The sequence below is a fragment of the Melitaea cinxia genome, chromosome 28 (genome assembly GCF_905220565.1).
Source record: "Melitaea cinxia chromosome 28, ilMelCinx1.1, whole genome shotgun sequence".
Classification (NCBI taxonomy): Eukaryota; Metazoa; Arthropoda; class Insecta; order Lepidoptera; family Nymphalidae; genus Melitaea; species Melitaea cinxia.
Window position 1 is genome coordinate 2931984 of NC_059421.1, and position 144179 is coordinate 3076162.

The following is a 144179-nucleotide window of genomic DNA, read 5'->3' on the forward strand; positions in this document are numbered from 1 at the left end:
AATTGCTGTCTGTTAAATTTTTATATTGTATTTTTCTCTCGTTTTATACTTTTCGTTTTGTGTAAATTATTAAATAAATATCCTATCTATACTAATATTATAAAGAGGAAAGATTCAATTGTTTGTTTGTTTGCATTGAATAGTCTACGAAACTACTGAACCGATTTGAAAAATTCTATTACTGTTGGGAAGCTACACTATCCGCGGTTGGCATAGACCATATTATACTCGTATTTTAAAAAAAAATTAAGGAAATTGGCTTCGAAATTTTTTTATGCTTAAAACATTTTAATTGTTTACACTAAGACACGTAATTAGAAAATTTCGCATTGACGTTAAATTGAAAATGACACGTGAACTTTATTTTGCTGAAGAGAAGATAAATCGTGTATATTCTGCTTTTATAGGTACCTAACTACATTTTTTCAATTCACGTTTTTAGTTTCAAACAAAGATATTTTAAAGTCTAGGGGATTGTTACATATTTCAAACTGACCGAATCGTCGTGACCGAAATTAAGTAGGTAATAAAAAATAGTGTTTAAAAAAATTAATAATCTGTACGGTCACAAACCCGCCTGCCCAGCGTGGTGACTATGGGCCAAACACATGAGTTCTCGCCATTTTTGGTGCGAACTTGTAGAGGCCTATGTCCAGCAGTGGACTGCGATAGGCTGAAGTGATGATATCTAATACAGATTACTAATTTAAGATTTTTTTTTATAACACAATGGTTTTTCATAGTTACAATTTTACTTTAAAATTAAATACTAGAGGTTTTTGCAATGAAATTTTATACAGATACCTAAGGTTAACAATGTTAAATTTTCTCTCTAAACTCTCCAGAATCCTCTCCTCTCGGTCTTTGACGACAGTGTAGCTACTGATCATAGCTAATAACGAATAAAAAACTTTAACAAAAATCAAAGAAACTCGACCCCTTACATTTCCTACATTCTTCCGCTATCGCAGGCACGGCTCGGGTGACGCCGCCGTCAGGCTTCTGTCGATGAACGACACACCTATTGGGTTACGAAAACAATCGTTAATACTGAACTTTTTACTAGACACTGTTTTACTAGATACCTATAGATATAGGATATACACTAAATAAAACCAGACTGTAGCCAAAATATAAAAAATACCGAAATATTACAAATTTTCACAATAGGTGTATGTACATGAAATTATAGTTATCAAGGTAATTTTTTTTAATCTATAAAATAAATTTAATAAATTTATTTTTGTACACAAATAATGTGTTGCCAAAAAAAATGAAAAAATAATTTTGAGATAGGCAAAAATCTTTTTGTATTCTCATTGCTAGCGACATCTAGTAGAAATAACTAACAACTTTAGTAATTTTAACTGTATCTACTAACGCCATCTAATAGGGTATTAAGAAACTGCGTTTTCGATCTCACTTTTAATATTGACGATGTTAGCTATGTGTTAGCTATTCAGTATTCTCAAATACTTATTTTTACTAAAACTAAATTAATTTTGAAACATTTTCCTATTTTTTCTTAATTTTAGTTTTGTGTTTATTATTTATATTTTTTTTTATACTTGCAAGTTACAAAGTTCTGTCTGTTGTAATATGTTTTTCTAAAAAGCAACACTATTACAACATTAGACATGGCGCGCCTCAACAGGATCCCGCAAGTGTTCAACATTTTATTTTATTTATGTGTATTTTTATGTTGTTTTACAAGATTAGCAAGTGCAAATATCGAATTAGATGAAGATAATTGGACACAAATCCTCGATGGAGAATGGATGGTAGAATTGTGAGTTTTGTTTGATACCGGTACACGTCAGTTTCTTGCATAAAAATATTTATTTTTTTTAAATATTTTTATTTTAATTATTAGCTTCACATTTAAAAATAGCGACGTTTATTTTTTATTTTAGATCAATTTATTTTATAATAATTTTAATAGTGGACATTGTCTCGTCTGGTCTATTCAGATAGAGTTCAATAAACTATGACAAGGCCATTAGGGTCTATGCACCGTTTTGGTTACCATTTCGCATTCCTACCTATTGTCTCCCTACAGCTAACGTTACCACATTTTTTTACGAAAATATCACATTTCACTTAGCACGGCGTAAAACAATCTAATTAGAATTTTCATTGCGGCACCGTGACTCAGACAGATCGAATTTGGTAAATCGATATTGTTTTTCGTTGCATAATTTATTGGTCTGCATGATGTAATTTAAGATTTACTGTATTTCGATACAACAATAACCTCCCATACCTTTAAAATTAGATTTTATTTCATATATATCCTGTTTTGTAATATAAATACCTTTTTACCTTTTTAATATATTTTTATTAGTCACATAATCAAACTGACGCTTAATATTAAATAATTAAACAGCCACATTGTCTAATAACATATCTATTGCTTTGCTTGCCTATTTTTATTTCCATGATGATACTGGTGTCATGATGTTTTTTGTCGAGTAGTACTGGAGATTTGCAGTCTCATGTTAATTTAATATATAAATTAAACTAAAAAACTAAATAATGTCTATAATGGTGTAACTAATGCTGTAATGATATATATATAAAAACTTCTACAATATAACATATAAAAAATTATTATGACTGGCAACTTAAGTCACTTGTGTCGAAAACCTATAACTGATTGATAATATCTATGGAGACATCATTAATGCAGTAATGGGACATAAAAACTCACTCCAATATCCCTGTCTAACCTCAAATTACAGCTTAATTTGTCCAAAAGCTGTGAGTAGAATGTAATATACTCTCACACATAAAATTAATAACTTGCCGTCAGTCAGAATCAGATATTACTGTTTAATTTCTATATGCAAGTATACTACTCACTAAATGTAATCATGTACTTAAACAGCTTATATGTTATTTTCAAAAGAGTAACTGCCAAGTTCCTTGCAGATACTTCTCTGCGGAATCTACATTCCGAATCGATGATAGCTTCACTTTTAAAAATAATAATCACTTCAAACCTTCAGTTTGTAAAATGAAGAATCGAATGCTTTTAAAGCCTATTTGAATAAAGTTATTTTTCATTTTGATTTTTGATTACTCACTTCTACATGTGAATCAGAAGTGAGTGTATGTGTGATTAATAATATAGTACTAAACCGAAAATAAGCAACTTGTATATCCCTAATAGGTTTTAAAACCTACTCAATTTGGAAAAGGGGTTTAGCTTGATCCAACGTGCAATGTAGGTTGTCAGGTACTAAAAGTAATGAACATTATCAGTTGTATGTGATAACAACTGACACTAAGGGATCTTTAGGTACTCTGTAAAACAGGGCGGGTAGGCCTACAGGAACAAATACTGCGTTAATTACAAATATCTATTCTAAGCAGGAATTAAATGGAGAAGCAATTGAAATGTATACTGATTTGAACAATGACACATTCACATGTAATCATATATTCATAGTTCGAACAACAACAGATTCAAGAGAATCCTACATTAATCTTGTCATAGCACATTGTTTATATTCAACAAGAATTCGAATGTAAGCAAGCTTCAAATTGAAACAAATAAATCTCAGCAAATAATAACAAAATAACCTTATCTCAAGCATTCTTTTATAATTGAACTATCGAAACTTATAAACATGGTTGTAAATTGTTAGTTATATTTATTATTAAACCTTTATTGCTGATAGAGTTAACAATGTTTCATACAATTCATTTTGATCGAAAATATTACAAAAGATACATGCTAACATTTATCCATGTGTCTTTGGGACACAAAGGTCTTTTTTTTTGTGTGGGGAAAATCCTCCAGCGCGGGGGCACCAGAGGGTTATGTCAGACTCCTACTGACTAAAAACCACCACATGTTAGCAGTCATCCGCCTGGGTGGGGCGAGATGGGGTCGCGCTAGGATTCGCCACCTCGCCTCAGCGGTAGGCTCGGACAAAGCCTCTGGGCCCCTGGACACAAAGGTCTCCTCCAACTCCTTCCACTTCTCCCCCGAGATAATGCAGCCCCTGCTATAAGGGGCCTGCAGCCCTTTTAATCTCGTCTGACCATCGTCTTCTTTGTCTTCCTCTCTTTCTTTTAGTATGAAATCTGTGGACACAAGGACACATCCCTCGTCCATTTACTTCCAGTATCTCTGAGTATGTGGCCTACCCACCACTTTAGGGTTTTTGTTTTTGATATGACACCTTCCACTTTTGTTATTTTTCTTATATCTTCAGGAAGACCTCTGATACAGACGAGGAAAGTTTTGGTGAGAGTGGGTCTCCCTGTCTCGCGCCTCTGCGTATAGGAAACATCTCCCCCTCTGTTTCTAGTTTTATTCTTCCTATACTGTTGTTGTTGTTGTTCACGTACTCTTTTCCGCAACTCGACGTCTTGGTGCGCCTTTTTTGCGTGATCGGCTGGTGGGCACTATTCGTGCCAGCCTAGCTCCTTGAGGAAGCCTAGCAGACCCTTCACGTTGCCGACGACTTCCTGGAGCAACCTCGGTGTCCCAAGGTGTAGTGCCCTGTAGTTCGCCACACCACCGCATTCCAGCAGGATATGTGAGGCCGTTTCTTCTGCCTCCAAGCACGCTCTGCACAGGGGGCTGTCTGTAACACCTAGATTGTGTAAGTGCTTGTTAAGCAAGGCATGTCCGGTAAGAGCCCCGACCGGTAGTCGGAGCTGGGCTCTTTCATAACCGCGAAGTTTGCGGGACAATCCTGGGTTGATCGTCGGAAGAGCTTCCTTGGTCTGCCTGCAGGTAGTTAGGTTTGTCCAATATTCTTGGTGTTGTGTCGCAGCTGGCTGCGCAGCCATCCGATAGGCAGAGGCAGAATGGGTTCGGGTCCGTGGACCCTCATCTCCGATCCATTCCTCGCCAGTCGGTCGGCCGTGTCGTTACCTCGCGATCCACTGTGTCCCTTTATCCATTGAAAGGTAATGGCGTTTGTTTCACTTACCTTCGTCAGAGCTCGATGGCACTCGTATATTAGCCCTGATGTCATACTGTCGCTCTGTAGGGCTTGCAAGACCGATCTGCTATCGGAAAGTATACGGATTGGAAAACCCTGTACCTCTCTAGATTTGATCGCTGTTGCTGCCATTATGATTCCCACGCATTCCGCCTGGAAGACGGTGTTGTGGATTCCCAATGGCGATGAGATGTGGATATTCAGGTCTTCTGAGTAGACCCCAGAACCTGTACCTGTTGATTCTTCCTATACTGTTTTTTTTTTTAATAAGCCTTATATATTTATTATCAATTCCTTGAGTTTTTAGGGCTTCATATATGCGATGGTGTTCCACATCCACAAATGCCATATACAGTATAAAATTGTTAGTTATAATAATGTGCTATAACTAAATTTACAAATGGTTATTGTATGTACAATACTAAATAAACATAGTTTATATTTTGTTATGACTATGAGGAAATAAATGCGGATGTACATTTTTTGTAAACGAGTTTATATACACCATTCTAGTCGGAATTACTTTGGTTCTTTAATCCACCTCTAACGTATATTTTGAAAGTTATTGTGGTGTAGATACACCATTAAAGCTAATATAAACAGCTGATCATGTGAACTTTGTATCATCATATTTTGTTTGTGAATATGTCAGTTTTTTAACCGACTTCAAAAAAAGGAGGAGATTACTCGCTTTTTTATTTTATTTTTAGTTGTACTAACTCAGAAACCTTTGTGGGCTCATGCACAACACTATGCTGAAGTCATAATCTTCATCATGATCAAATGCATAGTTTACGATTCTATAAAGAACATACAGACAAACTTTCATTTGTATGTATAATATATCTATATATCGTTCGGTCCAATTTGATTAGCGTCATATTGGACAACACGTATAAATACGTACAGTGAGTTCTCATTAAATAAAATAATAAATGTTAACAATCAAAAACACATTTAAGTACATACTACATACATAGATAAATAAGTACATAGGTAATAAGACCCATTACTAGAACACCCATCTCTTCCAGGCAACATTTAGGACAACCATGTTTTTACACATAACATAGAAAATGTGAGGAAGGAAGGAAGTAATTATACAAATTATCGATAAAAAGTTGTGTAACTCATTAAATGTGTAATTTTGGTCAAATTAAGGAAAAAATGGTAATTTATCACACCCAGCCAGCACACCTACCTTAAAACAAAAATAGCACAGTCAAGGGCGATGTGATATAATTATTACAGGCTCCTGACTTCATCGATAATTATTTGCGTACAATGTGTAATAAATCGTGAAAACTGCAAGGAACTAACGAGGAATGTAGAACAAAAGGAAAATCTTAATATACTTAAATTCTCTCATAAAAATTTAATAGTTTTTGGTGTTTTTAAGTTGTAATTTGTTCAGTCTTTTTTCTTTCATCTTTCTTTAAATTATAAGTTTGAGCATTAAACAAAAGAGTATATATGCGTGTGTGTGTGTCGAATACATGGTAGTGTGTGTATTTTTTTTTTTTTATTGATTGAATGTATTTTTTTTTTGTGTATGGTACATCAGAACTTTTGACCGGGTGGACCGATTTCGACATTTTTTTTTTAATCGAAAGGTGGTGTGTGTCAATTGGTCCCATTTAAATTTATTTGAGATCTAACAACTACTTTTCGAGTTATATCTAATAATGCGTTTTTACTTGATGCTTTTTTCGTCGACCTACGTTGTATTATACCGCATAACTTTCTACTGGATGTACCGATTTTGATAATTCTTTTTTTGTTGGAAAGGGGATATCCCTAGTTTGCTACCATGATAAGGAAACCAGGATCTGATGATGGGACCCCAGAGAAATCGAGGTAAACTCTTGAAAATCCGCAATAACTTTTTACTGGGTGTACCGATTTTGATAATTTTTAATTTAATCGAAAGCTTGTGTTTGTCATGTGATCACATATAAATTTTATTGAGATCTGATCACTAGTTTTTGAGAAATCTTTGATAACGCGTAGTTACTTGACTATTTTTTCGTCGATCTACGTTGTATTACTCGTCGATGTAATTGAAGTCGGTTTTTTTTCGTTTGCGAGCAAACACAATTATTGATCCATAATTTAAAAAAATTAGCATTCTACACTACTATAGAGATATATAAACTATAAGCGTGTGCTTTATACTCCTCCGTCCACGCAATTTTCGTAAAAACGGGTACAAAGTTTTTGCTTTCCCACAGCTACGCGCCCTGGTGTCCAGCCTGTAACGCCCTCGCACCAGCATGGAAAGAACTATCGAACCGAGCCAAGAACAAGAACTTAGGGGTGAAGGCAGCAGCCGTGGACGTTACCAAGTCTCCGGGGCTCAGCGGAAGATTCGTGGTCACCGCCCTGCCTACTATATTCCAGTAAGTGTACCTTTATTTACTAGTTTTTCGCCTCGTTAATTTGATGAAAAAATGTACTGAAATATTATTATAGCCTTATATATAGCACTATATGTTTCTCGGAAAATATACTATCCAACACAAAAACAATTTGTTGCGAACCAGTAGTTTTAAGATTGGCACGTCTGAATAAATAAGCAAATCGAGTTCCGGAACCTTGTCTGCCGCTACACCCTGTGGGTTTGAAATCTGTCTAACGCACTTGGTGGGCTCAAAACTTGTCTAATTAGACACGAAATACAAACTGTTGTCTGTTTCTAAGGTAGCTTAATGTTTGTGTATATTTGGGTAGTTGGCGAATAGTATACGCCTTACACTTATTAAAGTAAATAGAGGTAAAAACTTGCTGTCGTACCGATGGGGCAGTCAGCGTATCTACAGTCGTATATTTACATGTAAGGGACAATAATGCATTCAGCCTGTAACATCTCACTGCTGAGCATATTCCTCTTTCTCCACGTAGAAAAAGGAAGGGAGAATAAATAAAACTACATTTATTACATATGATGTTTACTATATCATCATCATATAAAAACAGTAAAATTGAAACAGTATTTTGAGCATAAAAGAAGGTGACATTTTAACTTAAATTACTTTAAATTAACTTACTTATTATTTTTTGTGTATATTATATGTAACTTTAGAATGATATAATGTAGGCGTATGTGAATAATAGAATGATATAATATAGTATTTCATGAAATGACTCTTGTATCCATAATATAATGTAGTACCTATTTCATGTAATGACTCTTGTATCCACATGTAAATAAGTTCAAAATTTCTGAAGTACTACGTACTTGTATTATGTAATATTCTATTTATCATTTACTCAAACTATTTCACAATGAGATCGTGATGACGTATTACACTACACAATTTTTTGTATTTATATTTCAAATTAGAATAATCCTAAAAATAATTTACTGTACGAATCATACTCGTATATGTATAGTTCCGTACATTAAGGAACTTTAAAAATACTTCATGAAGTTGAAATGATAAAACATTACTATAAAGGGAATAATTTTAATTTTTCCCCTTTATTATTATATTACGCTTTGATAATCGAGATGAAACCAACAGCACATTTTAAGTTGGAACTCGAGGATTGCAACTGTGATAACTTCACCTTATAATGAATATCATCATATCTTGAATTTGTATTGCTTTGGCTTTATTTGCTCTCATAAAGATGTCTGTGATTAATTTGATGCCAAACTTTCGTGAACTTATTATGAAATGTTCTGCTCCATTTTCTTAATTTTAAAAATCTGTCAAATAATAATTGGTATCAATTTATTTTTATTTATTAAACAGCGTTAAAAATTGTAGTACATATATTTCCCAAAACCTACTGACGAGTATTTATTAGAAACCTTACGGTACGGTAAAATCATTATTTCCCCGAATACACCAAGGTTTTTATGCAAAATATTTTAACACTTATGCCAAGTTAACTAATTTTATATCTTAACTTTTTAATTAATTTTAACTTCAAAATTTTTATTTTTAAATAATATTTAATTACATTGAAGTTATTTTAATATTTTAATTTTTGATTTAAAATTTTAATTCGGATCAAGATTATGTTAATTATAGAGATGTGTGAATTTAGTGGCGCTGTATTGAATACAAGATTTTACTAATTTTATATTTTTAACTGAGGTAAGGCACAGCTAAATAATATTGCTTTCAAGCAGTGTTGTGTTCCTGTGGTTAGGTAGAAGATACCAGAGCTCTTGAGGGTAAAGTCGGCAACGCGCTTGCGATGCTTCTGGTTTTGCAGAAGAAGCCTATAAGCTACGGTAATCGCTTACCATCAAGTGAGCCTTACGCTTATTTGCCGACCTAATTGTATATTTAAAAAAAAAGTCTTATGAGAGTAACTGCGGACTTTCTTGCCGATTTTTCTATGTCGAATCTACATTCCGTATCGGCGGTAGCTTCAATTTCAACTATAATCAAAACAAATATAAATTAAATTTAAATTTATGTTAATATAGTAAATGTATATTTGTTTTAATTATGAATGAAAGATTTTAACGCTGGAAAAATTATACTAACGACCTTAGCGTTCGAATCGGATTCGTATGTCATTCGACCTCTACGTCATTCAAAAAAAAATTTTTAATCTTATAACAATGCTATTATTATTTAATATAACAAAAATTTATTTTTTTAACAAAAAGTAATTTTGTTTAATAGCTATAGAATATTCAAAAATTAAGTTTCGTTTTAAAACTGCGGTTTGTGTACAATTTTAGGTTCCACTCGTTCGTTTTTAATGCAAACGTAAAAAATAAATAATTGTGTTTGCTCGCAAACGAAAAAAAAACCGACTTCAATTACATCGACAAGTAATACAACGTAGATCGACAAAAAAAAATAGTCAAGTAACTACGCGTTATCAAAGATTACTCAAAAAGTATTTATCAGATCTCGATAAAATTTATATGTGACCATATGATAAGCATCAGCTTTCGAAAAATTATCAAAATCGGTACACCCAGTAAAAACTTATTACGGATTTTCGAGAGTTTCCCTCGATTTCTCTGGGATCCCATCATCAGATCCTGGTTTCCTTATCACGGTATCAAACTAGGGATATCCCCTTTCCAACAAAAAAAGAATTATCAAAATCGGTACATGCAGTAGAAAGTTATGCGGTATAATACAACGTAGGTCGACGAAAAAAGCGTCAAGTAAAAACGCATTATTAGATATAACTCGAAAAGTAGTTGTTAGATCTCAAATAAATTTAAATGGGACCAATTGGCACACACCACCTTTCGATTAAAACAAAATTTGTCGAAATCGGTCTACCCGGTCAAAAGTTCTGAAGTAACATACATAAAAAAAAAAAAAAAAAAAAAAAAAAATACAGTCGAATTGAGAACCTCCTCCTTTTTTAGAAGTCGGTTAAAAAAGCAATTTAAATCAGATTAACTTTCGAGATTAGCCTTCAAATAAACAATGGTTTTATTGTGATAACCAAACAAACCGCGCTTATGTTAACCGCTACTGTACTCACATAAATCATGTGATGTTTTATGGCTGAAAGCATAGGTTTCCAACGGTGACAGTACCGCTACTTAGTGTATTAATCTTTATATATGTATAAAAACTAGCTGACCCCGCACACGTTTTTTGCCATGTATATCTTATAACCCCCCCCCCCCCCCTATAACTTAGGGGTATGAAAGATAGATGTTGGCCGATTCTCAGACCTACCCAATATGCACACAAAATTTAATCTCTATCATCGACAGATGTGTGTTCGGTATTATCAGGACAAGTTTTGCATAAAATAAAAATCAATATGTACACAAAAAACAACGAGTGTGCTTTAGACTCCACGACCGAAGTAAAACTTTCTATATTCACTAACTACCATATATCCCACTCTAAATTTCCGTTCGCCTTGCCCGATCACGCTTTTCGTAACGCTCTCGTCACGCATTCACCAGCTTATTCCCCAAGTCAAGCGTGCGTAAAAAAGTTTTACTTGAAGAATGTCGACATAAATTTTGCCGGGTCAGTTAATGAACGATCATTCTCATCTATACATTTATTTCATTGGAATCTGTTTAACATACAAAATTTAGCTCGATAAGATTAATAATAATTTTATAATAATAATAATAATATTCTTTATTGCACACCATTAAAAGATACAAACAAAAGTAGTATAATTAGAGGAAGATTACAAAGGCGGTCTTATCGCTAAAAGAGCGATTTCTTCCAGACAACCTTTGGGTATAGGACAGCGCATAAAAAGCGGTTAGGAAGTGTACAAATAATTGTTTTGTACAAATAATAATTTATATTTTAATCAATCGATGTACACAGTACATGATAAATATAATAACTTAAAAAATTGATAACACAAATTCTAACAAGTTATGTTATATATTATCTTGTTACATTTATTATCGACTAGCTGTGCCCGTGGCTTTGTCTGCGTGGAATTAAAAAAAAATATTGTTCAGTTCGCAGAGTAACTAAATAAATAAATTTCTTAAATAAAAGCGTAACTTAGTAAGTAGCCTGAGTTACTCCTTATTACATCGGCTATGTGCCACTGAAAGTCCCGTCAAAATCAGTCCAGCCGTTTCAGAGATTAGCCGGAACAAACAGACGACAGACAGACAAAAATTGTAAAAATGATATTTTGGTATATGTACCGTGTATACATCCATATACATGTAGTAAAAAGCGGTTTTAATATTACAAACAGACACTCCAATTATATTTATTTGTATAGATTGTACAAATATTTGTATTGGATTTCATTAATCATGCTTATATCATCTCCGATATGGAGATAAAAATTAACCCAGGTGTGAGATGTTACAAGCTTAATCAAAAATAATGTTTCTAATTGAAGGGCAAGAGAGAAAAAGATTTGTCACATTAACCGCTCTTCATGAGACCCATTTTAAGTTTATCATGTAAGAACCAAACAACAACAAAAAAACGAGTGTGCTTTAGAACACACGACTGAAGTAAAACTTATTTAGCAATAGGCCTACACTGTGTCTTAGATATACAAAACTTAACTGGCTATGAGAGAAAGAAAGAGAATGTGTGTTTGCACCTCTCTCTTGCTCCGTTCGCCTCGCCTGATCAAACTTTTCGTAACGCTCTCGTCACGCATTCACCAGATTACTTATCCAAGTCAAGTGTGTGTAAAGGTAAAAAACTTTCACTTCATAACATATAAATTCAAGCTCAATATACCTCACTCTTATTGTTTACCGATACACTAAGTGAAAATCAATCACACTTATTGTTTTCAAATCATCAAGAGCTATAACAACCAATGAAGACTTTCAAAATAATGTGACTTTAAACCCTTTTGTCCACCTGACCTTTTAATTTTATAAATATATTTTTATTAATAATAATATGCACAATTTCAGTGTGAAGGAGGGTGAGTTCCGTCAGTACAAAGGTCCAAGAGATGTAGTCTCTATGCTGGAGTATGTGGAACAGGGTCGTTGGAAGCAAATCGAGGCCATACCTTCCTGGAAGGCACCTAACTCGCTCCAAATGGGACTCGTAGCGCACTTCTTCAAACTAAGCCAGGCTTTGAGGGTGAGTTAATAATAATAATAATACTTTATTTCAGACTAGATTTTAAGTCCATATTGGGTTAGTACAACAAAATTACATTTAGAATAAAAAACAAAACAAAATTATATTAAAAAATCAATAAGTAAAAATAAAATTAAATAAAGTAAAGGTAAAATCAAAAATATTCAAAAATTCAAAATTCAAAAAATTTTAAAAATTAAAAAAAAATTACAAATGGTGTTAGTAGACAAAAAAAAAACAGAAAATTAAGAAAAATAAATAATTATTTTTGTTTGTTCGATTTTATCGTCTTGTCGTAATTTAATTTTAAACGGATGGTAGGTCGTAATTGGCCTTTATGATTATATTTCATTCTTGTTTTTTATAACTTTTTTAGTACTTTGTACTATCCCCAATAAATAAAGGCACTCGATGGACCCTAGTAGTATGAAAATTGTTCCAAAATACAAGCTAAAAATACAAATCGCAATAATATCTCTATATATGAACAGTTATTAGGCTTAGTATAGAACAATACTGAACCTTAGTAAGTGTTATATATCAACTATACTATATTGAAACTAAGTAGAATCCTATTCGAGTTATATTTAAGTCATTCAATCAAAGGTGTAATTTCTAAAAATAAGGGAGTTTTTCTTATATATTGTTAATCAGCAATTTAACATTGTCGTGTTCAATGATGTAGCGCTAGTGCATCAATACTATCTGTATCCCCTATGGCAACCCTAAATGTTTTGTTTTTCATGTCCTTAAACATCATTAGAATAAGTTAGGTTGCTTTTGATGAGGGTAAATAAAAGCAAGATGAATGCTCAGTTGATAGACGTACAGGAGCTTTACCTGTAAGAAAGTAGCTCTTAAATAAAATATATATTATATAAAAAATGTTTTTTTGAAAAGAAAAGCACAAATGGGGATTTTAAAGTAAGTAGTATTGTATATATTATGATTATCATTTATAGTAATTATTGCAGGGTGTCCATAACATGCTTATGGAAACATACGGTCTGCCCACGTGGGGCTCCTACCTCATATTTGCAGTCGGTACCATCTTCATCGGAGCTCTGCTGGGATTGGTAATATTTTATTTATTATCGTACTCAATAATTAAATCTCTTTGTATTAAATTATATAATATTAATCTTAGACTTTCTAATTAAAATTGAAATTAAATAGTAATAAATTTACCTCTCGGATGCTATCATACGTCAGAAAGCATTAACCGCAACTGGTGTAATAGGCCCCAATACTAATTTATATTCTATTTGTCAGTCTTAATTGGGTAAATAACTAAAATTATACAATAATTAAACAATATATATACATATATATGCACTGCTCACCTTAAGAAACTGTAACTAACGGACAGTTTCAATACTCTATCTCTGAATTTGCTTACTACAGATACAATTTGACGAAAGCAGCTCCATACATATTGTGTCAAAAGCCTATTGCTAGTAAGCAAATCCAAAGATTATTCAAAATGTCCGTTAGCTATATTATAGTTTAAGTATATTGTGTATAAATACTGGTGATCTGAATTAAATTTATATAATTTCAGATCTTAGTCTGTATAATAGACCTATTGTACCCTCCCCGGAGACCGGAGAAGGTTATGGTTAGTCAGGCGGAGGTGGACAAGAAGAAGGAACAAGACGGGAAGAAATCTGATGATGAACAGGTTTGTTTACTACATCTCTCTATACGTAATTAGGTTTTGATTCACCAAAACCCAATCAAAATTTCTCGACTTTTTCTCCATAAAGCAAGAAAAGGTCACTGTCTAGTATAGTAGTATAATATGAGATTTACTGCGCCCTGCTTAGCTGTGATTAGGTACAAAGCGGTAAACTTCAATTACTGTTTTTTTTTTATATTGGGGACTAGCTAACTCGGCAAACGTTGTCTTACCGCTAAATGCTATTTAAAAATAGGGGTTGGTGGTAGAAGGGTGATAGGGTTGTATGTATTTTTTAACGTCGAATCATAATAAAATAAATAATAAATAATTTATTAAAAAAAATTAGGGGTGGTCTACCCTTAACATTTAGGGGGATGAAAAATAGATGTTGTTCGATTCTCAGACCTACCCGATATGCACACAAAATTTCATGACAATCAAGCCGTTTCGGAGGAGTTTAACTACAAACACCGTGACATAAGAATTTTATATATTAGATTACAATTGTTAAATATATCATAAATGCTATTTTATTATACGTCTATTATTACAACAATACCATTTGTTTAGTTGAAGAAAAAAATACAAAATTTAGAACAAAATTTTGTCAAAATTAAATTTTTTAACTGTATACAGCGAGTCACTAGTTTGAGGTAAAAACAAAAACAAACTTATCTTTTCAAACAACTAAGCACTTTATTACCGTTTAAATGTTCAACACACCTGATAACATGTTGATTGTGTTATCTTTAGATAATTAGTAGTTTTTTTTTTAGCTTATGGAGGTTTTATTGTAAAACATTATTATCTTAACCTTAAATAAAATATAATATCCCAGTGTGGACCGGGACCGACGGCTTAACGTGCTCTCCGAGGCACTGTGGAGAATCCCACAAGGACTGCACAAACACCCAGACCACGGCAAACACCTGTATGGATATACAAATGTTTGTCATGTGCGGGGATCGAACCCGCAACCGCCAGCGCAACAGCCACTAACCAGTGTTGTGGCCGTTGCGCCAACCCGTCGTCGTTTTATTTATTATTGGAACAGAGTTTATCATACTATTTTTTGCAGGAACTAATCAATGATGACATTGTCGACGACGCGGAACACGACAGCGATGTTGAGAAGAATTCGCCGAGCGATGTGAGTGGTAACAAGGCTATATTATAGCAAGATGGAGAATTATTTATATTTTACTTGTTTTTAATTTTTAATTTAATATAGTGTAAAAAAAATTAAAGAATTTTCATTTTCATGTATGATATTGTATTATTTAGTTTTATAAAAAAATTGACACTTTCTGAATGCTATGCTAAGTCGATTTACAATTAGCCGTTACGTCTATAATTGCCATATTGATTGCTTGATTGATACATTCAGCCCGTAACATCGCACTGCTGACCATAGGTCTTTTTCTCCTACAGTATAATAATTTTAACACAGATTTGGCCACAGAAAATAATTGTTTTTGAAGTAAAACTTCTTTACATAAGCTTGACTTGGGGAGTCAGCTGGTGAATGCGTGACGAGAGCGCTACGTTACGGAAGTTGAGAGGAAGATAAGTTAGATAGAGCTGAAGAAGTTTTACTTCAGTCGCACACTCGTTTTTTTTTTTGTTTACTAAATAAAATATTTTTAACTTAAATTTTATCTTTATCAGATCCCTCCATGTTTTAATATGAAACAGAAATTTCTGGCTAATATAAAATTTACGATTTTAAAAACATATATTATAAACATAAATAACACTTAAAAATACTATATTTGTATATTTACAGACATCAGAAGATGATAAAGAAAAGACAGGCGCCGGTGACGAAGGGAAAAATAACGATAAACCTGAAGTGCGCAAGCGCAGGCCGCGTAAAGCTGACTAAATAGATCTAGAACTCTGAAGAAACTACACTTGACCTCTGAGGAAACTTAACTGGAAACTAGAACACTACAAGCCTTTATTGATAAGGATAGTCTTGTTTAAATTTGTTGATAAATGCGATTTTATACTTTGTGTAATGAACCAGTTTGTATTTAGCGCATAATGCACAAAAACATGGTTTTCTAAACAAATTAAATGTGTTTAGTGATTTATACGTGTGCACGGATTTTGAAAGTGCACTAATGTGTAAGTTATTTCGAAATCTTATCTACAGTTTGCTTTTTTCAATTTAGTATTATAGTGATCAAAAATTTAATTTGAGTGTTATCTAAGAATTATTAGAAATCCAGTTTTGAAAATTGATGCTACTTCAATGGTTTATATCCTGCAAGGATTTTCGTAATGAAAATAGAACAAAATGTTTTTAAACAGCTTAAAAATATAATAATGAATATAACGAAAATAATTAACTGCTGTTAATACATATAAGCTTATTTACCAAAATATTAATATCAATTATAAATTTTTAATTAATTGTACAAAAAAAAACTCAATTTCGTACTCAAATTATAGTCCTGACAAGTTCTATAATCAACAGGATACAAGCGAGAGCCTTACATGCTACGTCTAAGCTATGAATAAAAAAATAGTCAAAAGTGAGCGTTTAGACTCAAGACAGGTGACTCAACCGAACCCGAACCGTTGGACTGATTTATTTACTAGAAATATTTTGTTTAATTGAATACATCTCCATAGTATCGACTCTGTATAACGAATACCGAGTTTAAATGCATTTTTCTTTAAATAAAGTTTCTGGAAAAGAGATCAACTTATTCCAGTTTTAAATGTTTCAAAATTGATAAATTTTGAAGCTCAACAAACGATTGCATTTATTTGTAAAGGAACTGTCAACTAGACTAACTGTTATTAATCTTTAACTATAAATAAATATATATTTGTTAGGTTGTAATGCTAATGATTGATTTGTGAAACAATAAAAAAATGCACCAAATTTTTTAAATAAACGTTAGCCACTCGCACCATTGCTAGACAAGTATTATATTTAGTATTAATTTGTTTTTTTTTTTGTATTAATTTTACTTACAGAGAAATTTTGAATACATTCCGACGCCTTTTGATAAATTCTTTGAAACACTTCGCTAAAGCCTTATCACTTTTTTAGATTTAATGATTTTTAATTACTAATAAATGTGGCGAATGTGACGGCAGTAAATATTAAACGTTATTTTTTTATAAAGTATGTAATCTCAAATGTTATCGGTTAATATTTCCTGCCGAACGTCGTCGTTGACAAAATTGCCTTGTACAAAGACTAGAGTACCTATTTTAATGTTGCGACTGTAATTAACGACATGTGGCTCGCTAAATAAAACAATATTATTTATATTGCGTATTTTTATTTGTTGCCTTTATCTTTTACAAAAAGAAAGATACAATTTAAAACATTAAATACAAAACAAATAAGTATGCAAAGGCGGCCTTATCGCTTATAGCGATCTCTTCCAGGCAACCCTTACCATTTTAATTGTAAATTATCATTACATTTTCTGATCTCTTTCATTTTTGCACACAATTTCTGAATTTTTCTTTCCACAAGAACCTACGAAGTATTAAAAAACTGAAAAACTATTTAACTTAAATTCGAACTTAAAAAAAACTCACGGAATTTGTACGTCTACTAACTGGAGGTAGAATAGGCCAAGACCTGTTTCACCTCAATTAAGAAACTACTACTTTTAGATTTACATCTGGGAATAGATAGATACAATGAAATTCTATGGTAAAAATAACTAAAACATCTTTATCTGTTCATCAACAGTTAAATAGCGTTATCCACAACGGGTGCAACAAGTCCTTAGAATTTTTTGTCTACATAATAAAATTCGAAGGAATTTTGGGGTGCACATTTTTTTACAAGAACAAGAAACCAACCGAAAGCGGTATCTGGCCAATTCGATAGACGGTAGAAAGAAGAACTTTTATACTCTAGGTGGTAAATAAAGATATATGGTCCACGACCACAGAAGCGATTCCCGTAGCGTAGCCTGCTAAACCAGAAGCATCGCTACCGTTACCCTACCCTTGACCCTCCCCAAAGGCTCTAGTTTTATTCAATCCAGGAAGCAAGTATTGAATTCCTGCTTGTCTGAGTGAGGTAGTTTCCCAGTCAAGCTGCTTCAAATTTTGAGCAGAATATTTCCTGCTATGCTCTAATTAAAAAAAGCTTACAATATTCATTAAACCCACCACTTTTTTCTTCCGTTCGTAAAATGTAAGCAAACGTACGTTTTTTTTTTTTTTTTTTTTGAGTTTTATCTTGTACAAACTATAACGTGAGTTGTGCGTTGAGGTTGTCAAATTGGTTAAAATATTATGGGCTAATTCATTAGATCAACAAAGCCAGATCTGGACTATGCCTCGTGTGCGAGAATTTACTTTCCAAGTTACATTTTTAACTTAAGAGGCTCCCCCTTCTCAATGACCTTGAGCATTTAGACTTTGCTACACCCCACCCACCCGCACTTCACCTGATCAGTATTACGTAAAGGTTATTAAACTCGGCCATCTACCGGCTCTAGCTTGTACTACTTAGGATTTTTTAGGATTCTTTATATTTTCTTTATATTCTATTCGTGATATGATATTCAAAAATGTTTAGAATTCCTAATTGTGGGTAACACAAAAATAAAAATCGTACATATTAAAAATAGCATGGTGTCGTCTCCTGTCAAAGATTTTCATTGTAATATGAAACTTTGAATAGTTACGAGTCTCTGTAAAGAACTCACTATAGACGGCGCCACGGTTCGCTTAAACCGAAAGTAAAAATCATCATATCAAAAGTTTCGCTCTGGCGAGTATATCGTTCCATAGCTTAATTGGCTAGAGCGTCGACACGGTATGTCGAAGACGCGGGTTCGAATCCCGCTGGAGCGGTCAATTTTTGATATGATATTCAAAAATGCCTATCTTGGATTTAAAAAGTTAAATAGATTTGCGCGTAAGCAAGAGCAGCGTGCGATGACGAGCGACACAAGTTCCCCGTACAAAGGCCTCTGGCCGTCTGCCGCGGGCCGCCTGTCGCCCGGCAAATAACCAGAAATTATATTTTTACGATTTTCTAATAAAATACTGCACTTAATAAAAAACCCTTCTGTAGAAATATTAAGCACAGGATTCTTAATTAATAAAAAAAATATTCACTATTGTAAGTAGTAAAATTAGAAAGCCTATACGATTTTTGTACGCGAATGGAGGTCCAGGTAAACAATTATTTCTCTTTATTTAGAGAATTTTATACAATTATCTTACAGTAACATTAATAAACTGAATCCGAGTTACAACATATATTTATTTGATATTTTTAACGTAACTTTAACGTATACTTTATAGCACATGAAAACGGCCCAATTTGTCTGGGATCCCCTTAAAGAGAGCTCACGATGATTGACAACATTTTATAGTTTAGGTTTATAGTATAGGGCGACTAGCTCATATTAGTATTTTCTGTACTTATTAAGCGGTAAACTTTTATCTATTTTAACTTGGCAATATATGTTTGAATCAAAGGTATCGTTGGCTCACTTATATTCAGTATATAAGGTAATAAAAGATACTTTAAAATTAAATAATATTGCCTTAACTCATTATTATTTGATACAGCAATTGATTGTAATCAAAGAGCAACACGGAGGGGAGTAGCCATGTACAGGCGTTCCCCTCTGTCAAGGTATAAGGCCAAATGGCCATATGCATACAATAAAACTAGTTGCAGCCGCACTGATCACTAGACTAAATCTAGTTGCGCGCATGAATCAACGTCCTTCAAAAAATGCCAAATTGTTCTGTTTTTTGCTGCAAAAAAAGATCTGGCACGTCAAATTTACTAAAACATGCCGTTACCTTTCATACGTAAGTATTTTTTAATCACATTATTACTTGTATACTTCTTTTAAACCTTTTTTAAACTTAAAAATTACAAATATTATCGTTCGTGTTGACTCGATTTGTTTACCAACACAGGCCGCTCGCCCGCATACAATATGCGGATCGGTCGAGCGACTGATCGGAGTCTATTTCCGAGAAGTCACTATCGCCGAGCGATAGTGTTGTTACCGGTTTGTTTGTAGATGGTTATCGATAAAAACGGCAAAGGCAAAAGAGGAGACAGACATTTTTGAGATTTTGATTTATTTAAAATATTATATTGCTAGCTTTTTTTAATAAACATATTTATATAATAAAATTGCATTAAATTAACTATAATACACGTATTATGAGTATTAATACATTTTACTAGAATTACTTAATGTGAACTTCCACCATAATGTTTTATATAAAAATTTGGCAGGTTTTCTAAAAATCCAAATTTAAGGGATACATGGAAAAAAATGGTAATAACAGATTAACCTGGACGCCCACAAAAAATAGTGTAATTTGTTCAGATCATATCAATACCATTATGTAGTATGTTACATTTTTGTATATATATAAATTTTATTATCTTTTATTTTATTTTTTTTTTCTTTGGTGTTTTTTTGTATATATTTTTTTTTTCTTCTTAATGAATACTTCTTGCACTGTTTGCCTCGCTATATGAAACACTTACTCATGACCATGGGTTGACTGGAAGAAATCTCTTTCAGAGATAAGTCCACCTTTGCCATAAACCTTTCTATTATTTTATGTTTTATATCTATTTTTTGAGTGCATTAAAGTATATAATAAATAATAAATAAATATTTACACAATACACACACGGTCGTCTGTTCCTAAAGTAAGCAACTATTAATGCTTGTGTTATAGGTTACAGCCGACTGGTATATAGCTAGATATTTTTTTTCGATAAACATACTTATAAATAATACATATATAAATATATATTTATATTACACCCAGACTCGGGGTGGGAATCGAACCCACAACCCTCGGAGCAGAAAGCAGGGTCACTACAAACTGCGCCAACGGGCTAGTCATGATATGTCATATGTCAAATAAATAAGTACCACTAACTTTCAAGTGTTGGCGAACAATAGAAGGATTAGTCGAGGGCACCAAACCAACACTAACGCCACACTGTTTATTTGTCTCATGTACAAGGTAATCAAGATATGGTTCACCTTAGTCATAGTAGTGAAATGAAGCTTAGATTTATCAACTTTGTGGTCTTGGGCGTAAAATTAACAATGTCCATCCTTTCAGAGTCATCAACAAATCATTCAATCTAGCAGATGGCAAGCTATCATCTTATGATGCCATTAGTGTTGATTGATTGATTGATTGGTTTAATGGCTTTCAGTTGTGCCAAAGTAGCACGGTTGATTCCGCCAATGACCATTAGTGTTACGCTCCCTACTCCCGATTCGTTGACATCACCGTGTACATCATCAACTCCTCAAAATGTATGTTAACTTTAAATCGTTTATTGTAGATTGGCATTGTTTGGCACAACAACGTTGCACCAAACGTATTGTGACATAATTATAATAGTTAAACATAGGCTGTCGCGACACTTTTTAACTGACTTCCAAAAAGGGGAGGTTCTCAATCTGACTGTATTTTTTTATGTATGTTACTTCAGAACTTTTGACTGGGTGAACCGATTTTGATGATTTTTAATTTAACAGAAAGCTGATGTTTATCATGTGGTCGCGTTTAAATTTCATCGAGATCTGATAACAACATTTTGAGTAACCTTTGATAACGCGTATATATTATGTATATTGTATTACTTGTCGATGTAATTGAAGTCAGTTTTGTTTTCGTTTGCGAGCAAATACAATTATTGTAGATAATGATGTGTTGTACAAAGTCTTACTACATTATGTATTTCTATTATCATTAGTTTTTGCAGCGTACGCAATGTAAGGAATTTTTTAGGTAATTTTTTTATCCCTTGGGTTACATTATTGGAGTTTTAGTAAGGATCCCTAATATTTTTGAAAATATAGTATAACCTATGTCGCTCAAGGATAGTGTAGCTTCTCAACGGTGAAATAATTTTTTGAATCGGTCCAGTAGTTTCGGAGCCTATTCAATGCTAACAAACAAACAATCAAATCTTTACTCTTTATAATCGTTTATTTTACATGAAGATGTTTGATTTGTAGTATATAATAAATTAAGTCTATTTTTATAATAACATCTTACCTTTGTATCATTTTAAAAACCTTATTTCCCTAACCGAGTACTTGAATTTATCGATAATGGATATCGACAGTTGTTACAACCACGGCTGTAGGCAACTTGTCAGTGTAGTTGCGGCGTGTCATTATACTGTAATGACACAGAATGTATCTATGTGTGTGTGAAAAATGTAAGTGTGATTTTAATTTAGTATGTGTGAGTTTCGTAGTGACAGACGATTATTTTTGTGTGGGAATTAGATAAAGTGTGCATGTGTGTAATTTCCCCCCGCAAAAAATGACAGAAAGTTTTGTATCGGTAGCAGACGCAAAGGCTACTCCCCTCCGTGTTGCTCTATGATTGTAATCATTAAAATGGATTTGAAAATACCAAAAACATTTTTGATCTCAATCAGACAAATTTATTCACTGGAAAGTGGTTTGTAGTTCAGATTGCTTTGAAGCTATATATTTGTTTCAAATGTCACATTCGATAGTAAAAAAGTAAAGGCATCCAAAAATAAAACAAACATATAATTCAATTTTTTTTTTTTAATTCAGATATTTACATGAAATAATTAAGTATTGATATAATTTCACGTAGTCGCAATTTAATATTAGTCAATAATTTAGATTTACATACAAATTATAATAGCGGGGTACAAGTCTAGATACAAGGACGATTATTTTATTATTTTTATATAATATAATAGTTTTCGATTTCGGTAAATGTGATAATACATATATGTGCTAATATTTCATGCAAACGAATTTATTTTACAGATATTTAAGCATATAAACAACATAATTATTATATATTTGTGTAAAATTCGATACAGCATTATGTTACTAGTCGCAAGCTTGTCAGTTATAAGCAGTAACTGTGAATCGATAAGCGTTTTTTTTTTTTTTTTATATTAATACTATTGAAAGAAATGGACATTATTTGCTTAAGTAGTTTATTAAAATATTATTACAATAGCAAGTCAAAGTTTTGGTCAAATTTGAGACTGAAGATTTCGTTCAGGTCTTTTACAAACGATAATAGCTTTCTTAGAATTAATTACCACTGCATGTCAATGTGGGGTTTTATTGACCCCACTCATTTAGAACGACTTTGACTTTTAAATTTCTTGCCATTGTAAATATTTGTAACATTCAACTCTCAATTTGTGTAAAATGATTCTTTTTTTGTATTAACAGATCGTTACAATAATAATTTATAATTTTCACTCTAATTCATAAAAATAATAAAATATACATTTTTCTATACATTGAATACGCCCAATCAAAAATTTTAATATCAATGAAAATATTTTAAATACATTAAGTAGAATACAATAATTTTTTTAGTAACCTAAGATTCGATACAATCAAATTTCAAAATAACTTAATTGAGTCAAAAAACCGGTTATACTCAAATTTCATATTTATTTATATATAGCTTATAGAATTACATAAGTAAATAACGTCCACTTAGTAATGGAACGAGTGGTATCTGAACAAATCATTTATACCCAGTTTCCATTCAAAAATCAATTAGTTTTGCTTACTAATCGTTTAACTTCGAACGTGTGTTGTAAGTAAAACGAATCGTTATTGAATCTACCTACGAGTTATAGAGAAGTCAACGTTATACAAATTTTCGAAGTCCCACGATTACAAAACGCATGCCTCGATATCCTTAAAATTACAATTCAACGATAGTATACAATTTTCAAATTCTATTCCCGTTTATAAATATCTCAAATTTAGCAAAATCTACGTCTATGAGATTGCGAAAACGTTGGAAATACTTTATAACAATACGATTAGCTTTTTGTTTATCTTATACGTTATTATAGTCTAGTAACAATTTATTGTAAAAATTTTCCGCGTTTATTAGGTTCGGATTATGCCAATTCAATGTCACTTGTGTTAAAAACATTAACACAGACGCTTAAAAAAAATTAAAAAATTCATCAAATCGAAACTTCATTTTTCAATTTCAAATTACTTACATTTCTAGCGTCTGATTTTTATTTTAACTCACTAAGAGTTGAGTTTCTTCTAAAATCTCGAATAACTTTTATCACCGTACATTTATTATTCACAAGTAATTATTTTACGAATCAGTTCACGTTTTAAATTAAATACACATAATAAATCTTAATGCACTAATTAATACGTCGTTACATAAGACAGATCTTTGGATGCGTTTATCGACGCTTTTGAAACCCCGTTCCTATATCCAAAAAACGATTCATTAAACCGACCGTTACATAATTCGATTTCTATGATAAAACGAATAGTTTCCTGAATATAGGGACAGTCGCTAATCAATTATAAATTTTAAGCTTAATTTTAATGAAGCTAGATAAAGCGCGTGTTAAATCATACTGAATATAATACAATTTATATCTATATAAAAAAAAGTAAAAATATCTCATTCTCTAAGCGGATCTAAATTACACCTTAAAACGAAACTCGTTCGACATTGTATGACGTCACAAAACAAACGAACAAACAAAAAAGACTAGATCATTAAAAATTAATTACAATTCTACTTACATACTAAAATTCACAAACGCAATGAGAAAAAAAAATATTATATTAACGTTAAAAAAATGGTTACTAAGATTTATTAAATAAAAATTAAAATAATCGCTAAAATACTTTGTGTATCATGTATCGTTAAAAAATATCAAAGGTCAGGTCTGTTAACAAAATAAGTAAAATGTGTAAGTAATTAAGTTACATTATTAGTAAAATTGGTCATTATTATCGAGAAACATATATTGGCAGTGTTCGGGTATTTGAAAACGATACTAGCTTCCCTAGACATCATTGGAGTTGCCTTTTAAACATTTAGGCAAAATTTATCCTAATATTTGTAAAATAAATCTAGCGGTACCTAAATTATAAATGTGAAATATTAAAAAAAATTGGCAACCCAGACTACATATAATGCAAGAATTTTTTTTTAATCTATGAAAATCTTTTTTTAATGTATATTATAATATGGTCAGTAATCACACACACAATGATGCATTTAAGTAACGGAAAAATAGAGACAGACCTAATAATCTAGACATTTAAGAATAAATTGCCACTCATAACCTAAGATGAGGTGTCATTATGAAAATAAATTTAAACTAATCTATACATTAGTCGGCGGTGCGTTAACGGTACAAGTGCGACGACCTCAGTCAGACCCAGAGTACTATAGACTAAGGCCCCGTTGCTATATTGAAACGGCCATTTTTAATAAATATAATAAATGTATACATTCTTGAAAACACACACAGTCGTCTGTTTCTAAGGTAGGCAATTTAATGCCTGCATTTTAGGTAATAGCCAACTGATACAGCTATATATATATATAGTATATATATATATATATATATATATACATCCAGATACATTTTTGGCGTCAAGCACGAACTGCGTTATTACGACGTCCCTCAGTTATGCTTACATTTTATATGTTTTTTCTGCGAATGTTGCTTATTTTTTTCATTTTAAATTCCGTGGGTTATATCAATTTCTTTAAAGTTCTTTTTTGAGAATATTCTGCTTACAGTTGTGCCCAACCATTTATGAACCCCTTTCATGATACTTATGTTATTGCTTCCTCCATATATCCATATAACCTCACTTAATGCACCGATTATTTAGCGTCCTATATAAGTAATGATGAAATGAATGAGAAGTAAGCTGAAATGCGACGTTGCCAGTTTTCTAGTAGGTGTGATCATCTATCGTTAACTTAAGAAATAATTCTATAACCCTCGTTGAAATTTTAACATGTAACGGTCATAGGAACACCTCCAATTTTTCATCTTATAGTAGCTCTCTTAATAAGCTGTAACATATATTTTATTTAGGCTTTTAACATTTTAATTATTGACGACGTAGCACATCATCAGAATAATAATATAATAAATAATTATTTATCGTTGTGTCCATTTGTTATAAGTATTCTTTGACTCAAAGAATAATAATAAATAATGTTCCCTTATCTTGCCACGGATACTTTCTGTACATTGAAGATATTTAAAAAAAGTGATACGGTCTATGAATACAGGTTACTGAATCGAACATTTTTTTTATATGTTTGTATGTGTCGTTGTGTCTTCATCACGCCAAAACAGCTAAACGGATTTCAAGTAATTTTAGAACATGGGTAACTGGGTATCCAAGAATACGAGGATATTATTTTTTCTTCTTCGCTGACGAATCTTATAGGTTAATTAAGTTTTATAGCCACAAATAGTTGTGTCACCTGCTTTTACAAACAACATATTATTATCATTTTCAATATAAAAATGTCTCATGGCTAAAATATTTTTTATACAGACTAAATAGTCTAACTACTTAACTCTATTTCACTAGAATGATTTACCTAAGTCGTCGTCTGGCAAATTTAAACGTCGTCAAACAATATTTACTTATAAAATATAAAGTATATCTTTTAAGTAGGTTTCTAATTTTTTTTAAGTGGATAACAATAGTTTATTAAACATTATACATATTTACAATTCACAACTTAAGAACTAAATATTTACAGATAGTTTTGGTATAAATCATGTCCGCGTGGAATCGTGGCAAGAATGCTGACAGCATTTTCTCGTTGAATCGATATGCCGATTCTCTGGGCAAAAAAATGCACCAGCCCTCTTGTCACCAGTGGAGGCAATAAGGCGAGGAGTTATCTCATTTAAAAAAAAATTTAGCACTGCTACTTCAAGGTCCAAGTGTTTCGACTGCAAATGGCACAAAGATGTAATTTGAAATTAATGACGAATACTTGTGCCGTTTAGTCGTTTCAGCTTTTTCCGCTGTGGCTCCCGCTTTTAAGGCTGTTTCCCTGACATGAGAAGGAGCAAGTGTGTCAACGCAGGTTGCGTCCCACAAAAGCGCCCGTCCCCTTTCCCAGGGAACCAACGTCAATCCATCAGGTCTCTTGCCATCATTGCGACTAATTCCAGTAGGCTCGATAAGAGCAGGAACGTTGATGGTGGCAAGAGCTTTTTTATGGTATCGTTTAGGGAACCGTGGCGGGAAAACCTACCTGAACTCTTGTTACAGGAAAGCCCGTGTAGTCCGAAAGAATCGACCTCTTTTCCGCACGGAGATCTGTGTTCAAAGCACAGTGGAGCTCCCAACCGGAGACCGAGAGCAATTCTAAAACTTTCATTGTCTAAAAGTGTCCCAAAGTTTTTTGACGGCATTGCGTGTAGCCTGGATTGGGTCAAAAGCCAGAACAGCTGCAAAAAAAACTTCGTATCCTTAATAACAGTATGCGTCAAACTAACGTCCGTATATGTGTTACGTATTGCGTAGCCCTTACCTTATATACGGACGTCGTAAACCTGTATACCTACTATTCGAACCACTACATATTCGACGTCCATGACCAAACCGTCACTAAACAAAAAACACAAATTTTCAGTAGGGGCGCTCAGTAACCAAATAAAAAATCATTGAAAAAATGTATTAAATGTAACAGAACCTTTGTTTTTTCAAATTCAAAGACTGTTACCCAGCCTGGCTTCCATGTGCATGCAAAAAAAGTATAGATAATGTATATTAACTTATAGAAATATTTTTATTTTTATGACAAAATAGTGTCACTTTTCCGTTTAATATGTAAATTCAATTCGTAAATTCGTTAAAGCCTCACTTTTTCCTTTTAAGTGTACTTTTATTTTATTTTACTACTTAAGCAGTATATTGCAACCGAGCGTCAAATAAACAGCGACACGTGCGTAGCAACTTCGGCAAACTGTTTTTAAATAATTTGTTTTGACTTAATTGAATATTTCAAAACCTTCAAATACAGTCAGTTTGGCAACGTCGCAATAGGACGTCAAATAATCGGTTGTATCGGAAGAGTTTTAGCAGAGTATACGCTCTGTCGATATACGCGCTAGACTAGCGCTGCACCGTTGGTGCGGAATTTCGCGGAAGTTTTAGTTATACAAATGCAAATGTCTCAACGATTTTTTGGCTTCCGGCGATTTTTGTTGTACAGGTAGCTAGAGCCAAAAGGACTAATGGGACATCGATTAAAAAAGTGGCGTCCGATATGCGGACGTCTAAAGGAGGTGGACGCCAGTTTAGATGCATTTCGGCCCATGTGGGACGCCTAATTATTAGCAGGATGTATATATATATATATATATATATATATATATATATATATATATATATATATATAGGTGTAGGGTGTCTGGGTGTAGTATATATATACTACACCCAGACGCGGGGTGAAAAACAAACCCGGGAAGGTCACTGCAAACTGCGTCAACGAAATATTAAATTTCAAACAATTCATGTCTTGAAACTATGCGTATGCAAAACGAACCCTTTTCTGAATATAGCAACCAAGCATTATAAATGTTTAGAAGCAAAATAAATAGTTTTGGTTAAAACTTATACACTATTCATAACATTTTTCGACACGTGTTTATTTAGTATTTGAATGTATAAAAAAAAAAAAACAATATTACAAACTCCATTATATAAAGCTATATTCTAGAATTACTTTCATAAGTTTTTTTTATTATTATTAAAAAACCACTCTGCGTGATATTTCAAAGAGCATGTGTTATGTCCTTTTGTCAGTTATAAGGGTAGTATTTTTTTAATATACTAAATTTTAGGGCATATTAGGGAATATAAATAAGCCTACCTAACCAATGTCAGGTCATACTGAAGTTTTCACATATTTAAAATCGAAAGAAACATTAATTTTGGTTTACAATTGGCGAAGATAGCACGTAGCATTGCATGTATGACAACACTGATAACCACCTTTTACTTAAATCGGTTAAGAATGTTTTAATTATTGGATACTGTCCTATATTTCGAAATATACCCATAATGTAGCTTTTATCCAACTTCATCAGTCTGTAATCCCGCGCACAAACAGAAAAACGTTATTAAAATTGAACATTTATATTAATTGACCTACAAGCCACTTCGGGTTAAATATAATACTAACTACTAAATATTATTATCGTATAATGGAAGGTATTATTTTATTACACGTACCGATACAGCCGTGGAGTCATATTGACCCCTATTTTTAATGGGGGGTCATAATGACCACGTGATTTAGAAATTCCTCGGCCTAGTTCGTTTTCGGGGTAAATAAATCCCCCAAATTATATTGTGTTAATATAATATTGCAACGATTTTTTAAATATATATAGGAACCAAATATTTTAAATACATAATAGTTGCATTATTTATTTATACTTGTAACTATTTATAATCAAATATAACGTACAGTACGCAAGTCTGAACAATAAAAAAAATTTCATCAAGCAGATGAACAAATCTGTTTTAATTTCTTAATTATCGTAAAAAAAATGTTTTCATACATTTTATGTATGAGAAATTATACTTCTCAATGAATATATTTAAATGAACTTTCACACTTTTGTAAAAACGTAAAATGAATATATAAATATGATTTTAATTAGAAATGTTAGAAAATTCAACAATCCCTTTCTAATTTATATATTTTTTTCCTTTCAGGGACGAGTTCACAGGTTGTGGGTAGAGTTTTTCCTGCAAATAAGTTATAGAATAGACTGTTTCTGCTCAATTGACAAATTACAACTTGTAGATGTTCACATTTCCGAATAGAAATATGTCATGAATATAGTGAAATTTGATGCTAAAGAAAAGTTATACGCTGAAAACTTTTATCTGTTAGATGCCGTCATCTGTCAAATAGCGTTACCCAAAACCGGTAAAACAAGCCCTAAGAGAGAGATTAGTGAACTTATTTTTTAATACGTTAATTGTTTCACTTAATACATATGTAATCATGGAAGATTCGTCGTTGTAAAATACATATAAAAAACACTACATGTTTTAGCTAAGTTGAAGTGAATATACAACGGAATAGCCTCTCAAAATTTTATACAAAATAATTATAAATAAATTAAATGTTATTCACTAATAAACTTCAATAAAAGGTTGTCAGCTCGGCCACGTAACTGGAGTTTTTATATCTTGTCTTTCATCTCACAAGATACGTTCTTCTGTGAGGTCAGCATTACTGTTTCACACGATTTCAGACCCCACTTTTTTGACGCCACGGGCCTTTTAGTTTCTTAAAGAGTAAACTTCAACAAAAATACACAAACAATTTCATTACATAAATGTAATAAAGTATGAGTAACTTGGAACACTCTTTTTGTCCACTGTTCAGTCCAAGTGTTTTTTATTTATTCGTTTATATAATTAGTTATATAATATAATACGGACTCGACTCAGCTAAAACATGTTTATACATATGTTATTCACATATCACGAAAGTTATAGTCTCTGTGACGTTGGTCACCGTCTCAACAGAAGCACGCGTAGAATCTGGACATATCGATCTTCCAATACGTGTCCAGTTGGCTTCTGAGGAAATTATAAACTTTATAATCCCATTTTTTTTTAAAGATTACTCTGATACTACAGACCAAATAGTACAAAATATAATGCAACAGTTATGTTACCATCAGGGCTCCGAGGGGTGCGGTGGTGACGCCCCGCTGCTGTCTTCGGACTGCGCGCCGTCGCCTACGTCCGTGCCCATCTAAACACAAGGATATACAAATATTACGTGTGTATAAATAAACACATATACCTGATGTGTGGATATTCATACTTTCATATACGGATATCCAAGAGAGTAAAAATATCGCTAACCGTATCCGTATAATTAAAATTACAAAACACGCCACTCTATATGACACATTTATTCCAATTATAAAAAATAAAAAATAATAATAATAAAAATGCATCTACAGCGACAGGGTGGGTCCGGGTGAGGTAGTGTACCTTGAGCACGTCGTGCAGGCTGCTCATGCTGCCCAGGCTGAGCGGCGTGAGGCAGCGCTCCAGGTAGATGGGTGGAAGTGGTGGTGTGGTGAGGGTGGGTCCGGGCGGAGGTAGTGTACCTTGAGCACGTCGTGCAGGCTACTCATGCTGCCCAGGCTGAGCGGCGTGAGGCAGCGCTCCAGGTAGATGGGTGGAAGTGGTGGTGTGGTGAGGGTGGGTCCGGGCGGAGGTAGTGTACCTTGAGCACGTCGTGCAGGCTACTCATGCTGCCCAGGCTGAGCGGCGTGAGGCAGCGCTCCAGGTAGATGGGTGGAAGTGGTGGTGTGGTGAGGGTGGGTCCGGGCGGAGGTAGTGTACCTTGAGCACGTCGTGCAGGCTACTCATGCTGCCCAGGCTGAGCGGCGTGAGGCAGCGCTCCAGGTAGATGGGTGGAAGTGGTGGTGTGGTGAGGGTGGGTCCGGGCGGAGGTAGTGTACCTTGAGCACGTCGTGCAGGCTACTCATGCTGCCCAGGCTGAGCGGCGTGAGGCAGCGCTCCAGGTAGATGGGTGGAAGTGGTGGTGTGGTGAGGGTGGGTCCGGGCGGAGGTAGTGTACCTTGAGCACGTCGTGCAGGCTACTCATGCTGCCCAGGCTGAGCGGCGTGAGGCAGCGCTCCAGGTAGATGGGTGGAAGTGGTGGTGTGGTGAGGGTGGGTCCGGGCGGAGGTAGTGTACCTTGAGCACGTCGTGCAGGCTACTCATGCTGCCCAGGCTGAGCGGCGTGAGGCAGCGCTCCAGGTAGATGGGTGGAAGTGGTGGTGTGGTGAGGGTGGGTCCGGGCGGAGGTAGTGTACCTTGAGCACGTCGTGCAGGCTACTCATGCTGCCCAGGCTGAGCGGCGTGAGGCAGCGCTCCAGGTAGATGGGTGGAAGTGGTGGTGTGGTGAGGGTGGGTCCGGGCGGAGGTAGTGTACCTTGAGCACGTCGTGCAGGCTACTCATGCTGCCCAGGCTGAGCGGCGTGAGGCAGCGCTCCAGGTAGATGGGTGGAAGTGGTGGTGTGGTGAGGGTGGGTCCGGGCGGAGGTAGTGTACCTTGAGCGCGTCGTGCAGGCTACTCATGCTGCCCAGGCTGAGCGGCGTGAGGCAGCGCTCCATGTAGATGGGTGGAAGTGGTGGTGTGGTGAGGGTGGGTCCGGGCGGAGGTAGTGTACCTTGAGCACGTCGTGCAGGCTACTCATGCTGCCCAGGCTGAGCGGCGTGAGGCAGCGCTCCAGGTAGATGGGTGGAAGTGGTGGTGTGGTGAGGGTGGGTCCGGGCGGAGGTAGTGTACCTTGAGCACGTCGTGCAGGCTACTCATGCTGCCCAGGCTGAGCGGCGTGAGGCAGCGCTCCAGGTAGATGGGTGGAAGTGGTGGTGTGGTGAGGGTGGGTCCGGGCGGAGGTAGTGTACCTTGAGCACGTCGTGCAGGCTACTCATGCTGCCCAGGCTGAGCGGCGTGAGGCAGCGCTCCAGGTAGATGGGTGGAAGTGGTGGTGTGGTGAGGGTGGGTCCGGGCGGAGGTAGTGTACCTTGAGCACGTCGTGCAGGCTACTCATGCTGCCCAGGCTGAGCGGCGTGAGGCAGCGCTCCAGGTAGATGGGTGGAAGTGGTGGTGTGGTGAGGGTGGGTCCGGGCGGAGGTAGTGTACCTTGAGCACGTCGTGCAGGCTACTCATGCTGCCCAGGCTGAGCGGCGTGAGGCAGCGCTCCAGGTAGATGGGTGGAAGTGGTGGTGTGGTGAGGGTGGGTCCGGGCGGAGGTAGTGTACCTTGAGCACGTCGTGCAGGCTACTCATGCTGCCCAGGCTGAGCGGCGTGAGGCAGCGCTCCAGGTAGATGGGTGGAAGTGGTGGTGTGGTGAGGGTGGGTCCGGGCGGAGGTAGTGTACCTTGAGCACGTCGTGCAGGCCACTCATGCTGCCCAGGCTGAGCGGCGTGAGGCAGCGCTCCAGGTAGATGGGTGGATGTGGTGGTGTGGTGAGGGTGGGTCCGGGCGGAGGTAGTGTACCTTGAGCACGTCGTGCAGGCTACTCATGCTGCCCAGGCTGAGCGGCGTGAGGCAGCGCTCCAGGTAGATGGGTGGAAGTGGTGGTGTGGTGAGGGTGGGTCCGGGCGGAGGTAGTGTACCTTGAGCACGTCGTGCAGGCTACTCATGCTGCCCAGGCTGAGCGGCGTGAGGCAGCGCTCCAGGTAGATGGGTGGAAGTGGTGGTGTGGTGAGGGTGGGTCCGGGCGGAGGTAGTGTACCTTGAGCACGTCGTGCAGGCTACTCATGCTGCCCAGGCTGAGCGGCGTGAGGCAGCGCTCCAGGTAGATGGGTGGAAGTGGTGGTGTGGTGAGGGTGGGTCCGGGCGGAGGTAGTGTACCTTGAGCACGTCGTGCAGGCTACTCATGCTGCCCAGGCTGAGCGGCGTGAGGCAGCGCTCCAGGTAGATGGGTGGAAGTGGTGGTGTGGTGAGGGTGGGTCCGGGCGGAGGTAGTGTACCTTGAGCACGTCGTGCAGGCTACTCATGCTGCCCAGGCTGAGCGGCGTGAGGCAGCGCTCCAGGTAGATGGGTGGAAGTGGTGGTGTGGTGAGGGTGGGTCCGGGCGGAGGTAGTGTACCTTGAGCACGTCGTGCAGGCTACTCATGCTGCCCAGGCTGAGCGGCGTGAGGCAGCGCTCCAGGTAGATGGGTGGAAGTGGTGGTGTGGTGAGGGTGGGTCCGGGCGGAGGTAGTGTACCTTGAGCACGTCGTGCAGGCTACTCATGCTGCCCAGGCTGAGCGGCGTGAGGCAGCGCTCCAGGTAGATGGGTGGAAGTGGTGGTGTGGTGAGGGTGGGTCCGGGCGGAGGTAGTGTACCTTGAGCACGTCGTGCAGGCTACTCATGCTGCCCAGGCTGAGCGGCGTGAGGCAGCGCTCCAGGTAGATGGGTGGAAGTGGTGGTGTGGTGAGGGTGGGTCCGGGCGGAGGTAGTGTACCTTGAGCGCGTCGTGCAGGCTACTCATGCTGCCCAGGCTGAGCGGCGTGAGGCAGCGCTCCAGGTAGATGGGTGGAAGTGGTGGTGTGGTGAGGGTGGGTCCGGGCGGAGGTAGTGTACCTTGAGCACGTCGTGCAGGCTACTCATGCTGCCCAGGCTGAGCGGCGTGAGGCAGCGCTCCAGGTAGATGGGTGGAAGTGGTGGTGTGGTGAGGGTGGGTCCGGGCGGAGGTAGTGTACCTTGAGCACGTCGTGCAGGCTACTCATGCTGCCCAGGCTGAGCGGCGTGAGGCAGCGCTCCAGGTAGATGGGTGGAAGTGGTGGTGTGGTGAGGGTGGGTCCGGGCGGAGGTAGTGTACCTTGAGCACGTCGTGCAGGCTACTCATGCTGCCCAGGCTGAGCGGCGTGAGGCAGCGCTCCAGGTAGATGGGTGGAAGTGGTGGTGTGGTGAGGGTGGGTCCGGGCGGAGGTAGTGTACCTTGAGCACGTCGTGCAGGCTACTCATGCTGCCCAGGCTGAGCGGCGTGAGGCAGCGCTCCAGGTAGATGGGTGGAAGTGGTGGTGTGGTGAGGGTGGGTCCGGGCGGAGGTAGTGTACCTTGAGCACGACGTGCAGGCTACTCATGCTGCCCAGGCTGAGCGGCGTGAGGCAGCGCTCCAGGTAGATGGGTGGAAGTGGTGGTGTGGTGAGGGTGGGTCCGGGCGGAGGTAGTGTACCTTGAGCACGTCGTGCAGGCCACTCATGCTGCCCAGGCTGAGCGGCGTGAGGCAGCGCTCCAGGTAGATGGGTGGAAGTGGTGGTGTGGTGAGGGTGGGTCCGGGCGGAGGTAGTGTACCTTGAGCACGTCGTGCAGGCTACTCATGCTGCCCAGGCTGAGCGGCGTGAGGCAGCGCTCCAGGTAGATGGGTGGAAGTGGTGGTGTGGTGAGGGTGGGTCCGGGCGGAGGTAGTGTACCTTGAGCACGTCGTGCAGGCTACTCATGCTGCCCAGGCTGAGCGGCGTGAGGCAGCGCTCCAGGTAGATGGGTGGAAGTGGTGGTGTGGTGAGGGTGGGTCCGGGCGGAGGTAGTGTACCTTGAGCACGTCGTGCAGGCTACTCATGCTGCCCAGGCTGAGCGGCGTGAGGCAGCGCTCCAGGTAGATGGGTGGAAGTGGTGGTGTGGTGAGGGTGGGTCCGGGCGGAGGTAGTGTACCTTGAGCACGTCGTGCAGGCTACTCATGCTGCCCAGGCTGAGCGGCGTGAGGCAGCGCTCCAGGTAGATGGGTGGAAGTGGTGGTGTGGTGAGGGTGGGTCCGGGCGGAGGTAGTGTACCTTGAGCACGTCGTGCAGGCTACTCATGCTGCCCAGGCTGAGCGGCGTGAGGCAGCGCTCCAGGTAGATGGGTGGAAGTGGTGGTGTGGTGAGGGTGGGTCCGGGCGGAGGTAGTGTACCTTGAGCACGTCGTGCAGGCTACTCATGCTGCCCAGGCTGAGCGGCGTGAGGCAGCGCTCCAGGTAGATGGGTGGAAGTGGTGGTGTGGTGAGGGTGGGTCCGGGCGGAGGTAGTGTACCTTGAGCACGTCGTGCAGGCTACTCATGCTGCCCAGGCTGAGCGGCGTGAGGCAGCGCTCCAGGTAGATGGGTGGAAGTGGTGGTGTGGTGAGGGTGGGTCCGGGCGGAGGTAGTGTACCTTGAGCACGTCGTGCAGGCTACTCATGCTGCCCAGGCTGAGCGGCGTGAGGCAGCGCTCCAGGTAGATGGGTGGAAGTGGTGGTGTGGTGAGGGTGGGTCCGGGCGGAGGTAGTGTACCTTGAGCACGTCGTGCAGGCTACTCATGCTGCCCAGGCTGAGCGGCGTGAGGCAGCGCTCCAGGTAGATGGGTGGAAGTGGTGGTGTGGTGAGGGTGGGTCCGGGCGGAGGTAGTGTACCTTGAGCACGTCGTGCAGGCTACTCATGCTGCCCAGGCTGAGCGGCGTGAGGCAGCGCTCCAGGTAGATGGGTGGAAGTGGTGGTGTGGTGAGGGTGGGTCCGGGCGGAGGTAGTGTACCTTGAGCACGTCGTGCAGGCTACTCATGCTGCCCAGGCTGAGCGGCGTGAGGCAGCGCTCCAGGTAGATGGGTGGAAGTGGTGGTGTGGTGAGGGTGGGTCCGGGCGGAGGTAGTGTACCTTGAGCACGTCGTGCAGGCTACTCATGCTGCCCAGGCTGAGCGGCGTGAGGCAGCGCTCCAGGTAGATGGGTGGAAGTGGTGGTGTGGTGAGGGTGGGTCCGGGCGGAGGTAGTGTACCTTGAGCACGTCGTGCAGGCTACTCATGCTGCCCAGGCTGAGCGGCGTGAGGCAGCGCTCCAGGTAGATGGGTGGAAGTGGTGGTGTGGTGAGGGTGGGTCCGGGCGGAGGTAGTGTACCTTGAGCACGTCGTGCAGGCTACTCATGCTGCCCAGGCTGAGCGGCGTGAGGCAGCGCTCCAGGTAGATGGGTGGAAGTGGTGGTGTGGTGAGGGTGGGTCCGGGCGGAGGTAGTGTACCTTGAGCACGTCGTGCAGGCTACTCATGCTGCCCAGGCTGAGCGGCGTGAGGCAGCGCTCCAGGTAGATGGGTGGAAGTGGTGGTGTGGTGAGGGTGGGTCCGGGCGGAGGTAGTGTACCTTGAGCACGTCGTGCAGGCTACTCATGCTGCCCAGGCTGAGCGGCGTGAGGCAGCGCTCCAGCGCCGAGCCGCTGCCGCACGAGCCGCCGCCCAGCGACCTGCGGCCGGAGTTAGGTTCTGAGTGAGTGTTATTGTGGGATTGCATTGTGGAAGCATTATAATTATGTACATGGAAAATCACAAAAAACGCACAAATGTCGATTTTGACGCGTCACGTCACTCCAGTACCAAAAAGATACAAAAAAACCCATTTCCGCTCAGATTATTTAGCGTTCTAAATCCGTGGCAGCTGATATTAACATTTATCACCACGGATTATAGTCGTCACAAAATAAGAAGACCGTTTTGACATATGACAAACCCTAGAACCTAGGACGTAACTTGGTACGACTCGTAAGAAACAATAAAATAATTAATAATAGCATGTTTTTAAAAAATTCGTACACTTCTTGACGCATTAAATAATAAGATGGAATATACAGATCAATCTGCATAAAGTGCACATATCAAAATCAGGGAAACTACACCCTATTTCATCAATGAAAAAATTATCAAAAAAAGAAATTTAAAAATTATATTTGATTTTTTATGAATATTTTAAAATTTTTAATTGCCGCTGCTGGCTCTATTTAAATAAATCGTTATAACTTTTAAACTAAATGTCCTGTCACGATGGAGTAAATTTTATAATGCTTGCTAATAATATCTTAGAAAATTAATGCTATAAATTTAGAATAAAAAAAAATTTGATGAAATTCTGTTTTTTTTTTCATCATTTTTACAATAATGTTAAAATTTCTTAAAACATCGTCCCGATAACCCTACTTTTTTTTACTTTTAAGTTATTCTACATGGTATTAGCTTTCTAAAAGTAAAAATTGCACACTCATTACTAAGATACAACATTTTAAATCAGCGTTTAAAAAAAGCAATTAACACAGTTAAACACCGAAGTAGGAATAAAACAAAAGTATGTATCTACATAAATCATTTATTATTCTTAGGAAATTAAAATCAAATACTCATTATGCTTATTATTTTGACCTAATGCATCAAATGTTTGAAATGACCACCCCGTTGTTGCAAACACACTGTAGCGCGAAGCACAATTTGCTGCGATGCCCTACGAATCATTTCGGGATCATTTCTGATATTCGACAAAGACAAATTGACCTTTTGTACCATTGTATTACTTTAAATTACCTAAAATATTAGTTAAAGAGCCATTTCACAAAAATCGGTAACAATCCGCGAAATTGTACTATTTTGACGTCGTTAATCTCAGTGTTGGATGCAATAATGTAATTTATATTCTTGAAATATAATAGAGCAACCTTTGTCGTAGTCCATAGTCAGATCAGAATTTTGATTTATATTATGTGTATAAAATTATTAACCTTTTCATCAGCCTTCTCCCTGGGTAAACGGTCGCAATGTATACTTTGAAGTCCTACTTTTCAATAACCTCTACGTTGAAACCATTTTAAAAAAATACGTAATATGTGGAATATAATTTTGTTGCGCACTATCGCAGATTTTTATTCAATTTGTATCTCTATTAAACGATAAAAAAAATTTAAAGTTACGAATATTTTCCAAATAAGTACAATTTTAAAAGCGATATTTTTCTTAGAAAACTAAGAAATTTTAACGAACTATCTTCATCAAAGTAAACTTACATCATTAAGGAATACAAAAAAAAATAATTAAAAGATGTAATCATTTTTAATCCATTTTATATTAAATAATAAAAAGGTAGTATATATTACCACGCATCAAGCTCAGTAAATCAGTCGAGCGCTAGCGCTCTTAGAGGTAAGGTCCACGCCAAATTCTGCGCAGCCGTCTCTTTCGCTCACACGCGCCAAGCGCCCGTTGTTATAGCGGATAAACCACATTTGATACTTTCATAATAAAATATAAATAATATAAACATATTACGAAAATGACTGTAAAATAATATAATGATAATTTCTGTAAACAAATGTATAATTTAATTTTCTTTTCTCACATTATCAATACAAACAGGCATTTCAATCTGTTTGTCTCGTTATTTGTTAATTAATATGTTTGTCGGTGTCGATGTCATAAAATACTATTTTATTCATATCGTAAATATTAGATTCATTCGTAAACTGAAAAAACTAAATCAATTTAAAAAAATTTTTTTCATAAAATTGATTTTTTATTTTTATTTTAAATTTATTGACTGTTGTTATATAGCATACTTGAAATTTTTAACAAATTAATTATGTAAAGAACATTTTATACCATAGTTATAATTTTTATTATACATCAGAAAATGATCAAGATGGTCTTTTGGTTGTCACACTATAATTACTAGCACAAAGATCGCGCGGCTCGTACGACTCGCGCGATGCGACCAAATTTACCTAAACTTGCAGAGCGTAAAATTGTGAAATGGCTCTTAAGTTAAATTTCTGATAAAATTTCTAATCAAATGCACTTTACTTAATCAAATCTATCAAATACTCATATAAAATTGAATCGATTTATTGTGAATATAGAATACCGAGTCTTATGGTTACTTTACTATTTACATCTCGATGACAAATGTAAAATCGGGTCTATTATTTTGTGACGACTATAGTATAATATTTTGATTGTTTACGTATATGCATGTGTACCTTTCCATACGATGCGGCGGCGAAGGCGGAGCTTCTAATGGCGCATCCCGCGATCGAGTTCGCCACGACCCTGCCAGAGATAATTGTATTAAAACTTTGTTTTAATAAAATAATCATCAGAATATTTATTATACAAACAACTAAAATTATAATGTTAATGCGCATACCATTGTAGGAACCAGTAGGATGTGATATCGTGAGTGGTGACGTTCGCTTACTGCTATCCCTACTGCCAAACATCTGTAAAGCAAATTATATTTTTAATAACCACAACCATGCATGGATATTTCTTGTACTTTTAGAAACCAATTACTTGAATTATACTTTTTGTTAAAATAAATTCTAATACATTTGATTTCTTTTTGGCAGTGAAAACACACAGACCCCAAGCCCAGCCCCAACGCACAGACAAGTGTGTCTGTGCGTTGGGCCAGTGCCATGTGCGACGTGCACCGTGGATTAGGGAAAACTGGGTACCCGAAGTGAACTATATATTCAGTTTATCTTATATTGTTATAAACCATTTTGTAATCTATACGTGTTCTTGTTACTACGACTAATGTGTAGCATAAGTTTTCTTTTTAATACTTCCTTATTCTGTGACTATCAGTGGGGAACTATTGATAGCTTTTTATGTCTATATAATTTTGTAAATTGTATTTTTCAGCTGTTGTTCGTCCCAAAATAAATAAATAAATAAAATTTACTCGACTGCCCCGCCCCCGCCGCTCGCGCCCAAGCCCCCCACTAGCCCGAGCTCCAGCTCTCTACTCAATTTCCACGTCTATAGCTAATAATAATAAATAAGCTAAATGTAAACAAGCACACGGAATCTCGGCTGTGAACGCGTCGTGTGTCACGCGTGTTCAAATCAGGCGGCCCTGTGGGTGACAAGTGTGGCGTGCCGCGAGCCACGCGTCGGTACCTGGTGGTGGTCGTGGTGGTCGCGGTGGTCGCGGTGGTCGCGGTGGTCGCGGTGGTCGCGGTCGGCGGTCTCCAGCGTGGTGGGCAGGTCCAGCAGACGCTGCGAGCGGATGCCGTCGCCCGGGCCCATGTGCGACACGTGGGCGAAGTTCGACGGCGCGGAGATAAGGCGGGATCGACGTTCTGACCTGGAATAATACAATCATCATATAATACTTGCATTATATAAAATTTCCATACAAATAGACCAAATAAATACTTAAAATAAAGGACGAACGAAGAAGCAATTTACAAAACTAGTTTAGTCTACTTTTCCACAATTCCTACTAAGACAACACTTGAAACTAAACACTCAATAAGCGGCACTTTTTTTTAATCTTATAATTATTTTTAAAAAATTACATTAAATATTGTTTGAAAAGAATTAAATCATTTTCAACCTTTAGTAAGTCAAGCATTCAAAACATTAGGTACATCAAAAAAATTTAATTTGAAGATTTAAAATTTTGAAAGAAAAAAAGTTGAAAAAGACCACTTTTGAAAATTATCTCCTGAAATGCAAAAAAAATAACTATGTACTTACAATCTGTTGTGGGCCTCTATCGCTTGGTGTGACTGTTCCCGAACTGAAAACCGACGCTTGTTCGGTCCGTACGACGTCAGCTCCAAATTCAGAGGACCGGCTGCGGACACAAAAAGACAATATTTAAAATCATGACAATTACTATTCTGGTGTGAGGTCCGTTTTGTTGTAGTTGTGCGTTATTCACATAAGAACCGGCGGCCGCGGATTCGATTCCCTCTCGCATAAATATTTATATATCTATTTTTCGTTAGGGTATCTGTCTTTGTAAGTCCTTTTTTTAATATAATTAGGTCGGCAAACAAGCTTACGGCTCACCTGATGGTAAGCGATTACCGTAGCTTATAGACGCTTACACCACCAGAAGCATCGCAAGAGCGTTGCCGACTTCATCCCCAGTTCCCCCAGGAACTCTGGTCACCTTATTCACCAACGGGAACACAAAACTGCTTAAAAATAGTGTTATTTAGCTGTGATGTCCTGTAAGGTCGAAGGTACTACCCCAGGCGGGCTGCTCCATATTGAGCAGCAAGTTTTCTGCTGTGCCCTACCTCAGTTAAACCGTGCTTCCTACCGTGCAGAGAGCACGTAAAACTATCAGTCCCAATTGTTATCACAGACACCTAATAGAGATTAGTACTCGTGTTAGTGAACATATTGACCAGCCCGCCGTGGCATCAAATCTAATCCTATTTGAAGATAGAGGAGTTAGCCCAACAATCAGATGTTACAAGAGATTGGTCATTACCCGCCTTACTTGCTATATACTTATGCTATTGAGTATAATTGAGAATAGTATAGACGCCTCACACTCAACGGCACCCACTAGTTTCCCTTGTGTCGGTCGGGCAATAAGCTCAATAAGTCAATACGCTAGCAGCCACCAACGCAACAGCCACAAGCCACCGCTAGCGCGTCGTCAATGAGATAGCAAGTAGTGGGCGCACTCACGGCCCAGCAGTGGGCGCAGGTACACGAGGTAGGGCGCGGAGTCCGCGGAGAAGGGGAAGGAGCCCGCGCCCGCGCCGCCCACCAGCACCACCCAGCCCGCTTCGTCCAGTGGACGCGCGTTCGCTGACGAAACATATACGATTGGAGAAATAAGCGACATTATATTATTCCACTAGATGACCTGTGCTGTTTAAAAATATAATTATGTTACATAATAAACGTCTGGGTCGTCTGCAAGAAATGGCTAATTAGCCATAAGTCCGCCCGTTGTACTTCACTGTTTGTAACTATCTTTATACTTTGTTTGTAATATATTTGTGGTGTACAATGAAGTATAAAATAAAAATAAGTAAATAAAATAAATAAAAAATGCTTCACACTCAACGCCCCCCCGAAGGATTTTCTCCTGTGTCGGGGGTCCGGAAACACACACAATACATGAGCACAAACGCCCAGACCACGGCAAACGATATGGGCAATACAAATGTCTGTCGTGAGCGGGGATCGAACCCGCAACCGCCAGAGCAACAGCCAGTACTGTGAGCGCTGCGCCAAAGCGTCGTCGTCAGTAATTATTTCTTCTGTTTGATTTTTATGAGTTATAACGTCGTACATAAACAGGCTTACTAGATCTATTCTTTATACAAATAAATAAAATTAGAGTGTCTGTTTGTAATATTAAAATAAGCGATTATTACTAAATACATATGGATGTATACACGGTACATGTACCAAAATTACATTTTTTAGAATTTTTGTCTGTCTGTCTATTTATTTGTTCCAGCTAATCTCTGAAACAGCTAGACCGATTTTGACTGGACTTTTACTGTCAGATAGCTGAAAATTTAAAAAAATTATTTATTTTATAGCTCTGCGAACTGAACTATAACTTTTTGTTAAATTCCACGCGGACGAAGTCGCTGGCACAACTAGTTTTTTAATAAAATCGGAGCAATATATTCTGAGCTTAGATAATTCGACAGCGTTGAATATAGATATTAAGAATACCAAAAGGCAAAAAAAGGGCACATTCTTAATTTCACAGATATTATTATATTAAATACAAATATTTTGTAATTTTTATGCTTACGTAGGTTGATGGTCTGCACCCACTCTCCAGAGTCGATCTCGTAAATGTCGATGTGTGATGTTGTGAATATTAACAGATGGGTGTCGTTGATTGCTGCGAAAATTTAATACATTTATTTTGGCGGACCTTAGTATGGGGATTGAATTAGTATTCTAATCACAAATTTAAAGTCTTTGTGACTGTAGCAAATAGTAGTCATAGTGTAGACACATTGTAGTGGTAGTACACTGAGGGTATAGAGGCAGTGTAAATGCAGTAGTAATGCAGTGGTATTGTCATAAAATAAAATCAAATTAGCTTTAGTCAAATAGACTTCAAAAGCAGTTTCCAGTCGTCATTTTACAAATGAAAATTTTTAAGTTATTATTATTTTTAAAAGTGAAACTACCACCGATTTGGAATGTAAATTCAGCAATGAAAAATTGGCAAAAAACTCTGTAGTAACTTTTTTATGATTATAAAATAATATACAAACTGTGTTTTCGTATGAAATTAGTAATATCTAGCATGAAATATTAACGCTTCAGCCTGTAATATCCCACTACTGAGCATAGGCCTCTTTCTCCATGTAGGAGAAGGATCAAAGCTTAATCCACAACGCTGCTCCAATGCGGGTTGGCGGATATATTCCCTACTATGAGTAACGATCGCTATCAGGTGTATATGATAACAACCGGGACCGAGGGCTTAACGTGCTCTCCGAAGCACGGTGGGGAGACCCCACAAGCACTGCACAAACACCCAGACCACGGCAAACACCTGTACGGCCAATACAAATGTTTGTTATGTGCGGGGATCGAACCCTTAACCGCCAGCCCAACAGGTACAACCCATGGTTGTAACTGTTGAGCCATCGTGGCGTGAAATATAGCGTAACTAAATCTACAAATTTTTATCATCTATCCTACACCTAATAATAAGCTCCAGGCTCCGCGATCCACGTACAGCGCCAGCGCGCCGAACACGAGCAGCCAGTCGCCGGTAGTGTAGTGTGTCGTACGGCGGCAGTGGCGGTAGCGGTAGCGGCGTGGGGCTCACCGTGGTAGACGGGGTGCGCCGTGTACATGAGCTCGGTGTCGCGCGCGCGCAGCCCCGCGCGGTCCACGTACAGCGCCAGCGCGCCGAACACGAGCAGCCAGTCGCCGGTAGTGTAGTGTGTCGTACGGCGGCAGTGGCGGTAGCGGTAGCGGCGTGGGGCTCACCGTGGTAGACGGGGTGCGCCGTGTACATGAGCTCGGTGTCGCGCGCGCGCAGCCCCGCGCGGTCCACGTACAGCGCCAGCGCGCCGAACACGAGCAGCCAGTCGCCGGTAGTGTAGTGTGTCGTACGGCGGCAGTGGCGGTAGCGGTAGCGGCGTGGGGCTCACCGTGGTAGACGGGGTGCGCCGTGTACATGAGCTCGGTGTCGCGCGCGCGCAGCCCCGCGCGGTCCACGTACAGCGCCAGCGCGCCGAACACGAGCAGCCAGTCGCCGCCGGCCGGCCGCGCCGTCAGCGGCCGCGCGCCCGAGTGCGCCAGGAACACGCCCACCTGGTTCTCGGGGTGCACGAGCGCTGGAACACACGGCACCGTTACACACATGGCCGGAAGCGACGGCGTCAGTAAGCGACAGGCGGGGCTCACAGACGGGCGGCTGCGCGAGCGGCTGCTCGAGGCGCAGCGCGTGCGCCACGAAGGCGCCGCGGTGGCCCAGCAGCAGGCGGCCGCGCAGCAGCTGCACGCTCAGCACGGGCGCGGCGGGCCGCAGCTCCGCCACGCGCTGCCGCCGCGCCGCCGTGCGCGTGATCTCGTACACCAGCACCGCCCACGAGCTCTGCACCACGGGAGCGAGAGATCAATACGTTTTTTTTTTTTTTTTTTTTAACTGAAATTTCTTTAGAATCCTTGTAAGTTGAAATATCGATGAAACGAAAATGTATCACGATAAAGAAAGAAACACAAATAAGGAATAGGATAGGAGAATATGAGATATAATATATTACTGGTCAAAACCTTACACGCTTTTTTACTATATGCGACTAAGGCGTCAACCGAGCATAGTGCCAACGTGATGGTAAACGGTTACCTTAGGACCCTTAAGTTTTAGATGCCCGCGACACCAGATTCATGCCAAACGCTTTGAGTCGATCCTCCCTAGGAGCTCTGGCTACCTTGGTCACCACAAAAACATAGCGCTACTTGTGAGTAGATTTATTATTTAGCAAATGTAACAGTGTTCTTTAGCTTAAGGTTCAATTTCGTATAGCAGAACGGTTTGTATATTTTGACGAATAAAACACGTGTTCACTCCTTGATAATTTATTTGAGACTGATTTTAAACATTTATGTCAAATAGTGTTGGACATACCGCCCACCAAAAACAATTGTTTTTAAATAAAGTCTAACTACATTTACATCCTTTAGCTGAAACTAGCTTTATCTTGAATAAAAATTACAATTGTATTATTACAAACATTATACACAATTCATTTGTAATCTGTCCATAAAACATAATTTTGTAAATATTTTTGTTTTCACATAAATGACTTCAATACATTTAAGTCTCAGAACTATGAACTTGAAAAACACATAATAATACAAAGTTAATTCTAAATACTTCAATCAATTACTTTAATTCATATTTTGTTAAAGTTTACACTTAATCACAGCACTTTTTATGACACAGTCACATACACATTCATATACACTTATTTGTAGATACATATAGTTTACTCGTATAATTAACCGCCCACCATGACTTAATTGTAACCTTTGTCTTTGGGTAATAATATTAACTTCGATAATGGTCTCTTAAGTTCATGGTTGCCCGGTGTCTGCACTGTTAATACTCTCACTAAATCATCTGCTCCAGGGTGTAAATGTTTGACCTTGGCCAATAACCATTTGGTTGGAGGTGTGTTTTCATCTTTAACTATGACAAGATCACCAACCGCAGGCGATGGAACCTTAGTTTGCCATTTATATCTTTGTTGTAGTGTATTTAAATATTCAGTTTTCCATCGCTGCCAAAAATCCTTTGTCATTTTTTGTATTAGATGCCACCTACTCATCAAACTAATATTCCTTTCTTCGTAATTTGTATCAGGAACACTTATTAACGGCTCGCCGACCAAGAAATGTCCCGGTGTCAAAATTGTATCTGTGCTTCTGTCTATCTGACAGAGTGGACGCGAATTAAGGCAAGCTTCGACTTGAGCTAGAAGTGTGGCCATTTCTTCATAAGTCAGTTTGGTATCCCTATTGATTCTCGTAAGGTGTCTTTTAGCCGATTGAATACCAGCCTCCCATAAGCCTCCATACGAAGGCATTCTTGGTGGTATGAAGTGCCATGTTGTGCCATCATTCGCTAATAACTCTGCCACTTCCTTTGTCACGTTATTCATAGTCTTTGTAAATAATTCCTTTAACTCTTTGGCAGCACCAACAAAGTTCGTCCCATTATCGCTCATTAAATGTGCGCAACGCCCTCTGCGAGCCACAAATCTTCGAAATGCTGCTATAAAGGCCTGTGAAGTCAAATCTGTAACTGCCTCAAGGTGAATGGCACGAGTAGACATACACACAAATAGGCAAATATAACCCTTGGTAGCATGGTGTCCACGACCTTTCGATGTTCTTAGCATTACAGGGCCGGCGTAATCAACTCCGCTATTGAAAAAGGGTCTGTATGCATTGACCCTGGTGAGTGGTAACTGACCCATTAACTGATGCTTCACCTTGGCCTTATCGATAATACAAACTTTGCAGTTGCGTATACAGTTTCTTACCGCTGATTTTAATCCGATAATCCAGTATTTTGTTCTCAGAAAAGCCATCATTTGCTGAATCCCGCCGTGCAGTGTTCGAATATGTGCTTCCATAATTAAAAGTTTTGTTATGTGTTGATTAGCTGGAATTATTATAGGATGTTTAAACGTTTCAGGCATCGAAGCATTTTGCAATCGACCTCCCACTCTTATCAAACTCTTTTTATCTAAAAAGGGTGACAGTGTGATTAAGGAACTTCTAGATTTAACTATTCCTTTCCTTTTGAGGTCATCAATTTCTTCTTCATAAATTAAATTTTGGTAATATCTTATGCTATCTTCTAATACCCTTTCCAATTCATTTACTGTCAAATAACTTTGTCTTTCTTCTATCTTACCTTTCCTTAAAAATCTTCTACAATAAGCTAATACTCTTTTCATCCTAGACAAACTCGAAAATCGTTCCCAGATGGGTTTTTCATCATCTTCTATCTTTGTATGTAAACATCCCTTCATTTCTAGTTCCGTCTGTGGAATGTCATCTCTCCTTTCCATGAATTTTTTATTTTTCTTAAGCCATTCCGGTCCAGACCACCAAATGTTGTAATTCTCAAGTTCGTATGCTCTTAGACCTCTAGTTGCAATATCAGCTGGATTATCAGTAGACTTAATGTGTCTCCAACGATCATTGTCTAACACTCTTAATATATCTGATACTCTGTTAGCAACAAAGGTTCGCCAACGACTAGGTTGAGCTTGTAACCACGATAGTACCACCATAGAATCCGTCCAGGCAAATGTGTTATCTTTATTTATTTTTAGTAGCTCTGCAAGATCATACATGAGTTCAGCCAATAAAGCCGCGGCACACAATTCTAGTCTAGGTACTGACAGCTGCTTTAGCGGCGCAACCTTAGTACGAGACGCGAGAATCATTGTATGTACTTCATCACCGTCCACAATTTTAAGGTAAGTGACAGCAGCATATGCTTGAGTAGATGCATCTGCAAAACCATGCAATTCTACAGTATTAAAATTATTTTTAGTTGTTTTTAACCATCGTGGTATCTGTATGTTTTGCAAATGTGTCAGCTCTTCTCTATATCTTATCCACTCTTCACACATATGTGACGGTAGCTCGTCATCCCATCCCAAGTTACAGAGCCACAATTTTTGAATCCAAATTTTAGCAGTTATGACAACTGGCGATAACCATCCAAACGGATCAAATAATCTGGCGACATCTGATAGAATGGATCTCTTCGTCACAGGATGTATCATCTCAGGTAAGTTCACAGTAATTTTAAATATATCTTCTTTCCTATCCCATGTTAATTCAAGAATTTTAATAACTTTATCTAGTTTTATCTCCACTGTATCATTTATTTTTTTCTCTCCTCCTTGTAAATATCTTAAAACTTCCTCGGAATTACTACACCACTTTTGCATAATAAATCCTCCTTTCCGTAATATCATTCTAATTTCTTCACATTTTTTCTTAGTTTTTTCTTCACTATCACTTCCCGTCATTAAATCATCCATGTAAAATGACCTTTTGATTACAGGTGCAGAGTGTGGATATTCCTGGGCTTCATCGTCAGCTAGTTGATGTAACGTTCGGACAGCTAAATATGGAGCTGCTGCAGTGCCAAAAGTGACAGTTGTTAGATTATAGCTTTCGAGATCTTTATCAGGGCTGTCTCTCCAGACGATTCGTTGTAAATTTGTATGTACTCCTGTTATATTTATCATTCTATACATCTTTACTATATCTCCTACTACACAAATTTTGTATGTACGCCAAGTGGTTATCAGACTTCGAAGATCAGGTTGTAATACAGGACCTACCATCATGGCATCGTTTAAGGATTTCCCATTGGAGCCACTTGCTGATGCATCGTATACTACTCTAACCTTAGTAGTGTCTTTGTCTTCGCGGATTACAGCGTGATGAGGTAAATATATAAAATTTTTGTCTGTTGTTTCTGATCTTATCATGTGACCCATTCCTATATATTCTCTTATAACCTTTACGTATTCTTCTTTTAATTTCTCATTTCTTTGAAATTTCCTTTCTAATTGTTTGAATCTATTTATAGCTCCTTGTTTTGTATCTCCACATAACTGGACTGTATCTTCTATGCTTTGTTTCAGTGGCAAATGTACAATATACCTTCCGTATTCATCTCATTTAGTTGTATTTTTGTAAATCTCTTCACACTTCTCTTCCTCATTTGTAAGTATCTTCTTCCTTTTGTATAATTCATTATCTATTTCCCAGAACTTCTTTAATATATTATTATCTTCTGTAACCATGCTTCTTATATGTAATGTGATTACGTTGTGTTGATTCTTCATAAACTCTTTTTCTCTTTGCCCCGATAATATCCATCCTAAACACGTTTTTTGAGCTACTATTCCATCAGACATTTTAATTAAACCATCTTCTATAATTTTACTAAAGACTTCAGCGCCCAGTAAAATGTCTATACTTCCTGGTTTATAGTAGTTCGGATCAGCCAAATTTATTTTTTGCAGCTCTTGCCAGTTCATCAAGATGTTCTTCGAAGGTAATCTCGTCGATATGGCTTTCAGCACATACGCCTTCACTGTTATGACTTCACTGCTGTTAAATCGCGATGCAACTGACAGGTAAGTTAAGTGTTTTATAGGTATTCGGGTTTCTTCTCCTACTCCAGAAACTTCACCGTTGATACTAATCCTTTTCAGGCCTAGTAGTTCAATGACTCTCGCAGATACGAATGAAGCTTCTGAGCCTTGGTCAATCAAAGCACGAAGCAAGTGTGTATCACCATCTCTTGACTTGACTTCCACTTGTGCTGTTGCCAATAACACCTCATGACCAGGTTGTTGTTTAGAGAAGTGAGCGGTTGTGATTATCTGTTCTGGTTGAGTATCTTGTTCTTCGCTTGTCTCTTTTACTCGATGTAATAAGGAGTGATGTTTTCTTCTGCAGATTCGGCATGTCGTTTTATGTTTACAATTGTATACGTTGTGATTTGGTATAAGACAGTTAAAACAAAGATGATTCTTCTTTACAATTTCGAATCGTTGTTCAATTGGTTGCTTCGCAAAATCTTTGCAACTATAAATGTAATGACCCCCTTTGCAATAGGAACATGAAGGTTGTATATGAGTATTAGGGTGCTGGGTTTGATGAATTTCATGATCTCTGTTTGTGACATGAAATGACTTTGAAGTTTGTGGTTTGTCCCTTACCGTTGAAATCGGAGCGATTAGTTCGAGTGTACGAAAGGTCATTGGGCATAATCTGACCCGGTTTTCGAAAAATTTCCTACAGATATCAAATTGTTGGTAAATTAATGAGTGCTAGCCGAAATTTAATTCTGTGTGGTTTTTTTTTTTTTAAACGCTGGAGAAGTCTAAAAACGACGATATGTGTTTAAAAATGTTAGGCACCTATCAATTAAGTATTGTTATCAATAAAAATAACACAAACGTTTGCGTCATAAACTTAAGGTGCGCAATGAATAACGTGCGAGTGAAACGGCTAATACAAGCCGCATTAGCCGTTTCACTCGCACGTTAGACAAGTTAGAACCGGTTTCGCATGTGCTCGATTCCCGCGCTACCTGAGCAGTCGCAGTCCCTCGTCTTGTGTCGTTGCGATCTGTGCGTTTCTTGAGTTTTAACTATATTTAACGATTAATTGCTGTGTTATTGGATTTTAAGTTTGCATTTTGATTGGGTTTCGTTGATATGGAAAGACAAAATAGTTGTGTTTTGTGTAGCCGCTCTGTGTTGCGGCGAAGGAAACATATTCTCACAGTGCACTTTCTCGGAAAGTTCCGAGATCACGTCGAGTTATTATTACAGGAAATAACACCACGTGAGGTAAGAGTGTACCTTGTCCGATTTATTTGATTACTTGCCTTACGTGTCGTATGTCGTACACACATATATAATTATATTTAAGTATGTGATCTATACCTACAGTTTAAACTACATGGCGCTGTGTATGCCTAAGGATATTGATTTATTAAATGTTATATGTTGTGTATAATGTATAAGTTCAGCATTATATTCAGCATAGTGTCAATTATTAGGTACCTAATAAAATAAAATATAACATTCCTACACGTTTTTTCTTTTTTCAGATTCCTTTTGATGGTTCGCGGTCTATATGCCATGCCTGCTGGGTGAGATTGGATTCCACTCTGAGAAGTCAGCATAGGCAAAATGAGCCACCTCAACGAGTTACGAGTTAACGAGTCTTAGTAAATAAATATGCCTCGGGTTCAACGTTCGCCGCCTCGGAGTACAGATACGCTGACTACCAAATCTAGACTTTCACCTACCCACTATGGATCTGACTCAGATATTAATTTATCTTGTTCAGGCTCGGCTAAACAGGATGGTAGCTTAAATATTACTAAAAGGATGAAACGAAGGCTTGTCGAGTCTCCCAGTGGCTCGGATGAATTGATTAGTGAATTTAGAACTATGTACGAAAAGCTTCACTCCCAGCAGGAAGCGAAATTTTCAATATTGAATGCTTCCATTTCTTCACTGATTGAACAAAACACCGAAATTAAGAGATCTGTTGAATTCATGTCATCCCAGTACGATGCCCTTATCAGTAAAATCGAAACACTGGAAACTGAAAACCAGAAGTACAAATCATATATTAAAACTCTCGAGACAAAACTAAACCTTTTGGAGAGGGATTCGAAGTCATCATCAATTGAATTACGTAACATTCCGAAACTAGAACCTGAAAATAAGCAGGCACTAACTAACACTCTAAAAACTTTGGCATCAGTTGTAAATGCTGATCCCGTAATTCAGGAGACAGAAATACGAAACATTTATAGATCTAAAACGCAGGCAATTGTGGTGGAATTTACAACGACATTTAGAAAGGAATCTCTAGTTCAAAAATTTAATAAATATAATAAAGCAAAACGTCAAAACAATCAGCGACCTCTTGGGACATCCGCTCTTAAGATCTCAGGGCCAGAGAAAACTGTTTTCCTGTCTGAGGCCCTTACCAGTAAAGTTCGTCGAATTTATTTCCTCACCCGAGACCTTGTAAAAAATAAAAAGCTATTTTCAACCTGGGTGTCTTATGGAAGGGTATTCATTAGAAAAGAAGAGGGTAAACCCGCTATGAGAGTTAACGACGAAAGTGAACTCAAAACTTTTTTTTAGTTTTAGTTTTGTTTAATTTACACATCCTTAATTTATATCTGTTATCGCTTAAATGTCTTTTATGTTTGATATTATATGTTTTGTTTGAGTCAGCTGATCGTGGTTATTTACTGTTGTTTACATATAACTTATGTTATTACGCCAAGGTAAATGAAATAAAAAAATTATATTGTGGGTATGAGTCAGCTGATCGTGGTTATCTGTTATTTTTTAAATTTAATTTGTATTATTGTGCCAAAGTACATAAAATAGAAATATTATATTGTTTGTATGAGTCAGCCGACTGTAGTTCTCTTTTATTCTATATATTTAATTTGTGTTATTACGCCAAGGTAAACGAAATAATAATATTATATGGTGGGTATGAGTCGGCTGACCGTAGTTATCTATTATTTTTTAAATTTAATTTGTATTATTGCGCCAAAGTACATAAAATAGAAATGTTATATTGTTTGTATGAGTCACTTGATTATGGTGGTTTTCTTATATTCTTTACACTTAATTTTTGTTATTACGGCAGGGTTAATAAAATGAAAATATTATATTGTAGGTATGAGTCAGCTGATCGTGGTACTCTGCTGCTTTGTAAGTTTAATTTGTTCTATTATGTCAATGTGCATGAAATAAAAATAACATGTTTTCGGTATATCACTTATTACTGTGTAACCGTATTTTCTTCCAATCGATCTTGTGTCTTAAGTTTAATGTACATCTTATGGAAGGTGAATGTGGGCTTCAAAATTACTGTATATTCGCTACCACTACTAAACAGATTATTTGCGATAATTATTACTTCGATTAGTGATGACTGTGGACGGGAAAAATAATATTATCTCTTCCGAGCTGGAGTCTTTTGAAATTGCTAAGGCTATAAGGTGTGGCGTGGACGACGTGAGTAATCTTATGCCCACGGGCTTAGGCAACCTTTCTATAATATCGCAAAATATTAGAAGTATTTCTCGCAATTTTGACCACTTTTATACCATTCTCCTAAGATCTCAGGTTGATTGGGATATTATCATCCTAACTGAATGTTGGTTGCATGACCCCAAGCCTATTCCTGTGTTGGATGGTTATAGCTCAATCCACACCCTCAATAATTTAACACAAAACGAAGGGGTAGTCATATATTACAAAACTTTTATAAATGTACGACATGAGGAGCCGTCTCTCAGTGATGCAAACTGTCTCATTCTAAAAATAAATTCAACTACTTGCATTATTGCTATCTACCGCCCACCAAGCTATAAAAATATTTCTAATTTTATTGACTCCTTTGATTTGCTTCTTAGAGATCATACTCAATTCAGGAACATTATTATCATGGGTGATATTAATATTGATATTTCGCCACTTTCATCTGACAACAGACACAATGAATATCTTGACTTCCTTGCTAGCTACGGCATTTTAGCAGCCCATAATATACCTACGCATGGTCGAACTTGCTTGGATCATGCCATGATGAAAACTAAAGAATCATCCTACTGTTTTATTATCGAATCTGATATAACTGATCATGAGAGTGTCGCCGTGAGCGTTAATATTAAATCCCAGAACTATAACTATGGTCCTTATAGCAGAAGGATCGTTGATAGAGGTGGTGCTAGTGACTACTTAAATAACGTTGACTTTAGTTCCGTATTCACTATGAATGATGCTAATGATATTACAAAATTTATAGTTAATGTATTGCAGAATGCTTTGAATTCCAACACAAGAGAGGTCATTGTGTCAAAAAGAAAAAGAATAGCAAAACCATGGGTTACACCTGATCTGTTACGCTGCCTAAAAAACCGCGATAGACTAAATAAAAAAGTTAAACTGGGTCCTAATAACGATAGTTTAAAGTGCACATATAAGCGATATAGGAACTACTGTACCGACCTACTTCATAAACTCAAAAGGCAATATGAAAGGTCCCTGATTTGTGAAGCTGGTTCAGATAAAAAGAAACTTTGGAACGCAGTAAGAAACATTACTTATACTTGCAATAAGGTGGACAAATCTACGAGCCTACTCTGTGGTGACGATCCTGTTGCTAATGCTAATTCTGTCAACAAATATTTTTGCGAAATCGGACAGTCATTGGCTGAGAAGCTCATTCAGCCGTGTGTCACACCTGCTCAAAGTAAGCATGATTTCCCCAGGTCTCCCAACTCTCTGCTGCTTTGGCCCACTGATCCTGGAGAGATAAAGGTTATTATCATGTCTCTGAAAGATGGCTGTGCCGCTGGAGTTGATAATATCCCCGCCTGGCTTATTAGGCGCAACTGTAATTTGCTCGTTGCACCCATCACCCATCTTTGTAATGTTGCACTAAGCACGGGTTGCTTCCCTGAGCAATTTAAAATATCTACTGTCAAGCCAATCCACAAGGGGGGTGATGGGTCCAGCGTCAGCAACTATAGGCCCATTTCGATTCTGCCAGTTCTCTCCAAAATTTTAGAGAAACTTATGAATAAAAGGTTAGTTTCTTTTCTTGAGTCCAACCATATATTATCTGACTCACAATTTGGATTCCGTGCTGGTAGATCAACGGAGGACGCAGTGATCGAGATGACAAACACATTAATGTCTGGAATTGAGAATAAACGGAAACTTCTCGTAATTTTTCTAGATCTTGCCAAGGCTTTTGACACGGTTGCTATCTCTATACTAATTGATAGGTTGGAGGAGGTTGGTGTGAGAGGCTTATCTCTTCTGCTTTTTAAAAACTACCTGCAAAACCGAAGGCAAAGAGTCAGGATCGGTCAAACAACAAGCGACATTGTACCCATCTCATATGGGGTGCCTCAGGGTAGCGTTCTTGGTCCCACGTTGTTTCTAGTGTACATAAACGAACTTTGTCGAATGAAGATCCCACAAGGAAAAATTATTTCCTTCGCAGATGATACTGCTTTACTGTTTGACGGCAGTACGTGGGAGGACGTGTATGATGCTGCACAGCGTGGATTTGACAGTGTATCGGCATGGTTAAAAAATAACATCCTGACTTTAAATGCAACTAAGACCAAGTACCTGGCTTTCTCCGCCACTAAAAAGGGTTTACCATCTTTTGGCATCATTCGAGCACATGTTTGCAACCCAGCTTCATACACCAGTTGTGTATGTCCGGTTCTTGAAAGAGTGGACAATATCAGATACTTGGGGGTCATTATTGACTCTGCGTTCACCTTCAAGCCCCATATTTTGTCTCTCGTAGCTAAACTAAGGAAACTCATCTACATTTTCAAATGCTTAAGACATGTAGCTGATCGGAATACTATCAAATCTGTCTACTATGCGCTCTGCCAATCCCTTATAACATACTGCATCACTGTATGGGGTGGTTCGTGTAAGTCAGCCCTTATTGGTGTAGAGAGAGCCCAGCGAGCAATCCTTAAAACAGCAGCGTCACTTCCTTTTAGATATCCGACCGACGATCTTTATAAATCCTGGGATGTCCTATCGGTGAGGAAATTGTTTATAACTCATATTCTGTTAAAAAAGCATTCTCAGCTCCCATTCGACCCTAAAATTAATCAAGACAAAAGACGTAAAAACAAAGTATGCCCCTCTATCAAGGTTTCAACGGCTCTAGCTCGGAGACAGTACTATTACTTGGGAAACTTTCTTTATAACAGGGTTAACTCCCGTATACCCATTTATCACCTTCCAAGACTGAAATGTAAATTCACTATTACCAACTGGCTCAAATCTTTCACATACGATGATACCGAAAACCTACTTGTTCACTAGCAGCTGACTCTGGGTATATAATTGTTTGTATTTTATTATTACTATTATTATTATTATTATTATTTTTCTTTCTAATTACCTAAATTTTCTTGTTGACCTTTTGGGTCTTTGTTGGCAATTATTATAAATTGGTAAAACAAGTTTACATATACCTTCATCTGCGAGGCTTGTCTCCATTTGGACAAGTTGAGCACATGATCCTGTATTCTTAACTTTGGGGGGAGGGACCTGGTGACTTATAGTACAGGTATTTTATACCTTTTTGAGCACCAGTCCTTCGCTAATCGTGTTGTCAAACTTTGTGTAAAAAACTTTGTGTAAAAATTACTTATAACTTATTTTCCTCATAATGTAATCTTCATCTAAATAAATATTATTATATTATTATTATTATTTATAATATTAGTAGTAATATTAGTAGTTCAAGGCGAACAACGTCAACAAGCAGAAGATGCTGGTGAGGAACCAAATGAGGGTCAACAAGATAACACCGGTTTCATTTCTGTACAGGGATATTCCCGTGCTTCAAATACAGCAAGACGTTGCCTATTTCAAACCTGCAGAAACATTCCTACGCATATATTGCCATTGTATGTTAAATTCTATGTATTGCATACCATGAATTTTTATATACCACCTCTTGCTCGTGTTTGCCATTCACATTTGCAAAGAAATGATTGGGAAGAACTAACTACTCAGGGGCAAATGCATCAATTTAATGGCACTCATGTACTGGATATGATGAATTTATACAAATGGGGCTTGGAACGGAGAAACCAACTTGATTTTGAAAACATAAATTCAATTGATGATAATGAGCTACATTTTTGGACAGGAATAACAAAAAATCAATTTAACACTATTCTTCAGCTAACACCATCTCTTCATAACAGAACTGATAGGCCTGCTGCGACTTTAGGTATATACCTCACAAAAATTAGGACTGGTGAACCGGATGAAAGGTTAGCTACGAAATTCCAAATGTCCAGAAGAACGTTAGAAAGAAAAATAAGATTAGCAAGAGAATGCTTAACTCAAGATTTCGTCCCGCATTTTCTAGGCTTAGATCACATAACTAGAGAAGAGGCGGTTGCTCGAAATCTTTGTATACCATCTCATATTTTCGGAGGCGACCAGAATACAGTCATTTTGGTGCTTGACGGCACATACCTATATGTGCAAAAGAGTTCCAATTTTTTGTTTCAAAGAATTACATACAGCTTACATAAATTCAGGAACCTGGTAAAACCGTTCCTGATAGTTTGCACAGATGGCTATATCTTAGATGTGTTAGGACCTTACGCAGCAACAACATCGGATGCAACAATTATGCGTACCATAATGGAACATGAAGACTCGCCTTGGCATTGGTTTTTACGGCCTAACGATGTCTTCATACTAGACCGCGGCTTTCGGGACTCAATCTCCTCTATACAAGAATTTGGTTACAATCCTCAGATGCCACCATCCAGATCCAGAGGAGAGCAACTCACAACCGAAGAAGCAAACAAGTCTAGACTCATAACAATGACCCGGTGGGTTGTCGAGACAATGAACAGTCGTTTCAAAAAAGATTTTAAGATTTTTCGACACACCTATTTCAATGTTTCTTTGCCTAACATGATGGTGGATTTCCGAATTACTGCAGCGCTCATCAATGCTACTCGGCGACCATACGAGGATAGCATTTTCGCCGAGCAATTCATTAATATAATTAATGAAAATATTAATAGAAGGAACGAGCTGGCGGAATATGTGCGTGAGCACAATTTAAATATGCAAAGGGTAGCTTTCACTCCAATTGATGCCAGTGATGCAGCGTTCGATTTCCCACAATTGTCGTACGATGATTTGACACTATTTACGCTGGGCAGCTATCACCTCAGGATCGCCAGATCATATGTCCATGAGCAGTTACGACCAAATGGCCTATATATCGTCGAACTCTACCGGCACCAAGAATCGGTAAATAACAGAACATTGATACGCGGTAGAATTCAGTCCCGACACATCAGGAGTAAAAAATATTACACCTACATATTGGTAAACCCCACAACAGAGGGCAGAGAGAGTATAGAAGATTATTACTGTTCTTGTATCCACGGCCGCCGAACTATCGGATGCTGCGCACATATAGCCAGCATGGTGTATTTTTTGTCATGGGCCAGACACCAAGAACAAATAGATACGCCAGCAAGGTTCTTGGACGACACTATCGTTCCTGTTGACATTGATCATGTTGAATAAAAATGATATAATTCTATATATTTGTTTCCTTTAAAAATACATCAGATTATTCCCATTGTATTAGTGAAGGAGAATAAGTTTTTATCATTTAGGTGTCCAACAGACTTGTATTATTAGAGCCAGCAGACGAACACGACGAGTTCAGGTGTTCCAGCGTGTAATCATGACACCCAATCAATGCAAATAAATAGTCGAACAATGTCTTATCACTAGAGGATATAATCGTAACTTAAGACTTTATTTTTTAATTTTTGGGCTGATTCCCATACTCTACAATGATGCGACATATATTTTCGTAAACTAGGGATATTTATCTAAACATACACACCAATTTTGTTTCTGTAGGTCGTGGGTAGATTTTTCATACTAAGTGCCCAATGACCTTTAGACTCGAGAAAATTCTTAAAATCCTCCCACGAAGGCATTTCATCACTGTTCTTCTTATACGAATATTCTTCCCATTCTTTTAATGACTCTAAGTCCAATTTCTGTCCCACTATAAATATCAAAATAGGATCCCATGTATCTGTACAAATATTTAAATTTTTCAAACTACTTATACATTCCGTAGTTGTGTCTAGAAGATTCTTAATTTGATAAGCTAACTGATGCGAAACTTTCTTCTGGCCAAATAATCTTTTTAAAATTGAAAAAACAATCATTTTCTTATTTCCGAAGCGCGCTTTAAGTAATTCCCATGCACCTTTATAATTGTCTTGTGTAATTTTAATGTGTCGTAATAACATCTCTGCTTCTCCAGTCACACTAGTTTTTAAGTAGTGAAGCTTTTGCACATCATTAATTGTTGTGTTATGTACAAGCGCCAAAAACAAGTCTTGATATGTGGGCCAGTCTTCATATTTACCAGAAAACGTTGGTAACTGAATCCTCGGTAATTTAGCAAATGATGACTGCGCATTTTGTAATAAATTTGACGAATTAGATTCTTCAAAAATTTTCGGTTTGGAATCCATATTCGATAGTAAATCTGTTAAATCACCTTTCAAACAAATATACAAATCTTCGTACGAGTAATATTCTTCATTTAGAAAGTAAGGTAAAACTCCCCTTTGTTCTCGTGGCGTACACTTCAAAAGGTTTTTATGTGTTTCTTTAAATGTCTCCCAGTACTCATCGATAGTTTTTAATCTTGTTTTTATATATCCTTCGGTTAACCTTTGTTTCGGACACTTTTTAATATTTGTTTGAGCCTTCTGAATCATATTCGCCACATCTTCTAAAGCAGATAATAATCTATTTTGTTCCACAGTAGGAGAGGCCATTGTAATTAATAAAAATAACTTTTCAAATCACAAGTAAAACTTCATACAAAAAAAGTTGTTTACTTGAACCGATGCAATTCCGTATCAAAGGAATGTTGTCTTCTTTTGTATTCACGCGGCCGACTGCACTGACCGTTCGCTTCTTCAATTCGGCTCGTTATGGACCATATGTTCTTTAGCTTAAGGTTCAATTTCGTATAGCAGAACGGTTTGTATATTTTGACGAATAAAACACGTGTTCACTCCTTGATAATTTATTTGAGACTGATTTTAAACATTTATGTCAAATAGTGTTGGACAAACAGTTTGGTAGGTTGAAGTTAATCAGTAATATTACTTGTTAACTTTAATAAATATATGACAATAGATGTTTTATTGTTATGCTTTATCTGTGACCTGTTTAGATCTCTTAAAAATGCAGATATAAGTTAAGAATCAGATAATTATTTGAAATTTTCTTTTACATATTTTGGATTAGCGCAAACAGAATATATATATATATATATATATATATATATATATATATATATATATATATATATATATATATATATATATATATATATATATATATATATATATATATATATATATATATATATATATATATATATATATATATATATATATATAAACTATACTTGCCCCTTTATAAATGTGATTTTTTACCTGACGTTTACAAACAACGGCGAAACCGTAGGAAGACGAGTTCAGTTCCCCAACCGCTATATCGACGGCTCCCTTCGCTTCGGCTAGCTTCACGCTCTCCGCTTCGGGGCACTCAAGCGCTCTTATTGGAACCAGGCGAACGTTGCGACCGCGACCCGCGATCACCACTGTGGACGAAAAAGTTAATTTTTTGTTATGAACCAAATGTAGCAACACTAAACTATTATATTATCTATGACAGTTAGTATAGTTTACGAAATGGTTTTATCTATGAGCTGTCATTCGTCACCTTTGAATTTAAAAATTTGCATCGTTTTTCCGGTCTCCGTATAAAAGTTACGCTTTTGTTTGTACTTGTTCGTTCTCGCGAAAAATTATCGCCTTTTGTTGATCGAACCATCCTTTGTTGTTTGAAGTAATTTAATTGTTAATAGCAAATTGTATTCCTTGTATTCCTTGTTGAATTATTGTGAAAAACGTGAGGGAACTACGCCGAACAACGGCCATTTTGATTGCTGGTTCCTGCTTCAGCCCGCCACTTCAGTTAAGTATAATTGATTAGCATTAGACGTAATGATTGGCCAATTATAGTTTGATGTTAATTAAGTTATACCTGGCGAGGCTTCACCGAACAGTATTCAGTGAAACTAAGGTAGGATTTTTATTTAAGACATTGAGTGTTAGCTCTGCGTACTGCAGACAATTGTTCGTCCCGTTCGTACCTGAGATCACGCTTCCACTCGTTTTCAATATACTCCAGGTCGGACGTAACAAGTTTTGGTAGCAGAGCGTGGTTAACTTATTGTTGCTCAGTTTATTATATTGTATGAATAAGTTAGGTCACAATTTGTTTAATTCTTTCTTTATTAAAATATTATATTTAGATACTTAAGGTCTAATATTTGGATTTGAGTTAATAACAGCTGTTGTCTTATGCTTTATTGAAGGTTAATTTCTTATAAATACTCTTGTTTGTTAGTATAAGATTAGAAATAGCTGTTTAAATGGGTATTTATCAGTAAATTCATTAATTTGTTGAGTAAATTGTGTTATTGCTTTGAATCTAGTTTGTTGAAATATTAGATTAAAAAACTTAGTTTTAATTTTTTCTTGTATTATTACTGAAGTTATTTAAGATTTGATACTTGATTTCAATTCAGTGATAGCAGTTGTTTCATTGGAATTAATTTGATTATTGTTTGTTGTTACTGTTGTTATATCTGTGCCTTTGAAGATGACTTCGACCGCGGTCACCATGGTCCGTGAATCTTGTTCAGGAATCACAGCTCAACTGAGATGGTTCAGTTCAGCGGTCGCCTTGGTGAATAGGGAAGACCGCACGGAGGCCTTAATAGACAGGTACGAGAAATGCCCGGCTCGACTTGAACAGGTCGAGACTCTGTACCAGCGCCTCCTTCTGCACCTTGACGATGTGCCAATGGAGTCGCTTCCGAAGGAGCGACGGGAGCAAGTCCACGAGGACTACGTCCAAATTTTGGGCCTCGCCGATGAAATCTCCCAACGCGCCCGGGAGATCTTAGCCTCGCGCGCCGGAGTACCGCCTACAAGGGCCTCTTTGAAGACTCCCGTGGGCCTTTTGACCCGACTGCCTAACCTGGATCTCCCCCATTTCGATGGTCGACTCGACGCGTGGATGGGTTTCATCGGCCTGTTCGAAAGCCTTGTGGACTCTAGGGAGGATTTGAGCCTGTCCCAAAAGCTGGCCTACCTGCTCTCAGTGCTGGATGGAGAGGCAAGAGAATTGGTGCAGCACCTCCCGATTTGTGAAGGGAGCTATGCGGTCGCGCGGTCATTACTCACCAAGCGCTACCAAAACCAGCGCTGTCTGGCCGATGCTCATATCGACCAGATAATGGACATTCCTGTCGTGAGTAATACCGCCCAGTTGAGGACCAAGATGCTTAACCCCCTCGTTGCAGCTACCAATGCTCTTAGCCGCTTGGGCCTGCCGGTTGACCAGTCGTCATACTGGTTGGTGCGTATTATGCTCAAGCGGTTGCCGGTGTCCCTGAGAGCACGTTTTGAACAGGCGCACACTAGGGATGAGGCATCTCCTCTCCCTAGTTATGAGCAATTGTTGGCGTTCCTGGAGAATGAGTGTCGCATGGGCGACGTTATGGATGCGCCGGTGGGACTATCAAGCTCCGGACCCACCAACAAACGGCGCACTGCTAAAATGGCGCCAAAGGGAAGGGCGTCCCCCCGCTTTGCAGTCGCGCAGGCTGCGCGACCGGTCTGCCGGTTCTGTAAGTCCCGGGGGCACCGAACGATGCAGTGCCCGGACTTTGTAGCGTTGCATGTGGCCTCTCGTAGGCGGATTGCTAAGGCCCGAGGCTGGTGTTTCTCCTGCCTGGGGGACCACTTTCAGCGCGCTTGCCCCGACATGCACCCGTGTCCTGTTTGTGGAGGGCAACATTTAAAGGTGCTGTGCGCCAACGCAAATGGCCGCCGCGACCACCCGGGGTCGCCTTCGGGCGGGTATGAGAGCGGACACCGGGCTCAGTCCCGCAATTTGGAGTCCGGCTCACCTCCCCCCCGCCACGCAGATTGTGCTGCTGTGGATCGCCGACATGATTCGGCGCGCAGCCCCACGGGCGGGTATGGAAGGGGGCCTCGGGTTCAATCCCGCACCTTTGTGCCCCGTTCGCCCTCACCGCACCCTCGTGACCAATCACGGTCACCTCCAGTCATTTACCACGATTACCGTGACGCACGTCCGGTACGATTGCCGTCCCCCCCTCTGGCGGAGCGTCCCCGTTTGGAGCCGCGCAACCCTCAGTACGGACGCTCCCGGCGCTACGAACCGCCGACTATGGCTCGTGGCAGTCGCCATCGAGAGGAGGGCGAGTTTAAACCACTCCCTCGTTTTGACGTGCCGTCCCGGGACAGCGGCAATAGATCGCCGCCACGCCAACATTAGGATGTTGGCGTCTGCCCCCGCTATGCACCACCCCCTTTTGAGACCGTCCTCTTGCCCACGGCCTATGTCCGGGTCTGGGGACGGACGGGCGCCTCGGTTGTAGTCCGAGCAATATTGGACACAGGCTCACAAGGGTGCATAGTCTCGTCTTGGTTGGTGGGGCAGACTGGCCTGAATATTAAAAAGTATTCAGATGTAATAAGAGGTGTCGGGAACGCCCCTGTAACCACGGTTGAGGGCCACGTTTCGTTTGAGTTCTCGCCTTCAAATTCTCCACGCCCGACGCTGAGATCGTCGGCCATTGTGATGGAGAACATCTTGGGCAGTCACCCGCAAGTTCGGTTGTCTGCGGATGCGGTAAAATTGACCGCCGATTTGGACTTGGCTGACCCTAAATTCGACCTACCTGGCACGGTCGATTTGTTGCTTGGCGCCGATGTACTGGGCAAAATATTACTCGGTAAGGATCGTGTTTTGCAGCCAGCTGGCTTAGTAGCCCTCCGGACCATATTTGGGTTCGCATTGATGGGGCCTGTATTGAGGGCTCCCCCTCCTGCTGAACCTGGAACGGCTTTGATGGTGGGCTCCGCCCTCTCTGACGCCGTGCAGAGATTTTGGGAAGTGGAAGAGCCACCACAAGCACCCCGCTCTGATCCGGAACACGAGGAGTGTGAACGGTTCTACAAGAGCAACACCAGTTATCTTCGTTCTGGCCGGATCATGACAAGATTGCCATTTCTTGCCGTACGACCGCCCCTTGGCGACTCGCGGCCTACTGCAGAGAAGCGTTTATTGGCAATGGAGCGCCGCATGAGCAGGGACCCGCTACTTAAACAGAAGTACATTGACTTCATGCGGGAGTATGAGAATTTGGGACACATGTCTGTGTCAAAACTTGACTGGCGCTCGACGGAGCATTTTTTCCTCCCGCATCATGCTGTGATAAAGCCGTCAAGTGGCAAGCTGCGCACAGTATTTGATGGTTCTGCGCAGACCACATCGGGAGTGTCCTTGAACCAGTGTCTTCATTCTGGTCCCAAATTGCTTAAGGACCTTTGTGACGTCATCACGCGGTTTCGGCGTCACCAATTCGTTTTCGTAGCTGACATCAAGATGATGTTCAGGCAAACGGTAATCCACCCTGATGATCGTCGATACCAGCTGATATTGTGGCGGGAAAACCCGCAAGATCCCATACTTGTCTACGAACTCAACACGAACACATACGGGCTGCGGTCTAGCCCCTTTTTGGCCATACGTTCGCTTTGGGAGCTCGCAGATCGAGAGCGTATGTCGTTTCCTCGCGCAGCCGCCATTTTGAAGGAGGACCTATATGTTGATGACATATGCACTGGTGCGTCCACGGAGAGAGAGGCTCTCCTTTTGCGTGACGAATTGATTGGCATCCTAGCCTCCGCAGGATATGAATTGCGTAAATGGATCTCCAACTTACCTGCGCTCTTGGATGGGCTACCTGATGACCACCAGCAGGATCCTCACCTATTTGAGAACCGTGACAATCCTACCATGATGACAGTCCTTGGAATACAGTACAGACCAGTCCAGGACATCTTCACGTTCAACGTCGATTTGGATTCGCCTCGCACTTGGACGAAACGGCTGGTTCTGTCGACTGTCGCGAGAACGTTTGATCCCAATGGTTGGATATGCCCAGTCATATTCTGGGCCAAATGCTTCCTGCAGAGACTTTGGACTGCAGGTCTTGGATGGGACGAGCCACTCCGCGAAGCTATTTTGAAGGACTGGCTCCTGTTTGCTTCCTCATTGCCTGCTATCAATATGATATCGTTGCCCCGTGCTATGCTTCCACCAGGGAAGCATACAGCGTCCCTTCATGGGTTTTCGGACGCTTCGGAACGTGGGTACGCAGCAGCCGTATATTTGCGCACCGTGACCATGGATGGTCAAGTGAAGGTGTCATTGGTCATGGCGAAGAGCAAGGTCGCGCCTCTTCGAACTACCTTGACAATTCCCAAGCTAGAGTTGTCAGGGGCGGCCCTTCTTGCTCGCCTCTTGAATCACGTCATGTCCACCTTGTGCCCGTCAGTTAACATTGGGACAGTCTATGCATGGACTGACAGTCAAATTGTCCTATGTTGGCTGAAGACGTCAGTCCACACCTTAGAGGTGTTTGTTGCAAATCGGGTCTCTCAGATCCAGAAATCGGAAACCCCGTTAATCTGGAGGCATGTGCCTGGCGAAGTCAACCCTGCTGATTGCGCATCACGGGGATGTATGGCCCCCTTTTTGGTTGAGCACTCCCTGTGGTGGGGACCTGAGTGGTTGACCAGGTCAGAATCTAATTGGCCGCGAACACCGGCCTTGGATACTGTCACATTGCCTGGGTTGCGAACCCTTGCGATTGAACGGCGGGACCATCCGTTCGACCCAGATTTCCTAATGAATCGCTACAGCTCATTAGACAAATTACTGGGGGTCACCGCTTGGATCAAGCGCTTCACCAGAAATTGTAGACACCCACAGAACAAATGCTTGGAGGCGTTCTTATCGCCACAAGAGCTCCAGGATGCTCTTCTTCATTGGGTTCGTTCTGTGCAAGAAGAGAACTTTGAAAATGAGATTGATATTTTGAGAAAAGGCAAATGTAAGCTGTCTGGAGCCATTTGCAAACTGAACCCCTTTTTGGACAGTGCGGGTCTTTTGCGAGTCGGAGGGCGTCTAAGGAACGCAAACCTCCCGTATGGAGCTCGTCATCCCCTCCTGTTGCCCAAAAGTGGCCACTTAGTGAGTTTGTTGGTGACTGATCGTCACATCAAGAACTCCCACGCCGGCTGTAATGCCTTATTGGCCATTTTACAACGAGAATTTTGGATTTTATCGGCCCGAAGGACGATCCGTAGTGTGGTCTTTCGCTGCATGTCTTGTTATAGACTCAAGGCCTCTACCATGCAGCCTATCATGGGTGACCTGCCGTCGGATCGGGTCACAGAGACAAGGCCCTTTGCTGGAGTTGGGACGGACTTTGCAGGTCCCTTTTCGGTTAAGACCTCGACCCTCAGGAACAGTAAAACGGTCAAGTCCTACCTGTGCGTCTTTGTTTGCCTGTCCACCAAGGCGGTACACTTAGAACTAGTCTCAGCCCTCTCGACGGAGGCCTTTGTTGCGACGTTAGATAGATTCGTGTCACGACGAGGACTACCGTTCTTGATTCGGTCGGATTGCGGCACCAACTTCAAAGGCACAAATAACTATTTAAAAGAGATATATGAATTTTTGGCGTCTAATGAGACTGAGATTGCGTCTAGACTAGCTAGTCGCAGAATAACTTGGAAGTTCAGTCCCGCGTCATGCCCCCACTGGGGAGGAATTTTTGAAAGTGTTGTAAAGGTTGCCAAAACACATTTGCGACGAGTAATTGGCGAGTCCGTATTAACATTTGAGGAGCTCGCAACTGTGTTTTGCAAAATTGAAGCCATGTTGAATTCACGCCCGTTGTGCCCGATCTCTTCAGACCCTAACGATTTGGAAGCCCTCACACCGGGCCATTTTTTGATTGGACGGCCGCTGAACGCCCTGCCGGAATACCCCTATGTTGATGTGAAACTCAATCGTCTCTCGCGGTTTGAATTGATCCAACAACTCACTCAGAGCTTTTGGAAACGTTGGAATTTGGAATATTTGCATATTCTCCAGCAGCGCGTTAAGTGGACTGACAAGACTGATCCACCGCATGTTGGTGACCTCGTTCTGGTTAAGGACGCTAACTCACCGCCACTGTGTTGGCGCAGAGGGCGCATTCTTAACCTCGTCTTTGGAGCAGATGGAGTGCCCCGTTTTGCTGAGGTTCGGGTGGACGGTTCTGTTCTGAAGAGAGCGGTATCAACCTTGTCACGACTGCCAATTGATTAGCGGCCAGGTAGTCCTGGCCGAGGCGGGTAGATGTTATGAACCAAATGTAGCAACACTAAACTATTATATTATCTATGACAGTTAGTATAGTTTACGAAATGGTTTTATCTATGAGCTGTCATTCGTCACCTTTGAATTTAAAAATTTGCATCGTTTTTCCGGTCTCCGTATAAAAGTTACGCTTTTGTTTGTACTTGTTCGTTCTCGCGAAAAATTATCGCCTTTTGTTGATCGAACCATCCTTTGTTGTTTGAAGTAATTTAATTGTTAATAGCAAATTGTATTCCTTGTATTCCTTGTTGAATTATTGTGAAAAACGTGAGGGAACTACGCCGAACAACGGCCATTTTGATTGCTGGTTCCTGCTTCAGCCCGCCACTTCAGTTAAGTATAATTGATTAGCATTAGACGTAATGATTGGCCAATTATAGTTTGATGTTAATTAAGTTATACCTGGCGAGGCTTCACCGAACAGTATTCAGTGAAACTAAGGTAGGATTTTTATTTAAGACATTGAGTGTTAGCTCTGCGTACTGCAGACAATTGTTCGTCCCGTTCGTACCTGAGATCACGCTTCCACTCGTTTTCAATATACTCCAGGTCGGACGTAACATTTTTAATTTGAAGAATAATTTTTTTATTCATCGTCAATTTAGTTCCGTGTGTTGTGTGTGTTCTGTATGTGTAGCGACACTCACCGAGCAGCTGCTCGTGCGGCACGTAGCGCAGGCGGTGCACGGGCGCGTGCGCGCGGCGCGGCACCAGCTCGGCGCGCTCCAGGTCCAGCAGGGCGAGCCCGAAGTCCCCGCCCACGCACACGCGCGCGCCCTCCAGCACGTGTGTGTTCTGTATGTGTAGCGACACTCACCGAGCAGCTGCTCGTGCGGCACGTAGCGCAGGCGGTGCACGGGCGCGTGCGCGCGGCGCGGCACCAGCTCGGCGCGCTCCAGGTCCAGCAGGGCGAGCCCGAAGTCCCCGCCCACGCACACGCGCGCGCCCTCCAGCACGTGTGTGTTCTGTATGTGTAGCGACACTCACCGAGCAGCTGCTCGTGCGGCACGTAGCGCAGGCGGTGCACGGGCGCGTGCGCGCGGCGCGGCACCAGCTCGGCGCGCTCCAGGTCCAGCAGGGCGAGCCCGAAGTCCCCGCCCACGCACACGCGCGCGCCCTCCAGCACGTGTGTGTTCTGTATGTGTAGCGACACTCACCGAGCAGCTGCTCGTGCGGCACGTAGCGCAGGCGGTGCACGGGCGCGTGCGCGCGGCGCGGCACCAGCTCGGCGCGCTCCAGGTCCAGCAGGGCGAGCCCGAAGTCCCCGCCCACGCACACGCGCGCGCCCTCCAGCACGTGTGTGTTCTGTATGTGTAGCGACACTCACCGAGCAGCTGCTCGTGCGGCACGTAGCGCAGGCGGTGCACGGGCGCGTGCGCGCGGCGCGGCACCAGCTCGGCGCGCTCCAGGTCCAGCAGGGCGAGCCCGAAGTCCCCGCCCACGCACACGCGCGCGCCCTCCAGCACGTGTGTGTTCTGTATGTGTAGCGACACTCACCGAGCAGCTGCTCGTGCGGCACGTAGCGCAGGCGGTGCACGGGCGCGTGCGCGCGGCGCGGCACCAGCTCGGCGCGCTCCAGGTCCAGCAGGGCGAGCCCGAAGTCCCCGCCCACGCACACGCGCGCGCCCTCCAGCACGTGTGTGTTCTGTATGTGTAGCGACACTCACCGAGCAGCTGCTCGTGCGGCACGTAGCGCAGGCGGTGCACGGGCGCGTGCGCGCGGCGCGGCACCAGCTCGGCGCGCTCCAGGTCCAGCAGGGCGAGCCCGAAGTCCCCGCCCACGCACACGCGCGCGCCCTCCAGCACGTGTGTGTTCTGTATGTGTAGCGACACTCACCGAGCAGCTGCTCGTGCGGCACGTAGCGCAGGCGGTGCACGGGCGCGTGCGCGCGGCGCGGCACCAGCTCGGCGCGCTCCAGGTCCAGCAGGGCGAGCCCGAAGTCCCCGCCCACGCACACGCGCGCGCCCTCCAGCACGGCCGCGCACGTGGCCCCGCGCACGCACGCCGCGCCCGCACCCGCGCCCGCCGCCTCCGCCACGCACGCCGCAGAGTACACCTGCGGACACACCACACCCTTAGCGTCACACGCTGTCTGTATATATAGAATATTGCTAACTCCTAACTGCGTTCCTTCAAATAGGGTTCTGTAGGTGTTTTAGATCACGTGCCACGTGAATAAAAATCCAGGCCCTTTTTTAATTTTGCGGAATTAGTATATCAAAGTAGCCCCTTTATTTCAGCCAGTCAGTCAGTTCAGCCTATTGCAGTCCACTGCTGGACATAGTCCTCCCCAAGTTCATTTCTTTATAGGAATGTCCGGCTGCAGTTCAATTCAAAATTTTTTCAATTTTTTTTTATCAAACCCAAAACAAAATTTTAAAATTAAAAAAAAATGCTTTGCTACTTTCAAACAGTCATAGCTTTTGCAAAAATTGACCTTTTGCTATATTTTTTATAGCAAAAGGTCAAGGTTATGTTTTTTTATTCTTTATTTTTTAGGATAAACTTCAATAAATGTTACATTTGTTTCCGCCAATCCCGAAATGGGCCGATTTTTTTTTTTTTGTTTTATTTAAATCAAAATAAATGTCTAATTTTCAAAAATGTTGTTTATTTTTCACAAACTACCTATATAATAAAATAATGCAATTCAACGATTTTAAGGTATTATAGATCCAATTTATAGGTTTAAGCTACGACTGTAATGATTATGATTCAAATTTTATTATATCTAACAGAGAAGATTCTCTATTCTATTCTCCAAGTCGCAATTGTTGAACAAATGACGACACCTAACCATATATGTGTCCGTATACTACTGTAAGACTAACGTACGTACGACTTCAAAAACAGTCACTGAAAAACAGCTTATTACTTTAAAACACTATTATTTAGATGTGATCTTCTGAAAAGTCGAGGTGCTTAATCAGTCTGGCTACTCGAAGTTTTGAGCAGGATATTTTTTGCCCTACCCACACTTCTGTATAGTTTACACATCCTGTTGCCTTTATCTTTTAACTTATGCCGCAAAGTATAAAATATCTATTACTAAAAGAAATAACAAATGGCTTCATTTGATAAATATTTGCTCGAACATCAATACTCACATATTTATCTGGTAGGTTGTTCCTTTTTAATATCCTATGTAGTTCACTCAATGCGACCACCCATTTCGTTTTCTCTGACTCGGATTCCGCTAACATTAACGTGTGGTACCTTTTACCACCTTCGAGTTGTGACGTTGATATCTGTGGAATTATTAAATTTATTAAAGAATTAAATGTGAAAAATACAGTCACCGTAAAAGCGGATATTTTAAGTTAAGCAAAAGATGGATTTGTTTTAAAAACAAACTATAATATAGCTGTATTTGTTAAAACATAATAAAATGTTTATTGTATGACATAGGATAAGATACTATTTGCGCTATCTATCGAAGGACAACAAACTTTGAACAATTTTTTGAAGAACTATTAATTACTGAGTTTATATTACTGAGTTAGTATATATGGAAGTAGCATAAGATACAATTAGCGCCATTTATCGAAGGACAATAACATTAAACATTTTTTTTAAAGAACTATTTATTACTGAGTTAGTATGTGTTGCAGCACTCACCCTAAATATACAAGGTATGTCGCGCTTGCTCGCGTGTATGACGTCAGAGTCTTTCACTGACGTCACGCTGAACTCGGGGTCCCGCATGTCTAGCACTTGACTTACACATACCGATGGTAACGCGTTTCTGGAATTGTATATGATTTATTAAAATCTATCTTTATCACTCAGTATAACACAGAACTATTATCCGAGTCAATAACTTTTAAGCAAAACGGTTTGTATTCAGTAATAATAATAATTGTAAAGTTATGCGGATTTTCGAGGGTTTCCTTCGATTTCTCTAGGATCCAATCATCAGATCCTGGTTTCCTTATCATGATACAACACTAATGATATATTCTTTCCAATTAAAAAAAGAATTATCAAAATCGGTTCATAAACGCCGAAGTTATCCCCGAACATACATAAAATTATATATATATATATATATATATATATATATATATATATATATATATATATATGACTAATCTCCTCCTTTTATGAAGTAGGTTAAAAAGAAACAGACAAAAGAAACAGACATTGTCAGACAACTCTACAAAGTTCAAGGTCATACTATCAAGATAATAACTTCAAAAAAATCAAATGACGCTAATAATTCTATCTTACCTATCTTGAGATATATCGTATAGGAACAACTTGAAATCGCACACAACAACGAACTGCCGCATCCAACCTTTCTTCACGCCGCCTGGTTTCGGTACCTGAAACGAATAATAAATATTAATCAACTGCTAAAATATTATCTATAATATAAAAATGAGTCGCTGAATGTGTTGCTAAGCGCAAAACTCGAGAACGGTTGGACCGATTTCGCTAATTCTTTTTTTTAAATATTCCTTGAAGTACGAGGATGGTTCTTACGGAGAGAAAATTCTAAAAAAAAAAAAAATTAAATTTCCTGAAAAAGTCTAAAAACAACACTTTTCTATACTCCCATACAAAAGATTTGTGATAATACTTAAAAGTCACTGTTAGGCGATACGAAGTTCGCCGGGTCAGCTAGTTAGTAATAAAAATACAATATTAACTCATAATACGTCAAAAATGTTGACCATGTATGCTCAGCTTAAAATACACCATTCACCACGCACCGTACGCCGTGGCCTCTCCAAATCAATATCGAGGAATTTTCGGTCTAATACCCACCCAACAAAGACGGCTATCGCATTGGCTTGAGCGGGTAAGAATTCCACATAAGTTTTTAACTTTCCCTCATTACTGAAGTGTTAATTTATTTATTTTTCATATCGTAGTTTTTATCTATTTACTATTGATTTTTCCTCCTTAATTTGTGCACACTTCTAACCGCTGCTACTGTATCGTGTCCAGTACCCAAGGTCGAAAGAGGAAGAAATCGCTATTTAGCGATAAGATCGCCTTTGTACATCTTGTATCTTTCTTTATGTGTCTGTGTTTTGGTGTACATTAAGAATAAATAAGTAAAAATAAATAAATAAATTTTTATTTATTTATTTATAACCCATTTTCGTGATCAGGGCACGGGTAATAAAAATACTCTTCTACTTTATCTCTCTCAAACGTAGCGCTCTGTTTCTATCCCTCACTCCCTAATGTAGCACTCTGTCCCCGCCCATATCAAAATCAAAATCAACTCTATTCAAACAGGTTTCGAAGCCCCTTCGAATAGTCATTTTACAAGATAATTTTTTTAAGTGATTATTTTTTTTTAAAGCTACCACCGATTGTGTTTGCTTGAAAACGAAAAAAAAGCCGACTCCAAGTACATCGACAAGTAATATAACGTAGTAACCGAAAAATTAATCAAGTCAATACGCATTATTACTTATAACTCTAAAAGTACTTGTCAGATCTCAATTAAATTTAAATGAGACCACATGACACCCACCACCTTTTGAGTAAGAGCCATGTCAGAATCTTTCGCTCGCAAGTTTAGGTAAATTTGGTCGCATCGCGTGAGTCGTACGAGCCGTGCGATCTTTGTGCTACTTGATATAGTGTGACAACCAAAAAACCATCTTGATATTTTTCTAATGTGCAATAAAAAATAATAACTATGGTATAAAATGTGTTTTACATAATTAATGTTTAAAATTTCAAGTATGCTATATAACAACAGTCAATAAATTTAAAATAAAAATAAAAAATCAATTTTATGTAACATTTTTTTTTAAATTGATTTTTTTGAGTTTACGGATGAATCTTATATTTACGATATAAATAAAATAGCATTTTATTATGCTTCAGAAAATCTGAGTGTCAATGTAAGTTGCATAGTTTTGGATGCAAATAGACCATCTAATTATGCCGGCTTTAATTTTTTTATAAACTCAATGACACCGACATCCATATTTATTACCAAATAACAAGACAAACAGATTTAAATGTCTATTTGTATTAATAATGTGAGAAACAAAATTTAATTATACATTTGTTTACAGAAATTATCATTATATTATTTTACAGTAATTTTCGCATATTTTTTTATTTTTATGAAAGTATCAAATGCAGTTTATCACACTATAAGATCATAATACAAAAGGTATTAAAAATAATTAAACATTTTAATTATTTCTTTTATGTTCCTAAATGATGTAAGTTTACTTTGGTATAGATAGTTCCTTAAAATTTCTTTGTTTTCTAAGAAAAATATCGCTTTTAAAATTGTACTTATTTGGAAAATATTTGCAAATTTAAAATTTTGTTACGGTTTAATAGAGATAAAAATGGAAAAAAATCCGCATTATGTATCGACGAAACCCTATATTATATATATTTCACATTTTACCATATTTTGTTATACAGTATAAAGGTAGAGGTTATTGAAAAATAAGACTTCAAAGTATAAATTTCGACCGTTTACCCAGGGAGGCGGCTGATGAAAAGCTTTAATACATGGTACATACAATATAAATCAAAATTATGATTCACTATGTTACTACAACAAAGGTTGCTCTATTATATTTCAAAAATATAAATTACATTATTGCATACAATACTGAGATTAACGACGTCAAAATATTACAATTTCGCGGATTGTTACCGATTTTCGTATGAAATGGCTCTTAATACATAAATCTTTCAAAAATCCGCTTAAAAGTTCTGAGATAACATAGATAGTATATTTGTTTTAACCTCCTTTTTTGTAAGTCGGTTAAAACTAATATATAAACCGTGTGTGTGTGTGTGGGCGATACCTTGACGTAGCCCTCGTAGGCCGTGCCCTGGCCGCGCGCCGGGTCGATGCCGAGCGGGCGGCGCGAGCGCTCGGGCGGCAGCGGGCAGCGCGGCGCCACGCGGCCGCAGCAGCGCGTGTGAACGGCCAGCCCGCACGTCTCGCACACCACGCCCTGCCGCGTCAGCCCGATCTGCGGACCAGTCGCTTCGTTACGAACCCCACCGATATTACATTTTAAATTAACGTGCTTTTTTCTGTTACTCATGAGTCAGTTCATCATCAGTTCAGCCCGTGGCAGCCCACTGCTAGACATAGGCCTCCCCAAAATTACACACAGATGACCAACCCACTGCCACTTCAACTTGCTAATTCTGTGGGCTATGTTATTTATATATTATGTTTATTTTGGAAACAGAATAAATGACATTATCAGTCACGCACAGGAAGATCTAGATCTTTTAAATGATTGGTTTCATCATAATTTATTAACTATAAATGCTTCCAAAACGTGTTATATTATCTTTAAACCAAAAAATAAAATTATTTCACAACACAATCCACTAACAGTTCATAATACTCCAATTGAAGAAAAAACCTGTGAAAAGTACCTTGGCCTAAGATTGGATAACCAGTTAAGTTTTAATAACCATATAGATCATATTAAAAAAATGTCCTCTTTGATCATATGCCTAAAAAATATCTCTCAGTGCATTCCTCAAACATTACGCCATTCTATATACAACTCATTGGTAAAGTCGCATTTGTTATATTTGATTGAAGTATGGGGGTAATTCTTCCAAAACAAAATTACAAGAGATTCTCAATAACACTTTATCGTTAGAAGAAACCATTATTTATAAGACGACGATATGTATGTTTTACTTTTATTTTAGTGTATTGTTCTCATGTAAGTGACATTGTCTTTTTGAGTATAAAGTTCTTTAACCTTATGTCGGTTACTTTCGGTCTCTCGCGAATAGTTGGGACATTGGAGCGATAAAGTTGTGGACCAGTCCCTTCGTCAGAGTGTACATTTCGGCTGAAGAAGAAGAAGAAGAAGAAGAAGAAGAAGAAGAAGAAGAAGAAGAAGAAGAAGAAGAAGAAGAAGAAGAAGAAGAAGAAGAAGAAGAAGAAGAAGAAGAAGAAGAAGAATTATCTTAGATATACTATCTTTATTTCACTAAAAAACAAATATCAATTTATCATTACACATAAAAACTTTAAAGATACGAGAGTACAGATAATTAATATTTTTGAATACGACATTTCAATAACTAAAAAATTTGTTGCTTTGTTGACTTACCATCAAAGAAGTACAGTGATTACATTTTGTTGGACTGCTGAAAGTTCGTACAAGGAACTGGTGAACCTTCTGCTTGCCGGGCACTGCCGGACCGAGCGTCGGGTCTTGTAGTGAATACTGGAAATCATAAAATTTATATCATAAAAACTAGTTTTTTTTTTTTTTCTATTATTTGTAATTATCAAAATCTGATAGTATTGAGGCGATTTTTAAACAATTACCAAAACTCATAGGAACGTAGTAATAACCATAAATATTTATAAATCTCACAAATATAAAAATCAAACAAATAAATCAACAAAATTTAATCAGAACTTTACCATTTCTATACACTTTATTTTTTTTACAAATTGAGGTTTCCAGAACATTAATTTCTCGTAGGCATAATTACGCTGACCCAAATTTACTAAGAATGTATTGTTATAATTAAATAATTTTAGTTCGCATTTAGTCGTGCGCTCTCATCATTATATAATTTTAATTTTTGAAACTGTGTTAATTTTTAGTAATTTATAATTTCTTGACTAAACAAGTCAGTAATTATAAGTTCTATCAAAAAATTGGTCCTTCGAGCCGGACATCCATTTGGCTTAGTATGATTTTTTACTAATTTAAATTTATTAATAGAATAAAGTAATATACAATAATAAAATATTAATATAATAAGGATATACATATCCTCATATAATAACAAGATTACTGGTAAACTAAGGTTAGGTATGTCTATTTACTATGTATCACAGGTCTTTCTTACTAAGTCATGAATAACTTGATGAAGGCAGAATAAATTTGCGGATAAATGGAAGGTTCAATATAAAGATAATTTTTATACATATGTATTTCCAACAGTATTCAACTCACTCACACTCACTTCTGCCTATTACAGCCCTACAGTATTTAACTGCATGAAGTTAAAAGTAATATAGTATTGTATAAAAACTTACGGTGGACATCTCACTGGGCGAACTCTTACAGGAGATTGGGGAAGCCGCTCTTTGCTCCATCTCGTCTTGAGACTCGGCGGAACCACTCATCGCCGTCGACTGCTGGGATCCGTACATGAGCTGGTGGGAGGTCGGTACTTTTGTAATGTATTTACTATTTTAATTTAGTATTAACGGATTTAAAATTCTTAAGAAAATATGCATAATATAAATGGATAAATAAAGCGAGAGGCGTTCAATGAAACCGTGTTTATTACGTCCAATTTCAAACGTATATACATCCAACAAAAATCAGTCCACAGAAGTAATAGTTTAATCTGTCTTGTACCTATGCTCTTGCATCCGTCTGTATTTTATTAATTTTATTTAAAATTGGTTATTCTTTGGTTTTAAAAAATTAAGTAAAAACTGTTATATTTAGTATATTAGTTACAAAGTCACGTTTTAAGTCAAAATAAATTAAAAAAAAATGAATACAATTTTGTATTTATAAGTACACATAATGTTTAGTTATTAACAGTTAATTGTGATATGAAATAATTAGTATGGGATTAATATGAATAGCAATAAACCTAAAATCTTATTAAAAATGAGGGTATCATTAAAATTTAAAATAAATTTCCAAAACAAATAGTAATTAAATTTAAAATTAATATTTAAACAAGTACAAAAGCAAGCACACAGAACGCGAGTACAGCTTAAAAAAGATTAAAAAAAATCGAAAAAAAATTATAACAAAATATATAAAAAGTATACCTTTGCATTGCAATAATACTGGGCATTTCTGTAACGGTATTGCGGCGACATCTGTACGTGAATAAGCGGATGTAACAAAAAAAAAATTAGCGAAACAAAACAAAATGTACTCAAAATAAATTAAAAAGCTCTAAATTAAATCTAATTAAATAAATATTTAGCTGGAATTTTAGACAAAAACGTAAGAAATAACTTTTACAACTATATAAATGAATTTGTAAAAAAAAATAAAGACAAGTGATATAAAAGAAAAGCTTTTAAACCCATAAAATATTTTCTATGACATATACAAATGAAATACTAAACCTAAATTGGAAAAAAAATTCAGACAAGAGTTATTTTTTAATGTCTAAAAGCTCAGTCAAATATCGCATTATATAATTATAACTGTGTCGAATTAAAAATGATAAAATGATAAAAGTTAATAACAATGTGCCAACAACCAACGTTTTAGTCAAGTGTAATAGTTACGATGTAATAAACAATGTGCTTTCGTTACTTTATATCGACCAATATTTAAGGTACTTAGTGCAATCATGTTACACTCACTATTAGTTTTATGCAGTCAGGTCTCAAGAACTATCTGTACAATTTGAAATAGTTTTTGCCACAGACAAACAGAACTTAATTTGGAAAAAATATATTTAAAACAATTAATATATGTATAGTATATTTAACCAATGTAAATATTGATCGATAATCGTAAAGCAAGTACAGGTTAGAACGCAAAACAAACCTTCTGTTCATTATTCATGGAGGCGACATTATCGTAATGCCTCTCCGTGGGCGCCTCTTTCAAGAACTGTTCCAAGTAGCTCATTTGTGACGGCGGACGATCTAAGACTGGAAACACATATACTTATTAGAAAAAAAAAAAATCCGAAAAATAAAAATTAAATAAAAAAAAGGATATGAAAAACACAAACCAATCCCAACCGAAACCACAATTACACAACGTTACTAAAACAAAACTATATTTATATATAATTAATATAAAAAAAATAGCGTAATGTGTATAGTCGGGTGTTTTATTCAAAATATTTAAAATCTTAAAATGACAATGATCTCACCCAACTTTACGTACATTTTAGTGAACATAGGGACTAAGACATGCACAGGACGGCTGTACAAACTAAAACCTTAGCCCACACTGGCAACATTGACACAAAACACACACAATTAAATTGTTACATTATTGTAAAAAAAAAGGTAGTTCTAATAATATGAATAAAAAAATATTAAAAATCCATATTTACAAAGAAAAAATAAAAATCAATATTTACAAAGAAAAAAATCGAAGAAGTCAAACGTAAACCATTAATTATCTAATAGCATTTTAATATTTATTTACAAAGGTATCTAGAAAAAAATATTTGTGTAAATGTTGCGCCAACGTCGATATATCTTTACAAAACTAGGGTTTACAATGAAAAAAAAAAAAAAACAGATTAGTACCTAAGTGCGTATACAAACAAGTGTTAAAGGAAAACGAAAAACGCTTAGCGCGTTATTATGCTGTGTATGAACGGACATATTTGACTATATCATTATATAGACACGCCAAAGAACATTTTAGACAATTTTAATGATAAGCACATGAAATTTTTTTACATTTTTTCTTATTTTTTGTCCCATCCATGCCACTGCAAGAAAGCTCAAGCAAAGCGAAGCAATTTACAATGAAAGTAAGAATATGTATTCAAATCTTAATATCGCCGAATCGTTTATCAACCATCACTGTTTCGGAGTCTGCTTATGACATAACTACAATAAATATTAAAACTATTAAATTAATTTACATAAACAATAAAACTACAAGTAAGTACTAAGTCTATACATAATTTAGCATCGATGTAAATAAAACTAAAATTTAGCTTATATAACGAAATCTATTTAAAAAAACCCTCGAAACAGCGATATGGAATCAAAAAATCAATAAAAATGATGTAATTTTCCTTGACACTTGCTCGTACTTACAATGAAACATGTACAAAACTATTTATTAACTAAAAACGCAGCACAAAGACAGAAAATCCACGGAAACCTTTGTGAGCAAAATCTATTGGTGATTAAAAAATAAATTTAGACAATTTCTAAATTGCTTTCATATAGAAACATCACCATGAAAAACAAAAACGTCACATTTTCACTCCATCGTTAAGGATAAAAAACTGCACAAATCAAAAAGAAATTAATGTTTTGTGTATTTACGATAATAGATTTTATATACAGATATAATGATAATATAATTTTATATACAGATATATTTTCATTTTTATGAAAAATATCACCAACTCTTAACGTCCTACCCAATTTCTGTACCATCATCATCATTTCAGCCTATCCACTGCTAGACATAGGCCTCCTCAAGTTCGCAACAAAAATGGCGTGAACTCATGTGTGTTGCCCATAGTCACCACGCTGGGCAGGCGGGTTGGTGACCGCAGGGCTGGCTTTGTCGCACCGAAGACGCTGCTGCCCGTCTTCGGCCTGTGTATTTCAAAGCCAGCAGTTGGATATGCCGCCATTGGTCGACTTTTTTAAATTCCAAGGTGGTAATGGAACTGTGTTATCCCTTAGTCGCCTCTTACGACACCCACGGGAAAAGCCACATTTTAATAAACTCATACGAGACTCAAAATAAATTGAATTTTTTTTTTTTAGAAAGATGATGTTCTAAGGACGTATTTATTTTTAGATCACCAACAGACAAATAAATGACCAAGGTAAAGACATACACAGTCACGTATCTACTTCTAACAGGACGTATATTATGGACAAACTTCAACTTAATAAAAATCACGAACCATTCTCTTCTTTGCCGCTCCAGTAGCTGGATGACTTGGCCGATCCTTGCCTCGCTGCTTGCGTATAACTTACTAGTTTAATATTTAACTTACAACCTGAAGACTACAACTTTCTACTTGATATATTTTCTTACCAATTTAATTCTTTTTTTTTTTTTTTTTTTTGATTGGAATAGAGGCTATAATTATTTGACCGATAAATTTCTCATGGTGTTGCCATTATGATTTATAAGTAAAAAGAAATATTAACTATTTGCTGTTAATCATAATGCTTGCAATAGTGCCGAATATCACTCAACACGACCAACATAAAGATTAAATGTCCATTTTACATAAAAATAAATCATTTGATGAAACTGTTAAACCAAGTTCCTATATTCAAAAAACGAATCGTTTTGCTTACGAACTGTTATATTTCGAACACAACATGTTCCAAATCAATCTGTACGTAAACAAAAGGATCAGTTATTTTTATAATATTGGAACCGATATCAAATTTTATATAGGTATGACATAAAAAAAAACCAAAATGAATAACAAGAGAATACAACAAAAGTTTAATATATAATATATATGTACATTTACATCATACTGTACACGTGATCGTTACATTTACAACACGTCCCAAATGGCCATACTATAAAACGGGCCATCCATCATAAGACTGTCTCATAGATTCACAATTGTAATTAACATTCAAAGTAACATATAAGTCTTGAGTATAATCTCATCAAAATTAATTGCACACCAAAAGTTTTTCCTGTCAATCCTAAAATGAATGGGCTATTTTAAAGCTACTCTGTAAATTTGAAACTCGCTGATCCATTTATTAATATTGATTATTAATAGTATTTGCTATTTGCAGTAAGTTTTGTTATGACTTTCAAATTCTAAGTATAATAACCTTAGGGACTCAACCTAAATGCAAAGTAAATGTACCAAGTATGTTTAAACATAAACATTTTAAATAATACAAACGATGATACGATTTTCTGACGTCGAGACTTAGCACTCAGAAAACATATCAATATAAACATTCTATATTTTGTTGTGAAAGGTAAAGTTTGGTAAAGTTTCGCATGCCATAATTTATGGACAGTTCCTAATACATGATTTCAGAACGTTGTGTTATCATTTACGGCGTCATTTATTAAATTTAATAATTTTTCATAATAGTAATCGTTACTAATTTTAGTTGGCTCCAAAATTTACTTCTATAGAGATTTGGGTTCAAAAGTAATGTTAGTTTATTGAAAGATTTCATTCTGCAATGATTACTGTTAAAAAAATATAACAAATCTGGAGATGATATTCAATCTCTAAATTTCAATTTATTACATTGTTTTTCAAATGAGATTTCTTTGATGAGTTTTTCTTGAAACCAACTCTAATGTAATGCAAATTCCTAAACAATAATTTTAATTTTAAACCCAATCGAAAAATAGGCAGCTACTAAAATAATTTACTTTCAAATGTCATTGAAGATGGAATTACGGAAAAGGGTAATTATCTAGTTCAGAATGTTGCCCCCTAAATTGCAAAACAAATTAAAAAGTTCGTATATACCACCAATATGAACAGTTCATGCAAAAACTTATTTAAAGCTTAATATATAAAATCCATATACAAAATCTTTGATACGTGTCTTACAAGCACCGATACAACAAAATATACATTTTTTTATTTTTTTTTAAATAGTCTCTAGTTAGAAATCGTATGATCGGTAACAAAATAAATAAGGCAAATGCACTGAGATTCTATATACGATAAAACTGACTGTAAATAATAATAAAAAAGACTTAAAACTAAAATAATATGCATTCTGCTGTCACTTTTACGTAATTTTATTGATTTTGATAGCCGATTCCTATTTTAATATTTTTTTGTACTCATTTAGATATGACGACCTCATTTGATACACCTCAAATGCATCGGATTAGTCAAAATTAATTTTAAAAAGTAACATGTCAAAATTAAATTAAAATTTATGGATAAAACTTTAGGTGTTGCCAATTTTATTTAAAAATTATAAAACAATAAAAGTAATTTAATTTAATATACTATTAAAATTTTATGACTTGTATAGGAATTCCAATTCGTCTCAAACTTGTCAATAAGTGAGATTAATTTTTAATAAGTCAAATTAAAATTAAATACACTATGAATTAACTGATAAAAATTTCTTTGAAATGACGATTAAGTTTTGTATTAATATTCTGTGTACATAATCCAAATTAATTATATCAAAATTATCATTTTATTTACAATAATTTTATTTAATAATTTGTGTAATAGGAATCGGCTTTAATAAACAAAAAATTACAATAAACAGACATGTGTAATTATTTAAAATAATATATGTATATTCGAGTATTTTGACTAGTTCGTGTGGCGAAGGCGTTAAAAATAACATTTAATTTATTAAAATCTTTGGTATTTCTGTTTTAGGACTAGACTAATTTTTGACGACTAGATACATTTGACACTTTTTTGGTTGAAAAATGTACTTGTAAAAGTTTAAATACTTACAAGTAAAATGTTGAATTAATCATACTTGACCATAGAAATAGTAATCGTCTATTTATTATATCAATATTAACATTAAAATTTTAAAATTTTTATACGGAATTAATTAATCTATTTAAATTAAAAACAAAAAAATATTACTGGCCAGTATAATTACTTATATTTTTAATTGTCAGCCGTAAAACTGATGGTAGACAAGTATGACAACACCCCAGATGCATGACGTCACGCCTAAAAACAGCGGTATGTACGGCCTTAACCACGCCCGAACTGTCATTTAAAAAGTAACAGCAAAACGTAAAACAAATGGATAATTGAAAAATAAATAGTTTAAAAATGCCACAGACAATACACATGTTCAAGTAAATGCAAAGAATGGCCCCATATACAACGTTTAAAATTAAAAAGTAAACCGTGAACAAATGACACAGCTCCCGACGAATCGAGTCACAGTTTTCCAATTAAAAAAAAATGGTTCACAGATAACAAAACATCACACAGTTTAAGGTCCATAGATTCATAGACAATATATTTATTTTCGTTTTTTTCGTCGCGGACGACGTTGGACTTTGTGGATGGATCCAAACATTTCCATTTCGACATTTGGTCGGTTTTCCGAGACGGAAACGGTTTAGACATTTCACGTGTTTGTGTATTGGATGGGATTGTGCGGTAACATGTAACGAAAACAAAAAGAAAAGGTGCACTAAATAAACGTATTATAATCTATGCAACGTGTGCTGAAATAATACATACATAGTTTATGACACAACCTTATTAGATACCAGATTTAATAAAAAAATAAAAAATAATTTGAAATGTTGAAGCGTGTTCGAGAAAATTTGTATGTGTTAAAAATATAGCAACTTATTAAAAATAATAATAGAATTATTACACCATTTTTTTTTTAAATAAATTTATAACTAATATAAAAACATTTATGTGGTATGAGATGTATCGTCAACTAAATTCGCAAACCTTAAAAAAAGATTTTAAAAATATAATTTTCTTTTTCCAACAATAAAATGTCAGAACATCGTTTTTAAAAACACCAATCATAGATAAAACGTCTTATCAAATAGCCTTCAAATGCTCTTTTTAATCATCATTTTACATATTAAAATTACTTTTTTTTTATATAAATTACCAAACTATAGTAAAAGTGAAGCTAGCACCGAGGAATGTAGATTATGTAGAAAAGAATCGGCAAGAAACTTCGTCTTTAAAACCATTTTTAACACACAGTAAATAATTCAAATCAATGATCTTTTAACCCTCCTTCAAATCTTTTACACCCATATAGGCTTAGCGATTTTAGCCAACGATAAATATAGCTAATTTAATATTGTTTGTATGTCTGTGTGTTGCAAGTGTGGTGGTATACTCACAGGAGTTGGAGGGCTGATGTGGCTGATCAAGCTTGGCCTGGATGTCGCGTATGTGCTGTTCTTTACGCTTCATATCGTGAGCGAGAGTGTCGAGGCGCTGCCGGGTCTCGTTTAATTCCCTGGTTGATTAATAGAGTACATTTTTATTTGTTGTACGAGCATTTTGTAGTCACGTGAAAAGTAAAGAATATATAGAACTCTGATAGAACTTGCTGTGTGGCTACGGCACCAAAGAATATAGCCACCATCTCACTTCCCGTGGGTGTCGTAAGAGGGGCGACTAAGGGATAACAAGGTTCCACTACTGCCTTGGAACTTGAGAAGCCGACCGATGGCGGAATAACCATCTAACCGCTGGCTTTGAAACACACAGGCCGAAGGCGACGTAGCAGCGTCTTAGGTGCGACAAAGCCAGCCCTGCGGTCACTAACCCGCCTGCCCAGCGTGGTGACTATGGGCAACACACATGAGTTCACGCATTTTTGGCGCGAACTTGTGGAGGCCTATGTCCAGCAGCGGACTGCAATAGGCTAGAATGATGATGATGATGATGATGATAGAACTTAGATAAGGGTTAGCGGTCAAACGAACTTGAATCCTACGCTTACTTTTTGGTATTTACGAGCATACTTTGTACAAATAATTGAAAATTAATAACGCATGAAGAAAGCTGCATAACTATCCAGATTTACTTTAGACGAATTCGTGATTTTTATGGTATAATCGTCCGCCTGGGTAAGGCGAGTGAGGCCCTCCACGTCGTCGAGCTAGGTCGCAAGCGGGGCTCACCTCTGGCTGGCCAGCAGCTCGGCGCGCGTGCGGCTCAGCTCCTCGGCGACCGCCTGCTTGGCCTGGATCTCGGAGTGCAGCGACGACTGCAGTGTGAGGATCTCCATCTTGTCCAGTTTCTGCGAGCGCCGGTTCCTCCAGCCTCCCGCGCCCGCTGGACCACCGCTCGCTGGGGGAGACGAGGGCGCGCCGCGGCCTGTACTCGCTGTGGAAAAATTGTATTTTGATATATGAAACTAATCTCTTGCAAAAAAAAAATTGTTATATTTTTTCTGTATTAAACCTTTCGCAGTCCTCTATTGAACATAAATCACCCTAAAGCTAAACACAATCGTGGAATATCGCATACTGTAGTTAGTAGTCTGCTCAATTTTAATGTCCCTAATTATGTGACGAATGACTTTATCACGAATTCTTTAAAAGGATTAATTTATACAAAGTGGCCAGTCAACTCACCGTGTTTGAGATAGTCCAATTCCTCAGTCATTTTAGTGGCGAGTGCTTGTAAATATCCGCGCGCTTCCTTCTCGTCTGCGACCCACCGAATTATATCCGCAATCTGTTTCACGAGAGATTAAACAGGAGTTATCAATAATTTCCTAATAATAATTAAACAGTCCGCAGGCAGAATTAGTAAGTATTGGTAAAGAGAGTTGGAACTAATTTGCCTCTACAGCAAATCTCATAAATTATGTGTGATTAAATAGTCAACTGAGAACATATAATTACACTAAATTAAAAACTTCTTTAATATAAATGTTTACCCTAAAAGGAACCATAAATAAAACAAAGTAGTATCTATTCTGGTATTGATCATGAACATTGATTAGCCCATTGGCGCTGTTTGTAGTGGGTTGTATGTTTATCGAAAAAAAAATGTAACTATACCAGTCTACTGTTGCCTATAACACACAAGCTTTAAGTTGTTTACCATAGGAACAGACGACAGTGTGTTTATCTTATAAGATACTTACATATAACACAAAGTATAGTAACTTAAAATTTATTATTATTATTATTATAGCTAACCTGTGTCTCCCAGTGTTGCATGGAGTCGCGCTTCGCTCGTAACTCGTCCAACTCCATTTCGAGTTGTCGCCTCTCCGTTTGCCATCTTCTGCCATTTTCTGCCATCTGTATATGAACATTAATAACACAGTTTTACTTAGTCTAAAGCACACTAATTATTTGATGCTAGTGTAAAATAATACAATATAAAGAGGGTAGTTACAAAAAATTATGAATTCAATATTTGTACGTAACGTTGGCAAGATCATCCATGCTATTTTGGGACTATGAGAAGCCATCAATCTTGATTTATTTTAAATGTCGATTTCGCGTAGAAACAAAAAAATATAATACCGCGTCAAGATCCTTAGCAAGTTTTCTATTTTCATTGATGAGCATCTGTTTATCCTCGCTGTCGTTCAATTGTTCTAATCGACGGTTTTCTAACTTATCCTTTGATGTTTGCAACTGAAATGTAATTAATTATAAAGTTAAATAAAAGAGTTATGACATTATGATTAAAATGGATTTTGATTACTATTTTATCGAGTAATAATGATTCTGTATTTCATATCCTTACAGGCATACAAAAATAAGAATGATATTAGTGTTCGGTCAATTGCCGAGCATTTAGGTGTTGTTCAGCAAAAAAACATCGCACATGCATGGCGCCGCACTAATTAAATTAGGCCAACGCTGTGCAAGTTGCTACAGTGCATATTTCACCGTGTCTTTAATCAGATGCGCTCAATAACCTTCATTAACATTAATAACATTTAAATTTAATAAACATTTTAAACCTATAGTTCTTTCTAATTTAACAATCAAACATAAAACATTTCGCTAAGGCTCAGGCACCCTACATTGTGGTACTACAATTAGAATGACCTATTTAAAAAAAGGTTGAAAATGATCGAAAATACAGTATTGGTATCACACATTATTAATAACTATTCATAGGTGATTTTGTGTTATGTTTATAAATACAATTATAATATGGTGTTACTTATTAGTTATGGGTTTTCTGGTCAATATGTTGCTTACCAAAAATAATACGCGTAAGAGAGGCATAATCCGAAGTGAAACACCTCGATAAAAACCAACGTTAACATACGTCGAAATAAAGTTATCAGACCAATCGTTATCATCTGATCATTGACACATCGGCATTGACACTAGTTAACGGTCATTACTCATAGTAAGGAGCCAACACGCAGTGAGGCAGCGTGATGCGTTGCACTTCGACCATTCTCATCGCCTTATACTATGCTCGGCAGCGCCGTGGTATGTTACCGGCTGAAGCACACGGCTACATACCTCGCGCGACAGCCTCGCGCCCCGCGCGTCCGCGTCGTGCAGCTGGTCCCGCAGCGCGCCGAGCTCGGCCGCGTACCGGAGACAGTGAGGCAGCGCCGTGGTATGTTACCGGCTGAAGCACACGGCTACATACCTCGCGCGACAGCCTCGCGCCCCGCGCGTCCGCGTCGTGCAGCTGGTCCCGCAGCGCGCCGAGCTCGGCCGCGTACCGGAGACAGTGAGGCAGCGCCGTGGTATGTTACCGGCTGAAGCACACGGCTACATACCTCGCGCGACAGCCTCGCGCCCCGCGCGTCCGCGTCGTGCAGCTGGTCCCGCAGCGCGCCGAGCTCGGCCGCGTACCGGAGACAGTGAGGCAGCGCCGTGGTATGTTACCGGCTGAAGCACACGGCTACATACCTCGCGCGACAGCCTCGCGCCCCGCGCGTCCGCGTCGTGCAGCTGGTCCCGCAGCGCGCCGAGCTCGGCCGCGTACCGGAGACAGTGAGGCAGCGCCGTGGTATGTTACCGGCTGAAGCACACGGCTACATACCTCGCGCGACAGCCTCGCGCCCCGCGCGTCCGCGTCGTGCAGCTGGTCCCGCAGCGCGCCGAGCTCGGCCGCGTACCGGAGACAGTGAGGCAGCGCCGTGGTATGTTACCGGCTGAAGCACACGGCTACATACCTCGCGCGACAGCCTCGCGCCCCGCGCGTCCGCGTCGTGCAGCTGGTCCCGCAGCGCGCCGAGCTCGGCCGCGTACCGGAGACAGTGAGGCAGCGCCGTGGTATGTTACCGGCTGAAGCACACGGCTACATACCTCGCGCGACAGCCTCGCGCCCCGCGCGTCCGCGTCGTGCAGCTGGTCCCGCAGCGCGCCGAGCTCGGCCGCGTACCGGAGACAGTGAGGCAGCGCCGTGGTATGTTACCGGCTGAAGCACACGGCTACATACCTCGCGCGACAGCCTCGCGCCCCGCGCGTCCGCGTCGTGCAGCTGGTCCCGCAGCGCGCCGAGCTCGGCCGCGTACCGGAGACAGTGAGGCAGCGCCGTGGTATGTTACCGGCTGAAGCACACGGCTACATACCTCGCGCGACAGCCTCGCGCCCCGCGCGTCCGCGTCGTGCAGCTGGTCCCGCAGCGCGCCGAGCTCGGCCGCGTACCGGAGACAGTGAGGCAGCGCCGTGGTATGTTACCGGCTGAAGCACACGGCTACATACCTCGCGCGACAGCCTCGCGCCCCGCGCGTCCGCGTCGTGCAGCTGGTCCCGCAGCGCGCCGAGCTCGGCCGCGTACCGGAGACAGTGAGGCAGCGCCGTGGTATGTTACCGGCTGAAGCACACGGCTACATACCTCGCGCGACAGCCTCGCGCCCCGCGCGTCCGCGTCGTGCAGCTGGTCCCGCAGCGCGCCGAGCTCGGCCGCGTACCGGAGACAGTGAGGCAGCGCCGTGGTATGTTACCGGCTGAAGCACACGGCTACATACCTCGCGCGACAGCCTCGCGCCCCGCGCGTCCGCGTCGTGCAGCTGGTCCCGCAGCGCGCCGAGCTCGGCCGCGTACCGGAGACAGTGAGGCAGCGCCGTGGTATGTTACCGGCTGAAGCACACGGCTACATACCTCGCGCGACAGCCTCGCGCCCCGCGCGTCCGCGTCGTGCAGCTGGTCCCGCAGCGCGCCGAGCTCGGCCGCGTACCGGAGACAGTGAGGCAGCGCCGTGGTATGTTACCGGCTGAAGCACACGGCTACATACCTCGCGCGACAGCCTCGCGCCCCGCGCGTCCGCGTCGTGCAGCTGGTCCCGCAGCGCGCCGAGCTCGGCCGCGTACCGCGCCTGCGCTTGAGACAGCGACTCGGCGTACTGCGACTGCCGGTGGAAAACTGTCTTGAGACGAGCGCATTACAACACGAGTTTCACTCGAGAGTTACTCGAGTATTTTAAGCTTTTTTTTTTAAATATAAGTGAAATGCATAGGACTAATTGGACTGGAGCGTGAAATACCTCGAGTGCCTCGATATCGGCCTGCAATTTGGCCACGTCCGCGGCCGAGCCAGTGTCGCCAGCCTCTACGCGCTGTAGCCGTAGACTTTCTTCACGCAACTTGCGCTCCTGAGGACACGACAAGGTCATTAATACGTATTCCCTTAACAATCTCTATGACGTAGTGGTGCGAGTAGTCACTTAAAACACCGACGGTTTGTGGGTTCGATTCCTGCTCGGGATGGATATTTGAATTTGTATAAAAAATGTCTTTGCGGTTTGGAAACTTAATTTATAATATATATAATTTTATAATATAATCATATCTATTTTATCCATACTTAGATTATAAATGCGAAAGTAACTTTGTCTATTTGTTACGCAATAACGCCTTAACTGATTTTAATGAAATTTTGTACAAAGACAGATTAGACCTTGACAAAAAACATTGACTACCTTTTAAGGCGAAAAAATGCTTGAAGATAGAATACTAACTACAAATGCATTGGAGACATCGTCGCGGGTATCACTTTGTAGTTAAATACTATTAACCAAATTAGTCGATCTTTCGCTTCAGCCTGCCGCAGTCCACTGCTGGACAAAGGTCTCCCCAAGCTTGCGACAAACATCCCGGTTTTCTGCCATCCCAGTCTAGTCTTTTATGATTTTACGTAGACAGCCAAACAAAATTTAAGGAATCAGCCAATAATATATACCAGTACCTTGGTAGCCTCGGCTAGTGCTGTGTCTAGACGTGCTTCAAGGTCGCGACGCGCCTTGTCCGCTCGCCGGATGTCTTGCCGCAGTGCATCGATCTTGCTCATCGCCACTTCTAGCTCTTCTTCTTTGTCGCGAACCTGGAAATAATAACAGATTTTAATTAAGATAATAAGTTTGATTGGATAGTTTCCTAGATGGCATATGTCCAGCAGTGGAATGCTACAGGCTGAAACTATCAATAAATTTGTTAAGTCTCGTTTGTTCAAATGGAGTAATCAGACGAACTTTGTATTTATAAATTTCTATTGGCGTCAAATTGCCCTTCTATCGGAGAAGACAACTGAGTATAAAATGTTTCATGATGACGACAAAGGCTGTTCTCCCAAATACAAAAATGGTTGAGCCAAGCGGGTCTCAAAATTTTGTTATGTACAATTTAATTCAAAGAGTTACCCATTAGAGAATTTCTATAAAATAAAGAAGATATCCTTTTAGATATACTTTTGTCAACATATTTAATATATTTATTACATCAGGCACAAAGAAAAATCGTGAAACTCTCATTTAAAGTTACTCAAAAAAGCCCACAAACGAATCAATAGCTTAAAGAAATTCCAACACTCACCTGCCGAGATAATTTCTGTTTCTGTTGCCTCAACTCTGATAGTTTATCCGTCACTTCGTTATACTCCGTCATAGCGAGCTTTTTCTGAGTGACCGCGTCCTTTAACTCTTTGTCCTAGGGAGGGTGTGATAATGTTAGAGATAAACGACTTGGTCAAAACCGTCATAGTGCTTGACCGAGGTATTAGCACACAGACCTAAGTTCATTTTGTTGGTCTTCGAATGTATAATGACATTGAAACACACAAATATCGACATCGCCCATAATGGTAAGCGGTTACCGGTTACATTTTAATATTCAGACAACCTGATCTAATTAACAGATATATAGCATATAAGACCATATTTCAGAATATCTTACACCGAAAAGATTTTTCTATAAATAATAATCTACACAAATGCAGGCTTTTTTTAAATTCTTTTATTGATTTTTTTTGTCCTACAAGGACACGCCAGTCCCACGCAGGCATAAGCCTGCATGGGACATAATTTATCATCCTAATATTTACCAACAACTATAATAAAACTTAATTTCACAAATTCGTAAGTTAGTTATGTATTACATAGATGATAGAGATGTATGGACTTGGTGACGCTGTATTTCATACAAAAATTACTAATTTTGTACTAAAACACAGTTTATACATTATTTTTAAAAGAGAACTGCGGAGTTTCTTTCCGATTCTAATCTGCTGAATCTACATTGAGAATCGGCTGTAGCTTCACTTTTGAAATAAACTATTTTGAATTTGAAAAGTTATTTCAATTTTTAATTTTGTATTATTCGTGTCGTTAATTCCACACAAAGATAAGCACAATGTTTTACATACAGGACATGATGTTATTAGAACTTAAATATCCTACTTCTCAAAACGATTATTGGAATATTTGTTAGTAAAAAAACAAACAAAAAAAAAAACAAAAATTTAAAGTACAATTACCTGCAACCGAAGCTTCTCGGCGGTATCAGTCTTATCCTTGACCAATTCTTCTTTTTCTAGATTTAGCGCATTTATCAGAAGTTCTAACTCTTTGACGCGTGTCGCTAGTTCTTGCGGTGATGTCGATATTTCCTATAAAAATGTATAATACTTTAATTATACATATATCACAATAGTGTTATTTTTATTTTATTTAAGCGCGCAAATTTTAAAAGTTACAGGCCACTGTTCGTCTTATGTTATTACTGAATTAGATGGCCAAGTTTTTAAGACAGATTATAGGCTATAATACAACGTAATGAATCAGAGCAGTGTAATAACTATTTGCTACTAATTCAGTAATAAAACTCGACGTGGGTGTATTCATAAGAACTATTTACATATAATATATTAAAACAAGATAAACTTAGTCGATAAACAAAAGGTCATAAGTTTAAATTCGGTTAGTTACCTCTGTATACTATTACTCATTTTATTTTGATAATGTAATTTAAATATGCACAATCGCACACCTATATAAAGAAATATGGGTAAGTACAAAATATCACTATATATTTTTTTCACTTTATCAAAACAACTATTGATTCCTTAACGTGTGTCCTGTCCACACAAATTAATGTCCGCACACATGTTAACACGTGTGTGTGTATAAAAATAACTGAAAAAAAATATAATCAACAAAAAACAAATTTTGCAGTTACACCATTTTTTTCGCATGATTCAAAGCTAAATGTAGCAAACAACCAGTAAAAGCAAATATCATATTGTATTTAACTCTTTTACTTCCTTCAAAGTGTAAGAAAAAGCTTTAGCATAGCTTTTACATTTTATTGATTTAGGGTTCAAACGTGTTTTCGAACTTTCAGATTAGTCAACGACAATGACAGTTACAGTACCGCTTCTTTCAATAGTATAATAGTATTACAATTAGTAGTATATATAGCAACAGATTGATGTAATATAGTCTATCATATTACTTAATAAACAGACATTAAATGTAAGATACACATCATATCCCTATGTCGCTTGCTGAAATCCGGCTCGAGGGACCATGTAACCTTACACCTTGCTATTTAAGAACTTGTAAGTTAAATTAAAAAGAAGTAATGTTGACATAAGCACGTGAAGATTTCGCAGAACAAAACGTTGATTAGCCACAAGTTTACGTGCTACTCAATTTATTTATTTTTTCATGGATATAAATTTACCTGAGATCCTGACTGAACCGACGTATTTAACTGTTCGATACGCCTCACTTGCGCTTCCAACTCGCTGTTCCTTTGAGTTAGTGTTGATATTTCGTCTTTGAGTTGTGTTACTTCATCTGCAACATTTTATAGTATTACATATTTTTAACACTTTTTTAAATTTATTTAGCAATAACACGAATTTGTCACATTATTACTTATATTTAAAATAATATTATAAAATAAAAACATAATTCATACTTATAATAATTGTGTTTGCTCGCAAACGAAAAAAAAACCGACTTCAATTACATCGAAGAGTAATACAACGTAGGTCGACGAAAAAATAGTAATACTTTGTTCGTATTGTATATAACGCGACATTATAAAATTGTAGAATTATATAATGTTCTACTGTTATTTCTAACATTTTGTTAGCGATTGTCGGCAGAAATTTTATAAAAGGCCCGTCGTCGATTCGCGCGAAGCGCTGACATCGCTTATTACGGCGGGTTTTTTAGTTGAAGCGGATTTATATTGAATTACGGTTTATGTCTTTTTTATTAAAAATATGTAATGTTCATGTTTTCACACAGCTCCGATGCACGACTGGAGTTTTCCCCTTCAGATCAACTGTCTAAATAGGCACAAAAAGGCTTAATAGTCTAAGAAATATATTATTACTATATCAAATTGTAAATAAATGAATGCAATAACGCCACCTATCGGAACCTAATTGCGTTATTAGAAAACGTCTGAACGCCATCTCTAACAAGGTCATTCCTTCAGTAGATTTTACTGTTCAATTTTTTCATTCCGGGGCCTTAAATGAAAATCGATTCTTAAGGAGAAAACTCCAAAAACAGTCAAGTAAATACGCCATATCAGATATAGCTCAAAAAGTTCGAGTCAAATCTCAATTATATTTAAATGGGACCACATGACAAGCACCACCTATCGATTAAAAAAAGAATCATCGATATCGGTCCACCCAGTAAAATAGTAATGAGGTTAATATAACGTTGGTCGACGTAAAATAGCCAAGTAAATACCCAGTATTAGCGATAACTCAAAAATTAAAAGCTCAAATATATTTATAACGAATAAACTGCTACTCTCTACTCTAGTGGAATATTGTAATTTGATCGATAGTGAACGAAGTAATTTCATTACATTTTGATAGATGGCGTTGTGGCAAAGTATTGAACATGACCACAGTCGTCTTAACATCGTCATGTAAATACGTGTCATCAAAGATTACTCAAAAATTGCTCATTATATCTCAATCATATTTAAAACGGACGACATGACAACTATTAGCTTTTGATTTATACAAAAAAGATCAAAATCAGTGCACCCAGTAAAAAGATATAACGTATAATACAACGTAGGGTGACGAAAAAACCGTCAAGTAAATACGCAATATTAGATATAACTCACAAATTACGAATCAAATCTCAATTAAATTTGAGTGGGACCACGTGACGAATAGTAGCTTTTAATTTATATAAGAAACGTTAAAATCGGTGCACCCAGTAAAAAGTTATGAGGTATAATACATTGCAAGGTGACGAAAATAATGTCAAGTAAATACGCGTTATCAAAGATTAATCAAAAAGTAGTTATCAGATCTCGATAAAATTTATATGTGACCACATGATAAACATCAGCTTTCGATTAAAGTAAAAATTATCAAAATCGATACACCCAGTAAAAAGTTATTGCGGATTTTCAAGAGTTTCTCTCGATTTCTCTGGGATCCCATCATCAGATCCTGGTTTCCTTATCATGGTACCAAACTAGGGATATCTTTTCTATCCTTTCCAACAAAAAAAGAATTATCAAAATCGGTACACCCAGTAGAAAGTTATGTGGTATAATACAACGTAGGTCGACGAAAAAAGCGTCAAGTAAAAACGCATTATTAGATATAACTCGAAAAGTAGTTGTTAGATCTCAAATAAATTTAAATGGGACCAATCGGCACACACCACCTTTCGATTAAAACAAAATTTGTCGAAATCGGTCTACCTGGTCAAAAGTTCTGATGTAACATACATAAAAAAAAAAAAAAAATACAGTCGAATTGAGAACCTCCTCCTTTTTTGGAAGTCGGTTAAAAAAAAGAATCGAACTCGAGTTAGTAAAATTGTAAGCGACTTTCACAGTCGTGTTTGTTTATGTCTAACAAGAACAAAGTATATATCCTCTCAAAACAATCATTAAAAATTCAGAAAAAAATTACGAATAATAAACAAAGATACTAAATAAATATAATCCTCACCGCTTGCGCCGTCAGGTCTGTCAGCTCGGAGTTCTGCGATAGTTTGAGCGAGCAGAGCGTTTTCTCTCTCTAGAGCTTTCAGTGCCGCGCGATCACTTGCATTTGAGGGAGCCTGAGGAAACATTCAATAATGTGAAATATATATTATTTATTAAACAACTTATTATTATCAACTATTTATTATCTCAACATAAACTTAATACTAGATAAAGCTTATTTATTCGGTGCAGGATTACATAGTTGATAAAGATGTGTGGACTTAGTGACTGTATTTTATGCAACATGTTACTAATTTTGTAGTAAAACACAGTTTATATATTCTTTTCAAAAGAGTAAATGCGGAGTTTCTTGCTAATTCTTCTCTGCAGAATCTACATTCCGAATCGGTGGTAGCTTTACTTTTACAAAAATAATAATTTATTTTTAATTAACGTTTTAATTTGTAAAATGGCGATTCGAAAGTGCTCTTGGGACCTTGAGATTTTGAATGTGCCATGTGTGTGGGTGTGTGCGTGCGTCGTGCCACGTGTGTAGGTTGTGGCGTGCGACGTGGCCGTGTGTCCCGTGTACCTGGTTGGGCGCGTTCTTGGCCGGGCTGAGCGGCGCCGGCGCGCCCAGGTCGCTGAGGCGCGAGCCGCCCGTGAAGGTGAAGCCCACGAAGGGCAGGTGTGGTGTGTGGTGTGTGGTGTGTGGTGTGTGGCGTGCGACGTGGCCGTGTGTCCCGTGTACCTGGTTGGGCGCGTTCTTGGCCGGGCTGAGCGGCGCCGGCGCGCCCAGGTCGCTGAGGCGCGAGCCGCCCGTGAAGGTGAAGCCCACGAAGGGCAGGTGTGGTGTGTGGTGTGTGGTGTGTGGTGTGTGGCGTGCGACGTGGCCGTGTGTCCCGTGTACCTGGTTGGGCGCGTTCTTGGCCGGGCTGAGCGGCGCCGGCGCGCCCAGGTCGCTGAGGCGCGAGCCGCCCGTGAAGGTGAAGCCCACGAAGGGCAGGTGTGGTGTGTGGTGTGTGGTGTGTGGTGTGTGGTGTGTGGTGTGTGGCGTGCGACGTGGCCGTGTGTCCCGTGTACCTGGTTGGGCGCGTTCTTGGCCGGGCTGAGCGGCGCCGGCGCGCCCAGGTCGCTGAGGCGCGAGCCGCCCGTGAAGGTGAAGCCCACGAAGGGCAGGTGTGGTGTGTGGTGTGTGGTGTGTGGTGTGTGGCGTGCGACGTGGCCGTGTGTCCCGTGTACCTGGTTGGGCGCGTTCTTGGCCGGGCTGAGCGGCGCCGGCGCGCCCAGGTCGCTGAGGCGCGAGCCGCCCGTGAAGGTGAAGCCCACGAAGGGCAGGTGTGGTGTGTGGTGTGTGGTGTGTGGTGTGTGGCGTGCGACGTGGCCGTGTGTCCCGTGTACCTGGTTGGGCGCGTTCTTGGCCGGGCTGAGCGGCGCCGGCGCGCCCAGGTCGCTGAGGCGCGAGCCGCCCGTGAAGGTGAAGCCCACGAAGGGCAGGTGTGGTGTGTGGTGTGTGGCGTGCGACGTGGCCGTGTGTCCCGTGTACCTGGTTGGGCGCGTTCTTGGCCGGGCTGAGCGGCGCCGGCGCGCCCAGGTCGCTGAGGCGCGAGCCACCCGTGAAGGTGAAGCCCACGAAGGGCAGGTGTGGTGTGTGGTGTTTGGTGTGTGGTGTGTGGTGTGTGGCGTGCGACGTGGCCGTGTGTCCCGTGTACCTGGTTGGGCGCGTTCTTGGCCGGGCTGAGCGGCGCCGGCGCGCCCAGGTCGCTGAGGCGCGAGCCGCCCGTGAAGGTGAAGCCCACGAAGGGCAGGTGTGGTGTGTGGTGTGTGGTGTGTGGTGTGTGGCGTGCGACGTGGCCGTGTGTCCCGTGTACCTGGTTGGGCGCGTTCTTGGCCGGGCTGAGCGGCGCCGGCGCGCCCAGGTCGCTGAGGCGCGAGCCACCCGTGAAGGTGAAGCCCACGAAGGGCAGGTGTGGTGTGTGGTGTGTGGTGTGTGGTGTGTGGTGTGTGGCGTGCGACGTGGCCGTGTGTCCCGTGTACCTGGTTGGGCGCGTTCTTGGCCGGGCTGAGCGGCGCCGGCGCGCCCAGGTCGCTGAGGCGCGAGCCGCCCGTGAAGGTGAAGCCCACGAAGGGCAGGTGTGGTGTGTGGTGTGTGGTGTGTGGTGTGTGGTGTGTGGCGTGCGACGTGGCCGTGTGTCCCGTGTACCTGGTTGGGCGCGTTCTTGGCCGGGCTGAGCGGCGCCGGCGCGCCCAGGTCGCTGAGGCGCGAGCCGCCCGTGAAGGTGAAGCCCACGAAGGGCAGGTGCAGGCCCGAGAAGGCGGCGTGCGCGCGAGTGGGCGGCACGGCCTCCGACAGCCTGCGGGAACGCGACTGATTAATACCAACAATACAACCCAGCTGTGGCAATTAAGTCTTCTATGAAAACTTCATTACAAGAAAACGTGTGTATGTAGGATACTCCACTTCACAACGGTCTTTAACTACGGTTCTTCCTTCCCCTTATACATAAGGAGTAATAACCCGCCCAATAACCGAATCAGGTTTGTCGGCTGAAACTAAGGCCGAAACCAAATATTTAGCCAAAACTGGCCGGAACCGAACGGATGGTTTTGTAGAACTACCTTTCCAGAGTATCTCGTATATATTAAGACAAAACCAAATTTTATTAAAAGTTTCTATAATAACTTTAGCACATCTACTTTTTACATCACCAAAAATATTTATAGATATAATATGTATATGGGTTCTTAAACAAAACTAACCGTATATCAGTGTCATCGACATCGAAGTTAGACGTGTCCGTTGGACTGGATACATCCGGAACGAAGGGCGCCTGCATTTCTCTCACACTGTCCCAATCCAAACCAGCGAACCAGGGGTGACTCTGGAACAAATCATTTGATTTTAATAGTTTAATAATTATTATTAGACCCTGTATAACCGTTATTTAATACAATTTATCTCAAACGTGAGTGACACTTGTACTTGGCTGGTAAAAAAATGCTTTGAGCATTAGATCCGCCTTTTGCACTATTCTTGTGCAGAACATTTGGCAAGAATTTATGGGTCTTTAAATGATATGTTTTCAATGCAGTTAAAACTGCTTTTAAAAAAAAACGAGTGTGCTTTATACCACACGACTGAAGTAAAACTTCTTTATTTCAAAGTATTATAAACTGTTGTTACCTTGAAATCTTGTAATCCATTTCTTCCTAATCTAGTTTCAGAGGAACATATCAGCCTTCGTATAAGATCCTTCGCTTCTTCAGATACCTGAAATGTAAACATTTTAACTATATGTATATGTATAGCAGTACAATTTTTACTACTTCGACAATACCCCCTACAATTTACTTTTTTCTTGTTCCGTTTTTCTTGACCTATAAAGATTGAGTGGCTGCGAATTAAAACATGTAAAACTCCGCCTTTCATTCCGAATCTTGGTTTTTTATTTTGTGGGTCATAGTGTTGAAAAAATAAATGTTAGCGACTGCCTGGGCGTTAGTTGAATTTCAACTATAATTTTCATTCCGATTTTCAACTACCCAATTTCAACTACCCCTATACTCGGTTCCTTATAAAACGAATTTGTTTTGATGATTATCGCTCTTCTTAAACTGATTTGCACTGTGTTACCTTACCCTAGGGGTGTCTCAAGCACAGAAAGAATGAAACATTACAAGTTCACCCAGTGTTCCCTAAGCTCGATTCCTTCAAAAACCAACCCCTTTAATTATTATTGCTGCACAAAATGGTCTGCACATCTCAGGATGATGTTATGCTCAGTCAGGGGTATCTCAAACACAAAAAGAATGAAACATTCCATATTCAGCCAGTGTCCCCAAAGCTTGATTCGTTCAAAAACCAAACCCTTTAATGATTATCGTTCTGCCTGAAATGGTCTGCACATCTCAGAGTAAAGAGTATAGTCAGTCAGGGGTGTCTCCACCACAAAAAAAAAATTAAATATTTATAACAAACTAGCGACCCGCCCCGACTTCGCACGGGTGCATTGCTGATACTAAATATACTACTACAGAATGTCTTTAGTGTGAAGCTAGCTTATAGCATGGTTATTAACATAATAACAACAACATTCAAATATGCGTCGTTAGATTACACGTTGTTACAGAATGCGTTGAGGAAATAAAGGTTCACTGCTCGTTCCCGGTAGGTGATAGCGTGATAATATGTAGCCTATATGTTGACCCGACTTCTTAATAATATTCGTGTCAAATTTGAAGTAAATCCATGCAGTACTTTTTGAGTTTATCCCGGAGATACATACAGACAAAAATTCTAAAACAATATTTTTGGCTTCGGTATCGATTGTAGATCACACCCCAAGTATTCTTTAAAAAAAATATTCAATGTACAGTTTTGGCTTTCCTACCATTTTATTATATGTATAGATTACCTGAGCAGCGTGTTCATCGGGTGGAGGGCAGTGGAAGCAGCGTGCGTGGTTCATGATCTTGCCGTACGTCTCCACCAGCGACTCCGCGTAGAACGGAGTTTCGCCGAACAGCATCTCGTACATGCACACACCTGCACAATAAATACAAATCTATTCTAATATTATAAAGCCGAAAAGTTTGTTTGTTTGAAGCGCGCAAATTTCAGGATCTACTTGTTTCAGATGGACTATCTGAAACAAGACTGAACTGATTTACCGAAAAAAGTTACTTATATTATAGAGACAAAACGCTTACCCTACAATCAAGGTACAACAAATAAACTTAAATGAGTAAATTCATAATTAAATTTTATAGCAATAACTAATTAAATTACAACATATTTTAGTCCTACGAGCCATATATCTTACAAAACATATTGTCATAAGGATTAACCTAAGTATGTTTTAATTATAAACATATCTAATTAGTCAGCTATAATTTGTATTTAATTTGATTTGACTACTCACACAAGTGAATTGTTTGACCCAAAAATGGTGGAAAAAGTTATAAATACTAGTGCACGTTAGTCGGAAGGCAGTGATTGTTGAAATAAAGTAAATGAAGTAGCTGAAATTCTCGATATTTATTATTAACAAAGTATATTTTTGTTATAGCTTTTACTCAAGATTACTTACCAAGCGACCACCAATCACATTCCGGACCGTAACGCCCTTGACCGTCTTCCATTGCCTGTAATAAATCGTAAATTATAAGTTAATAAAACGACTACATATAAAATTCTCGTGTCACAATGTTAGTTACCATACTCCTCCGAAACGGCTGGACTGATTTTTATGAAATTTTGTTTGAATATCGGGTAGGTCTGAGAATCGGCCAACATCTATTTTTTATACCCCTAAGTTATAAAGGGGGGAGGGGGTAAATGGGTTAATAATATATATGGCAAAACAACGTTTGCAGGGTCAGCTAGTGTTTATATAATACTAATAATGTCTTGAATGACAAATTATTTGATACCTTACCCTTAAAATTTCTGGTGAAATGTAATCCGGCGTTCCGACAGCTACATTACTTTGTACCTGAACAAAACAAATTTATTAAGTACAAAATTTTGGCGTCTATAGGCTACGGTAATCGCTTACCATCAGGTGAGCCGTACGGTTGTTTGCTGACCTAGTTGTATAATAAAAAAAAAAACTACTTATCAACAAAAGACGAAAATTTTATAGAAACTATAAATGTTAAAAATATCTTAATGAGTGAACTTTTTCAAATAACTATAAAGTAATGTTACTTTTTTTACTTTTATTTCACTGTTAATCCTTAGTTCTTTTAAATATCCTTAGTCTTTGTTTTGTTTATATTTATGACATAAGTTTTGTGTTCTATTTTTACTCAAAACACTTAATTAACTTTTAAAATATTTTTATATGCTGTTATCTGTTCTGTATTCATTAGATATAATATTAGATAATATGAATTTTCTTACTTTTCCATCTTCTCCTAACCGCAAACAAGACCCGAAGTCCGCAAGTCGTATGTGTCCACTCGCATCTAAAAGCACGTTGTCTGGCTTTATATCACTGTAAACATAAAAACATTGATTTATTATACATCTATACAAATATATTTGAATAATTAATTGCCGAAACTGTTTACCACTGCGCTAGAGGATGTTTTTAAGACCTTGGATTGGGGGGAACGGGGCATCAACGTCAACGGTGAATTCATCTCTCACCTTCGTTTCGCCGACGATATTGTCATCTTTGCGGAGACGCTGGATGAGTTAGGCCAAATGCTGGCCGGCCTAAACGAGTCCTCCCGACGTGTCGGTCTCTGTATGAACTTGGATAAGACGAAAGTTATGTTTAACAACCAAGTCATACCGATACCGGTATCGGTCGATGGTACCCTTCTCGAAGTTGTTCAGGATTATATTTACCTAGGCCATACTATCCAACTAGGCCGCAACAACTTCGAGAAGGAGGCCGATAGGAGGATTCGGTTGGGCTGGGCGGCGTTTGGCAGGCTCCGTCGAGTCTTCACTTCGAAGATTCCGCAATGCTTGAAGACAAAAGTTTTCGAGCAATGCGTCCTGCCTGTGTTAACATACGGAGCCGAGACGTGGACACTGACCAAGGAACTGGTCCACAAGTTTAAAGTCGCTCAACGTGCAATGGAACGGGCCATGCTTGGGGTCTCTCTCAAAGACAGGATTAGAAATGAGACTATCCGCGGGAGAACGAAAGTAACCGACATAGCCCACAGAATTAGCAAGTTGAAGTGGCAGTGGGCTGGTCATCTGTGTCGCAGGACCGATGGCCGTTGGAGTAGACGGGTCCTAGAGTGGAGACCGCGTCTTGGCAAACGCAGTGTGGGACGTCCTCCGGCCCGTTGGACCGACGATCTACGTAAGATTGCCGGTGTAGGCTGGATGAGGATTGCGGAAGACCGGGATGTGTGGCGCGAACTTGGGGAGGCCTATGTCCAGCAGTGGACTGCGATAGGCTGAAGTGAAGTGAAGTGAAGTGAATTAATTGCCGCAATAGCAACAGGAACTGGCATTACGTGATGTAGACACGACCACTGTTCATTACAAATATTACCATTACAGTTACATACTTAAGCTTAGAAATGTTGGTCGTGTTAGAATGTTTAAAAACTGATCTAGTAACGTATATTAATAAGTAGTGTGTAAGCGTCTACATGTATGTGTGCGTATGCGTTCGTGCATGTGTGCGTGTGTGTGTGCGTGCGTGCTTGCGTGTGTGTGCCGTATAGGTGCGTGTGTGCGTGTGTGCGCGTGGTTGTGTGGGTGTGCATAGGTGTGTGTGCGTGTGTGTGCTCGTACCGGTGGACGTATCGCAGCTCGTGCACGCTGTGAACAGCGAGCACCATCTCTGCGAGGTAGAAGCGCGCCATGTCTTCGGGCAATCGGTCCTCAAATTTGGATAAGAGAGTCAGGAGATCACCGCCGCAGTAGTAGTCCATCACTAGATACTGTAAGGACACGACACAAATAAAAGCCTAATAAATAAATAAAATACGTGTGTCTGCTTGCAAACGAAAAAAAAAACCGACTTCAATTTACAAAAACAAGTGATATGACGTAGCTAGATTGGTAAAGAATCAATTAAATACGCAACACGTAAATTAATTACCCATCAGATCTCAATGAAATGGGACCACGTGACAAGCACCAGCTTTTGATCAAAAAAAGAATCATCACAATCGGTACAACTAGCAAAAAGTTAGAGGTAACACAAAAAAAAAAACAGCCGATTTGATAATCTTTTCTTTTTTTATAAGACGATTAATAATATAAAATCATTCAATCCATTAGTCAACTATCACATCATCACATCAGCCTATCGCAGTCCACTACTGACCATAGGCCTCCACAAGTTCTCACCAAAAATGGCGTGAACTCATGTGTGTGCCCATAGTCACCACGCTGGGCAGGCGGGTTGATGACCGCAGGGCTGGCTTTGTCGAACCAAAAACGCCGCTTTGGCCTGTGTATTTCAAAGCCAGTAGTTGGATAGTTATCCCGCCATCGGTTGGCTTTTTAAGTTCCAAGGTGGTAGTGGAACTGCGTTATCCCTTAGCCGCTTCTTACGACACCCACGGGAAGAGAGGGGGGTGGCTATATTTTTTAATGCCGCAACCACACAGCATAATGGATTATAATATTAGCTAATCGGTAATGAAACCTGCCCGCAAACAAATTGAGTATTGAGTATGAGTATTTATGTAAATCTATACTGACGCTATGGCAGTTTCATCTCATTGAAACTTACCAAATTGTGTTCATCTTGGAAGGCATAGTGCAAGTTGGTTATCCATCTCCTGTCACCAAATACGAGGACATCTCGCTCTTCTTGAAAACACGCCGTGTCCGCTCTCTGAAAATGTAAGAAACAATTAAGACTCTCATTAAAGACTTCTTTGTAGCTTCTCTGTGTCTAATTAGAGGCAGTTTAAATTGATTTTTATAAGGTCGGTTGCTATTAACAGACCTATAATTGCTTGTAAAGATTGTTTGTACAATAAACTAAATAGAAAGGTATCTCCCAAGATATCGTGTCAAATGATTGTTTTACACCACTTTTATTGCCAATATCTCTTACGCATTTTGATAAAATATTCACCAAGACAAAGAAAGTGAAAAGTGATAATATAGTACAACTCCATCATTTTATAGTAAGAATCAACATACCTTAAGCATTTCCCATTTATTCAATATCTTCATAGCGTACACCCTATCCCCTGCCGTAGCTGACACAGCACTTCCTGTTGAATTTGCCCCGCTGTCAGTTCCCTGTAAGTGTAAAGTTAATTTAGAACATAGTTTTACTATTTGTAACTCTATTGAGCTTAACAAAACGAAATATAACTACTTGTGGTATATGATAAGGAGTGTTGTAAGAAGTTTTTTTTTTATACAACTGGGTCGATAAGCGTACGTTTCACCTGATGGTAAGTATTTACCCTAGCTTATAGACGCCTGCAACACCAAAACTATCGCAAGCACAATGCCGACCCTCCCCTCGGAACTCTGGTCACCTTACTCAGCACAGGAAAACAACAATGCTTAAAAGTAGTATTATTTAGTAGTAATATTTTGGCTGCACTAAATTTACAGCAGGATATTCCCTGCTATACCCTACCTAAGTTATTGGTAAGGTCTCGTCTATAAACCACCTTTGCTAGGAATTAAACAGTGCATTATGACTAACAGGCATCGTTTGTCACTGAAATTATACTTTTTTTGAAATGCTATTCCACAAATATTTGTGAAATGTTCGAATATTAAAACTTAATATGTTTTAATTGTTGTTGAAATTAAAAATAACAGTCAAAGAAAAATTTAAAAATATGTTTAGTCAAATTTATGAGCTGAACGAAATAGTTGATTATACCTGTCACTCATATTATATAAACCTCTATAAACAATTGCTAGAGTCATCACAAAGGGTAAAACAAAATATACTTATAATGGCACAAGAGACGGCCTATTTTCAACTCTTCACTAAAAATATGCCCTTTGTCCATAAGGTTTAACTGAGGTAGGGCACAGCAGGAATTTCCTGCTCAAAATATGGAGCAGCCCGACTGGGGTAGTACCTCGACCTTACAGAAGACCACAGCTAAATAATACTGTTTTCAAGCAGTATTGTGTTCCTGTTGGTGACTAAGGTGACCAGAGCTCCTGGGGGGTTGGGGATTGGGTCGGCAACGCGCTTTCGATGCTTCTGGTATTGTAGGCGTCTATAAGCTAAGGTTATCTCTTACCATCAGGTGAGCCGTACGCTTGTTTGCCGACCTAGTGACATAAAAAAAAGGTACGTTAAACTCGCAACTTTATCATAAACCTTTTTAACATAATCACCTGCATGAAAGACGCTCGAACGACGCAAACCTCCCCGAAGGCGCCCCGTCCTATCACTTTAACAAGCTCGAAGTCATCCCTTGATAACCGTAGACGTTTCAGTGCCACTGCCACCGGCTTCACTGAGAATATAAAAAAAAAAATACTTAATGAATATAATTATTTTTTTTGAAACGAAAAAAAAACCGACTTCAATTACATCGACCACTGATACAACGTAAGTTGACGAAAAAATAGTCAAGTAAATACACAGTATTAGTAGATGACTCAAAAAATAGTCCTCAGATCTCGAACAAACTTAAATAGGGCCACATGAAGCTCGATTTCGATTAAAATAAATTATAGTTTTAAAAACGAAAAAAATCCACGCTTTTATAGCTAATCGAAATAAAAAGTAGAAAATAATTTTTAATCACAGAGTTTATATTACAGTAGTAGAAGATCGAACAATCAATCATAATTAATTACTTCAAAATAAAATTGTAATAAAATTTAAATTATTAAGAGAATGATTCAATTCAGAGTAAAAAACGTGGGTTGCATTTTACTATACTTTCATAACTTTTTACTATGTTTTTATAACTCTCCACACATAGATAGTTGCAAGTAGAATAATTATTACATTTAATATATCAAGCACCCCGTGGTAAAAAGAACCCTCATAATCGAACCTCCTTTTTTAAAGTAAGCTAAAAATAAATATCTTTAACATTCACACACAAATATATTATAATCATTTACATACTTGTAACTACAAGTATACATAAAAAAATTTATCTTTTATATATACTTACTTGTAACTCGAACTTAAAGTATACGTATAAAAATTATTTCACTTTATAAACATCGTAAATATTACAGTAAAACGCGTTTTAACTTTTTCCTTGTTTATAAATAACACAAAAATATTTTGCATATCAGTTAAAGAAACTTCTTACGGTGTAAGTATAAATTTAAAGATTTTTAAAGTTAGTACTATTGCACTATATTTTTGTACTAATTGGTCGAGTTTTGGCACTTGTCAAATTAATTACTTATAGTTATTGCAGCTTTTATGGATAAGTTAAAACCAATTTAGTTTGTAATTTTTAATTTTAAACACAAACAAACATTTTCTGAATCTTAAAAAAATTTAAACAACACTGTCCTCCCGTGACCGTGGTTGCTGTAAAGTATCCGAAACGTCGGGAATCTAAAAAGTTAATAAACTGCGATAGAAACCGAAAAAGTTGTTTCATTTAAATGAGTAAAATTCGCTTAAACATTAGAAAAAAATATAAACAAGCTGAAATATTCTCCTGTTTAATACATAATTACATTGCGAAGTCTTTCAATAACTTTTTTTTTTGTACGAGCTTCATTACTATAAATTGAGTTACGCTCAGTTAGAGGGGATAATCAGAGAATCAGTAATATTAACTAATAATAATGTTATTGATACAGTCACTGGACTGTAAAATTTTCTTTAAACTAATCTTGAAGACATGAGTTATAAAAAAATTAGTCTTTTTTATTTTATGTTGTACTATTAATGCCTGTAACCTATAACTTTCTTCGGATGGAAATTTTCATTATATCCTATTTGAAATGCTATCAAAAACAATACTACATTTCCATTGATTCTTCTATGGGTTGCAGCGTGGTGATATAATAATAATGATATAATAGCCTAACGTAGTATCGTCAAAAATATTCAAAACCAGCACCTACAGATTTATACACAAACCCACACTAATACACCTTCGTCTTACATGCACACACCTACACGAACACACATTCACCTTTTCATGTCTTACACTCACCTCTAACTGCAGTGGAGGGGACGGAACATAGCCGTTTACTTTTTATTACGTTCTGTTATTTTTTAAATATAGTGCCTAGTTATGTATTTTATAATGATTAATATCTTTATATATCAGTGTGATCCTATTTTGGCCATATTTGTACATTATATTGTAACATATACTATTGTAACATAACGCTGTCGGATTGCCTATAAAATAAATAAATAAATAACTCGATAAATTGGCTATTTAAAACTAAGATTTTTTTTTATTCATTTTTATTTGAGATTTAACCAAACAAACTTACCGCTATAATTTTCTTGTATCTATTCTAATAATTGTGTACAACAAAAAAATAACTAATGCTTACTTGACTATTTTTTCGTCTACCTACGTTATGTCATACTACACAACTTTTTACTGGATATACCGATTTTGATGATTCTTGTTTTGATCAAAAGCTGGTGTTTGTCTTGTAGTCCCTATTTGATTAAGATCTGATGATTACTTTTTGAATAATCTTTGATAGCGCGCATTTACTTAACTATTTTTTCGTCAACTTACGTTGTATTACTTTTCGATATAATTGAAGTCGGTTTTTTACGTTTGCGAGCAAACACAATTATTGTTTATTTAATTACAATATCAATTAAAGTCAGATAATTATTTATTTACTTATACATCCAAGTATGAGTAGATTTTTATCATAATTATGTGTAAAGTAATTATTTATATGTTTTCATTGATTCACAAATGTGATATTAATTTAAATTATAATATGTGACAAATTCAAGTAGAAATTATTAATGAACTTGCTTCTTCATATATGTATAAAGTTGCTGTAAATGACCTGGAATATAGCAACATGAATACTGTTATCTATTTAAACTACTTTATTACCATTATAAAGCTAGATCATTAATATATGTTTTTAGTGGAGTTTATCGTAGTCACAAGATACGTCACAAGATACACTGATTTGAAGAAATCTTCTGTATTCCTCTGTTTATTGACTAACATTATAGGCTAAAAAACATCACGCTACGACACAAAGAACCGAATAAGTATCAGATCTCTTAAACGCCAATTAATCTGACTTAGTAAAACACATAAACTCAATCAATGCAACTCAACCAGGAGGGTCTAAAAATATAATAGTTTTTTTTTCTTTCTTTTGTAAATACAATCTAAAACTACTAAACCAATTTGATTAGTTATTCTAACAATAGAAACTAACATTACCTGAACCTAGCATGCATGTATGAGCACTAGAAACCATAAAGTATCAAATTGCTAGTGTTTTCAATTTTAGAAAATTACTTACCATATTGTATGAAGTCAGCGATTGCCTTCTCCCGTCTCAAACTACTGTTGCAGCACTCATCGTACAGTACCAACAGCATATCCAGAAGTGTTTCCACGCTCAGACCCTGGGTCCTCGGGCCTTGGAGGCGGCGGGAGACGAACATCGTCTCTATCTGCTTAAGCCTCTTTATACCTAGAACTGATAAAGAGACATTTTTAGTATCGAAAAACTTCGGGTTTGTTGAGTTACGTACACATTTTTGTGATGTATAACAAGGGGACTGCGAGATAACATGATTGATTTAGGCTGTAATATCCCACTACTGGATATGGGCCTATTTTTCCATGTAGATGAGGGTTCGGAGTTTTATTAGACATGCTGCTTTACCGTGGGTTAGCAGAACAAGAGGAAAAACAAGAGGGCATTAACATACATAGTTATATGCTTGTTATATGCTATAAGACTAAATTGTATATACAAGCCGTTAGTTTTTTAAATAAATAAACGTATTTTTTTAAAGATGGTTTGGCGGACGGGTCACTGCAATATTTGCAGAACAAAAATTTGTATGGGCCGTACAGATATTGTCGTGGTCTGAATGTTTATAGTTATCTTACTGGAAGCTAAGAAGAATATTAAGTATCATTACAGCCTATACAGTCCACTGCTGGACATAGGCCTCCACAAGTTAACGCCAAAAATAACGTGAACTCATGTGTTTTGCCCATAGTCACCACGCTGGGCAGGCGGGTTCGTGACCGCAGTACTGGCTTTGTCGCACCGAAAACACTGCTGCCCGTCTACGGCCTGTGTATTTCAAAGCCAGCAGTTGGATGGTTATCCCGCCACCGGTCGGCTTTTTAAGTTACAAGGTGGTAGCGGAACTGTGTTATCCCTTAGTCGCCTCTTACGACACCCACGGGAAGAGAGGGGGTGGCTATATTCTTTGGTACCGTAGCCTCACAGTATGTTAAGTATGTTTATTTATAATTATATACTTCATTATTTATTTATTTTTTATAAGACATTATTATTCTATTCAACTAATGATTGTTTCTGATTGTCTTTATATGATTACAATCTTCGATTGTAGTGTAATATAAATATGTAGCTTGTTTTAAATTTTTATATTCTGTATTAGTCATAGTTATTATAACCTATCCTAATAAAATAAATTAAATAAATGAAGTATATAAATTCAAACATTACGGTCTAGTTAAATAGACAATAGTGGCGACGAGACCATGAACCGTGATTCCTAGTATACCGTAATTTACTATAGTATATAATTATATCCCACACTTCTTATTTAGTCCTTATTCATTTGAGTAAAACCTTCTAATTGTGCTAAAGTAGCACGGACGATTTTGCAAATATCACGAAAAAATGAAGAAGACAACAATAAGATGGGGCTGTTATTTACAGCTAAGTATTTTAAACTTTTAACAGACTTCCAAAAAAGGAGGTTCTCAATTCGACTGTTTTTTTATGTGTTACGTCAGAACTCTTGACTCGGTGGACCGATTTTGATGACTTATTTAATCGAAATTTGATGCTAGTCATGTGGTCCTATTTAAATTCAATCGAGATTTTTCGAGTACTTTTTGAGTTATCGCTAATAATGCGTATTTACTTGACAATTTTTTCGTTTACCTCCGTTGTATTACTGGTCGCGGTCGATGTAATTGAAGTCGTTTTTTTTTCGTTTGGAAGCAAACACAATTATAATTGAAAGGTTTTTGAACAGGTATAGGCTTATAAAGTACAAAGCTTCAAGCTACGACTTACAGAAGCAAAACAATAATAAAAATCGGGAACCTAGGGTTTTAACTTTTAACAGTTTAAAGACAGACTGAAATTTCAAAGCAATTATTTTAAGTTTGTTCATACCAGACTAAATAAATTATCTTAACATTATTATATTTTACATATTTTAAATAAATGAGAAGTTATGTAACAGACGGCTTTGTCTAAAGTTTTCTATTTTTTACTTTTCTAAAAACATCTACAAATAACAATTTATTACAGCTCAAACAAAAAAGTAAAATAAAAGCTAATCTAGGAAAACTAAACTGAGAAAAGTTAATCGGATTTTTCCGTATTCACTAAATTCGTCATCTCTATGTACATAGTTACATACATGTAAATAATATTACTTGTGAGTACGATTTGTTGACATACACGACGTAAATAGTACAGGGATACCGAAAACTTTAATATTTCATATTATTAAATCTATACTAATAAATGGAGAGCCGGTTTTTTTATTCGATTATACTACGAAAACTACTGAGCCGTTCTGAATAGTACTTATAACATAAATAAGATGCAGCATGTTTCGGAGAAGATTTTAGTATATGATATGTTGGTGATTACTTATCGTGTAAAAAAATATGGATTTTTTTTTATGTCACTAGGTCGGCAAACAAGCGTACGGCTCACCTGATGGTAAGCGATTACCGTAGCCTATAGACGCCTGCAACATCAGAAGCATCGCAAGCGCGTTACCGACCCAATCCCCCCCCCCCCCCCCCCCCAGGAGCTCTGGTCACCTTACTCACCAACAGGAACACAATACTGCTTGAAAAAAGTATTATTTTGCTGTGATCTTCTGTAAGGTCGAGGTACAACTCCAGTCGGGCTGCTCCATATTTTGAGCAGGAAATTCCTGCTGAGCCCTACCTCAGTTATGGATGGACAGAGATCGCTATTATAATTATATTATACAATGACTAATTATACTATGAGTGTAGGTGAAATTATTTGCGTAAAGGGAATAAAAAAGGCTGGCTGGCTAGGAATAACGTAATTTATTTGTATCTGTACACCAAGTATCAGTATTCTATTGAGTTTTTACAATTATATATAGCAAAAATCGTCATCGAGTTCCTAATCTATCAAGGAAAACCACTAACTTAAGTTCTCGTACCCAAACCGTAGATACTCAGTAAGGAAGGTCAGGCCGCTAATGATGGAAAATTAAAACCGATGGATTCAAGCGTTGTCGAAAATTTCAAATAACTTTTTCTAACAATAATTCGAAAAAAATTTTTTTTAACAGTACTGAAGTTTCAAATATCAAGGAAAATATAGTTTTCATAAATGTTTTAAATGCAAGAAAACTCACTATTTTGCAAAAAAAAAATGGACGAATTGAATGAACAATTAGGATTAAATCTTTAGTTAGAAGATTTAGGTTCATCCTTATGGAGAAGAATCAGAAGCAAAGTTTATGCAGAGACATTAAAGCCTTTCTGATGCCTAAGAAGATAAACATAATGTCTGAAATATACCAATTTCCAAAATACTGTAATTACAGCGATATTTTTTATGAAATAGATATAAAACGATATCCCGATCGTTTATTACAAAAAATAGTGGGGTTGCACTAGTGGGATAGTAGTGACCATTCGTTGAAATAGATAAAAGTAATTTTTGAACGAAATAATGCTGATCCGGTTGATAAGGGTCATTTTGCGATGGCTTCCTTACATACTTACGGCTTCGGAACCTCATAGCCTAAACTAGCTCTACGACAAAATTATTTATGCTTTATAGTAGGCTGGTAAAAATCGGTCTGGTGAAGCTGTCAGTTGAGATTATTATTATAAAGACCTGATAGCAATCATCAATTATTAGCCAATACACAGTGAAGATCATTAACTATAAGCATAATTAAAAAATTTCTTTGTATAATTGTGTTTGCAGACAAACGAAGAAAAACCGACTTCAATTATATCGACAAGTAATACAAAGTACCTAGGTAGGCGAAAAAATAGTCAAGTAAATACACATTATCAAAGATTACTCCAAAAGTTGTAATCAGATCTCGATGAAATTTAAATGTGATCGGCTTTCGATTATACCCCGAATATACATTAAAAAAAAAAAAAAACACGGTCGAATTGAGTAACCTCCTCCTTATACTTATATTACATAACCGGAGTCTATTAATAAGTTTTATAAATGCAAAAGTGTGTGAGTATGGATGATGTACATTTGCTACTCTGGGCGGTATTGTAATGCAACTTGGTACGTATATAGCACGAGATTCAGAATAATAAAAGCTTTATTTTAATCCGACATACCCGCGGAATCGGAATAAAAGCTGATGGACGCCCGTCTTATCTAAATTATTATAATCTAACGGATTGTCTATTATCAATCCAAATAAAAATAAAATGAATATTAATTCACCCAACAATACATTTTTAAAGTCGACAATCAACAGGAAACAGCACCAAAACAATGCGTCTACACAAAGAGGATATCCCTAGCCTTAAACGAACAATATAATTATGGTACAACGTTATTGTACAACGTTTTCGATGAATCAGTACTGGTATATTTTTAATTAATTCGTAACAATTCGACACTAATTAGGTAATATTAAATGATGCAATCTCGCCAACAATGTTTATTTATCGTTATGGTATAATACTCTCGTTTTTCTTGCTTTAAGCGTTCTGTAGCTATTTTTGGCTATATTTTTTTTAACATATACTTACTATAAAAACGAAGATTTATATTTCTGAACTCTGGTACGAGGTAAAACTCAATTACAACGGGACCAATTTTAAAAATTCTTCTTCTGGGAGATTTCTACCATTGACTGACATAGGCTATATTTTCTGATACTAGGGGGCGAAATTTTAACCAACAACTCAGAAGCGGTAAGTCGAATCCATTAACAGACGACTAAAGACGGGGGATATATCCAAAAATTGTGGAATGCGTGTTACGTATTTTATAGATGGCTTCTAATAGTTGTATCACACTTAAAAGTCAAAACAAGGAAAGATAATGTGAACATAACACATTTGTGTACTAGTTGCGTTTTACTCGTTATTTTTATCAATTTGATATTAAAGTAAAACGTCTAACAGAGGTCATGCAGTGTTTATTTTTTTTATCATATGTTACTAGAAGATTTATGATTTTTTATCAAAATTGATTTATTGTATTATGAATACAATAATGCCAAGATTGCGTTGATGTTATTTTAAGTGTATCTTTTAGATATCGGCTTATCATGATTTGTGATATGGTTAAAATATAAAACAAATATTAGAAATTGATATTGATTTGAGTAATATGAATGTGTTGTTTTAAATAATTAGAAGTACAATACAATACAATTTATTGTACACTATCAGAGAAAATAAATTACACCGAAAAAGAAAATATAGACATGTACAAAAAGCGGTCTTATCGCTAAAAGAGCGATCTCTTCCAGACAACCTCTAGCATGAAAAGGACATGACAAAAGAATTAGACGGCATGGAGGTGTACATACATAATATATACATATAATATGTAAATATACATACATATACATATTACATATATATTATGTACAATATATATATATATAAACATAATATATGAAAAATATAAAATTACGAATATACATTAATATATATTTGTCAGTAAGATATATTTGTAGTAAATTAATTTATAAACTTATATATACTTAACGATTTTTTTTATATGATAATTAAATACAATATTTTTATTCAAATATATGCATTTGGGAGATATCGAGTTGATACTATTTCATTATATATATAAATACTTGCTGACCCGGCAAAAGTTGTTTTGCCAATAAACTATCTACTATAAGTGTGCGGGGATTTACTTATAATCGAAATCGTTGTAGGCGTTGTTGTGTGAAAGTATGATTTATTTAGTGCACTGAAAAAATAAAATAATACGTATAACAGACACTGCTACGATCGATAAACACTACAAAAAAAAAATGGCCGAAAACGGTAAAAATTCTCATCCCTACTCCGTGATGTTTGCTGGATGAGGGGTGACATCGGTAGTCATCTAGCGCGGATAACTGATCGATTGATAGTTATCGACCGGCGAAGGCAGGAGATCAAATTGAATTGAAAAAAATATCCTAATTAAAGGAAATAATTAAAAATAATAAAAAATAAAAAAAAATTGCGATGGAAAAATAGGGTTAATTAAGTATTGGGGTAATTTAAAGTTGATTAAATTTATGACAAAATAAAAATCTTGCCAAAAAATTAAAGTTTATAATTAACAAATAAAATATAGGTTTTGATCGTAGAGGGTTGAAAATTTAGGGTTGCATGTATTTTTTAATGTTGTATATAAAAAATAATATAAAAAAAAACATTCAATTAAAAAAAAATCATCGCAATCGATCTACAAAGTCAAAAGTTCTGAGGTAACATATATATCTAATATACATATAAAATTCTCGTGTCACAGTTTTCGTTGCCATACTCCTCCGAAACGGCTTGACCGATTTTGATGAAAATTTTTTGTGCTTATCCGGTATCTATGAGAATCGGCCAACATCTATTTTTCATCCCCCTAAATGTTAGGGGTAGTCCACACCAAAATTTTTTTTTTTATTTTTTAGACAAAATTTTTAATTTCTATTTTTTTATGATACAACATTAAAAAATACATACAACCCTTAATTTTCAACCCTCTACCATCAACCCCTATTTTTAATAGCGCTTAGCGGCAAGACAACGATTGCCGGGTCAGCTAGTAATACATAAAATATACAATCGAATGGGGAACCTCCCCCTTTTTTTGGAAGTCGGTTAATTAATCTACATAAACTATCAGCGTGTGCGGAGTTTCCTCATCAATTTCAGCTTGTAAACTAGTGCAATATGAGACTTGACACGAATTTGACACGTTTGTAGGACAAGTCCCTAAGTTCAAGTCGGCCGTGATTACGATGTTCGCTAGCCTAGTTTAGTCGATTTTGATTTGATGAGTAAACACTTGTTAGTATTTGTTAAAGAATGTAGATAATCTAATAATAATATTCTCGTGTCGCGGTGTTTGTAGTTAAACTCCTCCGAAACGGCTTGACCGATTCTCATGAAATTTTGTTCTGAGAATCGAACAACATCTATTTTTCATCCCCCCAAATGTTAGCCACCCCCTCTCTTCCCGTGGGTGTCGTGAGAGGCGACTAAGGGATAACACAGTTCCACTACTACCTTGGAACTATAAAAGCCTACCGATGGCGGGATAACCATCCAACTACTAGCTTTGAAATACAAAGGCCGAAGACGTGCAGCAGCGTCCTCGGTGCGACAAAGCCAGTCCTGCGGTCACCAACCCGCCTGCTTAACGTGGTGACTATGGGCAAAACACATGAGTTCACGCCATTTTTGGCGTGAAATTGTGGAGGCCTATGTCCAGTAGTGGACTGCGAAAGGCTGCTGTAATGATGACTGAGTTGATATAGGTATATTTTATTATGCTTTTACTAAAATTTTGAAATTTTATTAAATTTTAAATTTCTGAATTCAGCTAAGACTTAAACCTATGATAAAAAGTTAAAATATTTTGCCAATCAATCAATTACTTAATCAAAATTTTATGATATCACATTTCAAAATATATTTCTAACTAGCTGTGCCCGCGACTTCGTTTGCGTGGAATTTACCGAAAAAGATATTGTTCAGTTCGTAGTTATAAAATTAAAAAAAAAATCTAAATTAAAAGTAGCCTAAGTTCCCCCTTATTACATCAGCTACCTGCCAGTGAAAGTCCCGTCAAAATCGGTCCAGCGTTTCAGAGATTAGCCGGTACAAACAAACAGACAGACAAAAATTGTAAAAAAAAATGTTATTTTGGTATATGTACCATGTATAAATCCATGTGCATTTAGTAAAAAGCAGTTATCTCAATATTAGAAACAGACACTCCAATTTTATTTATTTGTATAGATTTTTTTAAATGAAAATCAAAATAAAGTTGAAACTGATTTTTAACTGATATTTTAATGAAATAAGAAGAGTGTCACATGCAGTGGGTAAAATATTTTAACTTTTTATCATAGGTTTAAGTCTTAACTGAATCCAAAACAATTTGAAAATTCAATAAAAGTATAAAAATATATAAATAAAAATGATAAATCCAAAAGGTCAAACATATACATGTTATGACTATCACACCTAAAAAAATAAAATTAGGTTAATAACTCCTTTGGGATTAATTAGTTACCAACAAAGTACATAATTATTTATTTCATTTCTAGCTTAATATATATATTGTTATTTTAACTGATATAAATTAAGACAAATAGGGCAAAATATCTTCTAAATTATAAAATAATGTACTAAAATTAAGTATTTGATCACTTACTGTGTTCTTATGCGTATTTGCTCAAAGCAACAATGAATTTGCACCAAAGTTGAACTATATTTACGATTTAAAAATATTCAATAACGTCACATACAAATGTAAATAATAATTAGTTTTCGATTATGCCAGGAATTTTGACTATACTTTTACATTAATAGCTATTTATACTCTAAGTTATGGTAAATAGTAACTGACATTACTAAAGATTTGAATAAAAATATGAAAGTATCATTAGAAGTAGTTCACTAATTTTCGAGGTTAATTATATATTTAAAAAATCTACAGTTATATTATTTTTAACTGACTCAAAAAAAGAGGAGGTTACTCAATTCGACCGTATATATATATATATAGGAAACCAGGATCTAATGATTAAATCCCAGAGAAATCGAAGGGAACCCTCGGAAATCGTAGTGACGACGAGTGCGTTTGTTCCTTTTTTTCGTCTACTTACATTGTATTACTTGTCGATGTAATTGAAGTCGGTTTTTTTCGTTTGGTAACAAACACAATAATATAATATAGTAAGTGGACTTATAAAATTGAAGAATTTGAACTATCTAGACTTATCTTTAAACATGTACTATGATTTGATATATCCTACAAATATCATAAAGGCGAATGTTTGTATGGATGTATGTGTTTGTTACTCTTTCACGCAAAAACAAAAACTTAGGTTGGCAAACACGTGTAAAGCTCACCTGATGGTAAGCGATTACATAGTGTAGCCTATAGACACCAGCAACACTGCAAGCATCACAAGCGTGTCGCCGACCCTATCTCAATCTCCCAGGGGCTCTGGTCACCTCACTCACCACAGGAACACAACACTGGCTTGAGTGCATTTATATACCTAGCATCTACTTGTTTATAAATAAATCTTATTAGAAAATCAGCCTTCTAAATAAATAAACCAGTACTATAAATTACAACCAATTTGTATTAGTACAATTTTGTTAATTATGCTTAAATTTTATTCTTATTATAAAATTTTAAAAATGTTTCATTAAGGTTATGGTGGTTGTTATAGTTAATCCTGTACATAAGTTATTGATAGGCTTGAATCGTAGGAGGTAAAATAAGCGATAAAGGGGCTATTTGAATTCAATTAATACACTACAACTTTAAGATTTACAATTGCAAATAGAAACATCCCACAAATTAATTCTAATTTAATGTTAAAAAAGATAATTATCAAACTTTTATTTGTTGGATACAGTGATATGTCAGATAGCTTAACCAATGAAACTGGCCCTTAGAAATGTACTATTTATAAAATTAAAATTTTTATAATAATAAAAAGTTAATATTAAAAAATTACCTGGTACACTGTTGGTGGGTGCCAATGCCCAATCGGGGGAGGAATCCTCTTCGTCAGACATTTTTCCCGTATCCACAAACGTCACAATCAAATTGTTACACTGAAGGACATGTCCTTACACTTACACTTGATAATGAGATTCACAACAGAACTACTTTTCATATTTATTATCGGTCCGAATATGTAGCTCCATTTTTATAGTTTCTGTAAGAAAATGAAACAATTTCTCTTATTGATAAACTTTTTTTTTTTACATCTTTCTACCCTTAAAATAATTCATTAAAATTTTGAGCTATATAGAAAGGATTTCTTTGCTCTTTATTTTATACTAATAAAATAAATATACATATCTAATAGTGATTCTAAGCATGAAGTAGTTAATAAATCTGTAAGCAGCAAAATACTTTTTTGTAAAACAGAGATTTATTACAAAAAGGGATATGTTTAATAGCAAAAAGTTATGTTTATTTGTATTTTCGACAGATAATAAATGTACAGCAGTAATTAGTATCATTATTAAAGCTAAAACCAAATAAATGGGTGTTGTATAAATTATTGGGCTTCTAAATTAAGCCAGGTATTATCACTGTCAATTTATTTAATTTACTATAAATGCAAATATGAGAATTATTCTGTTAGTTTATAATAAAGTTTGTCTGATCTCTGAAGGCCTGTTAACCAGGGTAACAGGAAATGATAAGTTTTCTCCATTGTCTTGCTATTCAACTGCAACTAATGCTTTCTATTCAGTTATTACAAGGTTGCTTCTGTCAGTCGATACTGGAGCGCTTTCGCAACCTTAAGATTTGAACTTTATTTAGACAGCATTAGCATTTTATACACAAAAAAAAAACTTAAGCTGAAAGCCGATGACATATCGATACGTTTCCGCATCGAGACTATAAATAAACCTAAATATGTACTTGCGTGCATCTAAAACGACGAATTTTTCGATTTATCAAAAATAATACACTACGAAGTTTTGCAGTAAAGCTCTGAATACAACAGCACAAATATCTTAACCTAAATATATTCTATCGATTGTTATGCAAAAACACTGCGATGAGTCATCCTGAACACTCTTTTGGTACAATTATATTCTATATTTGTAATATTCACCTGACTATTTTCTAAACTTTTAATATTAATAGATTTGTCTATTATTTTATGGCATGAAAATAATTTTCGAGTCTTTCGAAAGCAGACATTTTCCTCGGGGAGTCGAAGACACTGAATATGTTACCATAAGAAAAATTAGAATAAGAAATTTTTGGTTCTAATTTTTCGAATTTCACTAATATTGGTAAAATGTATTATTTATAAATTTCGAAACTGCATGCTAAGGTCTGAAATAAATTACTATTTTGCAGTTTACAATAATTGCAATATTTATTTGTTTTTTTTTTTTTTTTTTTTTTGAGTAAACCCCTCTTATTGCAACATAATAATTATATTTATGTACTTTCAAAAATAATCCTATACTTGTAAAAATAATTTTAATTTAAGCTCAGATTGTGAAATCACTAACACGATAACTCGATATCAACTTGTTACTTTTTTACTGCTTGTTATTACTCATTATGGAATTGCTAAATTCAGAAGTCGTCAAACTGGCAACGTCCTTGCAGGTTATTAAAGCGGAAATACTTTAGATTGACGAACTTTTATAACATTTAAATTAAAAATAAACTTATGTATTATAAACTTTCGTTTTGATATAAATATTCAATGAGCTTAGTGACTTTTTTGTATTTGTTATATTTTTAAAGTTTTTTTAATAACATTTATGTAAGAAAATTCCATCGTAAAGAGTATCTTATTTGACAGAGCGTCATTATACGTAATGGAGTCGATATTCTATGTAACAAAGTTGTTTCGTGTAATAAAATAATTTCATGGAAATATCAAATGATTTCATGTGAGCAAGTTCATTATTGGAGTGAAGTGAATATATAAAACTAATTTATGGATACCAAGGCCAACAAAACGTGTATAAACAACCTCATTTTGTCATCAATGGTATGTGTGCCATCAAAATATTTTGGAAAGTTCATTGTAACCATTATTAGAATGCAAAGAAATAAATAATTGTTGAATTAAAAGCAAGTTTAAAATGTATAAAACAAATTTTATCGTTCGTTTTAAGTATAACTTCATGAAAACAATGAAATATTGTATAGCTTTGTCGTCCGCGTAACTGAGTAGCTGTGGGAAAGGTCATGCATTCATTTGGCTTTTTATTTTCAGAGTTATCATAATACGAATATTAAAATGGAGCTACTGAATTCACGTTAACTGTGCAAATTACGTATTTTAAGTGCCAAAACACGCGGGTTAATGGTTTTACGAGGGCAAGTTTGTTTTCCAACATCAGATGAAGGAATGGCTTCGGACCAACCTGTTAAGAAAAAACAGAGGATAGATGGTCCCGACATCGATGATGGTAGTGACAGATCTGGGGAGGATATTCTCACGGATATATTCGACTCTGAGACTCCGCCCGTTGACACTTCAGGAGAATACACGTCGAGGAACGGTGAATCTCCAGATAGTGGTACAGTAAGTGAAGATGCAGTCGATTGCTCGTCCATTTTAAGGCTTCCCAGTGAAGTCACCAGCAGCACAGTACCTTCCAGCTCAAATAACATAGCACTCTGGACCACTGCTGATGATAAACTTCTTAATGAGCTACGGATAATTCAGAATGCTTTAGTTAGACAGTGCTTGTGCGTGTTCAATGAGGATACCCTCTCTCAACTATTTGATAGAAGGTTGCATATAGCATCTTGGCCAATGACATGTTCCTTAACTTATCTTTCAACAATGCAGCTCATGTTTGACATTTATTTAAAGCAAAATCACTCGGGTACTATATGCTCGAGATTAATGTATGCGTGTGACGTGTTTGTCAGGAATAGACATGATTGGATCACAGAGGTTATAGAGTTATCTGAACACAAGAGTAAGTTTGTTACATTTGTAGCTTGTAGAGTATTGGCTAGTTTCTTAATAGTTTCAAAAGATACCATTGATGAAAATTGGTTGCAACAAATTACTGAAAATGTATATCTCTTCGATAGAATAAACAGAATAACAGTACAAAAAATTAACTTCAGTATGGATGTAATTAAAAGAATAGTCGAGTGGAAGGATGTCGAGCAACATCCTCTTGAAGACAATAGTTATGCAAATACAGCAGGAAATGTACAAGTTCATGATGAAAACCCTTTCAGAACTAACCCAAGCAGTAGTAACAGTTCACAAACTCCTTCTAGTTCTAATTCTCGTAGTGATAATTTACATAGTGCCTTTTCTAATTTACAAACGCATAGTTCAACTTCACCATCAACATCAGGGGAAAAGTCAGATAACAGTAAAGCACCTCAGTTTAAACTAAGCGAGCCAGTTTTAAAGTTTCCCCTTGATCAATCCATTAATGTGATGGAGCAGGCTGAGCCTCCTGAACGACCCCCATCAAGGATAGAAAGGGTAAATGAACACGGATGTATAACTGTAGTGTTAACTGACTCTGAATCCTTTGATACGTCTCATATAAAGTGCTTAACGATAAAAACTTTAGAGCATCACTGGCCAGTCCTTGTTAAGAATATGAAGCTGCTTCTACTAAGGTACCTGAATTTATCTAATGCTGAAAATTGTATATTAACATTTTTTTCTCTGTGGGAAAACATAATTAGTGTGAAGGCGAATCTCTCAGTTATCGATACCAAACCGTTTTATGCAGACTTGCAGGGCTTTGTTGATTTATTACGTAATACAATGTTGCCCAGCTTAATTTATAGCCATATACTTAGTTTATTTAATGAAGTGCTTTGCTATGGATCAACTCTAGCACTTCAAGACATGTTGCCAGAGGAGATATGTTCTCTTGCTCATTCAATTGTAAGATACGTTAAGGATTTCAGGCTACTCAGCGAAGTCAGAGTACAGAGTAGTAGAAGCAACTTTGGTTTTCTAGGTCCCGATTGTTCTATATTGAGAGACTACACTCTAGGACCAGACGTAGGTCCATTATCATCCTCAATACAATTAGTAGACCAGAGTTATGGAGAGGATGAGAATGATGACAGCTCCCAAATGCATAATGAAGTTGATAAAACAATGTTACAAAGAATGTCTTTATTAGTTCTTAAATCTGTAGCTGTAACTGTGAAGGAAATGCGTTGCGATTCTTCAGATAGTTCAATAGATTCCTCAGATTATAATGCAATTCAAGATATGCAAATTGTTGAAAGATCTATCCGTGATGTCTTAAAGAAATTGGATGTGTTTATAAGGAATCGTTTCGAATTCCACCCCGAGACTCCGTTTACAAAAATGTTGATCCATTTGTTTAGTGAGCAGGATGATTATTTGATAGAATCTATGGTATGTACTTTAGACATAACGGTCGGTATTGTTTATAGGAATTCAGTTTATCCGGATTTGATACCTATGTTGAATCCAATTAATTCATTTATAGAATTCCTCAAAGTTGTTTCCCATGATAGCGACGTTCTATTAGATTATTTAGTGAGTAATGAAACGTGTTTCCTTCTCTATCTGCTCAGGTTTTTGAAGTATGTGAGACGTAATTGGCCTAAATTCCTCGAGACCTGCCAACAGGCCGATTCTGGGGGCGTGAGGGGTTTAGATGACACAATGAGAGTATTAATAAGGTTGCGTCTGCAAATAAGTAGGCTAGTGTCCAAGTCCTTATTCCCGTATAACATAAGCCCCGTTCTCAGACTGTTAGAGGTATGCGAGAGCTTGTATGAGGGCAATGAGTTTAGCTGAATTAATAATAAGCTGTCAGATTTCATCAATGGTACAAAAACTTTCTTCTTTCCTAATTTGTTAATTTGTATATATATACATAAGACAATAATATTTTATTTTAATACTTTTGATGTATTTTTTTATAATTTTTCTTTTAATAAGGTGTTCGTAAAATTTTTTATTTTTTACATTCACTCGAGAATTTCACAAAGACTGTCGACATAGGTAACATTCCAGAATTTGTTAATTTGCTTAGAGATAGTTTCCTTTATTATTACTTAACTAGTTACGATATAATTAATTTATATTAGTTGTAATCCACTCATCTTTCACATTAATTTTGCATTAAATTATTGTGTTCATTGGACTTTAAAAAAAAAATCTATAAAATAATTCCACTTTGACTTGCTTTTAAATAAGCAAAGAAAGAAATTACATCTTACTCATAAAACAGCGTTTGCTCATACACACGCTTCAGCGTTCGAGACTTCTCACAAAGACAGTTTCATCGGTATTCTAACCTTTTTTTTTTTAATATTTAATAAATAGTTGTTTCATGAGAGTTCAAATAATCTATAATCATTTAATTTCGTTAAAATTTAATATAATCTGGTTTATTGGCTTCCAGTAGTCATCATATCGTTACTCATTTGAATATGAAAATTGGTGGTAACAATTAGCAGGTCCAAACAAACAAATCATTAAAATTACAGTAATAAAACAAAAAACATAAATTATAAAAAGACAAAGTGCCTTATTGTCATTATGGTGCTTGATATCAATTCCAATGGTATTTAAACATTGACAAAAAATTATTTGAAAACAATAATTGTGTGTACAATAATAATTAATTTATGGTATGTTAATTTTCATTTTATTATGTAGAATTAATTTATTTTATGAAATTGTATATAAGTAGCATTAGTGCATATGAAATGCGGGTTTTAATTTTTTTTTTCAATCTAAATTATATACTTTGTCACAATTGTAAATATATAGCCATCAATTACCATTTAATGAGTAACTGTAATCAGTATTAAAATATTATTATAATTTATATGAGTATACTTATAGTTTAATTTGATAGAATTTGTTTAAAAATAAAATCGAATATTTAAACAATTACAACTGTCTATATTTTAAATATTAAAATATAAGCGCAGTGTGTATTAAATCAATATTTAAATAAATTCTAATTTAAGTAATATTTCAAGATCGGTAGTAATAATTGAACAAATTCAATTAAAATAAACTTATTTAAATATAGTAACAGTATCTTGATTAATTCGTAAAATACATATTTTCATGTAGGTGCACTAAAATATAGTATATAAAAATTATCAGTTTGTAACACGGTATACTTCAAATGGATTTATAAAAAAATAATGATGTACTTAATTATATTTCCTATATCGAAAGTATACTTTAGTCTCTAAGGGTCATCTATAAAGTAGGTTCGTTAAAACGGGAACAGGTTAATGTGTTATTTAAGGGCAGATTGCTTGTACGCAATGGATAAATTTGGAGATAAAATAAAAATAAAAAAAATCTTTTACCTAGTACCACTTTTTCGTTTTAATTTAATACGTCGGTTTAAATATATTTGTCTCAAACTAATAAATAAAATATATTAATATATTGAATGAAATAACTAGTTAAGATACGACTATTAAATTATTGTGACGTACGGCAATTTAACCTCGCGTCTAGCAACCCGCCCTGAATGTGTCAATCTAGGAAAACTTGTAACGCATTCTGTTTCAAAAAGTTTGTAAATAGCGTATATTTTATCGATTACCCTTACTGATTTAACCTCAGACTGTTTTGTAGATGTTTATATTAATATTGTTTTTACAATTAGTAAATAGGTTTCTTTTTTGTTATATATAATTTGAAAAGCGGAAAGTGAATCTCAATAACCAACGATAAAATTACAAAATATCTATAAATGTCCATGATATTTACAGAAAAACAACATAAGTTTTTTTTATCAAACTAATAGTGAAACATCTTGCCAGTTAGTTTATAAAAATGATGTAAACATTAATCCAATTCCATATTAATATTATGCCTATATTTCTTTATAATGTTATCAATTTTTTATTATAAAAATCTTTTTTGAAAAAAAAACTCAATTTTTTTTTATTTTGAGTATGTCACACCTCAAGTCAGCCATTAAAATATTATCCAAGTCTTCCGTTTTATTAATTTAATCATCGTAGAACTGTTTTTGTATGTGTGTGTGAAACAAAAGGCATCTGAATAGTTAAGATAATGCATTGTTAATTTTAGTACTGGTAATTTAATTTAACAATAAAACGAAATATTTTTGTACATGAGCCGAAGTTTTTGGTTTTATTTACATTTAATAATAATTTAAAAAAAAACATTACAAATTTTGCCTAATCACACGCTAAAGGTAAGTGTGTAAGTACGCTCAAAGGTTTACATGCACGAAATCCCGTTTGCGCTTAATTGCGGCAAAACAAAATTTATTACTCAAAATTTCTTAATGTATTTTGCACTACGTATTTAGACATTATCATAACAAAATAAGAACATAGTTGTGAGAAATTTGATGGTTTTTAAAAACAAAATTTTGAAACACTATTCAATAAGGTTCCTAGTAATTACTATTTCGTCTGCTCGTTTCTTTGACTGTGTTTACGATATAAACGTTTCTTTGTGTTACGATATAAACGTATAATCGTTTTCTTTTAAACAAAGAAAGCATTACTTCAGAAACAATCTGATAAAGTAGATAAGTATGATGTTTGTTACTCTAAAAGTTACTGGAGTAGGTAACGAAATTTCTTTTGTAAATTGCGGAAGATTTGACTTTGTTTTAAAAATCGTACTGGATTAGAAGTTTCTATTACATGGACCAGTTAAAAAATAAGTAAGTACGCATTATTCGAAATAACTCAAAAAATACCTGTCAGGACTCGATTAATGTTACCCACATGGCAAGCACCACCTTTGGATTTAAAACAAGAGTTCGAAATCGGGCCACCCAGTAAAAAGTTCTGAGGTAACCAAAAATACTGCCGAATTGAGAACCTCCTTAAATAATAGATCCCTAGATAGATCTATGTGTAATCCAGATAGCCCAGATAAAAATTGTATGAAAATTTTGAAATCCCTGTTTCAAACACACAATAGTTTACAATAATTTCCCATACAAATAATCGTTTTTTATTTGGAATTTTCAGTAGGGAAGGGAGCTTTATGTGGTAAAGCCTATTATAACATCAATTAATACCTTAATGATAAAAAGGCATGCGATTGAATAAAGCTCAACCAGGCTATGTCTATATCGGTACGGGTACTTCGGTAAGTACCTGCACCAAATCGCGAGACGGGAGGCGACTCCAACCTGCCACGAGTGTGGGGCACCAGAGGATACGGCGCTCCACACAGTCACAGCGGCGAGCGCTTTCGGCGGTCCTCGGACGGGATCTCTCACTGTCGAGCATCGTAAAAGCCATGCTCGACAGTGAGAGATCGTGGCAGACGGCGGTCTCCTTCTGCGAAGAGGTAATGACGCAGAAGAAGACCGCGGAGCGGGCCAGGGAGAATGACGTCTCCGCTGACCCACTCCGGCGCAGACGTACGATTATTATATACAGATAAAATAAAGATACACAAAGGCGATCTTATCGCTGAAGAATGATTTCTTCCAAATAAGCTTAGCTTGTAGGTATATCTTATATCGAAAAATGAGCTCCAATTCTGGTTTAATACCAGTTGTAAGACTTACAGGTTGTTACAGTACCAATAGAAAATTAAAAAAGAAATTAAATATATAATTATAAAATATCTCACTACTTAAGAATTCAGAAATTGTAAAACAAAAAATAAAAAGATATACAGATGTATTTCGTCGATTATAATTATTAACCGAACCCTAAAAAGATCCAGGATTGCGTGATGCGTATAAAATCGATATTGTATGCATACACATTATAAACGGCAGGAAATTTCAAACAAATTGCTCTATCTTTTTTTTCGTTTTTGATGACTGCATACACAAAATATATATTTCTTGAAGACAACATTGTGATTAAATAAGTGTTCGCTTTAGATGCTGAGTACACGTAACAACTTTACGCCGAGATATTAAAACGAAAATAAACTACTTTTTATTTGTCTATGATTCTGAGCTAACAATAAGTATCGCAACATTATCGCAAGATAGACTGCCATATATAGATAAAGATAGATAAATAGATATGCTACAAATATAGGGCATATTACAATGAAAATGTTTGACAGGAGACGACACCATGCTATTTTTAATATGTACGATTTTATTTTTGTGTTACCCACACATTAGACGGCTAGCGGGTACATCGTTCCATAGCTTAATTGGCTAGAGCGCCGACACGGTCAGTCGGAGACGCGGGTTCGAAACCCGCTGGAGCGGTCAATTTTTGATATGATATTCAAAAATGTTTAGAATTCCTAATGTGTGGGTAACACAAAAATAAAATCGTACATGTTATATTGGTATGTTTACCATGTATACATCCATATGCATTTAGTATAACGCGGTTATATTAATATTACAAACATACTCTCTAATTGTATTTATTTGAATAGATAGGTATACGTATTGTTTATATGTATGAATATCGAAACAAAAATAAAATGTAGCTATATCAGTTGGTTGTTACTTATAACAAAATCATTAATTTGCTTTCTTTAGGAACAGACGACCGTATGTGTAGATATTTATTAATTTATTTACTTATATCTAACTCAAGAATTATCGGAGTCAAAGTAGGTATAATTGTACAGATTAAATTAATTTTTCAATGTCAGGAAATGTTTTCAATCAGTCAAATTAAATAATTCAAAATTGTCTTTAGACCACACGACTCAAGTAGAACTTCTTTAGCTCCATCTAACTTATATCTCCTTCTCAACTTCCGTTCGGTTGCCCTATTACTAAGCACATCAACCTATGGATAAGGCAGTCTGTACGTGAAGCAATCAAATCAATTTATCACACAGATTAAGTATTAGTTACTACGTTATCATAGTTTATCTGACGTTATAAACGATATTTCCAGATTTGTTTGTCTGCATGCAACCCAACAGAACATCTGTGCACAGACTGTTGTGTGATTACACAACACCAGATCAAAGTTACAAAGAGCTTGCAATTAAATGAAATGTCTTAAATTTCTTTTTCTATTAATTAATGATGTCGTCTATCTGATTCCTCTCCCCAATACGTTGTTTATGGTTTATTTTTGCCCGTCGTAATATCAATGCTTGCTTAATCTTGACATCATCACAGATAAATAATGTTTAAAGGTCGAAATAAAATGCAGATATAATTTGAAATATTTATTTTTGTAGTCAGACTTTTTTGGGACTTTGTTTTTTATACTGGTATTCAGTAAATTAAAAAAAACTATTGCTTTTGAATATTTTGTACATACAGTCAACCGCAAATTTACACATCTTACTGACAATAAAAATTAAATGCACATAGATTTAGACAAAAAATGTCGATTCTTTAAACTATTATATTTGCTTACTGCACCAAGTAGAGCAGATATCCGGTCTTATTTCATAAAATACGTACAATCAAATGAGTTAAAATAACAATATGCTAAATTCATACGAAAATTTCATTTAGCATCTCATTAATGACCATCGCATTCACACTTCTGTACAGACTTATCTCAATCATACAAACAACAAGGAAAAAAAACATGCAAATACAAAAAAAGTTCATAAGATCATATCTGTCGTCATACGTACAAACAAACAAACAAAAAAAATTGAAAACAATAATCTGACAAAACTTACAATACCTAACTGGTAAACAACTTAATTTCACGATAAATGTTATCCAAACAAAAAAAAAACCATTTAAAAAATCAACGCAAAACATTTCTTTCGTATTTTCAACTACATTAGTTTGCATTTAGAAAGCGATTTATAGGGACAAATACAAGAATTATTATTCTTCTCAATTTCAAGAAATAATAAAAATTAAAATAATTAAATGATTTAAATATTCACCAAATAAAATTTAAATACGAAATAATCTAAAATTCGTAAGCACTATACTTACGAATTTTAGATATTAATTAATTTTGCAAACTGGTATAATATATATATATATAAACCTCGATTCTCAGTTTTCGCTTTCTCCTATTTTGAACTGATATAGGTAGTTAAATGGAAAAAGATAAATATTAGTTATTAATATTGCTTTGTAATCACATTGAATATGCAGAAAGTCGACTTAGGGCCAGTTTCACTGGTCATAGATAAAGTTTATCCTGCACATAAGTTACGATTAGAATTTAACAGCAGGAGGTAGAATTCGGCATTAGGACCTGTTTCACATCAATTAATTATCTACTAAGTTTTAGGGCGCTTACAAATTAGAGGCGTGAGGAAGCGCTGCAGTGACGGCACTGTTGCGCGCTAGCCGCACTACTACTAGTTTTACACACAGTCATACAACAGTCATACAATTTCTAGAATCACAGTCGCAGCGCCACTACCGCGACACGCGCACGTCATTTTTGCGTAAGGAAGTGACACGCTTTTAATTATTATTATTGACAAACAAGAAAATGCTTCTTCATCGGAATCCATTACATAACTAACGAATTTCATTAGAATTTGCCTAAACATTACAGAAGCACGTCTGCTGCGTCACAGTCGCGCCACTGCAGAGCTTCTCTTTGGAAGCGCTACTGCAGCGCTTCCTCACGCCTCTAATTTAGATTCATATTTGTAAATAGAAATATCTCATTAATTTAGTGAAATTCAATGGTGATAATTGTGTTTGCTGGCAAACGAAAAAAACCGACTTCAATTAGATCGACAAGTAATACAACGTAGGTAGACGAAAAAAAAGTCAAGTAAATACGCATTATCAAAGATTACTCCAAAAGTTGTAATCAGATCTCGATGAAATTTAAATGTATAATAATTTAATATATATATATATATATATATATATATATATATATATATATATATATATATATATATATATATATATATATATATATATATATATATATATATACGGTCGAATTGAGTAACCTCCTCTTTTTTTTGAGGTCGGTTAAAAAAGAGTAATACATCTTTTATCTTTTGCATATTTTGCATATCGTCATCCGTTAAACTGCTTTATCCACACCTTGCGAAACAGGCTCTAGGTGTATGGTAGGTACTAGGCACAGGGCGTGTTGGTGTAAATACATAGCATTTAAATGCAAAGTTGTAAACATAATATACGTTTGTTTAGTACAAATATAAAAATAAATAAAATACAAAGGAATTTACTACTCATTATATCTATCCACATAATGTTAAAGTTGAAGATCAGCGCTCAATATTTGGTCGATAACTATACCAATATCGAGTTTGTAGTATTTTCTCACAAGTGTTTTTATACCCAGTCACCGTGACACTAAGTATTGACATGTACCTAGTACAACACCACTTAGTAGATATATAGCTTCTGTCTCAAACATGGCTTATATACACGTTTTGCTTTATTTGCTCTTTATTATTTATTGTTGTATCTCTATTATTGTTTAACTGTAGTGTACAATAAAGAATATTTATATTATATTTGTAGTAATTTTTTTGTAACAACAGAAAAAAACATTTAATAATTCCTATACTATGTGAAAAAATCCTGAAACGTTTAGAGTACCAGAATTTACATTACCTTTATTATATTACAATGTTATGGGTTTATCCCGAAATATAATTCAATTTACTGGTGTCTGCTAATACCATTTGACTTTACTTGATTATATTTCAGTATAGACCAACTATTCGGTAACATTAAATGCAGTGTCATCGTGTACACTACACTAAGCACACATGACAGGCAATCAACATCAATTTGCGACATTATTTGGATAACAAATCTCATGTTTTGATATCACTAAAACATAGCACAACAAAAACATGCTTACAAACATATTCAGGTATCATAGTCTTCGTCTATTTGTAAATTTCCCGAATTCAAATGATCAATATCAACACTAGGTGGAACGATATGTAGTTTCGTTTCAGCTTTCTTAATTTCAGCCTTACTTGTCTTAGAGTTTTGCCTCTGTAATTTTTTATCAGTTTTTGGAACGCCCACTATATTAGCAACGGTTGTGTCCAGAACTTTTATTTCTGGCTTTGCTAAGTTTTTGGAAAAATCTATGTTCAGGATTGGTGTGACTGGTGTCCGAGGACCTCCAACTGGTGTCCTTGGGGGGGTGTTGTTTGGTTTTTCATTGTAGAACATCTTTGGATGCTCGGTCTTTGGCACTAAGATTTCGACTCTTTGTACTGACTCTACTGGCGTCAAACTGGCATAGCTCGAGGTCGACGGCTGAGGACTCGCGTATGTCGGATTAACTTTTATCACACTTTTGTGTTGAACCTCCTCAGTAATCAGGGTTTCCTGGTAAAAGTTCGCTGTAACTACCGGTTTTTCTTCAACTTTCCTTGTTAAATCAATAGCCGTATCTGAGGTGACTGTTTCGATTTTGGGTTTTACGTCGGTTTCTACAGATAAAGCTCTTCTTATATTATCTTTTGGCGTCGTTAGAACCTGTTGTACTCTGATGTCAGAGCTGCTCGAACTGTTCGAATCTTCTCTGACTACCCTTCTTGGAACTGAAGTGTCTGAAAACCTAAAATCAGGTTTATGTAAGACTTGATTTAAAATTTTTTATTATTATTAATACTTAATTGCAATACTGACAATTAGAAAGCTAAAATGGGCTGAGCTTTCTGAATTGTAGGAGACAGGAAACAGGTGACAGGAAAAGGTTGTAGCAATAATTAAGGTCAGTTTAAATTTTACTAAATTTTTTATTAGGGTTTTGATTCATTTTTATTTGAAATATTTGGGCGGCATAAGAACTTTAGGACTTTTTCATTTCATGTCCCCACCTTAGTTCATTTTAACCTTTTAACTGAGGTAGGGGAGCATAGCAGGAAATTTCCTGCTCAATATATGGAGCAGCCTGACTGGGGAAGTACCTCGACATTATAAAACATTACAGCGAAATAAAACTACTTTTGAGCAGTGTTGTGTTCCTGTTGGTAAGTAAGGTGACCAGAGCTCATGGGTGAATTGGGTGTAGGGTCAACAACGCGCTTGCGATGCTTCTGGTGTTGCATATGTGAGTCGTACGCTTGTTTGTCAATCTAGTTGTATCAAAAAATGAGTCTAAACTACTGTCAAAATTATATTGGAGTTGTTTGTAGAAGTGAGACTATCATCCCGATGCTTATTCAAAGCATATGTACGTTAGTTATTACAGTTAGCGTTAGCGTTAGTTTACGTTTAGCTATTACATCTGCAATGTTATTAGTAGGCAGCAGTAACACATTTTATGACAAATTATATTTAAATTTTATAGGTGTTGTATTAAATATAAGTTACTTTACCTAGAAGAGTTTGGTGAACTCTCACCACTCATCATTTCCCGCTCTTCAGCCGCTGTTACATCGGGTATGTTTTTAACCTGAAAAAAGTTATACAAAATTGGTTTCACCACAGTATTTACTGTATTAGTAATAAATATATCTTAGTCAACTTGACTAACAGTGCTAGTGCGCTAAGCTTGTATTATACACTTTTTGAAAATACTGACAAGTTAGCCCAATAACAACACAGCTAGCAGGTGCAGGTTCTGAAACAGTGTTAGAATGGATCCACGCAGAGATAACCGCAGCGCTAGAAGACTAGGTGGACAAAACAATATGACAAAAAGACTATGAAGTATGCACACTTACATGCAATATAATAAATAAGGTTATAAAAAATTAAATTTGTCAAACTTCATGTTTTCATCAAAAAAAGCACATACGATCAAACCAATAGATCAAATAAACTAATGACTCCTAGAAACCAAACCAACAAATATATATGTATATAAATATTGCATAATAATATTTATACTTTATTGCACTAAAAAAATAATGTAATGTAATAAGTATTTTTATGTTTTAGATAACCAAAACACCAGAAAGTTAGAAAATATTGGCACAAAAATTTAGAAATACATGAAACTTTTATAAGTGCAGTAGAGATGTAGATGGATAGCATATCACTTTACAAGACCTGAGTATTCCGGTTCCTATTATTATAATAATAAAGAAAGACACAGCCATTACAGTTGTGTTCTCCGTGGTTTCAAGGCGATAACTGAGATATTATTTGACAAACATAGTTGCACACTATCAAACGGGTTTGTCAAACACACCGTCAATCAAAATTTCTATCACACACGTCAAACATTTACATTATTTGACAAACACTTCAAAAAACATGCACACGTTCAAAAAATTTGACAAACAATTTGATTGTTTACAGGGCCCTTAATATACACTTTAATTTCAAATCTATTCAATCTATTTTCTTGAAGTAATACAAACGTATTTTATTACATACGTTATATAAACGTATTATATTAATAAGAACAATAAATTAATTCTTACCAAATCTCGCAGAAAGTCAAACCGAGACTCTCCCAAAATACATTGTTTGACATGTGATGGACTCAACGTCTTGGCATTCCTCTGCATCGTAACCTGCATGGCTTTACTAAGGAGCGACTCGACGAATAACTCGAGAGTCCGAGGTGTGGTGATAAAGAAACTGAGTCAAGGATTTATTTCTTTTACTTACTAACAAAATTATATCAATACTAGCTGACTCGGCAAACATTGTATTGCCGCTAAACGCTATTTAAAAATAAGGGGTTGGTGGTAGAAGGGTGAAAATTTAGGGTTGTATGTATTTTTTTAGCTATGTGTTCTCTAAAGCTGGGGAAACTCACAAGGACATGCACACAGACAAGAAACAAATATTTGTATAAATACAAACATCTGTCCTAAGATTCACGAACTCTCACCCACCAGTGTTAGGTGATTACATGTACAAATAGACCAGAACTGTTGTCTTTTTGTTCAACAACTGTTTAGTCTAGGGGTAATTTAACATTACCATAGAATGTATAAATCAGTAGTCACCATAACCTTAGAAAAATCAGCAAGTTTTAAAGTTATTCCACAGATTAACTGTGAAATATACATATAAAATATTAAGTTACATAGTAACTATTTATAAGTTATTCGTATAATAATATTATTAATATTAATAAGTATTTTAAAACAAGGGTCTTGTTTTTAGTACAATGGATAGGAAATCTTACAATTACTTAGTCATTTAGTGATTAATAATGATAACAAAGTATTTGTGTCTCAATGTTAAGTCTTTTTGCTATAGATAGCTTTTTGGCATATGAGCAAATATCTTAATAATATGGAATATATATTTTACACAGTAGTAATAGACAATTAAAAGAAGACTGATGATTCTATGCTAAAAACAACTTTTGTTTGTTTTAAGTACTATATACTATTATTTATTATTGCTCAAATTTTTGGTATCAATTAACAATATGTATGCATTGTTGTGTAAAAACAATTATGAACATGCAATAGAACCTGCAGTAAAAATAATGTCATCTATTATTCCTACAGACTACATAACAATGTTTGCATATCATACCCTAGGTTTTTATAATAATCAATTGAAAAGGATATAGATTATAATCGGTACAGCTTGTGCCACTTTTCCCACTTCTTCGTCGGTCTGCATAATCTTCTTAATTCGTCCCTATAAGCAAACAATGTCATGATATCACCGATCTCTATATAAATTGACAAAAACAACACGATATATCTCGTTTTATCGCTCGATATTAGCTATTTGGCACTTACAGCTGGAAACCTGGCGTTATATTTTCTCTTCTTCGACGGCATATCGATTGCTCCGTTCACTTTAATACTATTTAATTATTAAAATAAGCTCACTTCGCTTTACCACTGTAATCCTTCTCGCGCATTTTTGAGGTTATAAAAGGGGGACGTTCGCAGCCTACTTCATTTATATACGAATCTGACAGTTTTCCACCTCTTTTTACAAACAACTTTTCGTTTACATGGCAATAAATAAAATTTTTAGTCTGGTTTTTGTTTTACGGTATAAAATTTGATACATTAAACTAATTATATGTGTAAATGTAAAAGATTAATTATTTAATTTTTATTTTGATAATATGGATTATCAGTAGGATATTAATTTGTTCAAGTGGTAATTTGAAAATGTTCCCAAAATTAAGAAAGTATTTTTAGTTTGTATTCACTCTTTTGTAAATAAAATTAGTTAATTATACTAGGAAACGTAAAGTTGAATTAAGGACTTAAAGCACCACTGTATTGTGCTATAATTATAATTCCTTATATATAAAAGGTCGAGAAGTAATAATAATAATAATAAAAGAATAATAACAATCAAAAATCATTCTGAAAATTTTTGTCAAATTCAAGGACATATAAAAAAGGATATAATTTATTCTAAAAATCTCAACTCATAGTCTCAAAAATAAATTCGTAAGCGTGATGTTATAATAATAAAAAAAGTGAATTTTAAAATCATTGATAACATTCATAGCTCCCGTATGTCGCTAAAGAGTAATGAAATTAACGCCACACGTTCGTCTGTTCGTCAAAATAAAGAAAGAACAAAATTTCATAATGTCGAATTTTATTTATGTTGACTGTATCCGTGCAACTAAGATCGCGTGATGCTCACAAGACGTCTTGTGTATTTCTATGCATCGTATATAATGCACAAATTAAAATGTTTGCGACTCTTGCTTGATGCTTCAAGAGATCATCACTTTTACAACTACCTTGCTTTTGTATCTCATCTTATCATCAAACCGAACTTATAATTGTTTTGTTTTGAAGGATATATTTTAATATTAATTTTCATGTCGAAATGTCAGTAAAAAATCATTGTAGATTGCATTTTATAATTTTAATAAAAAAATTACAGTATTTCGTATAACAAGTGAGATATGTACTTGCCAGGTTGGAGTTTAGCCTATCAAGTAGTAAAGTTAGTTAATAACTCGCTACAAAAAACGTTGAGTCAATCATGAATATTTCCACAATGACGTCGGTAACGATATTTTTTTTCGTCGTAATAAAATTAAAATGTATAAAGGTATCTCAAATTCTTTTTTCAGTCGTACTTTGGCCGTAATATTTAATTATTTTATCAATTTTTAATTGATATTCTCAACTTTAGGTACAAATAACATGGAATTATATGACGCTTTAAATATTTCTTTCAAATCTTCGGTTGTGGCTTTTTATCAATCGATGCAGCGTGCGCAACTCTATCATAATTATAGGTATTTCAAATTTATCTGTAGTTAGACATAGATATAGTAAAAAAAGTAGATAATGCGCGGCCTTTGTTGTTAGTGAAGCCACAAAACTCGGCTCCTTCAAGTAATACACGCGCTCACGCACACATATGCATCAAACTACGCTCATTTTCGTTAGTATGTCACGAGGCTTTTTTTTTTTTTTTTTTTTTTTTTGATATCGCAGGGTAACCCATTTACGGGTGATATCCAGGATGCCCGGGTAGGCATTCCTAGACCGTATGTCGGCTTAGCACTTGGGGGTGCACTACCGACCAAAACCCCTGCGGGAGCCTTCAGCCGCTTTAATTGGAGGGTCCCGGAACTGCAGGCAACAGGATCCCTCCAGCGACAGGCTGGCCTCGGCGAAAAGACCAGACTTCTCCTCCATGGGACTGTCCGGCTCACCTCTGAACAATCCCGACGACGCCATGTCTAGCAGGACCGGGTTCCCATCCCGGCCCGACAAGGGAATGTCACGAGGCTTCATACAGTAACTTTGCTTATAAAATGCCGTCTTGTGTGATTAAATGGTGCAAAAACAATACCAAAGTAAACAAAAAATCTGAAGGAATATCGTTTCACACGTAAGTACATATGAAACTTTAAATTTATTGTTATTCCAAAATAATATTGAGGTTATCCGGAACTTATAATTTCAATGTCACGAAATGACGTACTACGGGAGTGTTGTCAGTAGTTCTTTTTTTCAATACCCCAAAATGTGGGTAAGTAAATTGTACGCAATCAGAAAAATAATTAAGTAAAAAGTAGACATAGTTATTGTTTTTTTTTTCTCGTGTTATTTTATGTTACATAAATTGAAAATAAAAAAATCAAAATATATTTATGAATTATTAACTCGTTTGTTTTATGTTTTAACTTTTTACAATTTTTGAGTAAACTAGGTACCCATATTTTACTATCAAATTTCATGGTTTTAGGTTTCCAACGAATATTTTAATAAGAGGTGAATGGGTAGCGGCTGTAAGACTGAGAAAATGACCACGACTATGCTGGCCATGCGCATAAAGTCAATTTAATACGATTAGTGATTGAAAAATATTTGAACATAAGACTACATCATATTAGTAAAATGCAAACAATGACGATGACTCTGAGTTCTAAGCGACAAAAATTTAAAAAACTTATACAACATAAAGGATTCTAGGTTTAAGAAAAATAGTTAAAAAAAACCGACTGCAAACTGAAAAGAGATAAACAGAGGGGATAGGAAGTGTCCATTCATACGATTATCTTACGAATATATATTTTTTATTATTCTACTGATTTTTTGTTTTATTTTTAGTAAATTTATTTAAAACTATAAACAGGTTTTTATTTTCACATACCCATTTTACCTATATTAAATTAATTGTTTAATAAAAATTTTAGGGACTTTTTTTAAAGGGTGTCAACACTTCACTCACTCACACATCTTTAAAAAAGTGGCTTCAGTTTTCTGTTCTAGGTGCGTTATCTACCTTTTTTTACTTGATCTATGTAGTTAGACGGTTAATATATTTTAGATACATCCTTAAATAAAAAAAGTGACTTTGATTTATCACCAACGTAGTTGAAGTCAATTAAATGGACATTATTATCGGTAACTCAAACACTACGTGTCAGATCTTTTGTAAATTTAAATCGATCCATCATCAACTTTTGAATTACAAAGAATCATAAAAATCGTTATACGTATTATTATCCAAATTATCTTGCTAATGTTATAATTATTAGTGGAAACTTGTTTGAAGAATGTGTTAGTGTTATGTTGTGTATGAATGTACTATTGATTTTGTTTCATTTCCAATATAAATAAAATAGAATAAAAAATACCAAAATTTATGAGGTAAGATACTTAAAAATATAGTCGATTACCTCTACCTCCACCTTTCTTTGCAGACTTATAAATTCATTTCTGAGTACGTTGAAGGTCAGCACTTAAGATCCGTGCCGATTATCCATATAACTCATATTATCGTATAATTGTACTAATAAAAATACTTCGTCATGTTTAGTCTCTGACCAAGAAGCTTTTTGTGTAAGCTTTATAAACTCTGACTCTCTGCCATCCTGACATTTGTCATTCACATATCTGTCAAACAAAATATCGTGGAATTTCGTCAAAATGGCGTCTTTATCGAGGTACGAGTTTTCTATATATGTTTCATAAATAATAAATAACTTATTTATTTAATAGTAAGAATATCTGTGTAGTGTCTTATTGTGACGATATATACTGCGATTTTTATTAGGTAGTAAATATCATATTGACCCTAAAAAAAGTCGCTAATAACATTTAAAAGTAATAAAGTTTTTGTTTCTTGTGTTCCTTTTAATCATTGTTTTAAAGAATGTAGCAGTTCGTGTTGTGTTGGTGTCTCAATTAATCGATATATTTTCTTTAAATTTTCATGAAAAAATAATAGTTTAATTTTTCTTTAGCTTATTACCAGCTCCAGTACAACAAGTATGGGACAGAGATGACGAATTGAAAGCTAAGCGTGTGGGCAGTGCTTTAGTTGTATCACAAACTAGCATCCCGCCTTATGGTCAGAGGAAGGGTTGGATACCTAGAGCAGAGGAAGACTTTGGAGGTACTTATCACAATGCAGTAAAGTAGAAAAATCCCCGCTGGAACGGTCTATATTTTTGATATGATATTAAAAATGTTTATAATTTGTTCATGTGTGGATATTACATAAAAAATAATACAAACAAACTAGAAAAATATTAGAAGTAATAACCTACATATTGTTTTAGTAGTTAGGCATTATTACCTCAATATGTGGGTTTCCATAAGGCGTGGTAAGCTAGAAGAAACTTTTTGTTTTGAAGAAGAATTGTTAATTAATTTTATATGACTGTACCACTTGTATTTACATTTAGTCAGTCTTTCACTGTATGAACTTGAAAAATTACTTTAAAAAAAGAAAAATAAATCCTTCATTAAATTAGTAGAAAGTATTATACTTAAAGAAGAAGTGTGCTACAAACAAGCAGTAGCTAAACACCTGCCTCAAAATACCTACCATGCATCAGGCTGACATGTTGTGATGAGCAGAACTTTGAAAGGCCCTGTCTCTTAGAATTTTACTCAGATTGTTTTAAAAATTTGAGAGATTTTTTTAGACATATTGTGTAATTAATAATAAAATTAAATAAGTAAATAAAGAATAAAATGATTTTGGAAATTTTGAAACCCACTTAACCCCTTAAACTCGGTCAGATGTGTAATCTAATCTATTATCTTTACACTTCCTGTTTAGTGGCATCCAATTAATGGCCAGTTTCAATACTCTATCTCTAAATTTGCTTACTAGAGATAGAATTTTGACGTTAACTCCATATAAATTGTGTCAAAAATCTATCGCTAGTAAGCAAATTTAGAGATAGATAGAGTATTGAAACTGGCCATAAGTGTTAATAAATAAAATAAACCTAGATAACGGAGTATTTAAATGGTTTCAACAATTTTTTGGATAACAAAAGTAGTAATGGAACTACAAAACTCGTTTCAATAGCTATAGTATCATTACTTTTACTATCATAAAGTTTAATTGCACAAATATTATAAAAAGGTATATGTTTATAGATGGAGGTGCATTCCCTGAAATCCATGTGGCTCAGTACCCACTGGGTATGGGAGCGAGGGGTAAGGAGAGCACTTCCAATGCGTTAGCTGTTCAACTGGACGAGTCTGGTAAAGTCAAGTACTCAGCTATAGCGAGGCAAGGTCACGGTGCTGATAAGGTGTGTATTATTTCCATCAAAGTAATTAAATATGAAAATGATAAATTGAATTATCTTATATATAAAAATGAATCGCAAAATGTGTTGCTAAGCGCAAAACTCGAGAACGGTTGGACAGATTTCGCTAATTCTTTCTTACGGAGAGAAAAATTCTAAAAAAAAAAAATTAAATTTCCTGAAAAAGTCTAAAAACAACACTTTTCTATACTCCCATACAAAAGATTTGTGATAATACTTAAAAGTCAATTTGAACTTTAATACCATACGATAAAGTTTGTGTTAGGCGATACGAAGTTCGCCGGGTCAGCTAGTGTTAGATGAAATGCTTACCCAAATTTTATTTATTTTCTGTTTTTAAGTACAAATAATAAATAAACATCGTAATTTTATATTTGTACTACTTGTCTGAGTTTACTAAAGAAGTAAATTTTATTAAAATTATCTTATTTTGGAGTAATTAATGATAATTATAGTTCTTTATATATAAATTGAGTGAGTGTAGTATTGCTTAAGTTTTGATATAAAATGTCATTTGAAAAGCTCCTTTATTTTAGTATTTATGATATTATTTTCAGATAATCTATTCAAAACTTACGGACTTACTGCCATCGGAGGTTTTGGCTGAGGATGATCCAACTCTACAGAAACCAAGTGAAGATGACATTCAAGATATAACAGAAAAAACGAAACTCGCTTTAGAGAAATTGACAAATGCTAAAATATCAGCTGCAATGCCTGTCAAGGCTGCTCCGAAAGCTGTGAGTTGAAAATTTATCTTGAAATTTATCCTACTCATATTTTAAATGCAGAAGTTTGTGAGGGTGGATATTTTCGTTTGTTTATGTGTTACTCTTTCACATATAACTTCTAGATCGATTTCTAATCATAGGCACAAATGTGCCACTATACTTTTGCAGAATTGATAACTATCTAGCGCATTAATAGTAAACATTATCTACAGGCTCCTGCACAATACATACGTTACACTCCTGCTCAACAAGGGGGTGCTTTCAACTCAGGTGCAAAACAGAGAGTTATTAGGTACGTGAATAATTCATTTATATATGATGTAAAATATATATTTTTATGTGTTTAAATGTTATGTTTATTTGAGGTATGGTAATGATTTGCGCTATAGCATTGTCAATGGATAACATACATCTGGACCTAGTAGTGATGTTCAATGCCCGCGGTGTGCAGGATGGTGGAGGCGCAGGCGGACCCCATGGAGCCCCCGCGCTTCCAGATCAACCGCAAGATCCCGCGCGCCGCGCCCTCCCCGCCCGCGCCCGTGCTGCACTCGCCGCCGCGCCGCGTGTCCGTCAAGCAGCAGCGCGACTGGAAGGTGCCGCCCTGCGTGTCGCACTGGAAGAACGCCAAGGGTGAGCCCGCTGTAGCTCTGCACTAGCTCTGCACTAGCTCTGCACTAGCGCTGCACTCGCCGCCGCGCCGCGTGTCCGTCAAGCAGCAGCGCGACTGGAAGGTGCCGCCCTGCGTGTCGCACTGGAAGAACGCCAAGGGTGAGCCCGCTGTAGCTCTGCACTAGCTCTGCACTAGCTCTGCACTAGCTCTGCACTAGCGCTGCACTCGCCGCCGCGCCGCGTGTCCGTCAAGCAGCAGCGCGACTGGAAGGTGCCGCCCGGCGTGTCGCACTGGAAGAACGCCAAGGGTGAGCCCGCTGTAGCTCTGCACTAGCTCTGCACTAGCTCTGCACTAGCGCTGCACTCGCCGCCGCGCCGCGTGTCCGTCAAGCAGCAGCGCGACTGGAAGGTGCCGCCCTGCGTGTCGCACTGGAAGAACGCCAAGGGTGAGCCCGCTGTAGCTCTGCACTAGCTCTGCACTAGCTCTGCACTAGCTCTGCACTAGCGCTGCACTCGCCGCCGCGCCGCGTGTCCGTCAAGCAGCAGCGCGACTGGAAGGTGCCGCCCTGCGTGTCGCACTGGAAGAACGCCAAGGGTGAGCCCGCTGTAGCTCTGCACTAGCTCTGCACTAGCTCTGCACTAGCGCTGCACTCGCCGCCGCGCCGCGTGTCCGTCAAGCAGCAGCGCGACTGGAAGGTGCCGCCCTGCGTGTCGCACTGGAAGAACGCCAAGGGTGAGCCCGCTGTAGCTCTGCACTAGCTCTGCACTAGCTCTGCACTAGCGCTGCACTCGCCGCCGCGCCGCGTGTCCGTCAAGCAGCAGCGCGACTGGAAGGTGCCGCCCTGCGTGTCGCACTGGAAGAACGCCAAGGGTGAGCCCGCTGTAGCTCTGCACTAGCTCTGCACTAGCTCTGCACTAGCGCTGCACTCGCCGCCGCGCCGCGTGTCCGTCAAGCAGCAGCGCGACTGGAAGGTGCCGCCCTGCGTGTCGCACTGGAAGAACGCCAAGGGTGAGCCCGCTGTAGCTCTGCACTAGCTCTGCACTAGCTCTGCACTAGCTCTGCACTAGCGCTGCACTCGCCGCCGCGCCGCGTGTCCGTCAAGCAGCAGCGCGACTGGAAGGTGCCGCCCTGCGTGTCGCACTGGAAGAACGCCAAGGGTGAGCCCGCTGTAGCTCTGCACTAGCTCTGCACTAGCTCTGCACTAGCGCTGCACTCGCCGCCGCGCCGCGTGTCCGTCAAGCAGCAGCGCGACTGGAAGGTGCCGCCCTGCGTGTCGCACTGGAAGAACGCCAAGGGTGAGCCCGCTGTAGCTCTGCACTAGCTCTGCACTAGCTCTGCACTAGCGCTGCACTCGCCGCCGCGCCGCGTGTCCGTCAAGCAGCAGCGCGACTGGAAGGTGCCGTTTCCAGATGGTCCAGGGGTTTGTGCGTTTGCGCACCCTTTAATCAAGTGATGGGTTTTGCCACCCGTCCTTCGTCCTTCACTCGGTCGTCAGCCGTAGCAGCTAATAACTAGACGCCTTCATCCAGTTATTCCAGGCTACGTTGCCCAAGGTGCACCACAGGACGTCACCGACATAACACCCCACCATAGTATATTATTCATCCCTACTCAGTCCAACTTGAAAATAAAATATGTAAATAGAATAGGGCCTAAAACAAATTTGTCATTTATAAAATTAGTATATCATTAAAATCTTTACAGGATACACGATACCGCTGGACAAGCGTCTAGCTGCGGACGGTCGTGGTCTCCAACAAGTACATATAAACGAGAACTTCTCGAAGTTGGCCGAGGCGTTGTACATCGCTGATCGGAAAGCGAGAGAAGCGGTAGAAGCGAGAGCGCAACTTGAGAGGAGACTGGCGCAGAGAGAGAAAGAAAAGAAGGAAGAGCACTTGAGAATGTTAGCTCAGAGGGCGAGAGATCATAGAGCGGGTGAGTAGTGTCTCTTTTGTTTTTAGCTACAAGACTTAAAAGCTATAGCATGGACGCGGAGCACGAAGAATTTCGTACAATGACCCTTTTTGCCTACTGCCAGTGGTTCTCAAATTTTTTATATAAAGTACGAAGCTTTAAAAATCGGTAAAATTTAGAATTTGGGATGTCTTAGAACTTGTTTTTTGCACACTATACTAAATACTACTACGCTGTCTGTCCGTGGATAGGTCTAGTCACAGAATAAAATATTTTTTGTATAATAATAGAAAAGAACTTATATATATATATATATATATATATATATATATATATATATATATAAGTTAGTATATATATTACTATTTGTACAATTTGGTGGCTATACTTTGTACATGCAAAAAAAAACTTAGATCTGTTGCTGTGTGAAAAAAGACACCAATAAACACATTCGCATTTAATATAAGTATTGTTAACTTTTTAACCGACTTCCAAAAATGGAGGAGGTTCTCAATTCGACTGTATTTTTTTTTTATGTATGTTACATCAGAACTTTTGAGCGTGTGGACCGATTTCGACAAATTTTTTTTTAATCGAAAGGTGGTGTGTGTCAATTGGTCCCATTTAAATTTATTTGAGATCTAACAACTACTTTTCGAGTTATATCTAATAATGCGTTTTTACTTGACGCTTTTTTCGTCGACCTACGTTGTATTATACCGCATAACTTTCTACTGGATGTACCGATTTTGATAATTCTTTTTTTGTTGGAAAGGAGATATCCTTAGTTTAGTACCATGATAAGGAAACCAGGATCTGATGATGGGATCCCAGAGAAATCGAGGGAAACTCTTGAAAATCCGCAATAACTTTTTACTGGGTGTACCGATTTTAATAATTTTTAATTTAATCGAAAGCTGATGTTTGTCATGAGGTCACATATAAATTTTATTGAGATCTGATAATTACTTTTTGAGTAATCTTTGATAACGCGTAGTTACTTGACTATTTTTTCGTCGATCTATGTAGTATTACTCGTCGATGTAATTGAAGTCGGTTTTTTTTTCGTTTGCGAGCAAACACAATTATGACTTAAATTAAAAATAAAAACGATGAATCTTGTGACTTAAATTTGGTAAAAAAAAAATAAAAGTTAAAAGATTGACAATCTGTGAATACGGCTGTCACTACACCTGTGTGAGCGCAACGGCAATATGTTTATACGCGAGCGACAAAGACAAAAGATGAGGGGTCAATGTACGAAATTCTTCGTGCTCCGCGTCCGTGCTATACAAGGCTAATAATATTCTTTATTGCACATCATTGAAATATACAAACAAAAGTAGTACAATTAGAGGAAGATGTACAAAGGCGGTCTTATCGCTAAAAAGGACGATTTCTTCCAGACAACCTTTGGGACAACCTTGTACAAATAATTGTTATAGAAATTAGAAATAAAATTAGAAATAAATTTTATTTTTTTTATACTTTATTATACACCACAATGTCGTTTTATAATGTACGGATCTTATTGACAATGGAATAAAACGATGTGTTGCTCTGTAAACAAAGAAACGACATTTAACGTTTATTATTCACGGTGTCAATTTCTTTATTAATCTTTTTTTTTAATAATCTAAACAAATTAAATAAGGTTTGGTCTTAACCGCAATATCATCTTTTTCCCAATCCATTAATTTATAATCTCTTCATTTGCATTGACAGCACTGCTTTACGGCCAGTACATAACATTCAAATCAAAGAAAAGTTTTATCTATTTCTTTACATATATATTTACAAATAAAACAAACAAACAATGGGCGGACTTATGGCTAACTAGCCATTTCTTCCAGACAACCCAGACATAAAAAGGAAACTTACTATCTAAATAATATAACTAAATACTACTAAACTAACATAACTACTAAAGCTATCTTAGCTGTCGTCTATTCGCATTAAGAAAGTAAGGACTTATCAAAAAACAAATCAAAAGGCGTACTTACGACTATATGTATATGAGTGAAAATAAAAACCCTTAATATTACAGCGAAATTTATTTTACAAATTTACAAATATTAGCAAGGCAAAAAGTGGTAAAGGAAATTTGGCGTCAGAATTTGTGTATATATCGTACGGTTACGTTACGGTGTGTTAGGGGCTAAACGGATCACATGTATAGTTTTTCTACTAAGTTTTAAAAATAAAAATCTTCAAACCTCTAGCTGTTCAATAGAGCTGGAACATTAATATAAAAGTTTAAGGGCCCGTTTCACCACTTGTGGATAATGTTATTTGACAGATGATGATACAAAATGCAGGAGGTAAACAATTTAAAGATTAATGAATCAAAACCATCAAACTGTCGGATACCTGCTGCTTCCTGCTCAAAATATGGAGCAGCCCGACTGGGATAGTACCTCGACTTTACAGAAGACCACAGCTAAATAATACTGTTTTCAAGCAGTATTGTGTTCCTGTTGGTGAGTAAGGTGACCAGAGCTCCTGGGGGGATTGGGGATTGGGTCGGCAACGCGCTTGCGATGCTTCTGGTGTTGCAGGCGTCTATAAGCTACGGTAATCGCTTACCATCAGGTGAGCCGTACGCTTGTTTGCCGACCTAGTGACATAAAAAAAAAAAAAAAAAATTAGACTAAATCAATTTATGCATTTTTTTAGAATTACTTCTATATACCTAATTAGAATACAATTTGTTCTGTCAGGTATCCGCAGTCCATCTGCCGGAGCAACAGAAGGTCTGGGGAGTGAGGAGCTGGAGCCGCCCGGCGACATGTCGGCCGCAGAACGAGAGAAAC

The 144179-nt window shown here is 37.3% G+C and overlaps 6 protein-coding genes across 6 annotated transcripts in view; 4 read left to right on the plus strand and 2 right to left on the minus strand.

Moving 5' to 3' along the window:
- Positions 1-1628: 1628 nt before the first annotated feature.
- Positions 1629-16331, plus strand: LOC123667363 (thioredoxin-related transmembrane protein 1-like). The gene is made up of 7 exons (XM_045601280.1): positions 1629-1789; positions 7193-7360; positions 12325-12499; positions 13474-13575; positions 14061-14180; positions 15259-15330; positions 15967-16331. Exons 1-7 carry the CDS (start codon positions 1638-1640, stop codon positions 16063-16065), a joined length of 888 nt encoding a protein of 295 aa, XP_045457236.1. The 5' UTR covers positions 1629-1637; the 3' UTR covers positions 16066-16331.
- A 13193-nt stretch (positions 16332-29524) lies between these two features.
- On the minus strand, positions 29525-117851 carry LOC123667412 (serine/threonine-protein kinase Genghis Khan). Its single transcript, XM_045601316.1, has 48 exons — positions 117848-117851; positions 116273-116386; positions 106819-106998; positions 103711-103832; positions 102538-102639; positions 102119-102223; positions 101170-101318; positions 99808-99901; positions 99341-99397; positions 98993-99047; positions 98318-98448; positions 97087-97173; positions 96663-96784; positions 96106-96256; positions 93925-94036; positions 91662-91777; positions 90454-90585; positions 89514-89627; positions 88891-89025; positions 88190-88297; positions 87941-88054; positions 85249-85362; positions 84916-85020; positions 84343-84445; positions 83887-84091; positions 83098-83216; positions 79184-79237; positions 77113-77219; positions 76377-76427; positions 75621-75740; positions 74677-74793; positions 73393-73563; positions 70823-70917; positions 70211-70337; positions 69700-69840; positions 68429-68648; positions 59709-59875; positions 44453-44642; positions 44197-44382; positions 42831-42923; positions 41741-41863; positions 40790-40889; positions 40263-40394; positions 39450-39526; positions 39283-39352; positions 36633-36732; positions 30715-30794; positions 29525-30616 (listed from the first exon to the last, which is right to left on the minus strand). The coding sequence occupies exons 1-47, from the start codon at positions 117849-117851 to the stop codon at positions 30717-30719; spliced, it is 5469 nt and encodes a 1822-aa protein (XP_045457272.1). The 3' UTR covers positions 29525-30616; positions 30715-30716.
- On the plus strand, positions 50136-57772 carry LOC123667489. Its single transcript, XM_045601383.1, has 3 exons — positions 50136-50451; positions 50715-50820; positions 55937-57772. The coding sequence occupies exons 1-3, from the start codon at positions 50317-50319 to the stop codon at positions 57754-57756; spliced, it is 2061 nt and encodes a 686-aa protein (XP_045457339.1). The 5' UTR covers positions 50136-50316; the 3' UTR covers positions 57757-57772.
- A 736-nt stretch (positions 117852-118587) lies between the features above and the next one.
- On the plus strand, positions 118588-121175 carry LOC123667596 (protein lines). The gene has a single exon (XM_045601471.1). It carries the CDS (start codon positions 118610-118612, stop codon positions 121067-121069), a length of 2460 nt encoding a protein of 819 aa, XP_045457427.1. The 5' UTR covers positions 118588-118609; the 3' UTR covers positions 121070-121175.
- A 7488-nt stretch (positions 121176-128663) lies between these two features.
- LOC123667597 lies at positions 128664-133009 on the minus strand. Its single transcript, XM_045601472.1, has 5 exons — positions 132836-133009; positions 132659-132731; positions 131549-131691; positions 130496-130572; positions 128664-129732 (listed from the first exon to the last, which is right to left on the minus strand). Exons 1-5 carry the CDS (start codon positions 132875-132877, stop codon positions 129027-129029), a joined length of 1041 nt encoding a protein of 346 aa, XP_045457428.1. The 5' UTR covers positions 132878-133009; the 3' UTR covers positions 128664-129026.
- Positions 133010-136395: 3386 nt separating this feature from the next.
- LOC123667361 (puff-specific protein Bx42) overlaps positions 136396-144179 on the plus strand; it is a 15259-nt gene continuing 7475 nt past the window's right edge. Inside the window, exons 1-8 of the mRNA XM_045601278.1 lie at positions 136396-136479; positions 136780-136931; positions 137930-138087; positions 138663-138845; positions 139049-139128; positions 139288-139469; positions 141154-141387; positions 144087-144179. The exon at positions 144087-144179 is cut by the window's right edge and continues 67 nt beyond it. Of these exons, the coding sequence (XP_045457234.1) occupies positions 136463-136479; positions 136780-136931; positions 137930-138087; positions 138663-138845; positions 139049-139128; positions 139288-139469; positions 141154-141387; positions 144087-144179 (1099 nt within the window). The 5' untranslated portion in view covers positions 136396-136462. The remainder of the gene's footprint in view (positions 136480-136779; positions 136932-137929; positions 138088-138662; positions 138846-139048; positions 139129-139287; positions 139470-141153; positions 141388-144086) is intronic.

What these genes read in the sequence shown, in the direction of transcription:
- LOC123667412 (XM_045601316.1), bottom strand. An exon ending in GGCGCACCCCGTCTACCACG is followed by an intron (nt 42,924 to 44,196) that starts GTGAGCCCCACG and finishes AAATTTTCGCAG; the next exon opens with CAATCAACGACACCCATCTG. An exon ending in TCCTACTGGTTCCTACAATG is followed by an intron (nt 39,353 to 39,449) that starts GTATGCGCATTA and finishes TATCTCTGGCAG; the next exon opens with GGTCGTGGCGAACTCGATCG.
- LOC123667597 (XM_045601472.1), bottom strand. Translation starts at nt 132,877, where the DNA reads ATGCCGTCGAAGAAGAGAAAATATAACGCCAGGTTTCCAGCT. An exon ending in ATAACGCCAGGTTTCCAGCT is followed by an intron (nt 132,732 to 132,835) that starts GTAAGTGCCAAA and finishes GTTTGCTTATAG; the next exon opens with GGACGAATTAAGAAGATTAT. An exon ending in AGTTCACCAAACTCTTCTAG is followed by an intron (nt 129,733 to 130,495) that starts GTAAAGTAACTT and finishes ACCTGATTTTAG; the next exon opens with GTTTTCAGACACTTCAGTTC.
- LOC123667489 (XM_045601383.1), top strand. Translation starts at nt 50,317, where the DNA reads ATGGAAAGACAAAATAGTTGTGTTTTGTGTAGCCGCTCTGTGTTGCGG. An exon ending in AGGAAATAACACCACGTGAG is followed by an intron (nt 50,452 to 50,714) that starts GTAAGAGTGTAC and finishes TTCTTTTTTCAG; the next exon opens with ATTCCTTTTGATGGTTCGCG. An exon ending in GCCACCTCAACGAGTTACGA is followed by an intron (nt 50,821 to 55,936) that starts GTTAACGAGTCT and finishes TAGTAGTTCAAG; the next exon opens with GCGAACAACGTCAACAAGCA.
- LOC123667363 (XM_045601280.1), top strand. Translation starts at nt 1,638, where the DNA reads ATGGCGCGCCTCAACAGGATCCCGCAAGTGTTCAACATTTTATTTTAT. An exon ending in GCCCTGCCTACTATATTCCA is followed by an intron (nt 7,361 to 12,324) that starts GTAAGTGTACCT and finishes GCACAATTTCAG; the next exon opens with TGTGAAGGAGGGTGAGTTCC. An exon ending in AACTAAGCCAGGCTTTGAGG is followed by an intron (nt 12,500 to 13,473) that starts GTGAGTTAATAA and finishes TAATTATTGCAG; the next exon opens with GGTGTCCATAACATGCTTAT.
- LOC123667596 (XM_045601471.1), top strand. Translation starts at nt 118,610, where the DNA reads ATGGTTTTACGAGGGCAAGTTTGTTTTCCAACATCAGATGAAGGAATG.